This window comes from Pseudoliparis swirei, chromosome 2, assembly GCF_029220125.1.
Source record: "Pseudoliparis swirei isolate HS2019 ecotype Mariana Trench chromosome 2, NWPU_hadal_v1, whole genome shotgun sequence".
NCBI lineage: Eukaryota > Metazoa > Chordata > Actinopteri > Perciformes > Liparidae > Pseudoliparis > Pseudoliparis swirei.
In genome coordinates, this window is record NC_079389.1 from 11,754,707 (window position 1) to 11,881,629 (window position 126,923).

At 41.4% G+C, this 126,923-nt stretch overlaps 10 protein-coding genes and 1 non-coding gene across 18 annotated transcripts; 8 read left to right on the forward strand and 3 right to left on the reverse strand.

The window, feature by feature from the left end:
* The first annotated feature begins 7,390 nt into the window (after positions 1 to 7,390).
* Positions 7,391 to 12,317, forward strand: glb1l (galactosidase, beta 1-like). Of its 2 annotated transcripts, none has more exons than XM_056429682.1 (16): positions 7,391 to 7,576; positions 8,201 to 8,370; positions 8,446 to 8,596; positions 8,896 to 8,956; positions 9,044 to 9,150; positions 9,213 to 9,393; positions 9,489 to 9,547; positions 9,644 to 9,765; positions 9,973 to 10,013; positions 10,118 to 10,236; positions 10,333 to 10,407; positions 10,495 to 10,584; positions 10,713 to 10,826; positions 10,998 to 11,129; positions 11,461 to 11,688; positions 11,779 to 12,317. In XM_056429682.1, the coding sequence occupies exons 1-16, from the start codon at positions 7,511 to 7,513 to the stop codon at positions 11,980 to 11,982; spliced, it is 1,920 nt and encodes a 639-aa protein (XP_056285657.1). In that variant the 5' UTR covers positions 7,391 to 7,510; the 3' UTR covers positions 11,983 to 12,317. The 2 variants fall into 2 exon arrangements, with proteins under 2 accessions (XP_056285657.1, XP_056285664.1); XM_056429689.1 differs by having other exon boundaries at positions 9,044 to 9,138.
* Positions 12,245 to 19,742, reverse strand: ankzf1 (ankyrin repeat and zinc finger peptidyl tRNA hydrolase 1). 5 transcript variants are annotated; one of them, XM_056429614.1, is made up of 19 exons: positions 19,699 to 19,742; positions 19,311 to 19,411; positions 18,506 to 18,643; positions 18,178 to 18,299; positions 16,620 to 16,761; positions 16,414 to 16,532; positions 16,202 to 16,304; positions 15,908 to 16,119; positions 15,706 to 15,815; positions 15,091 to 15,244; positions 14,559 to 14,781; positions 14,365 to 14,463; positions 14,026 to 14,193; positions 13,772 to 13,900; positions 13,368 to 13,650; positions 13,160 to 13,271; positions 12,914 to 13,081; positions 12,781 to 12,830; positions 12,245 to 12,642 (listed from the first exon to the last, which is right to left on the reverse strand). In XM_056429614.1, the coding sequence occupies exons 4-19, from the start codon at positions 18,184 to 18,186 to the stop codon at positions 12,516 to 12,518; spliced, it is 2,208 nt and encodes a 735-aa protein (XP_056285589.1). In that variant the 5' UTR covers positions 18,187 to 18,299; positions 18,506 to 18,643; positions 19,311 to 19,411; positions 19,699 to 19,742; the 3' UTR covers positions 12,245 to 12,515. The 5 variants fall into 5 exon arrangements, with proteins under 5 accessions (XP_056285589.1, XP_056285572.1, XP_056285555.1 ...); XM_056429597.1 differs by having other exon boundaries at positions 13,160 to 13,650; positions 14,026 to 14,190; XM_056429580.1 differs by having other exon boundaries at positions 13,160 to 13,650.
* Positions 19,743 to 19,883: 141 nt separating this feature from the next.
* trnak-uuu (transfer RNA lysine (anticodon UUU)) lies at positions 19,884 to 19,956 on the forward strand. Its single transcript has one exon. It is a non-coding gene; the product is annotated as a tRNA-Lys (tRNA).
* A 472-nt stretch (positions 19,957 to 20,428) lies between these two features.
* LOC130203536 (hatching enzyme 1.2) lies at positions 20,429 to 22,338 on the forward strand. The gene is made up of 9 exons (XM_056429784.1): positions 20,429 to 20,488; positions 20,576 to 20,618; positions 20,706 to 20,765; positions 20,861 to 21,016; positions 21,129 to 21,246; positions 21,495 to 21,673; positions 21,878 to 21,959; positions 22,049 to 22,182; positions 22,301 to 22,338. The coding sequence occupies exons 1-9, from the start codon at positions 20,429 to 20,431 to the stop codon at positions 22,318 to 22,320; spliced, it is 852 nt and encodes a 283-aa protein (XP_056285759.1). The 3' UTR covers positions 22,321 to 22,338.
* A 1,089-nt stretch (positions 22,339 to 23,427) lies between these two features.
* Positions 23,428 to 24,946, forward strand: hce2l1 (high choriolytic enzyme 2-like 1). Its single transcript, XM_056429797.1, has 8 exons — positions 23,428 to 23,499; positions 23,578 to 23,629; positions 23,743 to 23,802; positions 23,877 to 24,029; positions 24,121 to 24,238; positions 24,358 to 24,536; positions 24,638 to 24,719; positions 24,814 to 24,946. The coding sequence occupies exons 1-8, from the start codon at positions 23,428 to 23,430 to the stop codon at positions 24,944 to 24,946; spliced, it is 849 nt and encodes a 282-aa protein (XP_056285772.1).
* Positions 24,947 to 26,087: 1,141 nt separating this feature from the next.
* On the forward strand, positions 26,088 to 32,638 carry tra2b (transformer 2 beta homolog). Of its 2 annotated transcripts, none has more exons than XM_056429748.1 (8): positions 26,088 to 26,237; positions 27,987 to 28,123; positions 28,250 to 28,412; positions 28,574 to 28,762; positions 28,858 to 28,973; positions 31,769 to 32,002; positions 32,141 to 32,208; positions 32,294 to 32,638. In XM_056429748.1, the coding sequence occupies exons 1-8, from the start codon at positions 26,205 to 26,207 to the stop codon at positions 32,302 to 32,304; spliced, it is 951 nt and encodes a 316-aa protein (XP_056285723.1). In that variant the 5' UTR covers positions 26,088 to 26,204; the 3' UTR covers positions 32,305 to 32,638. The 2 variants fall into 2 exon arrangements, with proteins under 2 accessions (XP_056285723.1, XP_056285714.1); XM_056429739.1 differs by having other exon boundaries at positions 26,089 to 26,237; positions 32,138 to 32,208.
* Positions 32,639 to 32,738: 100 nt separating this feature from the next.
* On the forward strand, positions 32,739 to 83,562 carry igf2bp2a (insulin-like growth factor 2 mRNA binding protein 2a). 2 transcript variants are annotated; one of them, XM_056429701.1, is made up of 16 exons: positions 32,739 to 36,036; positions 37,180 to 37,240; positions 62,318 to 62,366; positions 64,776 to 64,827; positions 66,910 to 66,973; positions 68,069 to 68,359; positions 68,790 to 68,924; positions 71,292 to 71,414; positions 73,121 to 73,256; positions 74,899 to 75,072; positions 75,567 to 75,635; positions 76,285 to 76,407; positions 76,779 to 76,853; positions 76,990 to 77,121; positions 78,240 to 78,353; positions 78,943 to 83,562. In XM_056429701.1, exons 1-16 carry the CDS (start codon positions 35,862 to 35,864, stop codon positions 79,039 to 79,041), a joined length of 1,872 nt encoding a protein of 623 aa, XP_056285676.1. In that variant the 5' UTR covers positions 32,739 to 35,861; the 3' UTR covers positions 79,042 to 83,562. The 2 variants fall into 2 exon arrangements, with proteins under 2 accessions (XP_056285676.1, XP_056285686.1); XM_056429711.1 differs by having other exon boundaries at positions 74,935 to 75,072.
* On the reverse strand, positions 44,072 to 46,568 carry LOC130203499 (E3 SUMO-protein ligase ZBED1-like). The gene is made up of 2 exons (XM_056429726.1): positions 44,901 to 46,568; positions 44,072 to 44,737 (listed from the first exon to the last, which is right to left on the reverse strand). Exons 1-2 carry the CDS (start codon positions 46,380 to 46,382, stop codon positions 44,360 to 44,362), a joined length of 1,860 nt encoding a protein of 619 aa, XP_056285701.1. The 5' UTR covers positions 46,383 to 46,568; the 3' UTR covers positions 44,072 to 44,359.
* A 315-nt stretch (positions 83,563 to 83,877) lies between the features above and the next one.
* Positions 83,878 to 87,131, reverse strand: tmem41aa (transmembrane protein 41aa). Its single transcript, XM_056429772.1, has 5 exons — positions 86,869 to 87,131; positions 86,297 to 86,447; positions 85,542 to 85,703; positions 85,084 to 85,222; positions 83,878 to 84,698 (listed from the first exon to the last, which is right to left on the reverse strand). Exons 1-5 carry the CDS (start codon positions 87,048 to 87,050, stop codon positions 84,478 to 84,480), a joined length of 855 nt encoding a protein of 284 aa, XP_056285747.1. The 5' UTR covers positions 87,051 to 87,131; the 3' UTR covers positions 83,878 to 84,477.
* A 1,515-nt stretch (positions 87,132 to 88,646) lies between these two features.
* Positions 88,647 to 96,378, forward strand: ehhadh (enoyl-CoA, hydratase/3-hydroxyacyl CoA dehydrogenase). The gene is made up of 7 exons (XM_056429628.1): positions 88,647 to 88,782; positions 89,314 to 89,417; positions 90,347 to 90,516; positions 90,833 to 90,944; positions 91,500 to 91,604; positions 93,769 to 94,110; positions 94,543 to 96,378. The coding sequence occupies exons 1-7, from the start codon at positions 88,709 to 88,711 to the stop codon at positions 95,793 to 95,795; spliced, it is 2,160 nt and encodes a 719-aa protein (XP_056285603.1). The 5' UTR covers positions 88,647 to 88,708; the 3' UTR covers positions 95,796 to 96,378.
* Positions 96,379 to 96,988: 610 nt separating this feature from the next.
* Positions 96,989 to 108,954, forward strand: zgc:162707 (UPF0524 protein C3orf70 homolog B). The gene is made up of 2 exons (XM_056429761.1): positions 96,989 to 97,450; positions 107,947 to 108,954. Exons 1-2 carry the CDS (start codon positions 97,267 to 97,269, stop codon positions 108,645 to 108,647), a joined length of 885 nt encoding a protein of 294 aa, XP_056285736.1. The 5' UTR covers positions 96,989 to 97,266; the 3' UTR covers positions 108,648 to 108,954.
* Positions 108,955 to 126,923: the final 17,969 nt, after the last annotated feature.

Genomic DNA, 126,923 nt, shown 5'->3' on the forward strand with positions numbered 1-126,923 from the left:
GCTTCCTGTCAGGACTCTCTAGCTCAGCAGCTCCAGAGTAGAAAGAAGGAGGAATGAGAAACTTTAAATTTAATCAGCTGCTTGTGCCTGAGAGGGTAGAGAGGCTGCCCTTTTCTCACCAATGTTGTCTGTGTTGTGACCATGTCAGATCCTCAGTCCTGTGTGCTCCCTCGTCCCTCTATCGCTCACCCTCTCCCCAGTAGTCCCAGTGGGTGATACGTCCTCTGTTGTCCTACCTCCTGTCCTCCTAACCCACTTCCTATCAGCTCCTTCCATGAGGCTGTTGTCCTGGCACTGAGTGTGTTGTCAGACATCCATCAGCAGCTCCCTCTTCCTCCTCTTGGTAGTATCAGGCCCACCACCACTGTGTCATCCACACCACTGTGTCATCCATAAATGATGAGATGGTGCACACAGTGAACCTGTGTACAGGGGAATGTGTAAGGGGGTGAGGACGAGGGGGGCTGGGATCACTGTGTGGGGGGGAGGGGAGGGTGGGGGTCTGCCCACCTACCCACCTGTGGCTGGGCTGTGGTGAAGTCAGTCAAAGGAACAGGCAGTCCCAGCTCAATCAGCTTGCCGGCCAGCTGATATCAGTCCTTCGTCCTGCATGAGCGACAAATGCAATAAGGAGGTCACATTTGAATGAAGGGAAAAACAAGATGTCGGAAGATGGAGTTGTAAGGCATATTTGACGGTTGTAGGAGCTATTCATTTAATGTTTGTATTTAGTTTTTTTATTCACTAGTATTGTTTAATTATTCTAGATGTTAGCTTTTTTAGGTTTGATTTTTCTTTCGATAGTTTTACTTTAATTCTTTGTTGTTGTTGTCTTGGTATACTTAGTCTTTTGGTTGTTCCTTTGTTTAATAAATGGGTTATGCTGTGGGCACCTGGGGTTATATGTAGGAGTAGGCAGGTACAGGACCAGCATGCACCTGGGTAGTCCTGTGTTTTTTAAAAACTTTGGTGCATGTTTTGTTGAGTTAAATAAATCAAGAGAAAAAAGGAATCCTGTCTGGAAAGTGCATTAATTTACCTGCGTGAACAACAAACCCATGCTGCGTCAGTGGCCCTTTTGAATTATGTTTGTTTTTTGATTTATTGGACAAATTGCCACTACAACGGTATACATTTTTTTATTAAAAGCTTTCTAGTGTTGCAATTTTTATGCTGTAAAAGTAAGAGACAGCACTAATATGGATCTAATTTACAATCGTTGCCCCCACTTCCTGCTCTTACAGCATGCAATACATTCGTGAAAAGATCTGTAGCTCCAGAAATGGTCTCTGTGCCCACATGCAATGGCACCAACAAACATTACATTACATGTCATTTAGCAGACACTTTCATCCAAAGTGACTTGCAATACGTGCTTTCAACCATGAGTATAAACTGAGAACCATAAGAATAATGAAAAGTAAAATTTCTTCAAGAAAGTCAAACTACAAAAATAGCATGTAAGTGCCATTCAAGAGCCACTGAAGTGCTAATCGTTTTTTATTCAAGGTGAAGTCGAAAAAGAGCCAGGTGCTATATACAGTATGTTGATGGTCTACTCCAACTGAGGGCCAGGGTAATGTGACCATTTCAGATCAATTTAGTAGGAATTGGTAGGAATTGTGTGTGTGGAGGGCTGATGGAGTCTGTGATGACCCACGTGTTAGCAGACAGAACCTCAGGCAAAATCATTCGGGTCGGGACATTTTAGCCTCATGTCAAACAACCAAGTCTGCTTCAGCACATGTGCTGAAGGTCCCACTGGCCGAGAGCGACGGTTTGATAAGTCGCTACAAAGCCAAGAGCTGTTAGCCACATCCAGACCATGATAATCATTTAACTGAAGGTTTGATTATGTAAAAAGCACCCATCCATGTTTTATTGTCTGAACCCTGAGTGCCCCCTGAACAACCAGCACAAACATTGATCTATGCTTAGTTATATCGTTATACCAACGCCTGCTTTTAATGACGAATGCTTCATGCAAAGTCAGTGGCAACATGTCAAACTCAATAAAGTACTGAAAATCCATACACACATTCTTTGTATTTATAATAGCTGAACATATAAAATGTTTGATTGGGGTCCACCCTGCAAATACTGATGTTGTGTTAACTAAGACAATGTTTGAAATCTCTGACATCGACATTGTTTATCTGAAACACTAATACAAGCTATTTTGCAATATTGGAGTTGTCGTTTCAATGGCAACGCTATTACTGTAATACAAATCTTGAAAACCCAATTCCTACCAAGGCTTTATATTTACCTTTTATGTTGTTGTATAATCCAAAATTACAGGGCTTTACAATATGTGCACCACACGACACCCACTAACTAGCCTTATATTCTCAATTCAGATAAAGAAAATTGCACAAAATTACCTTTTAATAGGAAAATAATTAGAACCCTCAAGAGAAACAAAAAGACAATATTATGTAAATAAGGTATAGATATATAATATGATATCTAACAAGAGTGTACACAGATCATGTGTAAAGATGAAGCTACACATTACACGTTTAGTCAAGCCATGATGATAGTTTTTATGGAATGATATATTGTTGAATTACATTAATGAAATCGATGTGGTCATTGCATATTCATCTTTCAGGATGGGGACCGCTCTGTCAGGGGGGTAGTGGTTTATTAGACACACCCAGGAAACAAAGCAAAGAAAGAAGAAGGGAGGGAGAGGGTATAACATTGATTGAAATAAATCTTGTTTATCTAAGATAGATGGCAAGAGAAGAGAACGTGAACGTTGAGATAAAAATGGAACATCTGACAATATCGTTAGACAAAGGCGATTCAATCTTTATTGGATCATTCTCGCTGGCAGCATCACGTTAATGCGTAAATATGGTCGATGACAGATCCTGGTGACACATTTATTAAATTATGTAGCTGATCCTGGAACACCCAAGAGCCATCAGGTGGACAACTGAAAGCGTTACTCACACCTCTGTCAACAATGTTTGCCGTTTCCATGATGGAGGGAACGAAAATATTTCATAAATTGATAAGTTCATTAAATAAATCATAGTTATTAATGAAAGCAAAACATCCAAATCTAATCTACGAAATCTAAACAAAACTTCATTTAAAAAAAGAAAAATGTTGAACACTAAAAGTAAAAATGTAAAGGATCATGGGCAACGCTACATCTGGAACCAAGGTGAAAACTTGTATTATTTACATATAGCTATTTATTTTTTATTTTTTATTCTCTTCTTAAACATTTGTATCAACAAAAAATAACTCTGCAATACATATATTTATTTTAAGGGAACAGGAAAACAAACACACATAAAAAAATAATCTAAACAAATAAAATAGCATGTGGACACTGGACAGGATACAGCTCTGTGAGGCTGCATGAACACTGGAAGTGAATGTCAACACAGCATTCAACATTAACACACTTTAGAGTCCTGCTGCTGGTAGGGCTAAAAATAAAGCTGCAAATAAGTGAAAAGGTTTATGGATTGACAGATCAACACATGACACGTAGGGGGGAAAATGGGTAAGAAATGCATTCATCACTGACTAATTTGGTTTAATATGCCTCTCCTGCAGCTTTGACAGCAGGGAGCAACATTTCACAATATATCTGACCACGGACATTCCTCCACAGACATGCTTGTACCCCAAACACATACCATACCATCCTCGAGGCTGAGGAATGAGGCCCATCTCACACACTTCCCATGCTCCCCCACACTGTCAACTTCCTGTTTGTTTATAGAGCTTCATGTCTGTGCTCCCACAGTAAGATTGTATTTTACTCCCTATATCGGTTCCTATATGTGGATTAATTGCTTTTAAAAAACAGGAAAATTAAGCCACGGATGGGGACAACTGCTGACATGACAAAGGCCCAATGGCGTGTTTGCATTTTATAACAGATTTAAAATGCAAACACGCCACTGGGCCTTTGTCATGTCGCCGGGATGTTATTGTTTATTGTTTAGTTTCTCAGAACATTTTTCTCTCAGCTATCAGAGTATCAGCATGAATGAGCCCAGCTGTGACTCACTGGCCATTCAGAGCCTGAGAAAACAGACAGGGTGCATTCCTCATCGTATCCTGAGCTCAGGACTGATATGGAGAACGGTGGGGAATTCTGCAGCTCTGTCTCATATCATATGATTCAACTGTGTGAATCACATAACTTAACTACTACTACTATATGTGTGAGGATTGGAAAAGACAGACAAGTAAACTGGGCTTTTCAATATAAAGAAGGACACATTGATGGAGGGACCTTTTGACAGACCTTTGAGCAGTTCCAAAGAAATTGATCTGTTTTTCCAAGAGGTGGAAGTATGTGGAGAATACACCTGCTTCCATCCGAAACAACAAAGAGGGCTTATCTCAGAGGTCGATGGGGGGGGGGGGGGGGGTCAATCTAATTACAGACTCTGGTTATATGACCTCATTGAGATGACTCCTGACCCTAGGGTTAGTGTTTTCCTGAGTCTCCCATCTCATTAGGGACAGGCCTCTCCAAGTATACTGTCCGTACCTTTACACAGTGATTAAAAGGCTAACAACAAGGTTTTGCAAGTCAAATACGTTTTTTAAGCCATATGTAATGTAGTTAATGCAACCTGATCTTATCTCCCAGTGTCTGTGACTGCAGCAATGAGAGTTAAGTAGTCACTGTGGTGTTTGTAATAGTCTCAGTCACTTCCTTTAGACTTCCAGTATTGCCAGAGTATTTCAGTAAGTGGTATTGTGCTCAGTGCATTATTCAATTGGGTTTTGTGGTTTTTCCATCCATTTACCACAAGCGCAGGGGCTTCAAAGATGGGATACTAAAAAGCTATCCTCGGGCACCATGCTCATAACCAAATTACAAGCCCATGTATGTCGTTCATCCTCTCATTCCCAGGACAATTAACTGCGTCTGACAGTGGGCTAATGAGCCAAAGAGCCTTAGCATTTGTCCTATCTGCAGTTAAGATCGGTTGCCATTAGCAATTGTGAGCACCCACCCTTTCAGTCTTCTTAAAGTGGGGATTGGCGAATAAAGAGGCAGTGTGCAGGAAATGGGCTTACTTATGGTCGATCATTACTGTTGAGTGCGTGAGACTGGAGGAAGAGTAAACTAAGTGGGAAAAGTATGTGTACATGTAACCACAATGACAGGCCCGCAGGCTGATACAGTCATTATTAACCGAAATTAACAAGATCAACTGCTTTTAGTTTACATGACAGAGTTCCTATTCAACATTAGCCACTTAACCCTCCTGTTACCTTTCGGGTCAATTTGACCCCATTCAATGTTTGATGTCGGTGTTCCTTGGGGTCAATTTGACCCCAGGCTGTTTTTCACTGTGTCAAACATATAAGAACTAGAACGGGCACTCGGTAGAGCAGATACCTTCGCATATCACAAGATTGGGCATTGAATTATGAACATTTTGGCATTAGTTGCATGCCAATTGGACAAAAATGTATCGTGCTATGGTAAAAAAAAGATGTTGACCTTTCCATGACCTTGACCTTGACCTTTGACCCGATTGATCCCAAAATCTAATCAAATGGTCCCCGGATAATAACCAATCATCCCACCAAATTCCATGTGATTCAAGAAGATTTGACCTGTTCATGACCTCTGACCTTGACCTTTGACCCGATCGATCCCAAAATCTAATCAACTGGTCCCCGGATAATAAACAATCATCCCACCAAATTTCATGCGATTCGGTTCAATACTTGAGTTCTGCGAAAGATTTTGACCTGTTCATGACCTTTGACCTTGACCTTTGACCCGATCGATCCCAAAATCTAATCAACTGGTCCCCGGAAAATAAACAATCATCCCACCAAATTTCATGCGATTCGGTTCAATACTTTTTGAGTTCTGCGAAAGATTTTGACCTGTTCATGACCTTTGACCTTTGACCCGATCGATCCCAAAATCTAATCAACTGGTCCCCGGATAATAAACAATCATCCCACCAAATTGCATGCGATTCGGTTCAATACTTTTTGAGTTTTGCGAATAACACGCATACAAATAAATAAATAAATAAATACACGGCGATCAAAACATAACCTTCCGGCATTTTCAATGCGAAGGTAAATATCAACTTTTTTATATATTTAAAGGGCTATTTAGGTAGTCAACAAACAAACATAAAGTACCTCACACTTAAACTTGGGAAACAATATTAATTCTAATAATTTTCTGGAGGTTTTAATTGCTGGGGTCAAATTGACCCCGAGGGTAAAATATGTTTGTCAATGTAAAGGTAACAGGAGGGTTAAATATCACATTTCTGCTTTCTCCCATAATTGTGTGCCACCCAGAAGAACATGTGTCCTGAAGCATGTTTAATTTTCTATGGATGGGTGATCACACTCAGGACTCTTGAACAACGTCAATGACTGCAACAGATGCAGTGACAAGACAGAATTGTTTGGGGTGGATAAGATGCAATGAAACTGGTTCAATACTTACCTTCAAGTACACTTAAATGGAGAAACAGATTGACTGCTTAAGGATCATGTCTCATTCATTCATAGCAGTTTGACATACAGTAAATCATTAGGCATAAAAGGCATTTTGAAAATAAAGCTGAATATATCCAACTCTCTCGCTAAGATACTATGAACTTGTCTCATCTCAATCAGGACTCACTTCTCATCAGCTCACTTTAGGTATCATTAAGGTATTGAAGCGCCATCTAGTGCTCTATGTGAAGTTATTACACATTGTATAGTTATTATAAGTCTAATTGCAAATGTTCTGAAATCATTACACCAACATTACCATCTCCTCACAAAATTAAAGTTCTAGTATTATAAGTGCCTTGAATCTTTGAATAAATGTGTGTTTTATGATGATTGCCATTTAACCTTTATTCAAACAACATGAAAAGCAGGACGAGATATGGCAATGTCCTGCAGCTTTGATAAAGCAAGACCATTCCTGAACTGGCTGCTTTGTTATCTTGCCATGCCAAACACAATGGAAATGTTCTAAACCTACATAATGCATAGCTTGTTGTGACAGCATTACATCACGTGTTGCCTCTCTATTTTTTCTAAACCTACAGTTACCGACTTTAATTTCTTTTAAAAAATCTTTCATCATTATTTATTTTGGGTTGTTGACATGATAAAAATATGCTGAACATAATCTAGTTTATCTATTTTGTCTCGTAAAATGAACAGTTTAGTGTCAACAGTGACATCTATTAATTAAACTGTAAACATATTATTTTCAAAGATTGGGGTCACATTTTTTCTTTCCAAAATACCAAAAAGAGGACTATCTATGAAAATGTAGGGGTGACAATTCTGGGAGTGAACCCGTCAACCTTTAGGACCCTGCGGATGCCCAGTGACAATCACGTGACATTGTTTGCCGCCGCCCCCGCACTTAAGTGAATACTGGATGCAGCGTAACTTCACTAACAAACATGAAACTGGACTAGCGTGATGCTAATTAGTGATGTACTAGTTTAGGTGAGGTCCTCTCGGGAAGGCAGCGGACATGGCTGCTGGCGTCTTACTCTTCGTTGCAGTGAATTTCGCTTGTTTATCTGTCAGTGGAAACTTGGTAAGGAAGAAACTAATGGTTGACTGTTACATTAATTATAGAAAAAGTCACATGATCACCTCCGTAGCTCCTGGAAATAACAGTCATGTGATCAATACCACAGTGCAGTACTCATACAAACAGCAATACCAGTGTACAAGTAAAATTCCTGCATTCAAAAGTGCCTCCGTATTGGCATCAAATGTATATATATATATATATGTATATACTAGCTCGTACCAAAAGGAGACATTTCAGGATAATCTATATCCTACATCTGGATTGCATGATCAATATAAAGGGCTAATTTGAAATAATGTACTTAACCTACAATAATATATCATCGTGTATTAGTTGATTTTTATATTTGGTATTAATAATCTAAATCTGCAAAGTAAGTCGTGACTAAAGCTTCAAAAGAAATTCAGTGGAGTAGAAAGTAGTAGGCCTACCTCCAAAATGTGGATGTAATAATAATTGTATTATATGTGCATATAATACAATAAAATGGAACTCTTATAGTAATACTATGTAAACTCAAGTGCCTCAACCTTTTATATTTGTACGGTACGTAAATACTAGTTACATGTGATAACGATTACAGAGTTCACTTCAAGCTTCTAGAAACCATGGTATCTCTGGCAGGTCTCTGGAGAAAGGTCATTCTCTATAGACTACAAAAACGACTGTTTCCTCAAAGATGGGAAGCCTTTTCAGTACATCTCAGGAAGTATTCACTACGCCAGAATCCCACGGTACTACTGGAAGGACCGCCTCGTAAAGATGTACATGACTGGACTCAATGCTATCCAAGTGTAAGTTCAACACATTGCATATGTTGCATTAGGGATGCTCTTTCTTTACAGGACATGTATTCTGCCTCTACACAGATATGTGCCCTGGAACTTCCATGAAGCGGTACAAGGGGTCCACGACTTTACAGGGGACCGAGACTTGGGGCACTTTTTAGATCTGGCCAATCAGACAGGTCTTCTGGTCATTCTGCGACCAGGACCGTACATCTGTGCAGAGTGGGAAATGGTGAGAAATTGACAGTTTTAGTAACAAGATTAGTTCATAAAATCCCAGCCTGCAGCACAAAAAGTGATGACTCATCAAGAATGTGTCTTAAACCAAGAATAATTTACAATGTGACAATTGAGAAAATAAATAAAACACCAGATACTACAGATTAAATCGAGAAGTTTCTAAATAAAATATTTACATGTCACATTTTTGGGAGTGGAGATTTACAATCTAAGTTGCAATACTGTTGTAGTTGTTGAACAGTATGCTATATTTGCTGCAATCTTCCATTGATGTTTGGTCTTTCGACACAGGGTGGATTGCCAGCGTGGCTACTTCAGAAACCAAACATCATACTTCGCTCAGCTGACGCAGGTATGACTACTGCACCTACCGTATGTGTCTTTTATTTATTTATTTGTTTATACTATTATGCAATTGATTTGTTTTCCTCTGCTCCAGATTATATCCAAGCAGTCAGCAACTGGCTCGCTGTTCTTCTTTCCAAAATTAAGCCTTGGCTGTATATCAATGGGGGCAACATCATCACCGTCCAGGTAGAGCATGACGTAAGTTCTGGGAAAGTTCCTATTATAATATTAGTTTTAATTAATTATCTTCTTGGCTACAGGTGGAGAATGAATATGGAAGTTACTTTGCTTGTGACTACAACTACATGCGTCACCTGCGGACTGTGTTCCGCCTCTTTCTGGGGGAAGACACTGTCTTGTTCACCACTGATGGAAACACAGACAAGGAAATGATGTGCGGGACTCTGCAGGGATTATATGCCACAGTGGACTTTGGCACAGGTTGGTATTGTTGGAAAATTATGAACAAGATAGCACCCTGTACTTTGTTATTCATACGGAAAGTTGTAATTTCTACAAATCATCCCTTGATACAGACACCAACATAACTCAAGCCTTCAGCCGGCAAAGACGGTTTGAACCTCGGGGGCCCCTGGTTAGTCGTATACTAATTAACTTATCTAAAGAAGCAGTTATTGCTGACTCCTTAAACCAAACATATGGTGGTTAAATGTTTTAAATGATGTTATAGGTGAACTCTGAGTTCTACACCGGCTGGTTGGACCACTGGAGAGATCCGCATGCTGTGGTTGATGCTCAGAAGGTCAGCAGAGTGCTAGAAGAAATGCTAATCATGGGGGCCAACGTCAACATGTATGTCTCCCTGAACACTCGCTAACATTTCACTGACACAGTTCTAGATTTGATCAACTAATCCCATGAATATAGAATATTGCCAGCCTTTTCTTTAGGACGCATCAACTGCCGGTTTGAGATGAAACTGCTCCTTCAAGCACCTGTTTACGTGATGAACAGTACATTCTCCCACTAAGTACCAGTTCTTCCCCTCTCTCTTCTCAGGTACATGTTTGAAGGAGGCACTAACTTTGGCTACTGGAATGGTAAAGTCCTCGGTTTCATAATCGGTACCTCAGTTGTTCACACGGTTTAGATAAAGGGAGAGGCTCGGCTCACGGCGCACTCGTTCCTTTGTTACTCCCCAAAGGTGCCGATCGTGACACACGCTTCCGCTCAGTGGTGACGAGTTATGATTACGACGCCCCGCTGTCTGAGGCAGGAGACCCCACGGAGAAGCTGTTGGCCATCAGAGATGTCATTAAGCAGGTAGCATTGATTTAACTGCCACCCACTGAGCCGACGTCCCGATTACACTTGTTCGTATGTCCAAGACATGATTAATGCAACACTGTTTCTCTCCAGTTTAGGGCTATTCCCTCTGGCCCCATGCCACCAGCAACTCCCAAGTTTGCCTATGGCTTTGTGACCCTGAAAAAGGTAACAATCCTTCCAGCTTTTGAAGTTCAAAAAGTGTGAAGAGCCAAAGGTTGAGACTGATGCCAATAAGGGACACTTTCTTTTTAGGTTGACGACATCAACGGTTTGTTGAACACGCTCTCGCCCCTCGGGCCGGTGAAATCCCAGTACCCTCTGACGTTTGAAGAGATGAAACAGGTATAGTGTGTCTGTCCAAAAGGCAACAACAGGCGAGGGGTATGGTGTTGTAGTGGAACTAATCCCTTTGAAACGTGGAGAACTTCTGGCCTGTTGTGTCTGCAACCTGTCATATCTATTGTGTTCAGTACTATGGATACATGCTTTACCGGACCGCGTTGCCCCGGGACCTCCCGGAGCCTACGCCACTCATCTCTCCACTGAATGGGGTTCATGACCGTGCATATGTGTCCGTCAATGGGGTAAGCCTTCACAATGAACTGTTGTTGTCTCGCCAATCAGATTTGTCTTGTCAGGTATAGGGAAAACATTCCAGGGATGATTATTTCTAGAATGTCTGATTGTGAAAATTCAAATTCTTCCTCAGTTCATTTTTTAATGTCCATACTCATTGAGCGCGTCTGCGTGAACAGCTTTTCCAGGGTCTGTTGGAGAGAGACACTGTGCTGGTGATGAACGTAACTGGACAGCAGGGGGACACTGTGGACATCCTCGTTGAGAACATGGGCAGGGTGAACTTTGGCAGCAAGATCAACGACTACAAGGCAAGAGAACAAAGTCCAATCCTGTAGACGGTTAATTACTTATTTTTACACACACAATCACATCTACAACTGCAAAGACAGATATTCACATAAGACTACTCATCTGTTCAATTACTTGTCCAATAGTTAAACTATGTATTATAACAAATATTGGTAAATCTTCTTTGGCTTTTTCAAAAGGACTGTAAAGATTGATAGAGGCATAGTATCCTGACAAACCACACACCCTGAAATGATTCCGAAAAATGAAGACTATTCACATTGCTTGATGTCTACTGTGTGTATCCTGATCTACTTACATAGTAGACGCTATAAATTAAATGTACCTCAGGGCCTCTTGAGCAACTTGATCCTGGGTAAAGATGTACTGTCTGACTGGACGATCTACCCTTTGGACATTGATGGCGCCATCGCTGGAGGATGGCCTCATTCAGACAGTCTGAAGTCCTTCCCCGTCCCTCAGAAAGACCCATCAGTTGGACCAGTCTTGTACATGGGGACCTTAAAGCCCAACGGCCTGGCCTGGGACACCTTCCTCAAGCTCCATGAATGGACAAAGGTAATGTTCAAAATTGTATTTTACCTCATGATTCCAGGGTGGTCAGGGAATAATTGTAACCTTATCTTTTTGTCCTTTTTTTTATATCAGGGTCAGATTTGGATTAATGGTATGAATCTGGGACGATACTGGCCAGCAAGGGGCCCTCAACAGACTCTTTATATCCCTGGACCCCTGCTCAGCACAACCCTACCCAACAACATCACCGTGCTCGAGCTGGAGAGGGCCCCAGCACACCTCCGGGTTCTTTTCATGGACCGGCCTCAGCTCAATGTCGTGGCTGAAAAGTCTTAATGTAGCTCAGAATTTTGGAGCACAACATTTCCCCAACATTCAGCTGAAATAATGTCCCAGGCCAATATCTGAGTAGAACAAGTTTGACTGAAGCCAAGTAGAAGCAGTCCTCTGAAAAATTCACCCGACATGAGAAGATATTCTTATCATAGCAATCCAATGTCAATGGCTTTAAAAAAGCAGCCAATTTGTTAAATTGATTAAAAGATGTTTTTGTCTTCTAAAGGTTTAACACACCTGTGGCTTAAATAACAACACAATATTAGTAGATATTTTTTTATTGCTCATACCATTTCCATTGTTGCAGATACTGTGAATAAATACATTTAATATGGTTTATTCTCCAAGTTGTCTTTATCTGACATGATACAAATTATATTTTTGATCCATGTTGAATTGAAAATGAAACTAGCACATTGGCAAGACAGCCATATTAGATCCATCAAGGCTGCCCAATTTCACTTTAGTTTTAATGATAGCTTCCTTCCAACCAAAATTCCCCCGAGAAATATATAGATCTATATATATTGGGGTTAAGTCTTGCCTGGAAGAGTGTGGGTTTTTCTATGTGCTTGGACACAGCTAGGGGTGCAGAACGAATACTCCAGGTACTGAAATGGGATCTTCCCAAACAGAGACTCTCCACAGAACCAGCACCTCCTGGAGACACACAAACAGCATATTGGATTTCTGCATTTAAATAAAAAAATTTACAGCATTTACATTATTCCCTGATCCAAAGTCCTACGTTACATTATGACTGCACACTCAATGAGAGGATGACTCTTTGGGACTTACTTGACATCAGCTACTTGCTCTGCTAACCTCCTCTCTGCTGCCAGAGCTCTCTAACAAAAGAATGAACATTTTCAAGATGTTTAAAAAAAAATAAAAAACCTGAATATCGGCCCTTAAATGCACATTAACTCACCTTTTCACGATCAGTCAGCGATGCAAACCTCTTCTTTTCTTCAGCCTCAGAGTCCTGTTTCCTCTTCTCCTCCTTCTGCTCTTTTTCTCGCTGTTTTTTTAAAGCCTTTTGTGCCCTTTTCTTCTCCATCTTTTTGGATTCAATCTCTGCCGTTAGGGGTCCAGGGATCTAGAGGTGCACACGTGTAAACAATAAGTGCTCTGCTTGTATTTAATGGTATATGTACAAGTTAGACTACAATCTTACCTGTGCCTTGATGTAGTCATATTTGTCCGGATTCTCGCCCATGTATTTACGGAAGACATTCCGTGTGTCTTTGTCAGGGCAGACAACATATGGCGTCTGTCTTTTGTTATCCCTGTAGAAATAATGTTTAAGAGTGGGAATAGAATTGCTGCAAATGATCATTCTGAAATGTTGACCTTCACTACACTTGAAGACACAATGTGTTAACCTGCAGGCTGGGTCTGCTCCTGCATCCAGGAGAAACCTGACCACTGCCTTCTGCGCAGCAGCCGAGGCAACGTGCAGCAAAGTGAACCCCGACGAGTCTATGGGGTGATTGAGGAGGATCGGAGGACTTGGAGCATCAGACGGGTTACTCTGCGACTGCTCCGGACTCTGTGACGTATCTCCAGGCGGCTGAAGGAGTCCACGTAGAGCGTCCACATCCCCAACCTTACAGGCTGTGAACACTTCATCCCTCAGGCCATAACCTGACGACTCATCAACAACTCCTAGAGACACAGAATGCTAAATAATAAGTATCTTAAACATATGTCAGAGGAGGTGAAGTTGCATGATTGAGTAAACAGGTGCCACATAATGATCAATAATGAGTAAGAAGCACTTCCTCACCTTCCAGTTGCTTCTTACTCTGTGCTTTCCTCTTCCTCTTGTGCCTTGCTTGTGTCTCTTGAGGGGCATCTTCTGCTGGTCTAGCCTCGAGCACTTCTTCTTGATCGTCTGCTTCTGTGGGACTCAATTCTATCACAGATGGATGGGACATTTCATAAATCTTGCACAACCTTTATATGATAAATAAGCATTCCTTGGGGTTCTGTAATGTAGCTATAGCCACATATGTGACAACACCCTGGACCCTGACCTACCCTCATTTTGCTGTTTGGATTCCTCCTCCTTTCTCCTCCTCCTTCTCCTGGGCCTGGAGGGATAAATGTCAAACTCCCTGAGGTCCAGAGTTCCTATGGTCATCTCCACCATCTCCAGCTGAATGTCGCCGCCCTCTTCTTCACCAGAGCTATCGTGGTTTTCATCTGCTGATGCCAAAAATAAAGAAAGTGGGCTGAAATACCAGAATTCACAGTAAATAAACTGTTGAAACAGCAATAATATGAACTCCTAAGTGTAGTCATTATATTGACCCACATTGAGCTCAATAGAATGTTAGCCCATAGTCTCCACACTGCATGATAACCTCTTAAGCTGACCTTTCTCTTGATCTGTATTTATTTGAGCTGCTGGTTTGACAGATTTTTTCAAGGCCTTCTTAGATGGAGCAAACACTGCAGACATGTCTGTGTCTTTCCCTGCAACAAGACATGTTGCACACAGTATTGATTATACCCTGGCTGCACAACAATGATAACATGTCATTATTCCACGGATGTATAATTCAGCTTACCGTAAACATGGACAGTGGAAAGCATCTCATGTGCCCTGCGTGCCTCCCGAAATGTTGCCCTGCGTGTGGCAAAGGGGATTGTGTGGATCCTGGGATCTTTCTTGTCAAACGGAGCTTCACGGCCACCAAAAAGGATGCTTTTATTGTAGCTGGGAGCTCGTACAAATATTGCAGAGGCTTCCTTTAGGTGTTCAGCCCAGCTGACCAGAAGATCCTGAATCTCCTGCAAAATGGTATACAAGTGTTTTGAAAAAAATCTACATCACCTTATAGTTGAATTGTAGAAAACACAGCAGAAAAGAACCTCCTCCGAATGGGTTGCATCAAAACATGTTTCATGGTTTACTTTGGAACGAAATGACCTCTGTCAAAAGGAGGATGGATACCGCAACAGAAACATATTTGGTACAAGAGAAACACGGAGCCTCTTCAGTGTGACAGAAGGTCGTAGCAAAATTAGTTTGTTCTTGGTAAATAAAACAGTATAAACTATCATTGTAATGGAAGATATGAAAATTAACTGAAGCTTTGCCTTGACTAGCGCCGCCTCGTTGTGTCGCCTCAGAGTAGCTCCTGCGGATTTAGGCGTGTGGCTGCGGTTCTGAGAGTCTTTGAGTCCTTGAGCCGTGCCACGCTTCGCGCGCACCGTGTACCGGTGGAAGGTCTTGTGCAGAAGGACTTCTTTTCTGTAATTCAGCACATTGTGTTGGGCAGATGCTCTCACACTACCGAGTTGGCTTTTACAGGGTCGCCGCACATTTTTACGAAAAAGATTTCTCTCCATGAAAAAAGTTGCTGTCAAAATTACCAAAATGCTGTTTATTATCAGCTATAAACTATAATTGATTTTAGTTCATTGCTATTGCACTTTGGTATGACGTTTTCCTATACGACAGCTGTACATTCTGGCAGGGGGACAATGGAAATCAGCCTTACGGCTGTAATTGGATGCATTTACATTTAAATTGAAAGTGTTCATCAATTGTCCCTCTCGAAAAAATAAAAACTTGAATAGTTACAGAGAATGAAGTCAGGATTATGTTGCATTACGTGGAAGGTTATCCACAGAAGACTGTAATACTTATGATACAATATTTCATTCTTACTTATTCCATGACCAAAAAAAATACTGTTCCCTCACACTCACCCTCGGAATACGGCGCCAGCAAAGTGTCCTCCACCTGTCATGAGAACGACCCACACAGTCGTCTGACTTAAGGCTTTCAGGAAGGATCCTACTGCTCGATCCTCGTCTGACTGAAATATTAGAGGACGTAGGACAACGTAGAATAAAATACATGACATGTCCGGGAACTTACACGTCACACACTGTACCTGCTGAGCCTCACCTGTCCCTGTAGGATGCAGCGGTACACAGATATATATTGTCCGGCTGAGTTCTGGAAAAACACCTTGTTGTAATGCCGGCCAGTAAATAAACTGTTTTCCACTGAGCTGTTATTATCAGTGCCTGTGACATTGCTGCTTTTTCCTCCACTCTCACTATCCGAGTCGTCGTCTTCTGAATCAGACTCCGAGCCCGAGATACTCGACATGTCTCCTGTGAAGCAATAAATGAAAATCAAAGTGTTACAAACTTTACAATCGCTCGTGTTCAGTGTGCAGGACTCTGGTTTCCTCACCAGCTCCAGTCTTCCTTTCAAACTCCTCAGCTGTGACGGGTGGCATCCCCGAAATCTTTAGTCTCAAGTTGAAGCGATGCCAGTCAAGCTTGTAGTGCTCCATCTGAAATGTAAAAGACAGCGTTTTGCTCGACCCATGCTTGTGTACAGTCTTCAGTTCATTAACAGATCTTATTGTATTAATAGAGCCAAGCTTGAAGTTGTTTTGTCACCTGTTCCTCACGACTAACAAAGGCGCATCTGCAGGCGGAGCAGACCATCTTGTCTGACACCTCTCTAACCAGGCTGGACTCCCTCTGTCTGTCATCCTCTGGGGATTTGTCCTCCAACACTATGAGGAAGGCTTTTACGGTCATCTTCAAATGGACAGAAAATGACAGTCTTTGCTGCAGAAACCACAGCTACAATTCATACATACCGTCTGAGGCTGGGTCAGTGTTTACAGCTGGCCCCTGGACGGAGTTTACTCCTCTCAGTCCGTGCAGAGCCTCATCGTCTGGGCACAGATGAAAGATGGAGCGGTAATCGACACCGGTCGTCATATCGTGGATCTCATTGGCCTGCCAAGTTAGGACATAAGAATCAAAGAAACCTACTGTAAGTTTTGATCGGAGTTATCCAAAACAATACGTTTTCGTTTCGGATATTGCCACAATAATTAACGCCTAGTCTGCAGTTAACAGCTTAGTCTAGCTCTTACAACATTGTTGTCATGAGCTGGCAACAGACTGCAAACCAATTGGACCCTATTGTGAAAGCTAACGTTATCTCAGCTGATGTAACAGCCACTGCTCTTTAGACGCCACATGTAGCAGTGACTAATAAAAAGGTGTGCAGTCTACCTTTTTCCCAGACGTCATTTAGTATATTACAGCTAGTATGAGTTATAATTAACTAACTTACAAATAGTAATCAACTTACCATAAAAATATGTTTCGAAAAGCAGTGCTAACGTTGTGTTACCTCGTTTCCTCATGATATAACTACGGAAGCCCGAAAGTGAAAATAACGCGAAGGCGTCCACAGCGTTTCAGTTCTGTGGACTGCAAGGCGCAATGTAGAAGTACATTTACATTTACTTTGTAAGTAGGCGACAACGTGATGGTACTTGCACTTTTGAGTATTTACATTACTCCACTAAATACTGAAGTAGATATTGCATACTCCATTACATTTATTTGATCACTTTTAGCTATAGTTATTTTACAAATGTGTCTTAATTATGCAAAACATAAAATACATTGAAATTTATTATCATAGGTTAAGGTACCCAGTAGCTTAACTTTTGATAGGCCTATGTATATTATATTTTGATTCCAATATGTTTACTTAGTTATTATTTTGATGCAGGAATTCAACTTTCAGAGAATTTCTATCCTGTGATACAATATCAGTTGGGTCCTTTTTGTTAAATACAAAGGAAAGGTGTTTTTAATTGAATTATTTTTACTAGCAGTAATCAGTTGTATGCATAGTGAGGGTTATCAATATAAGTTTATATCCAGGCACATGGTTGTTTGTATACATCACTCTAGTCAAACAGAAATACTGTATATTGTGTGTTGAAATAATTTGAGTTTTTTTCACCAATGATTGTGTTAAACAACCACTCAACTCATTAAGACGGGGCACATTATGCACATATTTAGCACTGTAAAGATTCAGGCAAACCAACCAGGTGCATCAGCTATTAATTACAAGAACTTCTGGGACAAGATAAAGTCAAACATTTTATTAGGTGAAACTAAAAATAGACAAAGATTTATGAACATGAAATGCATTGAAAAATAAAACAAATGCCCCTTTAATCTTTGAAAACCAACGTAACATTGTTGATTAACTTGGTTTGCGTCGACGTCTCTTTGATTTGATAGTTTGCGCTTGGATCAAAGGTTGTGCTGTTGGCAAAGAAAGACAACTGATAACAAACTACTGTATTTAAAATCAAAGTATATTATGCTCCACGCTCCCCTTACCAGCCACATTACGAGCCTTCATCTCTGCCAGACGCTCCTTCACCTCCAGAATTTCAGCAGCAAGACTTCTAGCTTTGTTTCTGATGCGCTCACTCCTTTCCTGCAAATCATTCCTTTGTTTTCTGAAAGACAATAAGTATAGTGTAATGATTCTGGACAGGGCAACAAGTTTGGTTTATGCAAGGTTACACACTCTCTCGCTCTTTATGCACAGCACATTAAGGTCCTGGGACAGGGATGATGTGTACAGATTGTATAGCCCTCTGAGGCAAATTTGTAATTTGTGATAATGGGCTATATAAAATAAACTGAATTTAATTGTTTTAACCTTTCCACAGCATCTGGTCCATTCAGTTGTTCAGAAAGGTGCTTTTCCTCTTGCAGCAGATGACCCAGTTGCACCAATACATCCACAACATCAGCTTTTCCCATTATCAGATCCACTCTCCGCTCAGTTTCTCCTTCACTGCAAATGAGAACGGGTCTGGTAAGACAAATACAAATTAAAAAGTATTTGTCACAACTGTATGATTTGATATTCTATAGTGTTTGGTAAACCTTGAGTGAAGCTAAAAACTGTTGGGCAACAGGACACTAAGCAACTTAGGTTGATCATGTAAAAAGGAGCCATGGTCCGTTCCTTTAAGCATGACACTCTTCCAATACATCCTTCTCATGGAAGTCTTTCTGACTATTTCTATACTCTGATAAGTAAACATGTCTGTTGTGATGAAGGTATAATTGACATATGGCTGTGTCTTTACATTTGTTAAACATGCAGCATTTTATCAGAATATAAGCACAAGAGCATTGGACTCACTTCTATCACACCAATTAGGCACTGAACATTTGTAATGGTTAACCTACCTTTGCCCATGGGCCGAACCAATTACTGCATAACGAAAAGCTGAAGATAAAAGCTAGAGTAAATATTGTGTTTGTTATTTAAAGCTGGAACAACGTTTTAATACCCATAAGAATGACCATATGCCACCATATGCAACAGCGTCACAGAGAAGACACAGGTGGAGACAAAGGCGTACTTCCTCCCCATTTCCATCCCAAGTTACCAAATCCAATGCACCACCATAACCATACCAACGCTTAATAAGTGGACAATAATAAAAAGATACCATTGAATTCTCTCTTCTTCAATACGCTGTCTTCTTTGCATGACCTCGGCCAGTCCACAAATGTGTTCTTGGATGGCATGCTCCAGCTCTTTGATCTGCTCCTGCAATTTAATTAGAGGGGAGTCACGGTGTTTAGTTACATTCCGTAAATTAGTTTTCTGAGAAAGAGGTAACTAACACCAACACTCGCTATAATGTTGGCAAGCTGCCCCAGCTGCTTCTTTAGCCGTTGCACGAATGCAATCTTCCTCGATTCATTTGTAACTTTCACTTTAACGTGTGTCGCTGTGGTCACGTACGTCAAACAAATGTAACGATAAATGAGCTACGTCATCATTAACCTGTGCAAGTTACGTGGCTCAGTCAACTAACATTTGCATCAACCTACCGTAGAATCAAAGTGCTGTGACTGAAATGTATGAACAAAAAAAGCGGGCATGATGTCATTTGCCACGTAAGTGATTCCTAAAATCTCTGCTACTATTTATAGACCTGTGCTACTGGGAATCGATCGCGATCCTGTCTTTCTACGTTGTTTAGTTTATATCAAGTACTTCCAGATAATTTATGAGAGCCCGGATAGCTCAGTCGGTAGAGCATCAGACTTTTAATCTGAGGGTCCAGGGTTCAAGTCCCTGTTCGGGCGGTAAATTTTTTCTTATTTTTACAGTTTATTTAGAATGCTGATATGTTATTAACTAGTGTGTTTTTGCAATAGTCATTTATCATATGAAATTAGCAGCACATGTCAATGTTGGGGACCTTAGCTTCAGTAGAGAGAACAGCTCTCCTGGTATACACGTTAAGACACCCAAAGCTTAAAATTGCCCAAAAAACCTGTGCCAAACATCAAACCATTTAATTTTAAGATAGTCATTGAAGTGGAGCTGTAATTACCCACAGTGAGACCTTGTATTACCCAACTGTTTGAGTTGTATTTATGAAAGAATCAATCTAATATGGGGATTAAACTCACTCACAAACAAATAACAGTAACCTAGCAATTTACCTGATATAATCATGGGTATTATCTCTGGACAGTGATTTGGTACACCTATAAAGCGTAGGTCTTTGTGCAGGTCAAATGGCAACACTGAAGACATATCTGACTGGCAAAGATGGAGCAGATTATCCTCTTGTGCCTGGTTTCCACCTTTCTATCAGCCGTTCATGCTCAGGTAAATATTCATGGTACTGTGGTTTAAACAAGTTCAACAGCAGACTGCAACAGAATTGCAAACAACTTTGTCCATCTTTTTTTGCAGAAATTTTTGTTCAGCCCAAAATGGGGTCCCGTTGGTTCTAAAGGTAAATTCAGTTTGGATTTGATTTAAATGTTGATCTGAGACAGCAGTAAAAAGCAACTCGCTGACTAAAAGCTTATTTTTTTCTAAGAGCGGGAAGAGAATGATGGGACAGCAATGGATGAAATAATCAAAGCTAATGAGTTCCAAGGTAAGTTTCACACAATTTACTTAAATTCAATTTCAATAAATGAGCTCCTGTTGTCAAGTCTAGAATTATTGAATTTGTACTGACATTTGTCTCAGCCACCCGAACTATAGACGGCACAACCAGTCTCAGAGAGGGAGACATTGCTGTTTCTTCTGGACGGCGCTCCAAAGTCTGCTTTGCTCGTAGCTGCCTCTGGTCTAAGTCAGTGGATGGACATGTCTATGTTGCATATAGGCTCTCATCTGATTACTGTATGCTATTTAACTTTTATACGCATGTAACACATTGCAGTCTGATACATTTTTATATTTGGTGATTTATAAATTGTCTGTTCCATACCACTCTTTCTATACAAATATACAGCTGAAATGGAGACAAAGCTCATAAAGAAAGGGATGGAAAGTGTAGAGAAAGGTACCTGTGTGCGATTTGTTCCTTGGACTCACCAACGAGACTACATCGACATCCAGCCAAAGTCCGGGTGAGTGTCTTTGCTTGGAAAGTCTTCATTTTCAAAATGTTACTCCTTAAGCAAAATGTTTTTTTCTGTGTAGAAGAGTTGTGAAATGCAGCAGCTTTTAGAACTATAAGCGACAACCTTCAGTTATCATTCAATATGAACTTCCCTGCTCTACAGTACAGCACTAAACTCACTCCTTGAAGTTGATCAAATTATATGTGCTGTGTGTGTGTGTGTGTGTGTGTGTGTGTGTGTGTGTGTTAATCCAGCTGTTGGTCCTACCTTGGTGCGCGTGGTGGAAGACAGACCGTGTCTCTTCAGAGTCCCGGCTGCCTCCGTGTTGGAGTGATTTCCCATGAGTTCATGCATGCCCTGGGCTTTGTGCACGAGCAATCTCGCTTTGACCGGGACAACTATGTCACCATCATGTGGCCAAACATTTGGAGGGGTAATTCAAAGAGGGCAGAGGGGGGGAGGGGGGTGGGGGGAGTGGGAGGGATGAGATCTTCACAAATGGTAAAGTTAAGAACAATTGTGATGAACTGCATTTCTATACCAATTTTTATTTTTTTGTCAACACCGACAACAACAAAATATATCAAAATGAATGCTCACAAATATGAATTCTGAAATATTTAACAACATTCAACAGATCGGTTGAGGAACTTTGAGAAATTCAAGACTGACAGTCTGGACCTACCATATGACTATGGCTCAATCATGCACTTTGGGATGTAAGTAATCATTTGATGTAGCTCACTCACTATTATATTCCACTGTGGTGTATGTATTATGATGTAACACATGGTATGTATATGTGTAGGTATGCCTACTCTCAGGACGGGCAGCCAACCATCATTCCAAAGAACAACCAGAACAGCAAGGACATCCGGCTGGGCAAGGCATCAAATCTCAGCCACATCGACAAAATGAAAATCAACAAGCTTTATAAATGTGGTTAGTAACAAACATCCTGAACTAACCTCTAGTAACTATTTCAGAGCCAATAACCACATTGTAAAATGGACATATGATACCAACCATGTCGTTGTTTTCTGTCTCTCTCTCTCCACAGGTGGAAAGGATGAATACTAACCGAACCGAGAGTTGAAACAGGAATTTGCTGAAAGCTCAAACAATGAAACAATGTTAATTGATAGATACCACTTCAATAAAGATTGATTCAAGCTTTGTATCGGCATTTAACCTGTACATACCTTGTGTGTTGAAACGAGACATGTCGCTGATGTTTAGAACACTGAGAAAGTGAGCGGGGGTGTAAACTATTGTTTTAGTATAGAGAGAGATAATCATCCAAATGTCCATAAAATAATATATAGTATACACCATGTCATTTAATAAATCAGTAACAGATGAATGTGAAGAAAATGTAATACTACTTGCATATGGAATACTGCAAAATAAACTTTTTGAAAGCATAAAGCATGAGTCATGTGAAAAGGATCAAATGGAAGTGCAATTTAGCTCGAGGAAGGCTGGAAAAACAGATGCCTGGATTAATAAAGAACCAATTTGGGGGTTTCCTATACGCAAATATATCTATACTTGAAACCATGCCACCTTAACTCAGATCCAGATATATTATAGTACCATAATGTTCTGCAGTGACAGATGATCAACTTCTATCAGTCACTGCCTTTCAAATTGGCCCCTTGATTAAAAAATGAACACTATTTGGAGATGGATCAGGGTTTGTTTTTATATATTTACCCATGCGACAAAATGATTGTTGTCAAGACCGTTATCAAGTGATAGTTTATCGCTAAATCACTGGTTGCTGGTACAGTCAGACACAAATTGCTGGTCTGTTGGACCCGGTGGACAGTTATTCTCGGGATACCAACTGCTGAGTTGTAGCAGCACATCCATCTGCAAAACACCTTTAAAGTATCTTCATATCTGAAAGTGCTGAATCGTACATGTACTAAGTACCGAAGTACAGGGCACGAGTCCAGCTCAGCATCAGGACCACCTGTTAAGGATCAGCAGTGGACTTGTGTAAATTACCCACACTGGATGATAAGGGGTCTTAATCATGCTTCATCACAGAACATTTGCCCAATCAGCACCGACCAGAGGAGGAGAAGTGCCTATATAGATTCAGTGGACGGGAGGAATTCATTTAGCGCTCGCATCGGAAGACTGCAGACTGAAACTGGTCCACCAGTTTGAAACTCAATAATGCATTCTACCATGATCCTTCTGGGTGCTTTGCTTGGCTTGCTGAGCCAGGCATACACTCTACCCGTTAAGGTCAGTACCAGGTTTTCAGAGCAAAAAGACCCTTTTAATCTCATCAAGAATGTATTATAATGCACCTTTTCATTACAGAATTCTACTGGAGTGCATGAGGGAAAAGTGAGGTTGAAAAGGAAATACTCAGGTGGGCTCTTTTGAAAAAGTTTTACATTCACGGTCATAGTGAATATAAATAATATCCCTCTACATATTAGAAAACTGAGGAAGACTGTAAGATCTGTCTGTTTTTGTGTTCAGATGAATTTACAGACTACGATGACATGAATGCAATGGATCAAATCCTGGAAGTCAACAGGAGTAAGTAAGCTGTGTATTGGGTAAAACAATGTTGGGACACCCTGGACTAATTCAATGTGATCTTTTCCCATCAGGATTGCGAGCCCCCCGAGGAATGTCCTTCACAGAGGGAGATATTGCCAGCTCATATTTACGGAGCGCCATCACCTGCCCAGGCAATGCCTGTCTGTGGCCAAAATCAGTGGATGGATTTGTTTACGTTCCCTTCATGCTCTCTCCAATATATGGTACGAATACACAGATCTAACGTGGTGTTGAAAAGGCATTTGGAGTTCAAATCTTTCTGTTTGAACTCAATGTTTTTTGTTGTTGCGGTAGACGACATGGACAGAATCACCATAGAAACTGGGATGCAAGACATTGCCTCTGGAACATGTGTTAAATTTATTCCACGCACTCATGAAGCCAGCTTCCTCGACGTTCAGCCCAGATTTGGGTGAGCACGACTTCTACGTGTGGCTTTTTCAAAAGTCTTAAAATGGACTGTGTATATGATTCTTACGTTGAGTGTTTTGGGATGAGGACATGTTTTTATTTGTTATGATGTACCCCAAGCTGTTGGTCGTTTCTGGGGCAGACTGGAGGAAGCCAGGTCCTGTCACTGCAATCTCCTGGGTGCATGTGGTCAGGAGTGGCTGCCCACGAGTTAATGCACGCCCTGGGCTTTGTACATGAGCAGTCCCGCTCGGACCGAGACCGGTACGTCTCAATTGTATGGAGAAACATCATGACAGGTTTGGATGAATGATGACCTTTCAATATTATATTGTTACAATGAGAAAGTCTCCTCTTCACCTACTTATTCATTTCCTTGGATCTTTTATCTTTTCGACAGACCGCATTCATAATTTCAGGAAACGGGTGACAAACAATCTCAATAGTCCATATGACTACAACTCTGTCATGCATTATGGAAGGTGAGCTGCTCTTTGAGGCAATGCAGTTATTGTTTTTTGCATGTTTTGCTGCAAGGCATCGCAATACCATATACTTTATATGTCCTTCATACAGGTATGCCTTCTCTGAAGATGGTGGTCCAACAATAATCCCCAGACCAGATCCTTACATTCCCATTGGCCAGCGAGATGGACCCAGTAACCTAGATCTTCATAAAATAAATGTCCTATATAACTGTGGTAGGTGAACTCACACATATTCTGACCGAAAGAAAATATGTCTTTCATTCAAAATGATTGATAGCATTTTCTCTCTACTCCCAACTGCAGGTGTCAATTAATAACTGGATCCAGAGCATTACATTCTGTCATATTCTGTTGACAGATGTGTGAGGTGGTTCATTGTTACTTCTGTTCTTGAGTAGATAAGACTGGGCAATAATACTTTCTAACAATTTCATTTTTCTATTATTGAACTATTATCATAATTATCAGTCTATACTTTTAGACTGCCTTTAGTCAGCTCTGAACACAATCTACTAACCTGTGATAAAAAATATGGATAAATAAAAGGGGCAAATAAGAATTGAAAGCTGCTTTTCTCTGACATAGCTCAAATCAGCACTGTGATGTGCCTGCTGCTGCCAAGGAGATCACTGCATCTGATCTTTAAAGCCATGTGTTCTGTTGTCTGCCTCCTCCCCAGCTTCTGCTTACCTAAAATAAAGAAAGTGCAACTGTCATGAAGTAGTAGTCTGTTTTATAAATCGTTGGTCACATCTCTGCTCTTCACAATAAAGTTGTAGTGGAAGAGAAAAAGGAAGAAATGCAAAGAAGCAATATCAGGAACCGACAGTGAGCAGCCTGGTGCTAATGGAATACATACAGTACATCGCAACAAATGTGAGAAAAACATTTTATTTCAGAAAACATGGTCTTATTAACTCTTGTGATGATATTACATAATAACATATAACATAAGCTAAATGAACATGCAGTTAGATTCTCTTTGAAATCAACATGGCCGATATACTTGTTTTCAGATGGTTTAATAAACCAGTACATTTCCTACTGAGTGTTAACAGTATACTAGCATTTAATGTTTTTATTTTGAAATCCGTCAAGGTAAAATATGTTGTGAATTTAAATTTCCAGTACATAGCAATCTAAAAAAATCATTCTAATCATTATTTACCCAACAATGTTTGAGTAGTTTGCTATGTTATTCGATACACAGAGTCAAACAGGAAATATGGACCTGACTCTTTCAGAGGCTGAAATTAGTTATAGGAAATACAAGAGTATCTTTAGAAAGGAAATAGTTTAATTGCTTATTATAGACATGTGGATCCACCCCGAGCTGCGCAGGAAGAGGAGGCAGTCGTTACTGCAGCGCACACACACGCACACGCGCACACACACACAGGCGGTTGTAGCTAGCTGCTGGTTAGCACCGCGGCATAAAAACCTAGCATTGTATAATATTCAGTGGCACTAAAACAAAAAATGAGCGAAAACGACAAAGGTTACGGCGAGCGGGTACGTATGAAGGCTTCCTGCCGCTTCGTTAGTCACACGTCGTGTGGAACTGGTCGCGTTACGTTAACAGTCTCCACATTGTGTGAGCTCGTGGATCGACGTCAGCTAGGCCTCAGACCACACGATACAATGCCAACCAAGCTAGTACAACCCCAACCTGCGGGTTTGCGATATCTTCGATGTTACTCGTTCAGCAATATTCATTTTTAACCACGCATTTTACGTTACGTTGGTAAATAGCGCTATTTAAGCAGTCAGACGCGTGAGCTGAATATCGTAACAAGCTAACGTTAATTATACAATGTGCAGGAATTGTAACGTCACGAAATAACATGTTATATATTATTCGTCTATTGCTATTATTATTCTATATTATTCTCTCTCATGTTCGGCACTTTATAATAATATCTGTCAATCCAAAAATACATTTGAATCGTCTGCGACGAACACAGACGGCCTCAAGATGTCTTCTTATTCGTTTGCATTAACTCGCACGTTCAACCCTCGTCCCGGTGCAGTTGCATAGTAATTGTTTTTAATTTAATGTTTTAGTTAACGTAAATGAGATGGTCAATACCAGGTCACATTTTTTTAGCGTCGTGTGTGTTAAACTGAAACTGTTTCTCTTTCAAGAAAATGTATGTTTACTGTGTTACTCCCAAGATGTCTGTCATGTCTGTGCTGATGGTGCAAGCTAGCGAACACATTTGCTTGGCAGAAGCATCTTGAGGTCGTTATGGCTAATTTAAACCGAAATGTATTTATTTATCTGTGTTAAAGGAAATCCCTGTTTGTGTGGTTTGATGTTAAGGAGGTATTATGCACATTCAGTGGTTTGATGTAACCTACACTTGGATGTATTGGAGGCCAGGTTAATGTTAAGAAATATGAGATAATCGCAGCTCATACTATTCTACGGGACAATGTTTGTTCTGTTTTGCTTGTTTGACGTAAAAAATAAAAACACCAAAATGCCTCTTAGAGTTCTAAATGAAAGGGGCCAATGTGACTTGTGAGTTAACGCAGAACCACTGCATGTGAAATATGTATTGAGCTTTACATTAAAAGATTGTATTGTTTGGTCTTAAACATGTCCATGCTTGCCATGAGATATAATAACACGAAGTTGAATGAGGGTGCCATTTTAATTGGAGTCATATATTCTTCATCCTTTTCTTTTTCATAAAGGTGAAGAAGAAAGTGCGGAAGAAGTCTACTTAATTGTCAATAATATGAAGCTGTGATGTGTGAAGATGAAATTGTTGAATGCATGCTAAAACAGAAGGAGGGAAGAAGTATGGGCAGTGTGTGAGATGGGGGAAGTAAGAAGAAGTAAAACAATTGAAGAAAGAAGAATAATGTGAAGTAATGAAGTTACAGAAATGAAGTTAAGGAAGTAATCTGGATAAGGCCACAGCGCTAAGTAATTTTCTGGTCTGTTTGTCAAATGCGTGCATGTTTTTGTTATTAAATACAACAGTTTAAATCATTGCAATTTTTAAACAACTGAAAAATTCCTGTTAGTCATCATGTTGCCAATATAATTATATTTATTAATGTAATCCTGTTGATGCCTTCTCTATGACAACTAAATTACATTTACTTACATTTCTAATCCACTATCCTAAATTCTGTACTTTTCACACAGGATAGTCTTAATTACTGCATAGAATGATTTAAGCACATTTCTCAGTTTTGTCCTCTCATTGATGCTGATGAGAGGTGTGTTGGTGTGTGTGGTTCGTTCAGGAGTCTCGCTCTGCATCCCGGAGTGTGAGTCCAAGGGGCTCTGGGAAGTCGGCAAGCCGTTCCCCAGGCCGGTCACCTGCCCGTTCTAAAGAAGGCTCCCACTCTAAGTCTCGGTCTCGCTCCAGGTCAAAATCCGGGTACGTGACTTTTCCATTTGATGAATACAGTAGATGCACGTCTGTCTTTTAAAGCAGCTGTAGGGAAATTGTATATGAGTAACCACAGAACCAGTATGAATGTTGGATGTGATTCTGTCTTCATAGGTCGCACTCCCATCGTGGCTCAAAAAGACACTATAGCCGATCTCGCTCCCGCTCAAGGTCCTATCGTCGCCGATCTCACAGTAGGTCCTACAGTGGAGAACGCCGGCGCAGGAGCCATAGCCGGTCACCAATGTCCAACCGCCGCAGGCATTGCGGCAATCGTGTAAGTGCTCAATGGAGCTTTTTAAAGTCAGCTTTGTGTTTTTTTTGCATACTCTATGACTATATTTATCTTGGATTCTAAACATGACTATGAAAGAAAGAAAAGAAACTCTAAAGGAGTTCAACGGACTCATCAGAATCTTAATGTCTTTAAAATTGCAGGCTAATCCAGACCCAAACGGTTGCGTGGGAGTGTTTGGTCTGAGCTTGTATACAACAGAACGAGATCTGAGGGACGTCTTCTCTAAATATGGCCCCCTGGCTGATGTCTCCATTGTGTACGACCAGCAGTCGAGGCGTTCTCGGGGCTTTGCGTTTGTCTACTTTGAGACCAAAGATGACGCTAATGAGGTATAAGAACATGAGTTTGGGAAAAGCCCCCTGGCTAACCTGTCCCTGGAAATATTTTCTGGGTCTAAAGGCAATTTATGTTTGTTCCCTTTCAGGCAAAGGAACGAGCTAATGGCATGGAGCTGGATGGTCGTAGGATCAGGGTGGACTTCTCCATTACTAAAAGACCTCACACACCAACCCCTGGAATCTACATGGGTCGGCCCACATAGTAAGGCATCTTAGCATCTGATTTGCTTTGCTTACTATCTTAATTATAAGTTATAATTTCTTCAATTCAATTCAGTTTATTTGTATAGCCCAATTTCACAAATTACAAATTTGTCTCGGAGTGCTTTACAATCTGTACACATAGACATCCCTGCCCCTAACCCTAACCTTGTGGAACTCTGTGATTAACGTTGGTGGTTATCGAGGCGTCATCGTTTACAAATACAAATTGTGATCGATCTGATAAATAGGATTTAAACCAAATTAGTGCCGTGCCTGAAATGCCAATCGACTGCTCCAGTCTCTGTAACAGGATGTCATGGTCAATGGTGTCGAATGCAGCACTAAGGTCTAACAAGACCAGGACAGAGAGGAGTCCTTTATCTGCTGCCATTAAGAGGTCATTTGTAATTTTCACCAGTGCTGTCTCGGTGCTGTGGTGTTTTCTAAATCCTAATTGAAATTTCTCAAATAAACTATTATGATGTAGAAAGTCGCACAACTGATTTGCGACCACTTTCTCAAGGATCTTGGAGAGGAAGGGAGGTTAGAGATCGGTCTGTAGTTAGCCAACACCTCTGGATCCAGAGTGGGCTTCTTCAGGAGAGGTTTAATAACAGCCACTTTGAAGGAGTGTGGTACGTGGCCTGTTAGCAGAGACACATTGATAATATCTAATAGAGAGCTGCCAATTAAAGGCAAAACGTCTTTAAGCAGCCTCGTCGGGATGGGGTCCAAGAGACAGGTAGACGTGTTCGAAGTAGAAACCGTTGAAGATAATTGGTCACGGTTGATGGGAGAAAAGCCTCCAAATATACACCAGGGCATACAGCGGTTTCCAAGACCATTCCACTTGAGGACAGATTGGCACTGGTTAAGGGCAAGAGATTATTAATCTTGTCCCTAATAGTTAAAATCTTTTCATTAAAGAAGTTCATAAAGTCATTACCACTGAGGTCTATAGGAATACTCGGCTCCACAGAGCTGTGACTCTGTCAGCCTGGCTACAGTGCTGAAGAGAAACCTGGGGTTGTTCTTATTTTTCTCTATTACTGATGAGTAATAGGCTGCTCTGGCATTACGGAGGGCCTTCTTATAAATTTTAAGACTATCTCGCCAAATTAAGCGGGATTCTTCCCGTTTAGTTGAACGCCATATGCGTTCAAGCTTTCGTGACGTTTGCTTCAGTTTGCGTGTCTGAGGGTTATACCAGGGAGCAAACCTCCTCTTCCTCACTGTCTTCTTCTTCAGAGGGGCTATCGAGTCCAGTGTCATTCTCAGAGAGCCTGTGGCACTGTCAACAAGATGATCAATCTGGGACGGACTAAAGTTAGACCAGGAGTCCTCTGTTATATTGAGACGTGGTATCGAATCAAATGCAGAAAGAATCGCTTCTTTAGATTTAGCTACACCACTGTCAGTTAGACATCTGGTGCAGAAACTTTTGACTAACGGAGTACACTCCGGTAGTATAAATTCAAAAGTTATGAGGTTGTGGTCTGTCAGAAGAGGATTCTGTGGGAAGACCTTCAAATGCTCAATGTCAACGCCATAAGTAAGAACAAGATCAAGCGTGTGGCCAAAGCTGTGAGTGGGTTTCTGTACTCTCTGACAGAAGCCAATCGAGTCCAACAATGAGATGAATGCAGCACTAAGGCAATCATTATCAACATCCACATGGATATTAAAATCTCCAACAATAATAACTATCAGTTTTAAGAACCAAACTTGATATAAATTCTGAGAATTCAGATATAAACTCTGAATATGGACCTGGTGGCCGGTACAGAATCACAAATAGAATTGGCTGTAGTGTTTTCCAGGTTGGATGTGAAAGACTAAGAACAAGGCTTTCAAATGAGGTGTAGTGTAATTTAGGTTTAGGATTAATTAATAGGCTCGATTCAAAGATGGCTGCTACTCCACCTCCTCGACCGGTGCCTCGAGGAATGTGAGTATTAATATGACTTGGAGGAGTCGATTCATTCAGGCAGACATATTCTTCATGGCTCAGCCAGGTTTCAGTTAGACAACATAAATCAATGTGATTATCTGATATTAAATCATTTAGTAACACAGCTTTAGATGACAGATCTAATATTTAGGAGACCACATTTAATAGTTCTGTTTTGTTGCACTGCTGAAATAATGGTGTTAACTTGTATAAGGTTATTGTGTACGACTCCTCTTCTGCTTTCTTTTGATAGAATTAATTTAAGTTTAAGTGGCCGTGGGACAGACACAGTCTCTATGGAGCTCTGGGAGGGACTGGGTGAGAGGGGGAGGGATGTGCTATGGGGGACACTGGGTGACAGGGATGACAGGGGCGTGGTGCTACTCTGGTCAGTATGTATCTTCCAAAAAGATGGACTTTTAAATACTTTTGCCCATTAGGAGCTACATTTACTGTAATGTTTGGAATTGATTCAGCTATGCTTACTTTATTTTGCCTTCATTAGAATAAATGTTGTTGTGCTATACTGGAAGTGTATCATCAGTGGTGAGTAATCACTTCCTCGTGAACTGTTTGTCATGCCATAAACAAAATGTATCTTATTAATTAATCTAAATCAAAATGGACACAGAACTTCCGGTCGTATTAGTTTGCTAAAACTGTACCAGAAGCAGAGCTCGGTCTGGAAGAAATAACAGATTATGTGAAAAATGAGCACTTTAAATTTAGTTTATAAAAATACCGGTCTTTTTAAATTGAAATTATATTGTATAGATAAAATATAAGTGTAAATCTGAATACGTTGGAAATGGAAACTTATCTTTGCATTGTCTTCTCTATAGTGGCGGTGGTGGGGGTGGCGGTAGCGGCAGCAGTGGCGGAGGCGGAGGCGGAGGCGGAGGCGGTGGGGGTGGCGGGAGTAGCAGTGGAGGTGGTGGAAGTGGTCCAAGTGGTCCTCGACGCAATTCTCGGGATTCTCGGGACTATGACCGTGGATATGACCGCGGGTACGACCGTGGATACGATCGAGGTGGCTGTGAACGCTATGACGACAGGGACCACGACAGATCATACAGGTGAATATGTCAGGTTTTCAATGGTTGTCCCTCAGAATGACAATAAGAAATTAATTGTGTTAAAAAAATATATACCTATCTTTTTCTACACCCTCTTAAAATGTGTTCATTTCATGTTCATTTGTCTCGTTCCAGAAGGCGCTCTCCGTCCCCTTACTACAGAGGGGCGTACAGGTCTCGGTCCAGATCGCGATCCTATTCTCCTCGTGAGTCCTTTTGAGTAAATGATCCACTCTTTTATTCAGGCATTAAACCGGTTGCAATGGGTTTAATAACTTCTTTTTTTCGCAGGTCGCTATTGAACGTTGCTGTGAAGCCCGTCCAACTCCCACACAGGAACAAGAAGTGTTTCTGAGAGTGGAATGACTGATTTCAGTATCGATCTTCTTTTTTAAGTGGATCTTCCGACTTCTGTTTGCTAACATATATGAACAGTAAATCTATACTGGGATCAGTTTTCTAGGCAGTGTCATTTGACATGATTAAGCTGTCCCTTCATGTTTCTAATTTTAAATGTATAGGCAACAAAAAATATATTAATGTTCTTATTAATGTATTTTTTTGTCTACAACATTGAGTGAACGTTCATTTTTGACCAAATTAAAAGAAGGACCCTTTTTTTTCTTTTTACTTTGACTCATTTGACTCGTCCGTTCTTACAACTTTTCTACAGTTAAACCCTTTTCTGCTGCGAGGCTGTTATGATACAAGCATAAAACGACTTCTGCTAAATTGTTCAGACTACACCCATCCTCAAATTCTGCCCCCATTTTGATGTCAACTACACACCTGGAAGGTTGTGTCACAGCATCTTGTTTGGTTGTGACACTCGGTGGCATAAACACCTGGCAAAGCTCCTGCTACAATAGGGGCCTCCAGAACCATCCCCCCCCCCCCCCCCCCCAAGATTGCACGCATTAGCCGATTACATATCTTTGAATCTTTGTATACATCTCAAATGATTTCAGTAAGTCAAGTAATAATAAATGGAACGTAATGGCAATTTCTTCTCATTTTCTGACTAATACGTCCCGACCAGAAACTGTAAATCTGTTTTATTAAACAAGTTAAAACTATGTGGGGCACTTTTTTTATAGTCATTGATAAAAGTTATTAGGAAGTGTAATCCATAACGTAAATGCAGCTAAACGAGTCCAGTGTTCAAACTGCTCGTCAACATGTGGTGAAGCGCGATCTACCCGGTCTCACGTCTACCCCTACTGGTCACACAGAGTACCTGATAAAGGCCTTGTTGACATCTCCGTTTATTGTAGTCTGTTGCTATAGTTAAAGGGACTATTCAACAGTCATTAAAAGAAATATCATTTTTTTATTTACGCTTTCATTTGTCCATGGCATATTCTGACATTCTGCCCTTCATCTCAACACAGCCGAGGTGGTTGGATTGTATTTGTGGTGCTAACAGTGAGCTAACCCTCTAAATCTCTGATAATACCTGCATTTTAAAATGTAAGGTATCCTGTAGGACACTAATGCACTAAGATGCTGTTGCAAGTCTCAATTATCTTGTTTCTGTTGCACTTTATAAGGTTTTAGCATATGTTTTGCATGTAACTTCACAGGCAAGTAAAGGAAGATAACGGTAAACTAATAGGTCTGTTCAGTTTTGAGAACAGTTATTGTGTGCAATACCTGACTAAACCCAGTAAATAACTACTGTACACTTTATATTGCACAACAAAGGAATGGACCTTTAAGACAGTAGCTATTAAAAGGAATGTGTAAACTTATTGCACCATGTTTTTATCTCGGGATACCATAACAACCAGAAACATGTCAGGACTGTAATATTAATTCCATGTCAATCCTAGTTATGCTGCTGTTTGGATTGTTGTCATTCAATCCACACCCTCTTTTTTAAAAACTTTCTATTAATATAACTTCTACCAATTATTTTATTAATTGGCATTTATGTCATGTTGTGGTTTTCAGCATTGATTGATTAGAATGGGAGTTTTCTTTTTCTTAAGACAGGAAAAGGTGATCCATCATTAACACGTACAATGTAATACAGGGGTATGACAGAGGAAAGTGAAATGTTCAATGCCATTTTATTTGCTTTGTGTTTATTCACTTAGAAAACAAAGATTAACATGTAAATGCATATAAATAGATATTCAAAGGCAGGTATAGGTTAAATGTAAATCTAACTAGACATTGTTTAAATTACAACTTACGCATGTATATGTGGACATTTTAGGTGCAGTAAAGAAAATGATAGGGGCATTTATTTGAACTGAGGGAATCTCAGCTGACAGCTGAGAGGCCTGCACCACCGGTGTTAGCATGTGATCAGGAAAGTAACTAAAGGGCTGTTTTGTAAATAGTTCACAGCTTGAACATTCCTCTGTTCACACACTGACATAAACAAGGCGAGGGACGCTCACTCCTGCCGCTGGCACTCTCCACTACAGTCGGGTGGCAGTAATGTTCCTGCAGGCCAGTCACATGTAGAAGCCCTCTCGCTGTCGGCAGAGGCTCCTCCCCCCGGTAACTGGCGAAGGTACACATCCATGCATGAGCACTGCAGCCTGTCCCCGATCGCCATGCAGCTCCTCAGCCCTTCCTCTTCAATTTCAGCTTTTCTTTTTAAATCCACCTTACTTGTAGTTTAGGTGCTTTGTTCCTCTCCCAAAACACACCCACATGCACACACCTACATCACAGAAAGAAAAAAGAAGAAGGGAACAAAAAAATGCTATCCCATGTCTGTAGCCTGGAGTATGAGCTCAGACTGACTTAGTGACACTGCATAGAGGGCGCCTCCCCCATGCAAAGATACAACTGAGGGCCAGGAATCCCCCACCCCCATGTCTGCTTATCTGCATCTAAGGTAAATATTTGCCTAGTTGTACACTACGCTATTGGCTCCATTATCACTTCATAGGCAAAACGCAAAGCAAAAGTGGCATCCTCTTTAATAACAGTGTGTAAAGATGGAGATTGGAGGCCTTAATCCATGGCCCCCGATAAGCATGCAAAACAATATTGTTTATTTCACTGTTGATTCTGCACGAGCACAGAATGTACAAGATGGGCCGGTTCAAGGTTTCACTTTCTGTATTGTTTGAAAAAAGATAGCAGTAATTGTCTGTGGTTGTTATTGTTATACAATTTGATATATGTAGTATAATCCGAGAAGATCATACGTCAGATTGTTTTATTTTTGGCGGCTATCTCATGCAGGCACCCATGGCGAGGTGTGGACCCCATACGGTCATAGCTCCATAAATCCATATTTCTGTGTCTCTCGTAAATAAATAAAAGGTAAACTGTGATCATCAGTGACACTGTTTGGGTCGACAAGTACAGTGACAACGACTTGCTTCTCCACACAGTAGTCTTTTTTTCAATCCCCCAGCCTGCAGGAACCCAAGGCACTGCCCTTATTATGATTTGATGAAATAACCCCTCTGCCTCCTTTAAGCCCATCCCTTCGCTGAATGTACCCAGTGATCATCATGCCACTTCCATACCCCAATCTAGGCTGCTTTCTATGCCGGAGAACTCGGAGTGATCTCCCACATGCACCTCCAAACATTTTTTCTTGTGATTTTTAAGGGAGATTTTATTTAGAGGCGGTGCTTGTTGGCTCCAGAGTAGCGTCGTAACGACACTTTTCCCCCCAGTCCCTGTTAAAAGAGTTAGACCGGGGCCAGAGTTGGTGCTGGGGGGTCGCCTATAGTTTAGTAATTTCCTGGGGGGTAATTGCTGCGTGTTTAGTTTTTTTATCCCATCAGATTTTCTTTTTTATTATAATTTTTTTATTTTTCTACTTCTCTCAAATATCGCCACCTTCTCACTCTCAAGACCCTTCGAGATTTGTTCCTTTCAGATCATGACCAAACTATATGTTGGGAATTTAAGTCCTTCGGTTACTGTCGAGGACTTGAAGGAGCTCTTTGGGGAGAGGAAGCTGCCAGTGGCCGAACAGGTCCTGCTGAAATCCGGCTATGCTTTTGTGGACTTTCCCGACCAGAACTCGGCCATAAAGGCAATAGAGACTCTTTCTGGTAAGTGTAGATTTGATAAGTGGTGCTTTTTGGTGACAGAAAAAAATGCACAGCGAGTCAAACTGCGAGATCGGGTTAAAAACACTCCAGCTCAGGGTGTCCAAAATGTGAAATAGTGATGATAGATTGTGTTAATATCGTTTTGTTGTTACTCGGGACAGTGTTTGCGATCACATCCGTGTGCCATCAGAGTTTAGATGAACGCTCAGCCATGTACGCTCCAACAAAAAAATGGATAATGTATCGATCACAGGACCCACTTGGGGCTTTAGTGCCCGTTTGTCTAAAGAAAACACGAGCCTTCGTAACATTATAAACACGCACAATAATCTATATTTTGGAGATTCCGATAGTCTGGTGCGCTACTTTGCAATCACCCGCTGGAATGTATGGGATGGTCTGATGGTTCGGGTAGGCATAATTATTTTTCACTTATTTTTTATCTTGATTTTATTGAGGAGAGCAGAGCGAAGCGACCGCGGAAAACTTGTCAGATCCATGTTCCTCTGATGTCTGGGTATGTTTTTACGAGGTGTCTTTGAGGTGGGTCACGGGGGTCCGGAGGAAAGAGCTAATAAACAGGTAGCTGAGGGGGGAAGAGGTGAGGCGCTAATTCCGTTGCTGCGCCAGGCCACTCATAAGAACGAAAAGCCGTGTTCAAGCTTCGCCGAAGAGCGCTTCAGATTCACACCCGGCTGGATCAACACGGAGAATGAAGAAGCACCGACCTATAATATAAAGTAGTCTATAAGTCATTCTCCTTTCAAACCATCTCTTCTTTGATGTTGCATTTTTTTTTTTTAACAGAGAGCAGAAACAAAAATACCCCTCATTGCACTGTGAGGGTTGTGGGAGTAGAAAGCATGGCTGCCCGTTTCCCCCCATAGCTACTATATAAGCTTATCATGCTTCATTTTGTCGCCGATTCCCCGAAATTGTGACGCTGGGAATGTCCCTGTATGGTGGTTTTAATACAAACATACACTTTACCAGATAGATTGAGTACTTTTTCTTTTCGGGGTTAGCTGTTTGAAAGGGGTCGCACCTACTTGCTGAAGTGATTCAAAGTGTTGCTGTGTGCAGTTCGCATTGTTGCTTTCATGGCACACACATAACGTTACACTGTCATTTTCGTCCCTACAGGTAAAGTTGAACTACACGGAAAGGTGATAGAGGTAGACTACTCTGTTCCCAAAAAACTAAGGTAGGCCTACAATCTCTCTCTCTCTCTCTTACACACACGCACGCACGCGCACACGCATTTACACGTTGTGACATACGCCTATACTGTGTCTCATGGCAGGCTGTGTGACCTGTATGCTTCCGCTGTGAAATATAGTACGCGCAGATTTCCCTCTTCTCTTGGCTTCCATGTGTGATTTTCAACCCAAACCAACCGGGCTGTTGTTGTTGTTGTTTTTAAAACGTAATCGCATAGCGATTAAACAAAAGAAAGACAGCGACAAAGAAACAATTTAATCCCAACTATCGCAGAAAACACGGTGGCCATGCTGCCGTATCGCGTGATCTGCAGAAAGGCCTATCCCACTGTAAAACACACACACACACACACACACACACACACACACACACACACACACACACACACACACACACACACACGTAATGACTGCATGTTAATTGAATCTCTCATACATCTTTTTGTTTCCCGGTATGTGAGGGGTAAAGTTGGGTTTCATGACTGACTGCAATGCTCGATGAGTTGCATACCAATCAGCTGACGCTCCTCCATGGATACTATGTGCACGCGTGTGTACGTACGGATGTGAGAAACACAGTTTGTGTGGGCGTGCGTGCGAGCTGAACGGTTTTTTTGGGAGCCAATCTGTCGGTCAACACTGAACTCCACGCCACCACTGTCTTACTGTTGTATCCGCGTGTCCACAAACACAATAAATCCAACAAGATTTTAATTGCATGGAAATAATAATTAAACATTCTTTCCTCCCCGGCGCATTGCGTAATACACTCCTTACGTTCGTGGCAGATCGAGCAGCCTACACACTCAACACGTATAGTGGTTGTCAAAACAATGGATTTGTTTTTTTTAAGTAAAGACTACGCTGCGTGACAAAGGTAAATATTCAAGCCCATTCCATTGTGGAGGAACACGTGACCCATACTTTATGCGCCACCACCAGCACCGCCCCTCCCCCTTCAGCAGGCTACGCGTTCCTGCCTTGCAGCGTTCGCCTTCTTCCGCCATGTTAAAGACACATCTGTACGTCGGACGCGTTGAGTGGCGGAGCCTCTGTGCAGCATTCTCGTCGAATGGCTCCATTTGAAGGCGTTTTAGTGAGCTGAAACATGCCATAAAAGCTCGCGCCACTCCCCACAAGGAGCGTGTGCACGTAGGCCGTGGCAATGTTGGAGAGCCTCACAATGGCCGCCACGATGGCCCCTTGCACACCGCACACGGCTATAGGCGGAACCAGATGGAGCAAATGTCCATACATGTGCCCGCATGTGTCCCACCGGCAGCCTGTGCGGATGTAGTGAGCGGGCCTTTCTCTCCGCCATGTCTGCAGCGCGTATCTCGTACACACAGGTGCTCATTTTGAATCAGTGGAAACGGCGCAATCACGTGGCGGTGAAACGCCATGTTTTGATAACGCTTCCCACGGTGATCATTTAATTGAATGACATCGTCTCCCTACAGTTTTCAGACATTATTAGAGCATGTGTCTAATATTGCCGAACTATATGCATTGATTTAATCTGTAAAGCTGTGTATGCAAATGTATTTGCTCCTGTAGTTTGCTCCTCTAGTTCATATACTATTTACTGATTAGTTGTAATTTAGTCAACCTGATTTTTTATGATGTTCAATCTTCGTGATATATAATTTAAATCCATTGTTTGTCTTAAGTCATATTGATGAATGACCTTTATATTGAATAATACAGGTTTAGAATACCTTGTAGTTATATTTCGTTTATTTAGATAATAATAATAACGTTGTGATTTTATTTTAATATGTATGGTTACTACAGTGACTTGAGGAGTGAACCAATCATCCATTTGTGTTTGGTCATTTAGGAAACGGTGTGGGAGTAAATCTTCAGGCCTAGTTATAGTTTTGTGAGACTGCTTAATTTCAGCTGCTGTTTGCTGTGATTACTTGATTTTTATTTATCTGTGCTGTGTTTGGTTGTTTAATATGTGCTAATAGGCATACATGATTAACTATTCAATTATGTATATTTTAAAGGCAAATCTTCTATTGTTTATGATACTTTTTTTGTAATAGCATTCAATTTGTTAGTGGGTTTATTAGAAGATCGGGCCTTTTTAAATACAATTTTGATATTCTTGAAGTTTTGTTATCCTATATCTTTTTTAAATGTTATTTCATATAAATACATTTTCTATTTTGATATTCCAAATTGGTTCAAAAGTGTCAGCTTTCACATTATTTAAATACAAGTATTAAAGGAAAGTAAACTATCTTTTGGATTGTATTTTGTAAAACTTCTTGTTATGGAAACACAATAATTAGTTGTACTTTTACAAAATAATAATAATAGTAATATCTCAAATAGATACTTAGAAATGATCAGGAATATTTTTCATTCAAATTATTGTTTTGATAGTTATTGATAATAATAATGTAGGCTACTTATTGTTAAATCATTTTGTTTTTCAATGCTGAGACAACTGTTATTTAAAATGAATAAAACCTGTTTTTATGGTGTGTTATTCTTTGGATACATGTTATTTAATTATTGTAACTACCTGAGTTTGAAATAAGAAATGTCAAAGAATTAGATGGTGAAATAACTATAACAATAAAACTCAGGAAACATTAAGAAAATGAGTAGCTTTATGTCAAATTTCGATGACGTAGGGGATAGATGTAGATTATGAGTGCTTCTCTAATTTATATAATCTATGTTTGATTGAAAGAATGACTTAGTTTAATAAGATCATTTAGTTAACATGTTTTTGTTCTGGCTTTTTAATTTTTTTATTGTATCTTATTTTAATATCAGAATTGTTCTCACCCTTGTTAAGCTTCCTTGTCAAACAAAGCAAGTGGCAGAGTCTCTGCAACACCAGGAAACAGAGTGTGACTTGCTGTTTAATGAAATGCGATGTTGTTTGACGAATAGACAAGGCGCTGAAGGTGTGGACAAAGCGACTAACATGATCCCTCTGTGAGCCTGATCAATGAGGAATATCAAGGATGTGAAGACAGCCTTGTTGCTGTGGGGCTAACGCATTTAAGCTGGCTTCCTGAAAAGTATACACGTTTGTTTACTTGCTTGTTTAGCCCTTGATCGTAACACCATCAGAGCTTTCTGCTTCTAATTCTATATCTACAGCTTTGACTTAAACAGAATTTATAATTTGTTCAAATAAACAGGTGACGGATACATTCGAGATTGAGTGCCGACGCGTGTGTTACTCTTGGATTGGCGACATCCCAATAAACTCAGGTTGAACTCTCTGTGTTCTTCATATAAATACAAGTTTGCAGCCTAACAGTGTTTGAGGAAGCACAATAGATTACAAGAGCTCTTTTCTCGCAAAAAGGACAGAAACCAAGACATGGGTGTAAACCTCTGCAATGCACCACAGTGGGACACATCTACGTGTGTGAGGTGGGTCGTCAGGGCACACTGAGTCAAAACGGCGAAATACGATAGTCATCAGTTGATCCACTCTGAATCCATCAATACTCCCCAGTTGATCTCCAATTCATACTCTGGTTTGGTTCGGACTGATAACCGCACGCACTGCACTGCTCCCCTCCCCTCCAAAGCCACATCCGCTGCATCCTCCTAACTCCTAACTCCTCACGCCTCCCCTCACCTGTCAGCGAAGCAATCTGTTTCGTGGCGTAAGGGGAGCTTATCCCTCAATGTTATGCCTCAAAGAGCATTGTCGGTGTCTCTCTAACTCACTCCGTCTCATTTAGAGTGAAGCAGACTTTCTTTCGGGCAGCACGGTGGCTCAGTGGTTAGCACTGTCGCCTCACAGCAAGAAGGCCCTGGGTTCGAATCCCGGTCGTTCCAGGTCCTTTCTGTGTGGAGTTTGCATGTTCTCCTCGTGTCTGCGTGGGTTTACTCCGGGTACTCCGGTTCCCCCCACCATCATAAAGACATGCACCGCAACCTCACCCCGGTTCGTATGGATGTGAATGAATGTTGGTGGTGGTCGGAGGGGCCGTAGGCGCTGATTGGCTGCCTCGCTTCCGTCAGTCTGCCTCAGGGCAGCTGTGGCTACTGATGTAGCTTACCACCACCGGGATGACTGTGTGTGTGTATGACTACTGGACTCTGGACTGTAAAGCGACTTTGAGTGACTTGAGAAGCGCTATCTAAAATAAATGATTGTTATTATTATTATTATTATTCTGTTGCAGAACACATTATCTTTGACTGAGCCCATGTTGTGTTAAATAATGCTCATGAGGTGTGAACAGAAAAGAAGCCAAATGAGAAAGTTCTCTGTCAACACTTCCAGAAATAGTAAATATCTACTTCTCAGGTATTTTGAGTTTGTTAAAGTTGCTGAATTCAAATGTGAGCTCTTCTCCATAACACTGGTAGATTTGTATCGCAATTATTCACGTTTTCATGAAAGTGGAGTCGTACATTTTCCCTGTGAATTGGGAAACGACTTGAGCACATAGCTTAAGGGAGTGGCGAGATAAGATGTGAGAGCACTGTGAATGTATTGTGTGTCTATCAGACCTGTGGGATCGCTATTTTAGCTCCAAGAGAGGTGGAATCTCCTCCTTCGAACAGACACTTGCATGTGCATCACGGCAGCAACTGTCGAGGACCATTTCCTCAATTATGAAGATATTCCCCTCCAACCGGTTGCATGAGTAATATCTTACTGCAGTTAAGTAATCATCAAGAGGCCTCTGAGGAGCAGCGACGAGAAGATGTGGAAGGCGTGGCCGAGATGAGAAGGGTTTCTGCTGAACTTCCCAAGTCTCGCAATTTTCTCTTAATACTAAATCCCGAGATGGAGGCGATACTGTATTGTATCTGTTTTTACCAGTGACCTGACCATTCCGCATTACCACTCAGTTTTGAATTATGAGGGTAAAGAAGAGGCTGAAGAGGTAGAATAAACACTCAATGATTAAAGATGAGAACTTGAATTGAACAACTGAGGCCATTTTTCTTCATTCTCATTGACTTGTTGAAGTCAGCTTCTGTTAGTAGAAAATAAGATATAACGTTTCCAATTCTGCACACGTTTTGGTGAATATCAGTGCTTCGTACATATCTGTCTGTGACGTCCCAAGCTTCCACCAAAAGGACCAATATTTAGTTTGAGCAGATGTTTGAGGATGCTTTTTGAGCTAAGCAGTGTTTGATGAATTGCTGGAATCTTAAATGTGCCTCATGTGAATATTCAATTAATTATAAATAATGATTACATTTACGAGTGTCATCGCAGTTTGTACCCACGTTTTTATTGAGGGAAGTCATTTAAAAATGTAACAGCTGTTCTGTCTCTCCTTTCTTTTTCTATATCCCTCTGTTGCTCACTCTCTATGTGTGTGTATGTGTGTGTGTGTGTGTGTGTGGGGGGGGGGGGGGGGGGGTGTGTAGGTGTAGGGCACTAAAGAAACAGAAACAAACTGTACCATCCGACCTGAATGCTAAATGCCGGATGTGAACTTTGGTGTTACTCCTCTCACTGTGCCAGCGCTCCCTGTGAGCACTCATGGGTGTGGTTTCCATGGAAGGATGGGCAGCTGAGGCGCACAGCAGGTGGCATTTCTCACACAGCCAGACCCCATCCTTGTCCCATATCAACACCATATAACCATGCTGGAACATTATAGCTCTGATGGGTCTTGAGCAGGTGAAATGAATATGGTGAAAGCTTCCAACAGCCAATTAGAGCGAGCCACGGGCCGCAATGCTTACATGCAGCCAATCGTATGCAAGCAGGTTGAGTGGTATGGATCGAGGCCCATGAAGAGGCTCTGTTACACTGGCTTAGAGCCTCAAGCTGGGAATGTTGTTGGCCTGGAGCTTCACCCAGGACCCTGCTTGACCTCATAGTTGTAATTTAACAAAGTAACTTGACATTTTGCTATTTAACTGAGCTTCATTAATGTAACTTTCCAAAGTGAGATTTAAGTGTAACTACACACTTAAATTCTGCAAGAAACTTCTCTTCCTGCATATTATTATACATATATATATATATATATATATTATAAATTATGTCACGGTTAGCGAGGGGCTAAATAATTTGGCTGAACCAAAATTTGAAAAGCTGTTTACACACAGTATGAATTTGTTGGAAACAAATCACCTGTATTAATTAATATCATATGCCAACAAGAATCTATGTGGTCATTTGTACAGTGAGATCATTTAACGTGTAGTAGGCCCAACGGCAACATGCTGAAAGGGATTTGTTGCAAAGCAAAGCCCTATTCACACAACTGTCACCTTTCTTATTCCACTTAAGTTTGCAGGCCTGATATTTTTACTCTTTTTACAAATGGGTCCTCCTTCTTTAAAACAATGCTTCAGTCTGGCTCCCCATTCAATTCTGTTTCAAGCTTCCCCTGGTTCCAGAAATATCTGGATACGGTGTAATAATATAAAATAATATGCATGTATTGTTTTGAATACACCATTTCTCCCATGTAGAGGTGTTTTTTGTTGTAAAGTGTCAACTCTCTGTGAAGCAGCAAATGTCCAAAGAGATACAACAGCACAAGACACCGACATCTAACATTTACAGCACCTTGACACCTACAGCAAAGGACTGTGTAAAGAAATGGGAAACTGCCATATAACTATCACGCTTCAGTGAAACGAAAAGAAGAAGAAGCACCTTGATTTTGGAGCAAAATTGCGGCATAGTTCTCGTAAATATGTGCGTCCTTGTGTGTTTACAGGTTGCTCTGTATTAGGGGTGCAACGGATCAAAAAACTCACGGTTCGGATCGTTCCTCGGATCAGAGTCACGGATCGGATCATTTTTCGGATCAGCAAAAAAAAAAAAAAAAATAGACAAGACAAATAAACATGTTTTGTCTTTTTGTTTATTAACACTTTTAAATTATTCAATTGAAATATATAAAATCAACTTAAAGTGTACAATTAACATCTTCTTTTCAACATAATCAATGAAAAACAACTTAAAGTGCAACATAAAAAGGCATATCTCCTTCCTTTAAACATGGACCAATGACCATTAATAAAAAACAAATTAAAGTGCAACATAAGAAGGCACATCATCTTCCTTGAAACAAGAGCATTATTATCAAAGAAGAATTAAAGAAAGAAAACAAAGCATACATGAGCTTATAATTTTAAATTCTTTTCGAAAAGACAAGGGTGTCTACATTGTCTGGGGAGAGTGTGGACCTCTTTGCAGTCACTATGTCCCCTGCTGTTGAGAACACTCTCTCGGAAGGAACTGAAGAGCCTGGCACAGCGAGATAGCATCTTGCCATCTTAGCAATATGAGGGTATTTAAACTCATTGCTTTTCCACCATGTCAGTGGATCACCATCCACTGCAATGCCGCTTGCTGCCAGGTAGAATGCCACCTCCTCTTTGATGTCAGCAGGAGTCTTGCTGTCCATGTCTTTGCTGGCAAAGGTCTCTCCAAAATGCTCTGCCAACGCCGACTTCTTTTGTGGAGGAGATGTGTCCAAGTTTGCTCCTGTTGGCTCTGCAGCTTGACCCTGCAGAAAAGAATAGGTCATTAATTAAACCTATTATTTATTTTCATGTTTCATAAACATGAAAAATGCGGCAATAACATTAAATGAATGCCATTATTACTGAAAATAAAAAATGTATGAAGATTTAAATTGATCATTTTAAAATAATGTTTTTTTCCTTTACCTCATCACAGTCTTCAGTGGCCAGACTGCTCACAATCTCAGTGGTGAGGTCACTGTATGTCCTCTGGCGTAGGTCAGGGTCTATGTGAGACAGGGACTTAAACCTTGGATCCAGGGCAGTAGATCTGTGGAGGTAGTCCTGTAGAGTAGGGGGTGAAGTGTATCTGGGCTTCAGGTCCTCTCTAATGGCAGTCTTGACATCTTGAGTGATGGTGCTGTCTTCCACACTTGGAGCCATGGATTGTAGAATCCTTGTTTTCAGCGGAAGGATCATTGACACAGATGGTAACGTTTCAGTGCTCAGCAGAGATGTAACAGTTTTAAGGGGTTTAAGCACCTGGAGGACCTCCTCTGCCACTCTCACATCATCATCAGAAAGGGTTATGATGTCTTTGACATTTTTCTTTAGGGTCTTGTCGGTCAATGCAGAGTATATAGCTGCCTGCTGCTCCAGATAACGCTCTAACATATCATAAGTGGAGTTCCACCTTGTTGGGACATCATGTATGAGCTTATGAGTAGGCAGCTTTAGCATTTCTTGCCTTGTCTTAAGCACATGAGCAGCTGTTGTGCTTCTGTGGAAGTAGGAAACCACCTTCCTGATCCTCCCAAGGAGGCGGTCCATCCTATTGACTGAGATTCCCTTCTGTGATGCCAAATTTACTACATGTGCAAAGCACCCTATCTGTGGGCCCAGTCCTGCCTCATTCACTGCATTTATTTGATTTTTGGCATTATCAGTTGTGACTGGGATATTAGTAGTGGGCCTCTTTATCTTCCATTCCTCCACTGCTTGTGTCAGTACCTGCGCAAGGTGACTGCCTGTGTGACTTCCGTAGAGGGGGCGTGTCTGCAGCACCGGACTTCTCATCTCCCAGTCTGCTGTGATGAAGTGAGCGGTTATTGTCACATAGCTCACCGTTCCCCTCGACGTCCACCCGTCTGTTGTGAGTGCAACAGAGGGTGCTACAGCTAGCTCATCCACCACCTTTTTCTTCTCCTGCTCATACAGACCTGGCACAATATTATCGCTGAAGTGGGTGCGCGACGGGATGTCGTAACGTGGCTCGAGCACGTTCAGCATGTGTTTGAATCCCTTGTTTTGCACAACGGAATATGGCCTCATGTCAGCACCTATAAACAGACCGATAGCGTTTGTGATTGCTTTAGCCCGGTCTGATTGTGGAGGAAGGGGCTGCTTAAATGCCGCGGTGATGAGCGGTTGTTGAGCCGCTTTCGGTTTCACTCCCGTCAGTGAAACACCGGGGTGATGTCGCTGTAAATGCGTGGCCATGCTCGATGTGTTTCCAGGAAACTTTCCACTGTTGTATGACTTTCTTGTGCCACAGTGCCTACACACCGTCACGGTTTTATCCACCAACCTCTTTCCTTCTGAATTCAATTTGACAGGGAAGCCAAAATGCTCCCAAACAGGGGGTTTCCATGTGGGGCGTTCTAGTTCTTCTGTTCCTCCGCTCGCCATGACCACGCTGTGTTGCAGGTTTTTCTTTATGTTAGCAATCGCTATGTCAGCCACGTGTTACGGCTGTGTGTGGACTGAGCATGCGCACAATTTTTTTTTCTTCATAAATCAATCCGCGGATCATGCGCGTGCCGAACCGAAATAGATGATCCGAACGGATCACGGATCAATGATGATCCGTTGCACCCCTACTCTGTATTCAGTTCCCCGACTGTTCCAGGTTAGGTTCTCCATGTTGCCATGGGAACCCGTTTTGAGTGTTTGGTTATAGGAGGAGCGCTCTAATGATGAAGGTTTCAGAAATGAACCCAAAGACCTTCAACACAAACACAACAGTTGAGTTTACTGCATGCAACACCCTAGGAGTCCCCCAACAAGTGAGCATTATAACATCTTTTGATGTCTCTGTCAGAATCCCACAATTACAGCTTAAATGTTTTATGAACTGCTGTCAGTTTTGGGACCCTGTAATTTCCACCCATTTCCCAAAGAGAGTGGAAACCGCCTACCGGTCATAACGGCAGTTCAGCTGTGTGTTGGTGGCCGACGCTATGGGCGGGGCAGTGGTTAGATTTTATATGACAGTAAATTGCCTGAATAAAGCTGTGCGCAGCTATTGCTTCACAGGAACCATGACATGCTCCATTTCTTTAAAGTGCTGCAGGGAAAACTGCTGAGTGGGCTGTCCATCTATGTCACCGCCGCAGCCATTTGTGACCTTTCTTATTCATAAACCCACTCTGAGCCGCCATTTCCATCCTTTTCCATATGTATGCGACGGAAGTTGGGAAAATCCCCCCGCCCCCAACAGAGCAGAACAGTCTTCTACAGTATGGTCCACACACAGCTGAGCCGCCAACAGAACCTGGAGCACAGTCTGACCATTGTGTTTCCTCTATTTCACACTGTCTCTGACGGAAGAGGAAGACACGGACAAGACTTCCGAGTGAAATACGTGTGCATGCTTTCCTCTCCGTGTGTGTGTGTGTGTGTGTGTGTGTCCTGCGTGGGGGAGATGTGAGCACTGCTGATAGAGGGCAGTATTTCTCCCCTGTCAGGGGGCTGAATGGCTGCTTGAGGCTGCTTTTGTTCCCTCAATGAGTTTGTAGCCTAACTTATACCCAGCCACCTGCTGGTAGTTTGTTTAAATATAACTTATGGGTATTCCAACATTGTGCAGTGACATTAGACTTTACTCTGTCTTGAAACTGTCGTGGTGGAACGTTGTCTTAGTTTTAGACAGACATGTTTATTTTAGTTGTCAGGTTCACTGCATTCAATTACATTTAGCAACTTTTTAGTATTACGCTAAAATAGGAGACAGGAAAGTTCAACATTCAAAAAAAGATAAATACAAATGTATTTGTTTGATCTTACTATCATAAAACATGTGGGGCAGTCTCTTAAAATGGTCTTGTCAAGATTCAATAATGTATTGCTTTATCAATCATAGAAAATTAGGAATATGTTTTGGTGTGCTCAACAATAAAACATATAATGACAAAATCACAAACACCCCTGCCAAAATGACTATACAGTCACCATACAATAATTGCAATGGCACACCAAGATGGCTCATGCTCTTGAAGTAACACATTTAAGTGCATGTACTCTTTTATATAACCGTTGAAGCATTTGCTTCAGGTTAAATGATATTGGAGGACTTCTTACTAATGCATATTATTTTACTTGACTGATAAAATCATTCCCAAAATCCAGTATTGCAGGAGATTGTATTTGGGTCGTCAAATAAATTCAGATGATACCAAAATCACAATTTGTCTTTGATACCTTGATTTAAAAACAAACAAACAAACACTGACACCATTCAGTACACATTTGAAGGAATTTATTTGTCGTAATGTGTTGTAAAAATATGTATGAACGTTGAATTACGCACACATTCCCTCTTCTCATTATTTGTAGATGAGGCATGTTGGGAATTGGTTAATCATATTTTGTTATTGTTTCTTTAAAGTGTTTGAGAAAGTTTGGGAAACACTGGAGCCGAAGTGTGTGAGGAGTCTTTCAACTCGTCCTGACCTAACCGCTGGATGCGGATGTGATATAGTTCAGAAATGGAGTACACAGCCAATCAATATTCAAGCTGTGCGCACAACTCTGTTCTCCATACAGTTATTCAGAAAGCAAGCATGCATTATATTACTGCTCTGTATAACTGTATTGTAACATATGACACATTACTTTTTTTACTATATCTTTTGACAAGCTTTCTTCTGGATGATGTTGAAGTTGTTTTTTTCCATTTCAGGAGGAGGAGATTTTGAAGTGATCTTTTGGGTATGATCTGACCACTAGGTGGTTTGCATGTCCATTTCATATGAAGATAGGAGCTTACCATGCTCTTTTGTTTCTGTACTTCCTGCTCAGCTGAGTTAACCCAGTATTCTGCTCTCATATGTTTTTAACATACAAAAAAACGCAAATTTCTGAACATCCAGCCCTTTCTTTTCATAGAACTGAGCTGTGGCAGTTTAGTTTCAGCAGAAGTAGTTTTCATATTGTGATACGCCGCAAAGCCTATTGTCTCACACAGCTGTGCTTGAGCCCGCTATGATTTGCTGAGCCAGAGATGAGTCGGGTAATGTGGGCCAGGCAGGTGCCCGAGAGCAGAGAGTACCGCTCTATCTGCATCCCTGCCAAGTGACCCAGTACATGCCAATACCCAGCCAGACGGGCAGAAAGGGAAGAAAAAAGTTGCAGGGTAAAAAAGGCAAGACCTCATGGGAGTCCCTTCGAGTGTCTCACACCAAACGTCTGGAAACAACTGTTTGTAAATAGTTGTTGTCTTAATGACCCTAATGTTTCCTTGGAGGCGCAGAACGTTTTATCGAGAAGGGTTCAATCTGTGTGCATCTCACTAAAAAGTCTATACTCGGGGGTTCCCGTGGGTGCAGTAGCTGCTGTGGTAACTCGACGACAGCCTCCACGAGGAGTGCGATGGCACGCCTGAGGTTTTTAAGAGGGTCCCATTTCAAATGAGTACAACATCACAAATGAAACTGACAATATGTATGTGAGAGCGAATGTGTTTATCCACGAGTTCTTGATATTCTTTTGTGACCATCTGTCTTCAGCTGTTGCCTACACACTGGTCACCAAGCCATAAATGCAGCATCTCTGTCTCCCGCATGCAAACAACATCATGACACTGACGGATGAATTGCCATCCGTGTCAGGTTAAATAAAGCACACGTGGACACAAATCCAGTTAAAATTGACGAGTGCCCCGATATCCTTTTGGGTCGGCTGTAGCTCATGGGGAGGGAGAGTGGTCGTCCCACAATTACAAGGTATCCAGTTCAATCCTCGCTCTCCCCATAGATGCTTGCCACTAAGTGTTTTGAGCAAGACACTGAACCCCCAGTTGCTCCCCGGGTGCTTCACTGTAGCCCACTGCTCCTTAATATATGAGGATGGGTCAATTGCAGAGAATAATTTCCCCACTGTGGGATCAATAAAGTGTACATTATTATTATTATTATTATTAATAAAGCAAGATCTTAATACAAAAATAAATACAAAATACCCATGGCGGAAACAGCACAGATCTTCAGCTGACCAGGATTTTAAATTGTTGATGCCGTTGCAGCCATGCATGAGTTATTGTCGGATGGTTGCAAAAGTTAATGCCCCCCCCACCCATACACACACACACACACACACACACACACACACACACACACACACACACACACACACACACACACACACACACACACACACATGTTTACTGTACATTAACACGGTCGTTCTGTGTTCAGCTGATTTCTTTTTAAATTATTGCTGAATTCCACCAGCTGCAGCTGTAGTTTGCCTCCTCGCTCCAGGGAGAGTCGTACGCTCTTCACACTGCAGCATTTAGCGCTCATCCATCCTCCTCTTCCTGCTCCTTCTCCTTCTCCTCCTCCTCCTCCTCCTCCTCCTCTTTCCAGCATGCACATGTTTTGTGTCAGTGTAACATGTCACATGATCCACCTATAGTGCGTGCATTGTCTCTCAGCCCCTCCTCCCAGCTCACAATGTCACAGCTCCCGTGGCACATTGTAGCTGCGCAGAATGACGCCGGCTGTGTTGGAGCATGACCGGGTGTTAGTAGCGTAGCCTACAACTCTAACGTATGTACTGTAAGCTGAATGTGAGCCACCCTATCAGACCGTGTAACAGAGACAGGCAGTTTATTCGGAATGGAGTAACCACTGGAGGAATTATTTGACAACAGTAGAAGTTGTGTGTGTGTCTCTGTCATTGCATAATGTGTGTGTGTGTGTGTGTGTGTGTGTTTGTACAGTGCCTTTTTGTTCCTGCCATTCCCCTCAGTGGGAGGCAACAGTTCATTTTCAGAGATGGTGGCTGAGATGGTTTTGTTTAAAGTGGTGTGAGAAGTGACTCCAGGCAGGTCGGTTTCCGTACGACGCTCTGATGTTGCGGGAGAATAAATTACGGAGACATAGAATGACAGGCTTCAAAGGCAAGTTTGATGTCAAAGAGAAAGTGTTTTGGATGTAGAGACGCTGAAGATGAGATGTTAAATATGCTGCACTGAAAGAATAGTAACCGTAAACAGGACTTGTGTTGGCTCTCCCAGTTTCAAGCGTCGTTGTTGCGCCCTTTGATGGATGCCCGGCCTCCTCAGGCATGTGAAGATTTACAGCATTGCTTCTTCCTCCCCATCACCGCACATCATGAAAGCAGACGCGTCCCTGGTACATGATTCACAACCCACACACACACACACACAGATGGGCTCTGATTTGATCACAAAACGTCAGAGCAAATAACCGAAATGCCACCAGACACAACGCAGCTCTGATTTGCCTTTCAGAGCCGTTGTGATTTGGTTGTCTCATGGACAGGTTTTCAGGTCAGCCCTCACTCCTTATAGCTCCTTTAACTTAGCCACGGTGTTTGTAAAAGATGGGAACCAGCCTAGTGTGTTTTCTGCCAAGAATGATGACAGCAGCCGGCCTGTAAATGCTTCCAGATTTGTTTTGGTGTTTCCGTATGGCGGAGACTTGCAAGTCCAAGTAAGGCTGGACATAGTTATTAAATTAGTGAACTTCCCCCTTGAATATCCTGTCTAGCAAAACATAGACCGTCGCTAATTGTTATCAATCCTTTGATATTGAGCCTCAGGTGGCACACTGACCTGTGTGTGGTACGTTTTTAACCTCACGACTGTGTTTGTGTAATGTTGCATTCGTACTGTTGGATTTTGGCCGAAAATTAAACCTGGAAGACAAACGGTAAACAAACATAACCTGTCACCGAGGCGTTGGCTCTTGTGAGTATAAGAAGCGCTCCGTTTACTGAGTGCCTTATAGTCACATATCTACAAGAGGTACCAACAACACACCTTCCCTTCAGGCTTTCTTACAATCAACAATAATTCCCCCGCCTTCTCTGTCTCATTCTACATGCTGCCCACACAACAGGCCGTTCAACCCGCTCCCCTCCCCACTGGAGCTCAGGCTTCCTAACTTAAGCTGTCGATGTGAACTCAGGATATTTACTCAAGTATTTATCGCATATTGATCAGGGCTTGAAACCCTGCGAGTGTGTCTCCGATAATGGAATTAGTCATTCCCACACAACAGGCGTCCTCCAAACGTGTCACTAAAACACACACCAAACACACACACACACACACACACACACATATACACACAGCTCTTTGTCCGAACCATCCTCAGCATCAACTTCCTGTCAAGCCCCCTGCCTCATTTCAGAGAGTAGGTCAGGATTTGAAGCCATTATGGTCGCAGGATTACAGTCGGACTGGGATAATGCCACTTCAGCTACTTGTGAGTCACGTGACACAAGGTTTTTCTAGGTTTTAGGGAGGGGCACTACGTATGTAATTAATGTATTGGAGCCCCTTATCCATTTGAGAGCGGATCACCCATAAACAATAGAAACAGGGATGTGTTTCCCTTTTGCACCCCACCCTCTGCGGGCAGTAAATATAATCCAGTCTTTCTAATGCTCAGAGCTGCCATTGATGTAATTTTAACCTTAAACCCATTTGTGCTGTCCTCCCAACACCGCACAAGTCCATCCTGTATAGATAATCCCACCGCTTTGTAAATCTCTCGATTATTTATCGGATTTACGACACTTTACTACACTTCAGTCACTTGTGTATAATTGCTGCTAGTATGTAATTAATTGTATCTGGTTTCATGCAGATTTTTCCTATACTTGTAATTGTAAACTGATAGATTTGATAGATAACTGTTAATTATGTTTGATTCTGTTTGTTTTTCCACATCCATTATTAATAACCATATGGTCTAAAGCATTTTAATACCTATTTAAAGGCTGCAACTCAAAATAATGTTTATTTCCAATTTGTCTGCCAATTATTTCCCTAAATAAGTTATTCATTCTTTGAAAATGTTTCAGAAAATACAGAACATTTTTTAAAGTAAATTTTTCAAAGTTTAAAAAAATTAAAATACATTTATTAAATAAATAATTACAAACATAAACAGGCTAAAACCACTGTAACACACCACATAATAGTAGTGACAATGTGATTCAAAAAACTAAATATAAAGTAAAAACAATAAACCAAATGAACTTTAATGATCAAAAGTGAACACACAGCTATAATTAAACTCATTGTCCACCACACGCCCGTGTCAGCCAGTGTCACCCGGCCTGGCACCGGTCCTCGACCCTGTGTTTGAGAAACAGTGTTGTTTGGAGAACGAGGACTTCTCAGTCACAGCAGCTCTGCTTGGCAGGATTGTTTTTTAAAAAATGCTGCTAATTGACCAAGTTTGTCAGTGTTTCTGATTCTCAGTGGATGAGGAGCCGAAGAGAGTAAGACTAGCAGGAGGCAGGCAGGGAAACAGTTTGTGGACTTTCTTTATGTTGAGTAGTTTGCATGTGGTATTGATCCTGTTGAACCCTGCCGGGACCTACACCTATGGCGGGCGGGCTCATCCTCCCGGTATAATACCTCATAGCCGGCAGATTAAAGGATGAGACCTAAGAAGCATGCTGCACAACTCAACATGAAGCAACGGAAGCAGCCATGAGGAGCAGCTAACAGCGGACCCACACTGCACTGAGGTGTGTGAGAGAGACACAGAAAATGCATCAGTGTGTACATGTTTGTGTGTGTGTTTGTGTTAGATGTGTGAGATTGCGTGTCAGCAGTGTCCCTGTGGGCTCCCTCCGTGCCTGTCAGTGACAGTGCTGACTACGGGCTTTGTGCCGGGGGACTCGGAGGAGTCCTCAATGACTGAAGTAGCAGGCAAACGGTTGATGTGCGCAGCACAGGACGGAGCAGCGTGGCACATGACTCTGCAAGTCCTCTTGAATCATCTTTCTGCTTTTTTATTCATTTATTTAGTCTGATGCCTGTGGCTCAGTGATGAAGGGAGTAGTTTTAGCACCAGCAAATTGAACCAAATGCTGTAATTGCAGCTCATTGAATGTTTCCTGCATTGTGCATGGTTATGACTTCTGGACGGGGGATGCACATAATGTTTCCTGTCCATCACATTTATAAAGTCCCCTTACACTCATATATGTATTTTTTTAATTGTTTCTTCACTTGGACATTTTACTTTTATTGTCCAGAATGATTTATGTGCAGTTTGACATAAGAAGGTTGTTTTCACCCCTTAATTGTGAGTTTGGAAACCAATCACAACCCAATATAAAACTTAACACATGCTTGATGTGGAAACCTCCGGCACACGAGCACTGAGAATGAACTTTTGTGTGCGGTACACAATTTAAGTTTTTATGGAAGAAATACATCAGACACCGACTAATTTTACCTGTGACTTTTAAATATTTTAACTGGGCGAAGATCTGACTCGGATCAACCTGTTGTGTATTTAAATACATGTGTCGGGTGAAAGCTCCCAATTCAGATGTTTCTTTGTGGTTTAGATGATCTTGAACACAATGTTTTCCTCTTGTAATCAGTAATGCTTCATTGTCCAGGCAAAACATGACCATGTATGCAGAGCAATTGACTTGTAACATTGCTGGAAAACGGTTCTTTCCTTCATTTCTGACATTATCTGCATATCTTTGAGTTGTAATGAAAACCAGCCTCTCCAAATCAGCTTCTATTGACACAGTTGATAATGAGCAAAGAGGGTCTGAATCAGAGTAAAACCATCTCTCAGGCTTGTCTTGCTTAACTTGGGTCATTGAACATCTATTGAGTCACTTGAAGGAACAACAGGAAGGCTGTGGCCTCCATTAGAGCAGCACGGGCCTCCCTGCATGTGCCTCCCTGCCTCAGTGGCATAGAGAAAACTAATGTGTGAAGAGAAACAGGCAGGCAGGTGAGCCTGCTGAATTCTGATGAGTTCTCACCCGCTGAGGGCTGGATAGGGAAACCGAAGCAGGTACCTGAGCGCTAGACACGCTGAGATGAGATGGTTAGCGGCAGCTTGTAAAGGCAGCTTTGTTCATTCAGCAGTATCGGTGTGAACAATGTGAGGTTGGGGAACAATGAAGAAGAGCAGATATAATGGTTGATATCTTAGTTAAAGGATGGAGAGAAATATCCTTAATTCATGCTAATGAAGGCCTGGAGGTATTAAAGGATTTAATGAGAATGAATGGAAGGAAACTGTGACCAATGACAATTATTATCTATATTCTTTTAGATGAACCAGGGACTGCCTATTTCTCTCAAGGGTATCTCTGCAATTTGAAGGAGCCGTGTGAAGGATTAAAGGGGATTTATTGGCAGGAATGGAATACAATATTCACACTTAAGCTTTCATTCAGGTCTAATCACCTGACATTGACAATATATTTGCTTTTGAGACCCTAGAATGAGTCGTTTATTTATAGATAAAGAGTGGGTCCTTAGAAGTCCGCCAAGTTGCACCGCCATGTTTCTACAGTAGCCCAGAATGGACAAACCGAACACTGGCTCTAGAGAAGGCGTTTATCGTATGTATGTAACCTGGAGGGAGCCTAGTACTCTGACATGCTTGGAAAGGAAGCGGAGTTGTATTCAGTTGGATGCAATTTGCAACTTTACCACTAGATGCCACTAACTCTTACACACTGCTCTTTTAAGGAGAAATAAACTATTTTCTGTCACTGAAGATTTTCATTCACCCTCAAATATAAGGAATATGATGTGATATGTTTTGTTGTAGTAATTAGGGAGATCATTAATTGAGCTAGTAAAGCTGCTATAATCAGTATTTTTACATCAACAGTGGCTTAAGTAACAACATGTATGTGAACGGTGTCACTTGTTGTGATAAACCCAAAGATGATCATCACCAGTCCCTTTAGCTCTTAGGAGCGTTTAGTGTTCTGGAGCTTGCTCGGGAAAAAGGAAAAATAGCCTAATAAAAGAAGTTTCAAGATTAGTAATGCTGTTTGTGCTAATTTCCGATAGCTACCTATGTATATTATCTAACTCAAACTTAATAGTAACATCCAACCTTTTTGTCCTCTTTTTAGGTGACAGGAGAGGTTGGTTTCAGTATGATGTAGACAGGGAACAATTAGATCCAAAATAGGACTATAAAAAAGACTATATTTGTTTCTTTAGAATCAACCAAATTGTTCTCAAATTATGTTTTTCAAAAAATATATAAATAGTGCATATAACTGCAGGAAATGGTTCTTGCTGCTGGTCTGACGGATCTTGAAGCACCGTCCTTGAATGAAAAGCTTTATTGAAACCCAGATTACCAATACAGTTATTTCCGAATGATTTAAACTACTTTTGCAATCAATCAGAAGTGAACAAATTGAATACTGTCCCAATGGTCTTTCTCTCAGTACCAAACAGCATCGCTAAAGTAGAAGTAAAACATAACATAATCTAGAACACAATGATAAATATATGTTTATATACATTTAAATATACATGTAGAGTCTTACTAGATCAACTAGACTTCTCTCACTCAAGATGTGGGAAGTCTCAACATCTCAACACTCTGTCGGGTACGGAATGTATAATAAATGAAATGCAACTTTACAAACATGTGAGCTAAGGAATCACTTCAGGGTTTGTTTGTCCTTCAAGGGGACACACAGCAACACATCTTTGTGGCTAAAGGACAATAACAGCGCATGGACACTTCTCTCATACACATCCTGTGATCTCTGCTCCACAACTATTGGATGGACCGTAGAGAAGTGCTTGTAGCACTTTGAGCGTCGCAAAGAAATGGCCTGAGCTTTTCTTAATCTAACAACATGATAGGGACACAATGGGAGCGCTTTTGAAAAGAGAAGCCGAGGGACATCTCCCACCGAGTAGGGTCTACTGAATATTGTTGACTTGTTGCTTCCCCTCAGGGCATTTAAGCGCTTAAGAGCTTACGAGTAAAAGCTAGAAATTGGGTTAATTCAGATTAGACGAGGTTGTGGCTCGCGTATAAGGACCACCAGACTATTTGTTCAAACCACTCAAACAGAACCAAATAAGATAGTGCTTTTTCACTTTAGATTGGGTTTATATAAGACCTTTTATCAGCGCTAGTTGCAGTAAGATGTTATACGTAAGAGGAATAAGAACAGTGCTGACGTATTTGTCAGCTTTGAGCTTTACGGTCTTAACAATACTGATGGTGTCAGAGCACACGTACTGTACATGTAGCTGTAAATGCAGCTGATTGTCAGACGATCACATTATACTGCACTCTGCACTAAAACTACACATAAAAGAAGCAGACTCATGAGTACTTGGACAGTGCATTACACAGAATTGGTAATATGATCATGTAATAGGTGCATAATCGCATGTCTCCAGTGTGATTTATGACCGTAGAGGTTTTCATTTCCTATCTTATCTTCACATAAATGGCTGTGATGAATGCCAGATCATCTTTCAGTTTGAAAGTCATCAATTATCTTGCATGTGATATCGAGTTTGATGTGGACTTCCTGTGTCTGTCATCCAGCAAAAGGCTTTGGTGATATTGCTCACCATTTTATCACAAGGAATAAATAATATTGTTTAGCGTTAAGCAGCAAATATGTGGCTGGTGTGAAACAACGGCGAGACAGGTTTTAATGTAAGACTTTTGCAGAGTCAGTCGGGGAGAGCAGTGGCAGCTAAATGGACACAGGAGAAAGGAAGATTGCAGTTAAATGGAGACAAATATCATCAGTCAGGTGAATTTTCCATGTAGAAACAATTAGGTGTGAGTTTTCTACTGTGTGTGCAGAAGTGTTTTTGAGGGAGTGTGCACAGGGCCACTGGACTGCACGGCCCTTTAGGATGCATCTTGTATTCGTCCAGAGATAGAGCTTCCCCACTGGACACAGGACAGCGTAGCGGGCCTCATGAGCCGATCTCCGACCGCACAGAGCAGCCAGAGAAATGTAAACAAGGCTTTTAAAAGGCCTCATTAGGCTGAATTCTTGAGCGGAGAAGGACATGTCTAATCATTCACTCTTCTATGTGTTATAATTCCTCGTGATGTGAGAGGTTATTATTTAATAACCATTTTGTACTGTTCATACTTTCCCTTTCTCAATCACAGAAGGACACGTGATGAATCTTAAATAATAAATCAAGCGAGAAGTAAGATTATTATATCATTCGCTACAATCTGACTTATTTTTGCAACCAGAAGAGTCGATCTCAACTGGTCATTAGAAAGAATGCAAGGTGAAGGCACTTCTTCATTGACTTCAATTATAGATAATTGGGAACCGTATGTGTATACAATGTAAGCACAAACACATTTACTAGCTTTTCAGAGCTTTTAACTGAAACTCTTGGTCTTTTTCCACATGGCATGGCTTAAGTTGTAGTATAAGTTACGTATATTATTTATACATAGTACATTACTTTATTAAAGGGCTATATTGTATAATATTCTGCACTTTTACTCCTCAGATTTTAGTTGCATATTGTATGATTGCTACTTCAATTCAAGTAGAATATCTTAATATATCTTCTGCTGCTGGACATAAGTATAGGTCACATGATAAAAACTTGTCATATGTGGTAGTTTGTAGTCTACATTTGATGGATCATGTCTCCCAAAACCTCACAGTATTTTGTAAATGGGTCCTATATTTTAGATTGGGTTATGTTTTATGTCTATCATTTGTGGTATAATTCTTCCCAGACTGTCCTTAGCTGTTGACGTCTCATCCCTCTACTTTTCTTTGCCTCCACCAAAGATAGTTTGCTTTCAAAGACAGACACACACTCTTTATTTAATCATCTCTCTCCACATGCCTCTGTGACTCATGATGGACTGCAGTTGTAGATGAGGTGGACATGATTCAAAACTCTTGAAGTTGCTAATTCATTCAGGCCATATGCATATGGAGAAGTCATTGTTCCTTACGATAGGGTTGCAACTATATCGATTTATTTACAAATGGATTAATCAGCTGTTAATTTACTTGATTAATTGTTTGAATATAACATTAGAGCACAGTGAAAAAAGAAGGCCGACACAATATCCTAGAGCCCAAAGCGACGCCATCAAACATTACACTTTATCTGACAAGAAATTCACAAATAAATAATTTAGCTTTATGGTAAGACCAAGAATAGCAACATTAACCATCATAGCACGTTAGTCTTGAATTATAGATTCATTTTCTCAACTAATAGATTAAGAAACTAATCGTTATAGCATTATTACTCTTCTTTCAACATGTAACAACTAAGTGATCAATCAAGTAAACATTCAAACTCCACGTCAGGGTTTGATTCCCAGTCCTTGACCTCCTTGCTGTCAGGCGACAGAGCTTGCCACTGCGCCACGATACTGCCCGGCTGAGAATTTTTTTTTGTGGCTAAATAAGTTTAATGTTCATCAAAAAGCAAAAGTAAAAACACTGCAGAAAACAAAAGTTGAGTAAAATGTTTTGTCAAAGTATAATTCAGTACTTATGATGATCAGATGTTCATTTTTAGGAACATTTCTAAATTCTGGCGGGGGATGAATACCGTCTTTCTCACCCCTCTGTCCGCCCACCCTCTCAGAGGTTACATTCCGATTACTTATGCATGTGTGTGTATTAGTATGCATGTGTGTTTGCATACACAGTTTCTTACCTCATGCAGGTGGGTGCAGTAAATATTAGCTTTTCAAATGAACATGGCCACCCTCAGATATTTAAAGGCCGAAATTGAGACGCTTTCTCTTTTTCTTTTTTTTCTTGGCTGGCTGCTCCAAACCAACAGCAGACAGCTCGGTCACATTAAACAAACATTAAGTAACCGTTGACTTCAATCTTTTACTGCAGCTCCGTTTTGACTTTGGGAAAGGAGGAGCTGAGAAAGGGCCCTGGGTTCATCTTGAATACAAACAAACAAATATTAGCAGAAGCCTCATATAATGTCATAATGTTATTCCCAGGTTATAAAGCAACGCACATAACCCGAGGACAGTTGATATCTGTGGCGTGATCTAAACACTGCAGGCAGACAATAGTATATTTGCAGGGTGACATATATCATGGGCTTCTCCCTACCTTGGAGACAGACGGTGACAGAAAGCAGTGATCTTATGGTTAGCCTGCAGCCACAGGCATGCTGGAAATGAGACCTTGAAGAACTAGAGACACTGTCACTTTTTCCGAAGGAATGTCCATTCAGGGAGCTCGCCATATTTCGGGATGATATAAACATATCTAAACATGTTCAAGCGACAGAGAATAAACTACAGGCACAAAAGTCCTGCTGATAGATAATAGATAGATAGATGAGACAATATTGATACAAAATAAAAAAATAACCAGGAGTTGGCCTCACCTGACAGCAAACCCTCTAACTTTTTTAAAGAATCAATTGGAGGTCATCACTGTGCTGCATTTCAGCGTCGATATTCTTACGTTACATCAATTGGCAAATCAATTAGTAAAAACATAATAGAGAGATGGGCCAAAAGAATCCAAGGGGCTATTGAAGCAGAGGATGCTGAATGAAAGGATCTTTTAGTTTCTTTATTCGGCGGCTCAGGGATGCCAGAGTTTAGGCTGTTTTGAGGGTTGGAGTTGGCCAAATGCTTTTCAGCTACTGGCTGCTTTTGGACAGCAGGAGGTTGTTTACTATGTTAAAAAAAGGTGGTGTGTTTTTGTGGTACAGGCTGATTTTTATTGGTTCAGCCTTGTTTGGATACCGGTTGCCAAGAGAGATCTTTCATCGAGCCAATCGCTTTAAACCACCACCAGTGAGAGAAAGCTTGCAGGCCACCGTACAGGGAATAGTTTTGTTTTTCTGGGCTTTTGTGTCCGCTGTTAGTTTCTGTTGTACACACGACAGAGGAAAAAAACACATAACTCAGTTTTCCTGTTATACGGGTGGAAGCGTTTACCTATTAGACACTCATAGAGATCTCCAGAATCATTCATATAAATGCCATTTACATGTGGAATTGAACATGTTCCACTAGTTGTCAATGACTTTGTTTGTGATTGGTTACCTTTTAATCAATATATATCATTTGAATAATATAATTCAAAGTCTATCCTTTGACTCGATGTTTTAACAATCGTTGGATGGTTAGTTTCGGAGCGGAGAGAAGAGGTTATACATCTGTGTGACTGTGTTTCAAGCCCAGTGAGAAAGAGTCATTCGTGTCCAGATGCTGGCTCGGTCCTCTCGTCCTCTCGGCGGTTAGACGTAGTAATGTGTGTTAGTGTGTGGCCGCGTGCATTTAATGCAGAGCAAAGATACAGGAACTAACTCAGCGTTTTATTCTTGCATCTGTGCGTTTATGTCTCCGGTAGAGAATCCTGCTGAACTTAGATCCACCTCCCTTTTTTATTATTACCTTTTCTCCTCCACTTTATTTCTGTTCTCCGTCCTCCAGTCTCGCTCCTGTAATTCCGCATAATTGTCCTTAAATCCTTTGGGATACATTTGCTCAGCAGTGTGACTTTTTCTCCGCCAGCCTCTCTGCTTTCTTAAATCAGCAGCTCTCATTGCGGAGCTGGACTCTCTCCGGTTAATGTGGTTGTTAACAGCCTGTGGTCTGCAGGCGGTGAGTGTGGCTGCGCTGTTTGAGCCGACACGCTCACAAGAGAGAGTGGAAGCTTGTGTGGAAGGTCCGGATCCAGAATGACTGGCCGGAGAGGGACGCTGTCGCATTTGTACCCCCAGATTTCTGCCTTCTATCACTGAAGTGTTTTAATAAAGTAAAGTAAGTTGTGGTTCAACCAACCTTGTTCAAATTATTTTCGTCACGTCAGCTCAGGATTTGATCATCTTTGTTGTCAATTGCATATCAAATCCGCTCAGCTGACAGGCTACAGAAAAGTAAGGTTTCATGGAAATTGATGTCATTTAGATTTTTAAGAAAATAAATGAAAATCTTGTTTATTTGTTGATATGAGTATTTTGGGTTACTTTCTTTTGTTGCCTAATCTAAACACAAAATAATTAACTGAGACCTCATCTTCAATTGATTTTTCCTTGTGTAAAATTCCAGCATTTTTAATCAATCTGGGAATTGTGTGACTTGATTTTGGTGTATTATTTTTGACTGGTAACACTTATTATGACTTATATGTCTATAATGCATTCTAAACAATACTAATGCAGTATGATCGGCTGATATCATGTATACTTATTATTATACAAACCTACACACCTACACACCTACATACCTACACACCTACACACCTACATGCATACACACCTACACACCTACACACCTACATACATACACACCTACACATCCTTCAGCAGCTTTGGGTGTTTTACAAGGTAAAGATGACACTAACTGTGAGTGCACTGCTCTGACTCTGCACTTCTGCCCTCTTCACTGAAACATCTGCTTCTCAGCTGTTGAATGTCTATCAGTATATGAATATACTATATATGAGTTTGTCTTTTCTCTACCCAACACAACCGATGACTGTACCCCTCAATTTTAAGAGTGTGTGGTTCAGGTCTGTTAAATCAACTTTGTCTATGTCTCTCATCTCTGCAGAAGTCGGAAGATCCAGATCCGGAACATTCCCCCTCATCTACAGTGGGAGGTCAGTTGTGCATGCATGCATGTGTGTGTGTGTGTGTGTGTGTGTGTGTGTGTGTGTGTGTGTGTGTGTGTGAGTGGAGCACCAGGTAGCACACAAACCAGTCTCCCCACCCTGAGTCACCAGCTTTTATAGTACAGAGTATTTGGGTGCATGTTGGCTTCTATCTACTTCAGTGTTTGTTACTTTTTGATTGAGACTGTCTGTGCATCAATATCTGAAACCTTACATTTCTCAGGGTTGCGGTTATATATACATATATATATATATCCAGGTTATCTAAACTCTCTGAGAAAGCTAATACTTCTCAGATCACTAAGGAATGTACAAATATCCACATTAATGTTTCACATATGTGTAGTAAATGAGTAAACCCTTCCCTAATTTCAGATACTCTATCCAGGCAGAGCTTTATGGATGTATCTATCTATCTATCGATCTATCTAATCTATATATACATTTCAAATATAAGGTTTTATGAACTTACTTAACTCCTCAGTTAGTATAATCTCGGAAACAGTGCTATAGACATCTAATCACAGGCAAGCAAACATATTATTTATAAAAAATTTCAAAGGGATTTTGAGCGAGTCTCTTAAGTTCTGTTTGCTTCCACTTGCTACATTGAGGGCGGCTGTAGCTCAGTAGGGTCCTGCAACCCCAAGGTCGTCAGTTCGATCCCCGCTCTCCCCATTAGTTGCAAGTCAAATTGTCCATGAGCAAGGCACTGAACCCCCAGTTGCTCCCCGGGTGCATCACTGCAGCCCACTGCTCCTTAATAACTAAGGATGGGTTAACCCTCCTGTTATGTTCGTTTCTTACATACAGCCGTAATGTTCCCGGGTCAATTTGACCCGGTTAATGTTGTATCATCCAAAAGTGGTCAGAAACCAAAACATTCTAAAAACTCTAGTTTGTACCTCATCACCAACAACATTACTAACAATTAAATCAGTTTTTAGTGGAATTGAGTTCTTTACCCCTCCATAGATCAGAGTTCAATCAGGAGCACTCACTCGTTTTAATGAAAAATACATGTTCAAACAATTTTTTAGGTACATTGAAAAAATCTAAATCTAAATTGCATTAGTCTACCATAACATGTATTTTCTCCTAAATTATATTTGCATTTTGTACATTTTTTTCTTTCATGGGGTGATGTAGATAAATAGAGATGAGACACCTGTGCTGTTCAGGGTCATAATGACCCGCCCACTAAAAATCAAGCCAAATGAGTCATAAAGGATTTGTATTGAAAGTAAACGTTAGTTATGTTTATTTTTAGTGTTAAGATGCATAAATTATATGATAAAAGATGACCAAAGGCCAGCACACAGTCATCCTCTTGGTGCAGTCGTATGTATCTGCAGAGTGTAATGTTGTAGGACTTCTCAGCAACCATTTTGTATATTTGGCCCCTCCCCTGATACGTGTGCGTGGAGTTTTCCCGCAGGGAAAAATAAAGGTTCCCGTCAAAATAGTATCTGTATTTCTCTCACAGGTGCGGTCGTTAGAAAGTGTGTGTGTGTGGGTCTGAGATTGGGATGAGACAGGGTGTGTGTCTCTCCCAGTCAGACAGACAGTATATTAGAAGTACTATAGGCCTACGACATATGTATTAGTTGAGACATGAAAGAAACCCTCACATTAGTGTCCCATGTCCAATAAAGGTGTATTTAGGGGGAAAGTTAGAAGATGATAAACATTATTTGTTCTGTAATGTGTGCTTCTCATGTAGGGTGATGGGCACATAGCAGGATAGAGATGGTTTCCATAACAACCACCTGATTCTTTTGTTTGAAGTTTGAAATGTGTACAACTTTATATATGGGGTTGTGAACGGGGTGTGTGTGTGCTTATGTGTGTGTGTGTGTTGGTGTCTGTGCACGTGTGTGTTAGTGTGTGTGTTGGTGTGAGTGTGTGTGTTGAAACTTGGTGGGAGGGAGTAAGAAAGACTGCCCTACATTTACAAAGAAAGAAATAGTCTAAACGTGACTCTTTTGGTGACTTTTAGCCTTCACTTTCACAGCCGGGTCAAATTGACCCGGGAACATCATCTCTGTTATATAAACCTGCAGGGGGGGGGTTGCAAATACATGATATTTTTTTGGTATTTTCTTTAATGTTGATTACACTAAATAAGGTAAGCAGAAGAAGTTTTATACAGAAAAAGTACTTAGAAGTATTTTTCCTAGATTTTCAAACTTTGAAACGGGTCAATTTGACCCGCAACATAACAGGAGGGTTAAGTGCAGAGAATACATTTTGTTGCCTGTGTACCTGTACTCTGTGAAATGACAATAGATCGGATCCAATTTGCCCGATCATTGGCCCACAAAAGCAGCAGAAGTGTGTGTGTGTTTTCAGTGTCTGTAGTTGTGTTTCTAACGCATGCTTTCGTTCCTTCCTTAGGTTTTGGACGGCCTTCTAGCTCAGTATGGAACTGTAGAAAATGTGGAACAAGGTACAGAACTCCTCTTCTCCTTGCTTTCTTCATATCACATCATCATCAGCTAGTGAGAGTGTGCTCACCTGTGTGCGCGCATAGAGACGATCAATATCAGATCGGTCAAGTACGCAAAGGCGCGAAGTAACACAAGTGGCATTACGCATTGTTGATTATGTTCGCGCATGCGTACCTGCGTACCAGTTATGTGCACCCCTGTTAATAATAAGCACTGTGTATTGTCACCGGTCCTTGGTCTCAGTGTATGGATTAAAGTGGGCAGTCATGACAGACGTTCAGCAGTAAAGTATCTAGCAATATATATATATACAGTATATATATATATACAAAACAGATGCTCATGCTAACATGTACGGACATAAACACGTATATATATATATTATATATAAATACTTGTTTATGTCCGTATATATATATATATATATATATATGTACATGTTTATGTCCGTTAGCATGAGCATCTGTTTTGTTTTCACAGACTCACACACACACACACACACACAAAGCAGTCAAAGCAGCCAACTCCAACTCCAACCCACTGTATTCACGACAGGTGCTAAAAGAAAACACAGCAGAGAAATGACTCCACTCAGAGTTTCCCAGACGCCGGTGTGAAACGTCCCCCTTCATCTGTGCCGCAGCATTTCATTCTTCCTTTTCAGTCCAGCGCCAGCACAGTAGTCGTGCACGATCTGCGCTTCCAGAGCCACGTGTCTGTCCCCGTGGTTGTCGCTTTCTGCGTCTGTCCAACTTCCTGTCTGTCTATCACTCTTTTCCTCTGCCCACGTCCGTGCGCTCTGGTTACGAGGAGAGGCTTTGGAGGAGTCCCGTGGTCTTGTGTGGCAATTGTAAAGGCCGCCTGTGGTGGGGCGGGGCAGAGCTGGCTGTGAACGATGGGGCCGGGCAACATGCCAGGCTCGGCCCACTCACTCTCTCTAAGCCAGCTGGGCACTCTCACTGATTTTAACTGTTCAAAAGCTGCTGTCCACCAGCACGCTCAACGGTTTGGAAGTTTCCGTTTTCACTGACAGGGAGACTCGATCTGATTTAGATTTTGATGACTTAAAAATCAAATACTTCCACTTTAAAACATTTGTTTCACTATTACGATAGCTCGCGTGTCTTTTTTCAGAGAAATCTAAAGCATCTGTTGAGGATGTTTTCTCGAGCAGGCTGTGGTATCATTCCTGACCATCAAAGACTTCTTTGTTGACTCATTTTGACATTTTACAGTTACACAAACCGAGATTTTTCATTGACGTAGCAGAGACGTCGGTGTCTCCTCTGACGGAGGACTTGGTAGACCAAAAGGCATTTCTTTAAAAATACATATTTTTGGTGATGTGCTTATTTTTATCACACTACTCAGCTTTTAGTTATTGGCAGTCCAGTCTGATTATATACTATTTACCATATCATAAGGGTGACACAAAGCTAGAAAGTCTCGAAATTGAGAAGCTGAAACTGGGAAATGTTATTAATTTTGACTTGAAAATGTATTTCAATTATTAATTGATTAATATGATTGCCAATAAATTATCTGTCAATCAATTAATTTATGAATTCACTCATTGTGAGCTTGTTCTAAAATTGCATGCGCTGTACTGTGGACACCTGAGTCAAAGTCAGTCCACAGTTTAATCATTTAAAGCATGTGTGGTCGCAGTGGTAATCAAACCCATAACCGCGGCAGACTCAGCTGTGAGCAGCAGTGCAGAGCCACATGTCTTCCCAAGGTGTGACCCAGCGGTTACCCTTTATCACCGATAACTGGCTTTGTTTAGGCTGTCGTGTCTAACTTAAGTCTGTTATTGTGCAAGTGGCAGAGAGCCGATTGTGTTTCACAGCTCCCGTCCGTAGAGGCAGCTGCTTGGTCTGGAGGGAAGCCAGTGGGGGGATGGCTGTAAGGGGTTCACACAGAGGAGAGACTCTTTGGGTCACGGCAGAAACCTGAACACGTGTCTGACTCACCTATACAGCAACAACAAAGACCTACTGTTGGCATGTGTGAATGTGGCCCGCACGTTTGTTAACTTCCTCTTGTGCTTCTCTCTCTCTCTCTCTCTGTCTCTTTCATAGTGAACACGGACACAGAAACAGCGGTGGTGAATGTTACGTACTCAACCAAGGAGGAAGCGAAAGAGTAAGCAGCGCAAATAATGACTAATTCAGCCAGTCACTAAGAGCGAGGCTTGCGATGTGCCTGTGTGTGCACAGACACGCAGCATTGTTTACCTGTCTGTGTCCTCTGTGTGCACCTGGAGAATTAAAAAGAACATCCACAAGGAGCAGGGTCAAGTCATTCAGCACTAATCAAACACGGTGACACCCAAAGGAAGTTGCTTCTTAGTTTATGGTTAAATGACGGCAGAAAGAAAACAGCAGTGGGTGCAACTTCTATGAGAGCGTACATCCACATGAAGCTGAATGTCATTTGTCCTCTCCATGCCAGTCCTCTGTTCACATTTTATCACCAAAGAACCCTTTTATAATGGTGCCCACAGTGGCAGAATCTTAAAAATTGGGCTTTTCAGTGTGTGAAGGTAAAATATATGTCAGGGAGGATAAATAGATGGTGAGTATGTCTGTATTAAAACACAGAATAGGTGGTCGCAGAGAGAAGGAAGAGACGTTATTCAACTGAAATCGATAAAATTAACACTGCATGTCCAAGGAAGCTATTCCAGTGAGACTCAGCCACTTATATGTATGTATGCAGCTATCATTCATGTTATTTAATACAACTTTTCCAACTATGACAAGTCAAAATGTCAATAGCGAAGAAAGAAAAGGTCTAACGAGCTGAGACCCAGGAGACAAACTGGGCTGCGTCAGTGCCGTTCCTTACCAGATGTTTTGCTGTCATGTGCTGTTTACTTGTTTGATGAAAAAGGGAGCGAAGAGGAAGAGGAAGTGCTGTTTTCCTCTCGTTGGGAGGCTTCAGTGTCGATGCAAAACTTGAGAAAGTTCCCTGAAGCGCTCGTTATTTTGACATGTGAACTGAATTTTAGTGAGTTTAGTCTTACTTTCTCTTCCAGCTTTGCATCTTGCAGGTGATTATCTCAAAGGAAGGAGGTAGCATCATCTACACATGTAGTTCAAAGCAAGTTTATCATGAGAAGTTAGCTTTTGGCATATCACATTATTAAATATAGTAACTCAATATAAAAACTCAATATTGACAATGAGACCAATCGTTTTATTGTTATCTCTTCATCTCTCCTGTTCCTCCCCCTAGAGCTATTGAGAAGTTAACGGGACACCAGTTCGACGACTACTCTTTCCAGGTGTCATATATTGTGGACATGGATGCTGCTCCGCCCGACCAGGCTCCCCGCACCAGGCGTGGCGGGCGGTCGTCCCGGGAACAGGGCAACTCTCAGCCCGGGCCCTCAGGAGACTTTGGCGGTCCACGCACCAGACAACACGACTTTCCTCTGCGCATGCTCGTGCCGACTCAGTTTGTGGGAGCCATCATCGGCAAGGAGGGCCTCACCATCAAGAATGTCACCAAACAGACACAGTCCAAGTACGCTTATGAACTGGCCTGCTGGCTGCTATTTTTGGGTTTCCTGTTTTTTATATAGGATTTTATTAACTTCTCAAACAGCTCTGCTCTTATTTGGCTTGGGCCTTGAATGAATTGGGCATTTTGGCACTGTTTTATTCAAGCTTGCATTTGAAAACCAATAGTTTGCGAAAATATCCAAGATAGCGCACAATAAAATAAAAGCTTTAAGTTGTCCGATTTTGGAAATGAGAAGCCCAAATTATCCATGGCATGTTTACGGTCACCGTATATTTTTCTTTTGTGAATCAAACAACAACTCTTCAATTGTTTCCCTTCTTTTTAACACCTGAAATTGTTTTTTAAAATCGCATTCACCGCCGACATAATTATTAATTTATACAGAATGCAAGTCGATGTGACTCTGATTGTCTGTCTCTCCCTGTCTCAGAGTGGACATTCATCGGAAGGAAAATGCAGGTGCGGCAGAGAAGCCCATCACCATCCACTCAACTCCCGATGGCTGCTCCTCCGCCTGTCGCATGATCCTGGACATCATGCAGAAGGAAGCCAGCGAGACCAAGACGTGAGTCGGCCATTTCACAGGCACAAACATGCATGAACACATGTAGATGTTGCTTATGCAGAGCATGTACACGCGCCCGCAGAGAGCCACAATGTCTGCAGGGCTGTAATCTTATCCTTTAACCTGCCTGTACACCTTTTAATCTCACTGTTTATTCTCTGGCTTGGACCAGTGACACAGTAAACACAGTGCACACGACACACTCACTTAGGCTCTCTCGGAATCACAGCTCAGCTTTGAAGAAACAACGCCAACTTGTCTAATTGAGCGTGACACTTTTAACAAGAAACTGCACCTTTCAAACTATTGGATTTTAGCATCAACACCTAGCTTGTGGTCCATATTCTGTTTGGAGGTGCTCTGTTTGTCGAGGCTGCACGGCTTTACGTTGACCCCTGTGTTTGAAATGTAAGGACTTGATCTTACATTCAGAAAAATACATTTGCACTCATTTAAATACCAACATGTTGCCACAGACTTGCATTTCTTGGAAACGTTATTCTTGAATTTGCAGTCAAAAGATATTTATTTTGTAGGTTGTTTCCCGTGCCCAGTGTTTTTCTATCCTATTGAACAGAGAATATTTGAGCATTGATGAGACACATATTTGATACTTCCTGCCTCTCTCCTGACATCTAGAGGAAGTCTTAAATCTTCTTGTTCTTTTGATTGTACTGTCAGAGGAACAGTTTGACATTTTGAGAAATATATGGAAACAGCTAGTCTTCTTATATGTCTCGTTTGTTTCATCTGCAGAAAACTGAAATACGATTCACTGTTTCCTGGTTTAATTAGCCGTGCCGAGTTACCTGTGTTTCCCTGTTTCCAGCCTTTGCGCTACACTAAACTAATCAGATACTGGCTGTAGCTCCCTATTTGCTGCACAGAGTGATATCGATCTTCTCATTTAATTTTCAGCAACACATTTAGAAATTAACACTTCACCTCGACGGGCTCACGTTCTATAATTGTGCGTGTAAGAAGTCCCAACGCCCAGTGAAACCCGAACTACTAAACCTGGTCTCTAAACGCACAACATTGTCATCTCTCCTTACTTGGCCCTCAGCTCACCCTAATTCCACTTTAGAGCAAAGATCAACGCTTACAGATTATTACACACACATACACACACACACACACACACACACACACACCGCCATAAAAGAAAGCCCTTACCCTCCACAACCTAAATTCACACTAACATCTCACAATTGTCCCACCAAACAGAAACATAGATCATACAGAATGTAAACTCCTCCTGTCTCAATATTTAATCCCATTTACGCACACAGACACATCGACTTGGTTGTTTTTGTAACAAGTAATGTTTTATTTTCAGAGTCTGTTATTTTCTATTAAACTCTTGAAAGTATCTTTGCGAGAAACATGTAATGTAATAAGGTCTGAGAGCCTACATGCTTTCGTTAGTTGTATTGCGTTTTAAAGCATTTCCAGATACATTTATTCGAAATAAAAGTTGCATTTATCCCAATAACATATTGAATCAGAATTATTATTTTATAAACAAATCTTCAGACATTCAGCGTCTACAAAACAATTCACAAATCACTGGACAAAAAACATTTAATATTAAATAATGGAAAAATCAGAACCACTAATAGTCCAGGCTTCTGAGACAAAATTAGAGACATTCATTATCCAAACCACTTATCCATCAAACTCTGGAAAATCATTATAATTTGTGCAACACAATTCCACTAAATTACATGGTTTACACCATCTGTTTTTCTCCTGCATATTGTTTTTACTCTACCAACCTCAACAGTAAGAGGAATTTCTCAACTGTGACTGAAGATAAACCTTTGACACCGCATTAAGTGCTTGATATTGGATTTGACAAGCGGCATTATTTTTTATACAACTTTATTATTCTGTGTTCACATGCGTGAAACAGATGTGGACTGCAGCACATTTTTAGCTGATCATTTGGGTTTCTAGCCTGTTCTTCTCTTTTCCTCCTATTACCAGAAGCTGTGGTTGTTGCAAAAGTAGTTTGTTTAATTAGCTGCAGTGAATACTGTCTTCTTGCTCCAGGAAACATTTGGGTGCATGTGGACAAAAACTCTTCAGGAAAATGGGTTGAATTGATCTTCTTTCTTGTAAAAGCAAATCTGTAAAAGACATAAAGGAATAATTGCTCACACATCACTAAATAAATAGCTCACGTCTTAGCATAGTGCCTCATACTTTCACCAGCTGGTCAGCTGTCAGGATTCCTGTTCATCCTCATCACATCAAGACACATCTCACACCACATCAGTGACACTCAGCGACACTTATCTTCTATTGTCTTACCTGATTGTCTGTGTGTGTGTGTGTGTTTTCTTATTTATTTTTGATGTGTAGGACGGAGGACATCCCTCTGAAGATCCTCGCCCACAACAGCCTTGTGGGCCGGCTGATTGGGAAGGAGGGCCGCAACCTGAAGAAGATCGAGGAGGAGACAGGGACCAAGATTGCCATCTCCTCGTAAGTCGCCTCTCCCGCTGCTCCCGCCCTCTTCTTTTCACACACGCCTAGTGATCTCTCACGCACACACACACACACTGGAGTATTTGAACACTTTGCAGTGAGAGCTTGTGTGATTGTGTCATTTTGGCAGAGCAGCAATTTGTGACTGCTATCAGGCAGCGATTCCAACTTCTTGGCGCCACACCTTTCTATAATCGTGCTCATTAGCCACTTGGCATGTGATTTCACTGAACTGATTTGTTTGAGACCAAATGTGAAGAGTTGCTTTCACTCCAGATCATATTAGAGAGGTGGTGATTACACCCCGTTTAACAGGCCGTGCTCATCGACCTCTGTTCATTTAGGGCTAATGAATTGCTCAGTCTCTGTGAGCTCTGAGGACCTAATGAGCCCAGAAGGAGAGAGATGAAGAGAGAAGGAGAGGGCCCCTTTAAAAAGAGGCAAACAGCACATTCAATCTGTATCGGTAATGTTATTGTAGCTTCCTCCACGTCCACACCGATGAGAGAAAAGATTGGTTCTGCTTTAGAGGCACAAATTCGTTATTGTTCACACAACCTCCAGGCTTTATAGAGCGGTCGCCTATTTGAGGCATCTAACAATGGATGAAGTTTTGCGGCGCTATTTTCTCAGTTGTGATGCGGTCCGCTCAAGTGCTGTATAAGTGTCTTGTAAAGATGAGAAAAAGGAAACTTGGTAAGATGTTACCAGATCCAAATGAACGACAAGAAAAATAGTTTCTGAATCAACCTCTTTCTGACCTAAATGATGGATGACTGGTTTGATTTCAGACAGATTGGTTATTATTTGGCACAACACGTTACGATTAAGTTACATATCTTGCTGCAGTGCAGGGGATAGATGAATCCATTTCATCTGTTCTCATGTGTGTCACTGCACTAATATCCACATCCTGACCTTGAGAAGGTCAAAGTAGCTGTTTGATAGGGCGATCCTCCGAGCCTTCACATAAAGATGTGTTTAATCAGAACTACAGGACTAAAACTAAAAGAGAGTTGTATTATGTATTCTGTCCATCTGTATCTTTGAAGGAGTATTATCATCTTAGTCTGTAGAAGGACAAATTGATGAGATAGGGTTCAAAAGATGTCTGTGTCTCCCAGACAGTAAATATATTTATTTAATTAAGGGATCTTGTAAGTTGTGCCGACATCTAAGTTGTTAATTACGGCTGTGATAGTCTAATTTTTCTGAATGCTGTCTCTGATGTCTTCTTCGGTGTCCTCCAACTTTATTGAAATGCAACACTAAATTGCTTGTTAGTGTTGCACCCTTGAAAAGAACTCTTCAGGAAAACGTTGTTCTTCTTCTTTAGCAACATTTATTCAACACAATTCCCGGTTAAAGCAATACACACTGTTTCTCTTCAGCCGGCTTCCCGCACCTGCTAAACACACGCCCCCTTCTTAAAGAGACAGCGAGCACAACGAGCTCAACGAGCATGAAATAACATTTCAGGGCGCTACATTAGCTCGCAAAGAATGTCTTTTTTTGATGGTGATGACACAGCCTTCAACAACAGTACTGAAGTTAGATAAACACAAAGACAGGAAATGCAATTAAAACCAGCTCAGTCAACTCTGAGGAAATGGTGAGCAGATTGTGAGTGTTCGTGTGCTCTGTATTTTTAGTTCCACATACATATTGTTATGTTCATGTGAGTGTGTGATACTCTCTTGCAGGTTACAAGACTTAACCATTTACAACCCTGAGAGGACCATCATGGTGAAGGGCAGCTTGGAGGCGAGTTGTAAAGCCGAGATGGAGATCATGAAGAAACTGAGGGAAGCCTACGAGAATGACATCGCTGCTATAAACGTAAGCCGAGTTTAAAGGTTACCATCTGCCGGCCTCTTGAACATTCACTGTTTGTGTGTGTGTGTGTGTGGTTATGATCTCAGGTTGACTCACATAGACTGACAGGTGAACAGCGTAGTGATGATATACAGCAGGATGATGTCGCCTCCACTTTCAGTACATGTTACCTCCAGCATGAGTAACACCCGCTGGTGTCTCCTTGGTAAATGGATAACAGTGAACGATAGCGGAATAGCTCATCAGTGAGTGTTTGGCGACAGCGTACTAGTGTGTGTGTGCGTGTGTGTGTGTGTGTGTGTGTGTGCCTATTCCATGTAGCCTCTGACTCACGCTCACGTCCCCGCTGTGTGTGTCTGTGTTCCTGCTGTAACACACTGCTTTTCCCAGCATCCATCTGATATCTGTAGGCCGCTCTCTCACCCTGCTCCTCTCTCGCACTGCCCCGATGACATCACCAGTGCTACAGCCGGACAGAGAGGTCAACCTCAGAGGAGGAGAGATCGTGATGATATCTCACGCTGACACAAAGATGACTACTGTATTCACTGTGATGATGCTATTCATGATGAGCAGCAGTTGCTCGGAATTGATGTCCAAGTGTCTGCTTCTGTTCTCCGACGTTAAGATCGGACAATTGTTGGCGCAGAAATAATCATCAAGAAGTATCACGCTGCACACAGTTGAATTGTACTGGCATGGGAGAGCAGATCTGGCACCTGTCATCCTGAGCATGGACTCCAGTAATCAGTGAGGGCCATCTAGTGAGACACTGTGGATATTACACAAAGCACACTGGAGTGGAAGGAGACCACGTGGAACAGACATGAAAACCCCAAAAGCTGAATATTTTTGCCCTGCCATCACGACGGCATGCAACCCTGTTTTCGATGTTGCATTCTTTACTCGTAGTCAAGTTGCTTTTAAACATTTTTTTTTCATCTTATGAATTGGGCTCGTATTTTTCATCCATTAAAGACCACTTAGTCCTTCACTTTATCTGATACATGGTTTTTCCAGGAAAGTGACACAATACACAAATAAAATACACTTAACATGATTGATGGGTGTATATATAGGCGAGTTAGTAGAAGTAAAGAAACAGTTCACAAAACAAACAATTGGCTATTGTTATTAACTTCATCAATCCAGTTGAAAATATGAGCTTGTTTTGACATAATCAAATCCCAATACATTTTATTTAATGTAACAGAAAGAAAAGCAGCATTTGCTTATATTAAATAAACTAGAAACAATTTTCGCTTCAGAAATAACTTCAATCTTATTTGGTACATTATGGAGGACATATTTAACTTTCTTATCTTATAGGTAATGTAGATAAATACATGCAAAATAACAGTTGTATTGATTTAAGGACCACACCGTTATAATTCTTTAAAATAAAATAACGATACTTACTTCGTAATTAAAGAGATTTGCTCCTCATTTTTCTTTTTTACCATTTATTAGCAGCAGAAGTTGTGCTCAATGTAGAAGGATTTTCTTTTTCTGTTACTTGTAGTCGTCGGTTTCCTCTCAGAGAAGGAAACACAACTACTCAGTTTAAACTGATCTCCTCATATCAGAATGCTTTTCTGTGAAAAATGAGCCTAAATTTCATTCTACTTTGTTGTCTTTCTTCTAGCTTTCAACTTGTGGTTACAATTCTTCTTCTGCACAGCAACAGGCCAACCTTATCCCAGGCTTGAACCTCAATGCTCTGGGCATCTTCTCCTCTGGTTTGCCGGTTCTGCCCCATGCTGCTGGACCACGTGGTTTAGCTCCCCCAATGGCACAACCTGGATACAACCCATTCATGGTGAGAATGCTCTTTTTGACCTCTGCACACAAGTATAAAAGGTGGTGAAAAAATATTTTGAAATGCTTCTTTTAGAATGACTTTACCTCCGTTGGGTTTTACCCGCCCAAAGCAATTTGTTTCCAACACATGGTAAACCAGGTTCTCCCTGGAGTGCTTTTCATAAAAACAACACAATGTTGACTCAGGTCTTCCTACATGATGTTGTACACAACATGGTCAGAAACAAGCAGAATCCCCCCATCTTTCCAGAGATGAGTCAGCTTGTCTGTAAAACAAAGTTTCCGCTTATTGCCTGGCGAGGTCGAGTCAAAGTGGTGTGAGACAGTATGTGAGAATGTATTCGCGTGCTTAGCAGCAGCTTAATGTCTGATTCACTGTGAGTTAAGGTCTTAACATTCCCCCTTATAACAGCTGGAGTAGAGTATGCACATGTGTCTGTAAATGAGTGTTTGTGTAACATCTGAATGGTCTGCTTGTCACTTCACTTTCAGAGTCACTCTTCACATTTCAGTGGCCTGTACGGGGCTCCTTCAGCTAATGCCATCACCCACCAGCACTCAGTATGTTCCCTCAAATATGCACTACAGTGTTTAGAGACTTAACCACTAATTTCTCGTTTTTTGTGAAGCTAGATACATATTTGAATGCACACAGAAAGATTTTTTAAAAAGCCTCAAGCTTAGCATGTTTTCTATAAAGTCTCTCTTTGTAAGTGACTTCTGGTATACATGAGAAGGACTGCCCCAGTAAGAAGAGGAAGGTATCAGACTAATGGACAGCGGGACATAAATAAGAGACCATGACAACCTCTCAGTCAGCGGCTATGTTGAGTCTGGCATTTTCACCAGAACGCCACAAATATTTCTGGAAGGGAACTTTTCCCAGAGTTGTCCTGTGGCTCATAAAAAAAATCACTTCATAAACCTTGAGTACATGAGTGTTACCATGCTAAGAAAAACAAAAACATAGGGCAACCCTCGGCCCTAAAAGGAAATATTCCGCTTAGACGCAGTGGGATGTTTACCCGAAGAGAAAACCCTGAAAGAGAGCTCAGTTGAGCTTTCCTTGCATGTGGTGTCATCGATTTCAGTATTAAATAAAACACCTTGTGACAGTTTAAAGTGGTTTTAAAAAGGTTTCGTCACAATCAGCATCAGAGTTTAGTAAACGTGTGGTGAAATGTATTTTTCTGTACGGTCTTTTTTCCAGCAACAGGCTCCAGAACAGGAGGTCGTCTACCTCTTTATTCCAACTCAGGCAGTCGGGGCCTTGATCGGCAAGAAGGGCCAGCACATCAAACAACTTGCCCACTTCGCTGGAGCGTCCATCAAGGTGGGTTTGTTTGTCAGCGTCAATCGAGCGCTGACTGTGTCTGATCAACATGCAACGCATTCCTAGAAGCGTTAGGGTGAAGTTGGCAGTCAGTGCTGGCTGAGTCAGCCGCATGTCATGGACCACAGCTGAGGATGTTAGTTAATTATGGTCAAAGGAGGAGATGACTAGTATGCTGAGCATCTCGGCCTGGAGACATTGAACAGCTGGTCAATGAATGTCATAACGTGATCTACAGCTATTTATTCGTAGGAATTTGCAGAGTGCTCAGATGATTCAGTGGTCACATGCATTGATGGCGTAAGATCACAAGCTTTTGGACACATTTTCGCCCTGTTTGTCTTCAGAACCCATCTGTTTGTGTTTCTCAGATTGCCCCAGCGGAGAGCCCAGATGTTACTGAGAGGATGGTTATCATTACTGGAACTCCAGAGGCTCAGTTTAAGGTAAGAGCACAATAAATATGTGTATAAATATGCATCAAAAATGTAATCATTTATCACTGGGATTTTGAGGATAAAATAGCTACTTGCAGTTTTATTGAGATGTTCCGGTAGTCTTATTCCCGTCTCTGTATTCCAGGCCCAGGGTCGAATATTTGGGAAGCTGAAAGAGGAGAACTTCTTCTCAGCGAAGGAGGAGGTCAAACTGGAGACGCACATCAAGGTTCCCTCAACTGCAGCTGGAAGAGTCATCGGTAAAGGCGGCAAGACGGTGAGTTGATGCTTAAACTGAGTGAAATTATGGATGAGGGTGGAAGAAAAAAGTTACTTTTACATAAGCACCAAATAGCACATGATTTGATTGATTTTATTAAAGTGTGGTTCTGTTTATCTCAGTGAGTAATGTGTGTTTTGTAAGTGAGGCTGAAATTCAAAGCAAGATAACACAAGATAATCCTTTAATAATCCCGCTGACGGGAAATGTACGGGGTAAAGATGAAAATAAGTAGTGTTGTTATGAGATGTGCCGACGCTTCGAAGCGTGTGTCGAGTATTGGAGGGGGCGTTTCCTCGAAGCGCGTATCGAGGCTTGCTTCATTTAGGGGAGGAGCCAAAAATGATGACGTCCGAAGCCTCGCTGCCCGGCTGTACCACGTGACTGCTTCGGGAAGTGGTTCAGATATTGCCGGGAGGTTTGACAGCAATATAAACCCCTCAGGCTCCATTCAACATGTGGGTTGTTGGTTGAGAGTTTGGAGAGTTTAGAGAGAGAAATAGTTTGGAGAGTGAGGAGAGAAGGCGAGGTGATAAGATGGAACTGTTGAGAAACTGTTATTTCTGAATAAAAATGAATAAAATGTCCCTTGTCCTGTACATCACTGTCCAAGTTACACAAGCATATTCAGTCCCCTCTTCCTAGTTCCACGAGCACTTTCACTGTCCTCTGCCTGCTTAAGCCCATGCCATTTTCCTAAAGGGACATAATAACATTATTACACAACCTGCCATATCATATGATACTACCATTTTGGGAACATTTACACACACAGAATACATTAAAACAATATTTTATTATACACATATGTGATAATTCATGTACAGAAATTATTTGGTCATACATTTTTGTAATTCATAGTCATTCCCAACAGCCATAACAGACACAAACATTCAATGCATCACATTATGTGGTTCAGATACAGCTGCCTGTGATTATACACTTGGCCAGTAGGTGGTTTCGTGTGCACATGAAGCTTCGAGAAATGAACCCTTTCTCGAACCAATTGGCTGAAGTGGTTCGATGCCTCATGAGGCTTCATCTCACCATCACTAAAAATAAGTATTATAAATAAGCAATGGAAATGGTCACTGGAGTGTGTTTTACTCTCTCAGGTTAACGAGCTGCAGAACCTCACGAGTGCCGAGGTCATCGTACCTCGGGACCAAACCCCAGACGAGAACGATGAGGTCTTTGTGAAAATCACCGGCCATTTCTTTGCCAGCCAGGTACGTACCACATGGTTTAAGGCCCTGTAATCTGACACAGGTGTTGTCAGTTAATTAGACTGATTAGTTAGCTAATGTCAATCACCTGTTACAAAAGAATGGCTGCTGTTAACGCATTGCCATCCATGCATCATTGCAGATAGACGGTCCCTCATAAACTCCAACATGCATCATGTAATCTTCAATAAACAAAGGAAGCAAAGAAGTAGTGGATGTGCTTATTAAACGTATGATAGCCAAAGAATGTGTGTTCAGTTTGAGTAGAGAAGTCTTGATAAATTAAAGTAAATGGGGCGCCACATTCTACAACAAATTATATACAAATATCTGATTAGAAACTAACTCATTTATCCAGTCCTAGAATACAATACAATTAATTCACCCAGACATTATAACCTGCCTTTTTAGTTTTTTTTTGCAATTCATAGAAACGTGATCTGTTCATCAACAGTATCTCAGGTTTAACCAACTCAAATGACATATCGGTAATAATGAAGTCAGTCTTTATTCATTTCTCTTTTGGAACGTAGAATGTATACCTAGTCGTATGAATTAACGCCTCGTCCTGCTTGTGGCGTCTCTCCAACAGACTGCACAGAGAAAGATCCGGGAGATCATTCTGCAGGTCAAACAGCAGGAACAGAAGCACCAGCAGGCCGGCACCGTGTCACCGCACCACTCTAAGTGACCAGCGGGGCGGCTCCAACGGGCGCCAGCCAATGAATGTAGCCCTCCCAAACGGACAGTCAACTACCGAGACAAAGGCCGAGGCCAAGGGGGACATGCGGGGCAGACCAGCAGCACCGGGATCAAAACCAAAGAACTTCACTAGGGGGGAAGCAAGGGAGAGCCAAAGGCTGAGGGCATTGTGTGCACTGCCAGCTCTGTGAGAGCAGATAGAGTGGGAGAAACCATACTGATATAATATAATAATAAAAGACCAAAAAAAATACAAGAAAAGGTAGAAATGGCAGAAAATTTGGCACCTGTTGTTCTTACAGTTAAACAGGAAATAGTATGTTGCCCTGCATAACGTTATCTCTTTAGTTGGACTAACATAGGCCTAACAAACTGATCAAGCATCGGTATTAACTTGAGCATATCCGAGGCATTGTGATTCATATTTTGGGTTGGAACAAAAGCGAGTGACAATGTACACCTTCTCTCACAAGAGTTTGAGATATTCAGATTGCAAAATTAAATATCCTGAGCAGTATTAACACAGCGTAGATAAGTATATTGATACACACTGAGAGTATGCACTGTTATTTTGTGATTTTGCAGTGCAACTTAGTGTAGTTTTTAATATTTGTACTTGTTCTAGAGATTAATTAGGCTGTGACAGCCACATACAGCAGTTTCCCTTGTTTGTTCACATTATAGGCCACTGAAATCAGAAAGAAAAAAAAACCTTCAAGTAAATATGGTGAATGGGTCTTTGTAACAAGCCTGTGTGCCAACGTAAAAGATAACGTCCCTTTGAAATGTCTCTCACCATTCATATCTGATGCTTCGCTTCTATTTTTGTTTCCTTCTTTTCTGCTAATTTCTGCTTCACTTTCTTATCACTCTCTCTTTCATTTGGCATGTTTTTTTTTTAATAGGATGAAAATATTTGTTGTCAAGAAACACTTTTTTTTTTTTTTTACCCCGTAGCCTTTTGATAACATTGAATTGACTGCCACCTTCACTCAACATGGTTAAATACAACAGAGGGATGTGTATCACTCTTCCATAATGTGCAGTCCACTATATCTACATTCATGCTTGTTGTCCTGATAAAAAAAAACAAATCTCTGAAGGCATTCTCCTCAGTGATCAGGGCAAAAATGTATGTCTTGGAAAAAAAATTACGCAACTTTGCTTGCTAACAGGTGACCAGTTATTTTGAATGTGTACTGCCACACGCTCTGCCTTATGAGGATGTCTCGAGGGCCGAAACAAAATATGAACTGAGGGCCCAGAGGAGACGTGGGCTGAAGGGGGGCTGGGGATGGCAGGGTGCAGACTCTGGGTGTGGCAGTGAGGAAACGGTTTTGGGTAGAGGATGGGTGGTGGGTGGGGTTGGGGAGGCCCTCGGGAGGAACTGTACGACCTGTGGTACACACACGGCCCCAAACGTGACCACGGCCACGTTGGGCTTCAAACCTCTCTCGTCAGGGAGCTTTCTAAAACGGCATGACAGCTGTGAATGTACCATGCACAGCCTTTTTAAAAAGCATCAGCCCTGCCGTGTCCAGAGGCACAGATTGTCATTGTCCTTATCACTCTCGCTCTTTTCTGTTCACTTTTCTTTTGTGTTTCTTCTCTTTTGGCGAGCTGGACACGCAGGTCTTGGTGTCTCTTTGTGCTTTACTTTGGAGACCATTGACGCTTGTTGCCTTATTTCGTCACGTTTCAGACATCACCCATCAGCTTCATCTTTCAGACGCAAGGTTATTGCCAATACGCACAGCTTCCTCTGTGTGTGTGCGTGTGCGCATGTGTGTGTGTATATATATATAAAAAGAGAGAGTAATATTTATGAATCTATTTTTTTCCTATTTTGTGATGAGAGCTATTGATAAGAAACAAAAAGAAAACAAAGTCCTTTTCTTTTTTTCCTCAGTGGGACACTGCCATATTATTTTGAAGGGAAGTGTTTAATTTCTTGAAAACTAGACTATGAATAATAATATAAATCAAAACCTGAGACAATAGGAGAACAGTAAAGTGAACCACAGCGTTAACTTTGGTCAGGATGTGAACAGTGCGCATGTCAGTATTGTGATCTACCTCAGGCTTCAGGGTACCTCAGTCCAATCTTTCATTTCCCCCTTTTCCACATTTTGTATGCCTTGTTAACTGATCATTTGAGCGTTTTTAATTTTCTTTTTTTAATGAAAAAAAAGAACAAGACAAAAGACCTACAGTAGGCTAATCATTAAACTCTTCAGGTCCAGCCAACTAGTGAAGCTTTGTAAACCGTAGTCAACTCTGTTGGACTGCCTTTGCCTGGACACCATACGACCTCTTAATGATACACGTCAAAAGGATTTCCAAGTACATCTTGCTAGAAAGGAATGAAGAGCAGGATGTAAGGGGTACATACCTGCCCGAAGTGGTTCGGAATTTGGATGTTGTGTACTGATTTCACCATCAAAGAAAAACAAAAAAAAGATACAAATCAGTTGATATGAACAGTGACTAACCAACTGTACCTCCAGGTTTTTTTTTTTGACATTTAAAAAAAAAAGAAGAAAAAAAAGTTTATTCACTTGTGAAAAAGAACACAATTGAATAACAACCCAATTCAATCTTACCAGCTCTTTTTGATAACAGCATACTCTGGGGTTGATTTAACTCAAACATGACGCTGCAGAAATACACTGACGGGACTCTTGAACTAGACTCGTCGTTAATATGTCACTGTGTACGACAAGATAACTATGTCTGTAAACATGTACAATAGAGTCCCACATGAATGCATAATTTTCTGTCTTTCTATAACACTTATCAGTCGGGAGAATTTTAGAGCATCACGGCGTCCTCAAAACTGACCTCTAAATGGTTTTCTCATCAACCTACGGAGTAGATGTTTTGTTGTGCTGTACATTTCAGAATTACCTCTCAGAATCCAAGGCTGACTTTAGTTACTAAAAACAATGTAGGGCAACATAATTAAATAAATGAATGATATAGTGGAAGTTAGTGTTTGTCTTTGAAGTCCTTTTACCTGTCGAGAGCTGATTTTTTACTTTTTCAAGGGCAGACTTTTGTCGTCAGATGAGTTAGATCCTTTTCGTCCCAGTGAACACAAACTAGCAGTGCTAAAAAAAAACCACAAACGGTTGATCAAACTCCCGCAGTACCTCACTGATGACGATAGCTCCCCAGACCTGGTTCAAATACCCGGACTGTAGCCACGCAAATACAGTCCGGTGCTTCTACGCGAATGCGTGACTCCTGTGGGGGTGTGGTTGACTGGAGTGAGGCATGTCGAGGAGAAAACGGCTTTTCACGGTAGCACTGGAAATTGTAGTTGGTCACTCGTGGCTTGTTTGACTTGTCGGGAGAAACGCCTTTGAGCAGTTTTGAAGTCGAAGCTCTTTTCTTGCATCGCAGAGGACTCTTCAGACCTCTGTCACTCTTGTGTTTTGGGCTCTTTACACAGCAAGTGCAGGTTTTCCTCCCAATGGTTTGGTCTTACTGTGGCGCTGTCGGCACAGCGTCTTGGTTGGTGAGACATCTGCAGGCCGACCGCAATCTGAGGAAACTTGTCAAGATGATAGTAACCTTTTTCTTTTTTCTTCTTTCATTTTACTGCCAAGGAGTGGTATTTCTAGGTTTTGTGGGGTGTTGCTAGACATTAATAATCAGTAAGAGTAAATCACAAATACACGCATCACTGTACTGTGTTGTTAGTCATATCACATGGTGGTTTGATAGTTTAGTTTTTGTTCTTCTGTTGATCTGGATTTCTCGTCACTTACACTGATTTAATAATGTAGTCCAGGGCAGTAGCTGCGATTCTTCAATTTAAGATTCATTCCTTTTAGATCACGACCAATAATAATAGCTGTTAAAATGTGGGTGGAACATTTTCTAGCTGGGAGTTTTAACAGATTCGGAAATCAGAATGGTAAAATTAATTAATCTGTGAAATGCAAAGAAGGAATGTTGACAGAGTATCCAAGTCTGATTATATTGGTAAAAAGCTGATATAATTGTGTTCTGCCTTTGCAACTGAGCAGAAAAAGACGGCATTCAACAGCCATCCAAAAGTCACAGCTTTAGGGAGGAATTTAGTAAAGTCTGGTTGGATGTATGCAGAGCCACAGCAGTGTCTTTGTGCTGTCTTGTTGTTAAAATGGGAAAACACAAAGCATTGCATGAAACTGTTGTAGGTGATCTAGTATGTACACTTCATATAGCACTAGACTTTCAGTAGTGCTTTTACATGGATCCATTTCTTAACTGTATTTCACCATTTGGGAGATTACTTTTGTTACAACCTCTCAAGTCCTACATTTCCCACGGGCCTGAAGGTCCCAAACACCTCAAGGTAATTGGTGGCTGTGCGCTGGACAGACATATGATCCATTTTTTAATTCATCTTGTGGATCCATGCTTTTCTGCTAACAGCCATACTGTTGGTTTGAGTTGTGAGTGAACTATATTGCTGAGCAACCTGGATCTGAGCAATAAAGAATATTTGAAAAAAAAGAAATGACGTTTCTTCATCTTTACCATTTAATTATTTCAAAGTTTTTTCACCTGTAAAATAAAAGATGGCACGTCATTTGTGATCTGAGCTGCTATAAATGTCATTACATAAAATAAGATTTTCAAATAAAACCAGGACTGTACAAAGGACACACAGGCCGTAAAAAGAGGCAGCACAGATAAGCGATATTAAAGCTTGATTCAACAGAGCACTCCCTGAACTGACTGCACATTCATTTTCAGAAGAATCCAGCTTGTTAGATATCATGACATTTAGTCACTATGATGTAATTCAATTCGTTACTCAAAGACGCCAAGGCCAAATTACACAATTTATAAAACTTTGTGCTCAGAGTATAAAGAGTAAAAATGGTCCAACACACTGATTTACAATTTGTACTGAAATTGCTAAATGTGATTGTCAAACAAGAAAAATACAAAACTCCAGTTGAACAATTGCTTCAACATTTTCTGTTATAAATCAAATTATTCACGCAAATATTTCCATGTTTTCATCCATGTTGGAGGTAGAAGTTTGAACCTATCACTGCACAACAGGTTAAAACGTTATCCGTTTAGACTGAAACTCCTGCAGTATAATGATAGAGAAAGGGCAAAGTCTTCTTTCCTTTCTCCACATCACTGTACATTCATACATATACACATATACTCTGTCCATAAAAGTTGTGGCAGGGAACACAAACATTTGGGGATACAAAATACTTGGCTTCAAATTCCAATGCACCATTCTTATTTTCCCAAAAGCTCTGCTGCTCCAGAAACTTAAAGCACTCCAAATAAAAGAAAATCATGTAGGTCGGCCACATTTCTCTAAAAACTCACCACTTCAAATACATTCACCCTTGAGGGTAAAGGGCCTCAAGGCGCCAGGCAACAAACTCATTCCCAGAAGAGAAAATCACTGGACCTTCTTATCTATGATGAGCCCGTTCTGCGGTTGGCCATCCAGTTTGAGACGGTTCTGACTGAGCCTGTGGATCAGAGCGCCGGGCAGCAGAGCCATGCAGGCGATGGCCAGCAGCTGAAGTAGCCTCTCCCACGAGAACAAGTCATCCAACGACGCCACCTCAGACAGCATGACGCCCGTCTGCACACAGATGAAGTTGTACGGCAGGAGGCCTACGACAGCAGAACACAACTGTTGTTATACAAAGCTTTATATCAGAACTAGCAGTCTGAAAGGCATCTAAAAAAAACACGTCTTACAATCTACATTTGAAGCATTTATTGTCAACTGTTGCTTTGAAATTTATTAACAAACATTTGAAACATGACATTTTTAAACTAACAATTTGACAGAGGGCATGTGACCTAATATGAACAAGCATTAAAGTGGCCTTTAGGTGTTAGATTTGAGCTGAGTTTACATTATTTATCTGATGGGGGGGGGGGGGAGACAATGGAAACTGGTCGGTGTCGTTTTACTTTACTGTGCGAGCTTCATGTACAGTATAATGAATATGTCGTTGCATTGTTTACTAGTCAGGTGATCATGTGTGCTTACCAATGAAAACTGAGCAGAAGAAGAAGGTGATGGGGATGTTGACAATCGGGGCAGCCATGTTCAGAAACCAGTTGGGAGTCATGGGAAATAATCTCAGGAAGAGCAGAAAGAAAAACAAACTATCCTGGTTGTCCTCAATCTGGGAGATAAAGATGAGACGAGAGGTTGTAAGATGATGTAAGAGTCTATGAAGGGACAGCAGATACACACGTTTTGTTGTGTTCTGCCACACTACAATTGTATACTGTAATTATGAAAGAAATGGTATACACACACACACACACACTTGTAAATACTTGTCATTGTAGAATCAAATGTATTATCGTGAATATCAACGCTGCATACTTACTTACACTTAACAAGTACATGTGTAGCTCTCAGGTCAGGAAAATATAACTTAATATTGTGGTTAACACAACATATTCTAAAGGGATTTTTCGAAAGACAATTGCATTTACCTTCCCTTGGAGCAAGGCGACTTTATCGGGGAAGAGGTTAGTGATGTAGCGCTTTCCGAAGGCCTTGGACAGGAGGTAGCACATGGTGGAGCCCACAGTGGTGAGCACAGAGGCTAGCAGCAGTCCTTGATATGGTCCAAATATAGCTCCGGCTAAAACGTTCTGCACAATGACATGTGGATAGAGCCTGGGTTACGAGACATCCTCAATATGCATGTGTAATGACCAGCTCTGACACGCACGGCTACTGCATCTCTTCCTGTGAAGGGAGACATACTAACAGTGTTTTTTTAAGTGTAAGAAGTTGAGTGTCACGTTAACAAGCAGTGTGGTTGAGTTCTCCTCACTGTGCTGCACAAGTGGGGATGAAAAACGGTCACAAAAAGTCTCAGATTGCAGATTCACAAAAAGAAAGTCTGGCATCTCTTTGTTGTTTGAGCTAGCAGGATATTGTTATCCTTTGAAGTGTGTCTTCAGAGATGAGAGCGGGCCTTCTATGCAAGCCTACTCTCTTTTAAACTTACCAGACATGGCATTTGTATGGCTAATTTAAAACCATTTGTCATATTGTCTGTCAACATGTAAACAATTATAATATTATGACTAATCTGCATCCATGAAGATCAAATAAATTGCTTCAATCCTTTTTTGATCTCACATAAGAAATGTCAACGTCAACTGTTTTGGCCTTGTTACGATTGTTTGCCTCAGCATCAGACGGGAAAGCATTTTAAACTTTTATATTTAAACCTTACCAGGAACGAGGATCCAGGAATGGCAAAGGACTGCTTGTAGAGATATGCACTGCAGAAGAGTAGCAGGACATATCCAGTGTGCTCAGTCTTGTAAAACTGCAGCAGCTCAGACAGTTCCCTCAGCTCCTCCAAGTTAGAGGGGAACTTCAACCTGCAGGAACAAGTAAGTCACACCACCCCCTTCTTCATTGACAGACAGAGCTGGGAAATATGCACACAACATATAATAGGAATTTTAAAAAAATTCAATGAATATCTGTTAACAAATACAAGGTTGTATCAAATAGTGATCATTATATAAACAGGCAAACTAAGTTTAAAGCTATTTCTCACATGTTGGGTTTAGATCCCATTGTTTACTGGCCATAAGACTAGTTGATTAATCAATAGACAATAAATGGTATGAGCCATTTTGCAAGTATCTCGTAATCAGAGAATGAAGGATCTACTAGCTTACATCAGCTAACTAGTGAAGTTGAATACTTCTTTTAATGAGAATAAAGTAATAATTAACCGAGAGATGTAGCTTTACACCATCTTCTCTGGCTGAAAGCTACTGACGCGTCACTCACCTGCTCGGTTCTCCGGAGCTGTCAGCAGGCTGCTGCTCGGACTCCGCTGTCTCCACATGTTTGTTGTCCTCGGCAGGTGGATGAGGACGTCGCCGCGGGGCCGCAGGCAGGTACAACGACAACGAGTACAGGTACAAGCTGGCCGCAACTACAACAGCGAGTAGTCCGACAGGTGAGCGCATATTCTTCACTTTATCAGCAGGAAAGGCACATTCGCCTCTTTGTTGCAAACGAGCGAAGTAATGACCAACGTTGCCCTTCTTCTTCTTCTTTTTTTCTTTACGGCAGCTGGCATCCCTATTGTTGCGTCACTGCCCTCTTCTGGACGTAATAAGTTCTCAGGTCCTGCGGTCTCCAGGTAACGGTTAATATTATAATATTTTAATTGAAATATAGTGTCCTATTTATCTGTGATAACATACTAAATAGAAATGGCAAGTTAACCGAATATTAGAAAACAAGGGAATACTAAATAGACGGAATTTAGTTTTCTGGTTGTCTCCAGGCCAGTTGGGGGCGGTAGTGCTCCGAGTCGAATCCCATCAACGGCCAGTAGAAACCAGAAACAAATACAACGAAGAAGACCACAGGAAGAGCGCAGGTTTTTTAACACTTTATTAAAGACATTATAACATACACATCATATAGAAAAGCACAGGATATCGTACTGATAGCGTTCTTAAAGCACACATGTTTTGTATAGGGTATAATTGAAATGTAGGGATGAGGGTTAATTACTTATTTCTTTTATTTCTTAATTTTATTTATATTGTTTTGGGGTAAAGAGAGCCTGCTGTCTACCCATACTCCGGAGCAGAACGTGGCGGTAATGCACCAAATATATGGATGCAAACCGCCGTTAAACATCAAGAAGAGGACAAATCATCTAGGCCAGCCCAGGGCACAAACAGACACCCAATAAACAACACCAATAACACAAAGCCCAGGAGTACAGGCAAAAGTAACCAAGTGCAACAAGGCTCATTCAAAAGTCTAAATCCATGTAGGCTACCAATTTCAGTCAAAGTCAATCAGTCCTGCGAGGTTTGACTATTTTATTGCATACAAAGTTAACTCTTAAAATGGAAAAGAACGTGTTGGAACCATTGAATTTAAATGCGTTGATGTGCTCCCAATACAAGATGTAGGCCTATCATACCTAAAATCAAACAGCACAGCCTTCTGATGATATAACTGTACAATGGTAGATTGAGTCTATACAAGAGTTGGCTGTTCCCTCACAACAGTTAACCGTTTGTCAATTGCTAAAATCGTAGTAACTGTTATGGTGTCCAAACAGTGGAATTACAATTGTTCACGTGATGTCATGGGCCCCAAAAAATACTTTCCCTCAGAGACTTAGATTGGGAAAGAGTCTGACACTTTTAGGGTAAAATCGACTTCCCAGTACGAACACTTAAATGGTACTTAACCTTTGCATAAGGTTCTCAAGGTTGTAAAAGGAACTAATAGCCGAATCCAATGTTATTCCTCCGTTATGTGAAGAAGGCCGAGGACGAGACTGGACCCGCGGCTGGGAGGAATTCGGCTTTAAGGGGAACGCTACTGAGCGTGCTCTCTGGAGCCAGTGATCCGGGTACTTTCATATGACATAATGACATTCTCGGAACTCGGAAGTCCAACTTGTTTTGCATCAGGCGGCATTGTGCAACTTCGTGCACGTGGCGCCGCCTCCGACGCGTGAAAAGCTCTCATTCTGCGCCTTTGGGCTTAACGTTTGTCAAAGTTAATGCAGCTTGTCACCGGGGGCGGAGTTACAAAGTTCAGTCTCTGCACACCTAAAAGAAGTGCCATAGCGTGTATTTGATCGACAGGATCGATGGCTCAATATACTCGTGTTTCGAGGATTGTTGGCTTAATTACTCTCCAGAATCCGCCTGTCAACGCACTCAGGTGATCTGAAGTCAACAACCAGGCTGCAGAGACAGTTACTCAACTTGTGTTTTGTTGTTGGCCTATCTTGTTCGAAGACAATTTGCCGCGAATCTATATGTTGGGTGTTAGAAATGCAATAATAACGATCATATGCAGTATTAATAATATTTCGATACTTGCGCAATCTGTGTTTTAATCCAGAGAATGAGTACTTCAACCTTTAATACTTTAAGTATACTTTGCAGAGAATGTGTCGTATATCAAAGTCTGATCTCATGGTCAATGATCTACTGCAGCAGTTAAGGGCTTAACGTTGTTCAAGGGCACCTGAGTTGTGTTTTCTCACAAAAATGTAATAAGACTGCCACCGACTAATTTGACAGAAACCTATTCCAAATCGAATGTGTGTCATCTTCTAGACAATGCACATTATTAATAGGAGGAAGGGTAGCGGAAAGCTGTCTTAAGTCGAGTTAACAACAATTTAAAGGGTAATAAAAAGGTACACTTCAGTATCATGTCAAAAAGTGTCTTTTTGTGTGCATACAGTGCAGCGGTGAGGCAGGGCATTGTTGACAAGGTGGAGACAGCACTCAGTGACCCACAGGTGAAGTCTGTGGTCATCTGTGGCCAGAATGGAAACTTCTGTGGAGGTATGGACATGTTTTTTCTTGATTTTTTTCTTTCCTATAACTTCACAACTCTAATTCATGCTTATTGTTACTGCCATATGTCAGTGTGACCTTCGAGATAACAAGAGTTTTTGAACATCTTTTCAAATGCCAAAACTCCATGACATTGTGTTGTTCGGATGACTCTCATTGGTCCCACACCACACACTTGATATCTTCCCCTCACTGATTTGTATAATCTACTACAAGCAAGCTAACAAGAGCTGTTTGAATATATAGTCAAATTGTCTTCTCAAGCAATACAAACAATATTATGCTATTCCAGGTAAAATCTTGAATTAGATTGAACTTTAATATCGGCATCTATTACATTTGGGAGCCAGAAATATGTTTAAGTTGTATTTTTTTTACTACTTTTGTAGTACCTATTGTTGTATAACAGATGTCGCTCATTAAACTAATGAAAATGCTTGCAGGCTTTTGTTTGGATGACAACTACCGATTTGTGAGATGATTTATAGGATACGCTTTAGCCTGGAAGCAACCATGGAGGGGAGAAACAAGAGAGGATATTAGTACTCTTGTTTCACATACACAGGATTCAATCAGAAACATGCAAGCACAGCATTAACTTAAACACCTTCACGGGTAATGATTAGAGCAAGAACCATATGAAAAATATCACAACAAGTAAATAATCAGGAGGCTCGTTTAAAAAAAACCTTCAACACTTTGTGTTTATTGAATAAAAAACCTGTGTGTTATTTACCAAACTCGATAAACATGAACTATTGAAGACATTTTCGATGCGTCTCCCGATGATTCCCTCAAAGACGACATCCAGAAGCAAACATCTCTCTGGGATCAGATGCACTTCTTGTTACAATGCTTTGTTTACGTCATAAAGTTTGAACCCCGTGTAACAGCATGAATTGAATTTTGTTCAACAGGAGCGGACATCAAGGAGTTTGGGGGGGAAATGTTCGGCCCTCCATTGGTACCGATGATACACGCCATCGAGGCTGCGGGCAAGCCGGTGGTGGCAGCCATAGAGGGGAGTGCTTTAGGCGGAGGCCTTGAGCTGGCACTTGGCTGTCATTATCGAATCGCGCACTCTAAAGTTAGTCCATGCTTCATATCTCTGTTTGTCTTTTCAGGTCAATGTTGAGTTGCATCAGAACTGACTGTCTCTCACTTTACAAAGTGACGCGTAATTGAATTGTTATGTTTCCAGTGTCATTGGAAATAAGACGAGTTCAAAACACAGCCCTGCTTGAGCATGACTTCTTTTTTTAGATGGTTTATTATTGTGACGTAAAAAACTAATTTCCATGTAATAACCAATGTAATGTACTTCCTAAAGTCGTCTCTATGAATGTCATTCACAACCCACACTGATCAGCACCTCCTATTCATCAAACTTTGTGTCCCTTCAGGCCAGACTGGGTCTTCCAGAGGTGACTCTGGGTCTGCTGCCGGGTGCAGGAGGATCCCAACGGCTGCCGAGGCTCATCGGGGTCCCAGCTGCCTTAGACCTCATCACCACAGGTAGAACAGACAGGTTGCTTCAATGTTATAGAGTTGATAGTAGAAGTTTAGACCATTTTTAAAGTACCAAACCAGGTACAAGGAAGTATCAATAAATATAAAGTAGTCACCATATAACTTGGTCTGTTCTTCTTCCACATTTTGTCTTATTTTAGTAGTGCTTGGTGCAGATGAAACTGCAATTTATAGTTCAACAAATCAATTATTAACCTTAAATGCACTGTTGGTAGCACATGAGAGTCCACCAGAGTCCAGCTGCTAATATGTAGGGATTGGTAGTTTACTCTGAGGACCAGCAGAGGTCAGCATGTGTAAAGTTTTACACCGCTTACTGCTACAGACGCCTTCTCTGTGATGCACTGCTCGGTTCTGAAATGTTCTTAACAAACCATTTCAGATTTCTTCATAATTTTTAAGATTATTTTGGTGTTATTGTTTGATAAATGTCAGAGCCTAACAGGGGATTTTAAAGTGCCTGGATGGCTCGTTATTCCTTATCTAATCATTTGAAATGTCACCCTGATGGACCTATGATGCCCTTCCTATCTCCCGCAGGCCGCCATGTGACGGCTGCTGAGGCGCTGCAACTTGGCATCGTGGATCAGGTTACCGATCACAACACTGTTGACGCAGCTGTGAAGTTTGCCCTGACTGTTGCAGGTGAGACGCAGGAAACAAAACGCACAAGGTATAAAAGCCACCACACAGGTTTAAAAATGGGCTTGTGAAAAAGAAGAAACATTCTTCCCAGTGCAGTTATTTTGGGCAAGTTCGACATCAAGAAGTGTCAACGTGAGGATTTGTGGAATTCAAAGGAAGCCTAAAACACGGCAGGCAGATCCTCTACCACAGAAGACATAAATGTTTAATGGCTCTGTCAGATGTGCTCTGATGTCTTCACTGCTTTTGCTGTATTATTCAGAAGGGCGAAAAGGGACGAACTTTCCTAGAATATTAACAGCGGGCCCTCGCCATTCATTTCGGATGAAAATGTCTTTGTGGACGAGAATCTAACTAATTTACCCGCTGAATGTATTGCCCACAGTGTCAAGCTATTCCTGTAAGTGGTATTGTGAACTATTACACATACCACCCACTCTGATGTGTTGTTTGTTACATGGTCAGTTTAGGAGAGTAGGAGTAAATTGTTTACTCTTTTCTTTGCAGAGCCTTGGTTGTTCAGACATGCATGAAATGAACACGAGAGGATGTTTTTATTCTATATTATATATAGTTAGCTTACTTGACAATTCTGGCTCATTCCTAAGACATTTGAGTTATAATAAGACCGGTGAGCTTGTGCTTAATGGCAAACGATCGTGCTACGTCTGCAAAATGTCAACAGTGAGCCTCCAGGATTGCCTGTAAAACATTTCACAATCAAAGGATGGTTGAAGTTTTTTACAAATGTTTTTTCCCCCTACTCAACACTGCCAAGATGACTTGACTGGGTGAGCAAGTGAGTGTTTGTAACGCTGAGGCTTAGAGTGAGTCACAGAGAGAAGCCAACTGTTTACAACGTGGGAGGTTTGAGGAGATGGGACTAAAATATGTGGAGACTTTACGGATACTCCGAAACTGATTAGCCGGTGTTGAATTGGGAAGCGAAATGTGTCTAAACATAAACAAATAAATGTGTGACATTGAGATGCACGGCTGGTGAGTCAACCAGCCGTGCAGAATGATTTAGTCTGTCACAGCCATACATGCAAACATACAACACTATACAGTAGTAAAGCTGGCTCATGGGTGTATGTAGGCAAACAGCATTTGGACGCAGGCTGATACACGCACTCACCCCACACATGCACAGATTCAAGTCTCTGCTGCTGACGAGATTAACGTTTTTGCCCCAGTAGTTGCAACATCTTTCAGGACGACCAGGCTTTCCATCCGCTGCACAACAAATACATCGACACAGCTCAACCATTCACAGATTAACCGCTGCAATAATACCCTCCTGAAGTACATTGGTATCACATTGCTTTGCCACACAGCATTTTATTGACTTTTCAGAATGTTCTTTGAACTGACCATTCATTCTTCTTTCGGATATATTGATACTGACTTATGTTGGCTAAATTATAAGTAATTGGACTAAGTGGAGACAATCAATCAGACGTGGCTGCTGTCCCCTTTAAGCTGTGCCATGGTGACCCAGATACTGGCCTAGACCCTCAGATGAGTGTAATTCAGTGGAGCCGTGAAGGATTCTGACTACTGTCTCATGTAATCATGTCAGAGGAGACATAAATGGTGATTACGATTCGTTTAACAAGGTTTTAGAAGTGGCCTTCTCCATTCTCATTGTTTGCAGGCTTGAATCCCAGCAAGCAGGAAGTTTTTGTTATAAAGTTTTTAGGCTCTGATATTAATTCCTCTAATGTAGGTTGCTCCAGTATTGTACCAATGCTCACAAGCCTGAGAATCACAAATATTCAATATCCCCCCCCCCCCTTCCCATTTGCTGAGCTAAAAATGTACTTTTAACCGTAACAAAAATGTTGTTTTTGAGTTTCAGATTGATATTATTCACAGTGAACTGTAACACTGGTGCACTGGAGTTCTTCCAATCATGCTGGAAATTGTCTTTTGAATCATTTTGCTCTTGTAAACTACTAGGTATTTTGTGATTGATTGGCCAATTATACCCAGACTGAGTGCTGGCTGACAAATTGGAAAGAATGGAACAAAGCTGTTTATTAATGATTAACTAAGAAGCGCTTTTCAGTTTAGAAAATCAAATGATGCAGGTGAGCATGTATCGAAAATGTTGTGATTTACTTCTTTGGAGTCATGTTTCATCCATGTTTTGCTCTTTCAGATCAGCCACTGGATGCTCGTCGTATAAGCACTTATCCGTGTCCACAGCCGTCTGATTTGGATGCTCTGTTTGAGGAGGTCATGCAGAAGGTGCGTCGGAGTGCCCGTGGAGCTATAGCGCCAGTTGCATGTGTCCAGGCGGTGCGGGCGGCTGCCACCCTGCCGTACACTCTGGGCTTAGAGCGGGAGAAAGAGCTGTTTGCCACTCTCTTCACTTCAGACCAGGCCCGTGCCCTGCAGTACATATTCTTTGCTCAGAGAGCCGTTGGCAGGTGGAGGATGCCCAGTGGAGCCAGCTGGGACACGAGCAAGCCCAGGCCCGTAAATAAAGCAGCTGTCATTGGTAAGAGCGTTGGACTTTTAATCTCTGTTTGTCCGAGCTATCAAAAAGGACAAGCACATTCACTCCTCAAGCTATCTGTGTGGCTTTTACAAATTCATGTTGCCTATGGTAACTAAGCCCTCGTTTATAGTTCAGCTGAGTGTAAATGGATGAACCCGCTCTTCTCTGCAGGGAGGATTGGCTGCATGACAATCTGGATTTGTAAATCTCTGCAGCTCGTGCATTAGTATTGCAGGCTTTGGAAAAACTTCATGCTCCCAGGCTAAAACGATGTACATTACAATAGCATAGCATTGTGCACTAAAGGTATCATATATGTTAGAGAAACTTGTATGTACTGTAATTTGTCTTGGTCAGACATGTCTGTTATATGTGAACATGGTGATTCTGAGGTAATATTTCAGTCGTTGCCATCTGATTTTGTCTTCAAAGGTCTCGGCACCATGGGGCAAGGCATCACGGTGGCCCTGACTCAGATAGGATTGTCAGTGGTTGCCATTGAGACCCAGGAGAAGCAGTTAATGAAGGCGAAGCAGGCCATATCTGGCATGTTGGAGCGAGGAGCGAAGAGACGTGGGGTGGCTCCTCCACTTGATAGGGTCAGTTACAGCCAGAACATCCAGGCTGTAGCAGACGTCGACCTGGTCATCGAGGCTGTGTTTGAGGACATGGGCCTGAAGATGGAAGTATTCCAACAGCTGTCTGCTGTATGTAAACCAGGAACTCTCCTGTGCACCAACACTTCTGCTCTAGACATGGACCAGCTAGCTTCTGAAACTCCTAATCCGGAGCTGGTGGTCGGGATGCACTTCTTTTCCCCAGCCCATGTCATGAAGCTGCTGGAGGTGGTGTATGGACCGCGGTCCTCTCCTCAGGCCGTGGCCACTGCCATGCAATTGGGAAAGAAAATGGGCAAAGCCAGTGTGGCAGTCGGCAACTGCACAGGCTTTGTGGGGAACCGCATGCTGAAGCTATACAGCGAACAAGCTTTCTTCCTGTTGGAGGAGGGAGCTACACCAGAGTTGGTAGATGGAGCGCTGGAGGAGTTTGGTTTCCCAATGGGTGTGTTCAGAATGTCCGACCTCGCTGGGCTCGATGTGGGCTGGAGAATCAGGAAGAGTGCCAGGCTAGCGGAGCCTATAGAGGCATCCGGGCAATCAGTTAGAATCCAAAAAGGTTACCGGTACAGCCCCATTGCAGACCTGATCTGTGAGCAGGGACGGTTTGGCCAAAAAACAGGGAGTGGATGGTACCAGTATGATACACCCGGGGGTCGGGTGGCCAGGTCGGACCCCTGGCTGCACAGCTTTCTGGAGCAGTACCGAGCCCGGCACGGCTTGGTGGCACGCAGCATAGACCACCAGGAGGTGCTAGAGCGCTGCCTCTATGCCATGATCAACGAGGGCTTCCGCATCCTGGAGGACGGAATAGCTGCAGGACCCGAAGACATCGATGTCATCTATGTGTTTGGCTACGGCTGGCCTCGGCACCGCGGAGGTCCCATGTTCTACGCCAGCATGGTTGGGCTGGCCAAGGTCCTGGAGAGGCTGGAGCACTACCACCATGCTCACCCTGATGTGCCCTCCCTGCAGCCCTGCAGCCTCCTCAAGAGGCTGGTGGCCAGTGGCAGCCCACCTGTCCACAGGTGGAGGGAAGTCATCAAGAAACTCCATAGCCAGCTTTAAATGTCTTTATTTACTTTAATAATGAGGTCTCATACTGTGATGAGCGGTGAATGAAATGCACTTGTATTGTGTTTTAGAATAATTCAGATATTTTTCTTGTATATGATGTGATTATGGATGCAATTGTCTCGTCTGCCTTATCTGTTTGAATTTGCATCCTCTTGTATGGAAATGGTGGGTGGTCAAAATAATGACAAACCTTACAATATACTTCAACATAAGCTTCACAACAATTAGATGGTACGCATGATACTGGAATTAATTAGATTGTAGAGATGTATCTAATAAACTGGAAATGCAATGCGTTGAAGAGTGATTTTTTTTAAACTATTGAAAGACAATGTAAATACATAACTCTGAAATTACTGTTTTGTATAAGGATCCCTAAATGCTCTGAAATGTAGTCGCCGTGACATTTCTCGATTAGGCTTGATTGGTTATTCATGTTTAATAAATGTTGGTACAATATGTAATAATATGGTGCTTTAATAAACACCTGTTATATACTTATGTATTTGTTGTAATTAAAAAGAGTCCTATTTGTGTAAATCTGGTACACACAAGTTGGCTTGTTATTCATGTACGTGTGTTTTTTTCTGTTATGGAGAAGAAAAAGGTTAACTTTTTCTTCATGTAGTGTGTTTCACGTTACTATTTTTTTCAACTGACTCAACTGAATTGGTGACACACAACAGCTGTTCAACTGTTTTCATATAAAATAATTGCTCTATATAAAGAAATGTCACACCTCAGCAATGAGTAGTTGTTTGGGTTGCCATCTAGCGGCTGAAGGCCTCAAACTCAGCAGCTGGATTAAACAATATGCTTATTTTTATCTGCAAATACACTATTTCTGAACCTTCCGTTGTTTATAAGCGGATCAATGCATGATCGAGCAAAGGATTTATGAATCGATATGATTATCAAATATGACCAACATTATATAATAAGCCCCTATTCAGGAAATGTAACCTATTTGAGAATCGTATTCAGGTGAACTGGAGTGTTTCTTTGAGATCAAGCCCCTGCTGCGGTGAAATTGTAAAGCGATGAAAGCCTGGCTGTGTGTTTGAAGTTCGCACAGCAGCTGGCTTTGTGTTGCTGGACTCCTCCCGTTGTGTGATGAAGTTCAGATGCGCGCCGTAGTTCCGTACGCGCGTCACCAGCTTTGCACAGAGGAGCTTCCGACGCGAAGGGAGGATGGATAGATGCGTAGCTCGCGATCACGGGAGTCTTTGAACGTCACATTATACGAAGCTAATTGACGCTCTTTTACTTTGACACGAGCGGTAACCCAGCTGCTCTGGATTCCGGGCTCCAGCGCCGCCGTTCTCGCCTGTCCCCCCCCCCAGCCGAGAGGCTTCCTGGGCTGCGTGGAACCGTAACACATCGACTCGGTCCCTCGCAGTAATGTTGTAGTTTACTCGGACGAAGCCTTTTTTTTCAGGAGGGGGATACAGGAAATGTTGGCATGGCCGCCTCGCGAGCAGGGAAGAGTCCGAAGAGTAAGAAGTTGGAGGAGGCGCAGGCTTTGGCTAAGAGCTGTGCGGGGAGACCAGACTTCCTGCCCTGCGACGGGCTCTCCATCTGCGCGACCCACAGCCACGGGAAGTGCTTCAAGCTGCACTGGTGCTGCCACTTGGGCTGGTGTCACTGTGAGTTGATTTACGTGTTTCTAAAAAAAAAAAAAGACTACATGTAATAGATATAAAAATGTAACTTGTGCTATTCAATCTTTGAAAGAACTTCCAGTGGTATTTTCCAGTCGTGTTTGTGTTCTTTGCAATAATATCGCGGTCACAATTCTACGTTATCCCTCATCAGAGACCTCCAAATAGACTCCATAGTATTCGATAGTTTAAACTCTAAACAATGGAGGCTGCAACATTCAGAAGCAGGGAAGTGGATGTTTCAGTGGCCTGGTTGTGGTGTTTACTTCTATTCCACTGGTTTTGTTTTTACTATTTTTTTTCGTTTTTAATTTGAATTTACAGTCCGAACTGTCTCTATAAAGTATGCTGTGTTCAGTGCAGGCCATTATAATATGACTAAAACCTTCCCCCTGTATGTATATTGTTTGCATATTTGGCTTTAGTCCGCTGTAATGTTGTGTTAAAGTTAAAAAGCACAGATTATTATAAGTATCATGATGTTGAGTTTAATTATCTCTCTGGAAGTGCATGTATCTTGAACAACACGTGAACAACTAAAATAATTGCACATTTTGATATTTCAGTGTCTTTCAATCCACTTTGTATTGTACTCCAAGTATGCATATGGCCCATACTGTAGCATTTGCCTGCCTGTTATGAATGCCTCTGTCTGTCTTGCATCCTACGTATGAGAGGGTATAATATGTAAAACCATCAAAAGGAGTGCACAGTGCCTTCCTTGACTTACAGTGACATCACACTTTCATTTCTGCTTTTAAGAATGTCTTGTGATATCCCTGTTAATGTCTCTAACACAGTAAAAGAACAAAAGGCAACAAGGACTTTATTCCATTATAAGTGTTGTTTGTGTTGCCAAACCCAGATGTATCCTATTCCTCTTGTATTTCGAACACATTGTTTTTTTCATAACTATGAACATGCCGTTTATTATTAGCAAATCCCACATACACAATCCAAGTGCAGTGAACACACTAAAGCACCAAATGTATTTATGCACAGCTGAAAAGAGTCCCCAACAAATGCAATATGCATTCCTGTTTGAGTAATGCTTGCTAAAAACTACAGTGAGTGCCCAGCTGTTTAAGTAAAATATGTTGTATGTATGTTTACAAATAATACTGCATAGTTGGGACCCAAATTTAAAGATTTAGATGTAGCGTATGAAGGCCTGTGCTGGGGTTTTGAGTGATACAGATCGTGTAGCAATGTTAGACTGAAAGGTGAACTAACATCCTGCTTTGGTCTTCTGATGGGAGAGAATAAAAAGAATATCATCAGCATCATCCTTGAAAGTAAAATCATCCCATGTTCAGAGAAAGTCAAGCCGTAAGTTCAGTTCATCAACTGCTATTCTTCAGTTTCAGGCTAAATATTTTATCATGTTAACTTGACTCAATAGTATTTCCGCATTGTAATCAAGATCATTTATATTGACTATTGGTAATAGACTACATGGCAGCAGTTCCACTCAAACAGAGAATTTTCTTTTCTCTCTGTGTTAGTGGCATTTTTCATCACCTATTAGACACTTTCTCTCCATTTGAGCCTTTTCCGACCTGCCACTTCCACACCACCGCAGAACCACAATAGCTGTGCCTAAACCTGACAGGATGTCTGTCTCTTTGTGCTGCCCTAATTCATCCCATATCTGGCTGCTCTGAAAATCCTCAGATCAGTGTGAAACACAATCACCCTTCACTCTGCACCGCTCAGTCGGGGCTTATAGTGTGCAACTGCACAAGTCACATTGTAATCTTTGCCATGTAATCATTGGATTTAGATGCCTGCCTCCGTCCAGAATGAGCCCAGTGATTTGAAATATCTGATGAGGCAGAAAAAACCCATACATTCTTTCTGGTGTTTATGATGAGCCACAACTGGGATTTATGTTTCTCAGCAAAGCCAGTGTAGTGTTACATCAAATGTAAACATTTAGTCTTGCGCCTCCTTTCTGCTTTGCAATATTGATCTCTCATCCTGCACAATGGAGATGGAGCACTTTGTCTCCATTATCTGACTCAGGCTTGTTATGAATAAAATGCCAGTCAAGTCATAAAGGAGATTCTCACCTTCACATCTCTTTCCACTGTAATAAGCAGGTTCCCCTCACAGGACACCAGGAACCACAGTGAGAATAAACCAGCGTAGACTGCTGTATCAGGCAGAAACAGAACACCAAGTGAGAAAAGTATAGCAGCAGGAAATGCCCACCCGCTGTCCTGACCTCACACCCTTCTTTCTAGCTAATACATAATACCACGAGATGCAAAGGAGTGAAATGTTTTAACGCCCCTGATCTTATCTAGTTTTTTATTTTTATACTTTCCTATGATTGTCGTCTGGAGTATAAACTTGTTCTGAGGCTGATAATTGTGCATTCACCACAGGGAGCCTCGCTAGACTTCTTTTTTAATTACATTTTTAATAGGTTTTCAGTCAAACAAATACAAAAGGTCAATGTGTCGAAAGACTTTCGGCTCGGCCTTTGAATTCACCGACACAAATCATTTCCATTATCGTACCTGTGGACCAGTGGTTACCCGTGACTTCATTTCTGGTTTCTCCTATTTTCTACATGCCGTCGCAAGCAAAACACTTTCAGGTTGTCTCCCTCTCATTTTCTGCCCCCAGACGGCACTTATTGTCTTTACGGGCCACAGCAGGAAAGTGGTGCTTTGACAGCTTTCCAGTAGTTTTCACTCAGTTGACGCTTTGTGAAACCATCGGCAGAGGACACTGGGGAAAACTGGAATTGGGTGTATGTGGAGGCAGCAGTCCCAGCTGGTGACAACATCGGTCCAAGCCTCTCAGTCGTAATTAGCTGTGTTTAGAGTCACCACCAATATGTCATGTCTGATCAGAGCTTCTGCTCACAGCAGCACTGGGATATACCGGGTCTGAATATTCATTTCTCTCTTTTTAATCCTTAACTAACTGATAATAATGACCAAGCAGAGCAATGATGACTCATTGTCCACTGTGTCCTGAACAGTCCTGTCAGTCTGCTTGTTCTCTGATGTAAGAAATAGCGATGGTTCTCTCTGACTTCCTCATTTCATCTGTCTCATCGAGCAGCTGTAGCTTGCAAATATTTCTACAGGGATTACGGAGGGTTATTGGGTAACACTCTGCCTTACATTGATTGATTTGCTGACCAATTCAAAAATTGCCACAGTGCTGAATCATAAAAGCTTCAGCTATTATTAAAGGGTCGATACATTGTGGGCCCAGGCCATAGGGGATGTTTTTTGATTGGTTGTTCATGTTTGGGAATCACTTTTACTGCTGGGCTGTCAATGTTGGAAACAGGGCAGCCCCAAACCAACGTTCTACATGTTTTAAAGGATTATTGCAGTGTTAAAATAATCTATTTGTTTGTGTTACTATCTGCTCATTGCGGCAAAATTAAGCACACAAAGTGGAAGTAATGTAAAAATAGACTTCAATTTAAAAGATACCCCACAGCATTTCTTGAACATTAAGCCTCACAGTTTCTTTGAGCAGAGCTGTAGAATGTATATTCTCATTGCAACAAGGAATAATGATCTTATAGGTCTATTGATTTTAATATGAAACCCACGTAGCCTAATCATTGTTTTGTAAATCCTGGTGACTGTTACCTCACTGTGACGCACTAACAGGTGACCAGGATCTTGTTGTTGTGGTCCTGTGTTTGAAAAGGCAGTAAACAACTTCCCCTTTCTCCACGATGCTCTCCCTCGACATGCATGGTGTTGAATCCAAATGGTTTGGTGTATTTGCTCATCACGCATTAATAATTTTCACGGGAGGTCGTTTTGACATGTCACAGTGTGTACATTATAGAAATAATGGTTTCATTCCATTTAGCTGCCTCAGCTTTAGGGTCTTGTGTGCCAGCTGGCTCTCTGTCAGGGCAATTTGGGACACAATCAGAACAGAGCCATCGTTTGTGTTATTAGTAACCCCTGAGCTTCTTTTACGATGTAAAAATGCCTTTTATGGAGTTAATTGATGTTGTAGATCCATAGAGCAGATCCCTGTGTAGGAAGTTTACGTTCTTTAAAAGTACATTAGTGCATGTGAATATGGTATTGAGGCTTTGGGAAGTCCTATCCAATAAGGCCTTGACAGGAGCTGGAGTCTAATGCTCACTCTGCAATGGAAACCACGTTCACAGACTTGCATTTCTTCACCATGATGACATATAACAGTGAATTCCAAGCTGGCTGCTTTGTTTGCCTCTGGAGGCAGGAAACAGGAAACGGGAAAGGAGTTTCACATGATGCTGGGTCAGACCATCCCCTTCACTGAAACCTGAAACTTATGTTGTTGCCTCGGCTGCAAGCTCTTGAGCAGATTTAAACGCAAAGAGCTGCGGATGTGCGAGCTGACCCTATCAACTGGCCAAATGGGCGCAGCAGCTGTTGATGAATGAAAACAATCTGCTGAAATGATTTTGTTCACCTTCTTTTGCCAAGATGTTGCTTTAAACTGGTGTGTTGCATTTATAGGAGAAGATTTGCTCAGACTGCACAAAAAGACTTCTGGCTTCCGCTCAAACGTAACAAAAATCTAAATGAGGGGGTTGTCCATGACTGAGTTATTACTAAGGCTTTACATATAACATGATATTAACATGATATAATCTCGATGTCATGTCCATTCATCTTCACTGTATGTTGAATTTGTCTACAATAAAAAAACTGAAGTATTTTCCTTTCAGCTGCAATAGACAAGAGCTGAAATTTAGATGGAATGATGTGGAAGCTCTGTGTGAGAGATGGAGATATATTGAGGAGCTGCACGCTGCATTATTCAGAGAGACTATCTCCTGTATTAAACTAGACTGCAGCCATCGGCCAGCCACAGTTCAGAGAGAAAGAGCCAAGAAGGCATTCAAGATGGAGGCAGGGGAGAGCAGAGGAGTTGGAGCTACTCATACTTAAGCTCCTCCACTCCACCCGCTGTCTCATTAACCTGTTGAACTCTTAATGTTTACTAATTTACTTATTTATAAAACCCCTTTGGCTGTATACAACATTATAGCTTCTTGAATAATTAATCCCATATTTCTATTCTAGACATTTTAATGTATTTTCCACGAACACAATCCACTCCTTAACTGTAAATGTAGGGGAAAGAGTCATATCCACTCCAAGGCACCTGGAATTATAATTACATTGTTGTTGCTACCTCATTCATATATTGTCTAGTCCGTGATCTTCTACATCCACCAGAATGCCTTTCATCATTCTCCAGTGAACTTGTTGCTTTCAGCAGCTCTTAATTATCATGTGATGAAAGGCTTTCCCGTTAAGGAAACAAGTGCAGAGTCATTGGCTTTACTGTAAGTGCAAAATGCTCCGAGGCTGCATATTATTCTGGTTTATTGATACTGCGGTCAGTGGAAAACTTTGTGCCTGTGTATCCTGTGCAGTTGATTTTTCACAGTAAGATTGTAGGTGTGGAGTGTTGTGTCTGCTGTGTTGATTTTCTTCCTTTTTTTCTTCTTCTGTGCTTTGATATCGCTTTTCTCTCTCTGCTTTAGACCTCCATTACATCTTAGAAATTTACATCTTAGAAAATCCAATGAGAGTGTGGCTAAAAAACACAGACGGGGGAAGGAAGTCAGAAAGTGAAAAGAAAGAAACGTTGTTGCTTTTAGTTTTTGACTGAATAATATAACTCCAGCCTCCTCTTTCATGTTTTGAACCTAAACTAAGTGAAGGGGTGGAAACATGTCCTCATTATTGTGGATTTAGCCATTACATTTCTTTCTTTGTGAGGACATCTGGTCTTTGTTGGTATGGAAATACAAACATGCACAGAGGGCAGAGGCCGCAGACACAACTGACATTGTCTCCAGCACTGGAAAACACAGAAGGATGGAGTATAACTGAATATCAATAAAGCTGAATAGACAGTGTTCTCTGGCTCTCAGTCAAGGTTGTATATTTTCTAGCAACAGTTTGACATGAATTTTAAATAAAATGTGCCTTTTTGAGTTTACTTGTAAACAAACCATCACAACTCACCAATAACTACTGTACATATGGTCTAACAGCCTGACAAACATGCTGTATTTTCTTCCTCATACGACATTTGTAAAGTGTAAATTGCGCTACAAGTGTTCAAACCGTCACACGGTACCTTTAAATACCAGTTAAAGAATGTGAAAGGAAATAATCCTATTAGGGCTAAAACAAACACATGTTTTTAATATTGATAAATCTTCCAAACATTCCCACGATTCATCTTTTAATAATTGTATCCATCATTTCTCAGAAAATGGTAAAAGCGACATCTGTAAAATATAATAATTGTTGTAGTTCTACATGCCATTCGGAGAGACTGAAAACAAGATATATTTTAAGTAACTACCACTATTTGTTATAATAATAATAATATGTATTATTGTACAGTATTTGTAATAATCCAACCATGTGTTTCTTAGAGCATGCAGTTCAAGTATTTGGAATCAGAAAGTGAATATTTATTTTGAACATTATGATTCATTAACATACTTGGACTGCTGGAAACAGTGATATTTCCAATGTATTGCAAACTAATTCTGCATTCTACACCCAGCCTACACATCTACAGACAGGCCGTGTTCCTCCTGCTGTTGAGGACAGCCAGTGTTGTGTTGCCTCATATGTCCGTCGGTGTGGCTGTCTGCCCATGCATCTGTCCGTCCTCTAGTATTGCTCTCGGTATTTGCAACTCCAGATGGATGAATGCAATAAAATGTAATACGCTAACAACTGAATGCCAACACATTGCCGTCAACAGCGTCAGCTCTCGTTTGTTGCCGCTATGATGTTTGCCTGAATGGCCTCATCTCAGTCTGAACATGGACCATTGAGTTTCTCTCATTAAACGGGCCTGCTACTGTTCCCCCTGTAGTTTGTATTGTTATAAGCTCCTGTCTTTTGTGTTTACAATGTTTACAAAGAATACAGATATTAAGCCTCTTTTAATGGTTTCCCATGGGTGGATGTTGCAGTTGTGTGTCCTTAATAAAGATGTGGTCACTTAAATTAAATGAACCTTTCTTGTGGGCAGGGAATAAAGATTTAAGTGGCAATCTTGAAGATTTTAATTTGAATAAATGTCTATTAAGTCACTATATATAGCTGAAAGAAATAACACAATGATAAATCAATCCATGGCCCACTGATGAAAGTATTGCAATATTTATATAATTGCACTACGACAACTTGTTTCTCAATTTCGACTGCTCAAAGCACAATTCCTTTGTTTTAACTCCAATAGAAATTCTGCATTAACCAGGATTACCACTTTAATTAAATGTAATACATTTTGTGTGGTGCGATGTCTCCCCCTCTCTCCTCTCAAAACAAAGCCCTTTTAATAAAATGTTCAATGTAACCTGGGAAAAGCGTTTGATTTGAATGCGTCCCACCAGCCAGTGAGACAAAAGACAAGGACACAGAGTGAGAGGTAGTGATGCGTAGGTCTGTCATCTTCTGTACTTCCTCTCTCTTCAGGGAGCGAGTTAAACACACATCGGAGCCGCCGCACCATTCAGGCGGCAGGGCTCAGTGGGCTGGAAACAATGAGGAACATTTAGGAGCAGTCATTTTGCACAATAAGCACCAGTATATGGGTTGCCAAGATGGGAGGCATAATTCACATGGAAGGAATAATTTGTTTTATAAAAGTTTCCAGTGAGAAATTAGGGCCTTTATCTCTTCTAGGATTTATGTGACACTATATTCCACCATTATTAGCCATTATGTTAGCAATACAGATGGAGATTAAGAACCACATTGTTGTGTGTATACAGGACTGTCTCAGAAAATTAGAATATTGTGATAAAGTTCTTTATTTTCTGTAATGCAATAAAAAACAAAATGTCATGCATTCTGGATTCATTACAAATCAACTGAAATATTGCAAGCCTTTTATTCTTTTAATATTGCTGATTATGGCTTACAGCTTAAGAAAACTCAAATATCCTATCTCTAAATATTAGAATATCATGAAAAAGTATACTAGTAGGGTATTAAACAAATCACTTGAATCGTCTAATTAACTCGAAACACCTGCAAGGGTTTCCTGAGCCTTGAAAACACTCAGCTTGGTTCAGTAAACTAAATCACAAGTATGGGGAAGACTGCTGATCTGACTGCTGTCCAGAGGACCATCATTGACACCCTCCATCAGGAGGGTAAGACACAAAAAGAGAGGCGCAAAATCCAAGTTGCTTGAAATCCAGTGTGAAGTTCCCACAGTCAGTGATGGTTTGGGGAGCCATGTCAGCTGCTGGTGTTGGTCCACTGTGTTTCATCAAGTCCAGAGTAAATGCAGCTGTGTACCAAGAGATTTTAGAGCACTACATGCTTCCGTCTGCTGAAAAGCTCTATGGAGATGAGGATTTCATTTTCCAGCATGATCTGGCACCTGCCCACAGTGCCAAAACCACCAGTAACTGGTGTACTGACCATGGCATTACTGTCCTCGATTGGCCTGCCAATTCCCTGACCTGAACCCCATAGAGAATTTGTGGGGTATTATGAAGAAGAAGCTGAAAGACACCAGACCCAACAATGCAAATGAGCTAAAGGCCGCTATTGAAGCATCCTGGGCATCCATAAACCCTCAGCAATGCCACAGGCTGATTGCCTCCATGCCACGCCGCATTGATGCAGTAATCCGTGCAAAAGGATTCCCAACCAAGTACTGAGTGCATTAATGGACATTTTCAAATGTTTGATTTTGTTTTGCTGTTATAAATCTTTTTTTTACTTGGTCTGAGGAAATATTCTAATTTTATGAGATAGGATTTTAGAGTTTTCTTAAGCTGTAAGCCATAATCAGCAATATTAAAAGAATAAAAGGCTTGCAATATTTCAGTTGATTTGTAATGAATCCAGAATGCATGACATTTGTTTTTTTAATTGCATTACAGAAAATAAAGAACTTTATCACAATATTCTAATTTTCTGAGACAGTCCTGTATATATATATGTACACTACCGTTCAAAAGTTTGGGGTCACTTAGAAATGTCTTTATTTTTCAAAGAAAAGCACTGTTTTTTCAATAAAGATAACATTAATCAAAAATACACACTATACATTGTTAATGTGGTAAATGACTATTCTAGGTGGAAACGTCTGGTTTCTAATGAAATATCTCCATAGGTGTATAGAGGCCCATTTCCATCAACGATCACTCCAGTGTTCTAATGGTACATTGTGTTTGCTAATCGCCTTAGAAGACTAATATCTGATTAGAAAACCCTTGTGCAATTATGTTAGCACAGCTGAAAACAGTTATGCTGGTGATACAAGCTATACAACTGGCCTTCCTTTGAGCTTGAAGTTTGAAGAACAAAATTAATACTTCAAATATTAATCATTATTTCTAACCTTGTCAATGTCTTGACTATATTTTCTATTCAATTTTCAATTCATTTGATAAATAAAAGTGAGTTTTCATGGAAGACAAGAAATTGTCTGGATGACCCCAAACTTTTGAATGGTAGTGTATATATATATATATATATAGCCTTAATCCTATACACTATTTTGTCATTTTTTTCATTACGCCTTGTATCAGCTTCTTAGAGTAAAAAATGATTTCTGCACCGCTCTGGAGGGCCTGCAATATAAATGATGTTACACTCTGGCTGCAGCTTCATTTCAGATGGTGGTGGCAAGCCAAGTAGTTTTGCCTTTGGCAGCATGGAATCCTTTGTGATGTGATAATTGCTGCTCCTACTACTGAAAGAAAGGGCAGATGATGCGGTATCACAGTCCTTGATCGAGACTGATTGAAAACATGTTTATAATGACTAATTTTACAATTATTGTTCCTTCTTTGCGAGCTACAATGAACGATATATGAGCAAAGGGGTCAAGCTTTACACGTGATGAGATGGATGGATGTAGACTCCATCAAGTGTCGTCTTTTTGGCCTATCCGTTTTCAGATCACTGGCGGAGAAAAGATAAAGATTTGATATGTAAATGCTAAAAAATGCTTTGTTTGTGACATGCATTTGGTTCAGTGAACAGAACAATTCAGGATGAGGCACAGGATAACAAGTTCTAACATGTATTTGTATTTCCCCGTGTCTTCAGAAGCAACGCTTGCATTAATTACAGTTTTCACAGTGCATTTTCATCTTGCTGTCAGGATTCCTGCCAAATGTCTCCACATGGTGCCAGTTTGGAGTTCACTATGGTATTGATTTAAACCTGCATTAAGTGTTTTGTAGTGGCCTTGAGATGGAAAACATCACTGACCTAGAATCACCTTTTAAGTTGAGGTGGTGAACATATTAGCAGGCATAATAGATCCACTATTCATTCTTCTTTTAGCTTTGTGTCGTTGTCTAAAACTCAAACAATATACGTCTCTTCAGCTGCTAAATGCTCCAGTATGTTCATCTCCAACTTGCTCCCTGTGTCACTTTTCTGTAGCATTCAGTGGATTAATCAAAGCATTTCATTTTGTTCCCCCTTTAGGCAAGTATGTGTACCAGCCCATGACCAATGTGTGCCAGCTGCCCAGTACAACCGTGCCAGCTGTTGAGACCGAGTACAGTGACACCATGGACCTGTCCGTCTCTCTGGCGGAGCGCTTCCTGAAACTCGCTCCCTGCTTCCAGTCGCCGCCTCACCTGGAGTCGCCCCAGTACTGCGTCATTGCGGATCTGTTTGTGGATGACTACATTGTCAAACGCATCAATGGAAAGATGTGCTACGTGCAGCGGCCCGCACCTCCCTTACCAGAACCTCCTCATCCTCCCACCCCTTGCCCATCTACACCTCGGATGCCCCAGAAGCCCGCTCAGCCTCAGCAACCAGTGAAGCCTGCACCGCCAACCCAACACACACCTGCGCCTCTGCAGCCGGCCCAGCAAGTGTACAGTAAACACAAACATCTTACCCCTGTGGATAAGATAAAAGGCCCAAAAATGGACCACTGCTCCTCTCCGTCCAGCTCCGAGGACTCCGGCATCAACGCACTGGGTCTGCACTACCTGGAGTCCTGCGAGGAGGAGACAGAGGAGACAGAGGAGGAAGAGGAGGAGGAGGAGGACGACGAGTTGAGCACAGATGGGAACTCCACTCCCGGCAGCCTCTGGGATCAGGACGACTGTTCTCTGCTCTCCCCCTCCAAGTCAATTATAGAGATCATCGAAAAGATTGAAACAACTGTGTAACGGACACAGCATCAACATGGACACCAGCTGTGAGGGAGTGTGGCCTAGAGAGCAGAATGAATGAGAATACACAGAAGACCACTTGAGGATTTATTCTACATCGACCAATAGGACACCCCCCCCCCCCTCTCTGACACTTCAGCAGAACTTTTCCTGCTTGTTTGGTTGAATTTGTTTTCCACACATCATCTAATCTGTCCACATCCCATGCATAGAATAGAATAGAATATACACTTTTATTTATCCCCAAGGGGAAATTAGTTCTCTGCATTTGACCCATCCTTAGTTATTAAGGAGCAGTGGGCTGCGGTGAGCGCCTGAAAGCAACTGGGGTTCAGTGCCTTGCTCAAGGACACGACTTGCAACTAATGGGGAGAGCGGGGATCGAACCCACAACCCTGCGGTTGCAGGACGGCCCTCTTACCCCACTGAGCTAAAGCCGCCCCCTCCGCATGGAGTGAATTTCTAGAATGTATTTCAATACAGAAGAAAGCCACAAGCACGAGAATAGTAAGCACATGCACAGTGGACCAAATAGACATCCTGCATGTCTTACTTCCACACACACAAAAAAGTAATACAAAAGGACTCGAGAATAGATGCACTTCAGTCAGAGGAAAGTAAGAGAAAAAGGGAGACTATCTTCTGTGATTTCTCTTTAGGGATATATTACTGGAGCAAAAATGTTCAATGAACAAAAGTTGTCTGAGTAGGTTTCCAGATGATAATTAGCAGTTGGGCAATTCTTAGTGTCAATCTGCCAGACAGACTTTATTCTAATTCAGCTTTTAACAGGCAGATCGTAAGTGTGCCGGTTCTTGTTTCTCTGGTCAATGACCCACCCACCCACATTAGTCATTCTGACACTTCCTCATAATAACTACAAGGCCTGCTTCCTTCACGTTAATGAAAAGATTCCCAGCCTACAGTTCGTATGCACCTTACTGACACCAACACATGCCATAGGTAGGTAGGTAGGTCAGTGTTTGACAATCAAGGATTACACAGAAACAGATTCCTATACAGTTGTCCTGCCAGCGAGGGCTCTTATAAAACAACCCATCAGAAATGAACACGTTGTTCTGACCACATATTCTGGTCGTCCTGGTCTAAACTGCTGTGCTGTCCGAGGTTAAATGGGGCGCAAAGCAAAACATGACTAGTAACCTCTATTAGCAGCCAGGAAATTAAAAGGCACGGCCGTGTCTCTATCAGAGTTACAGTGAGGTAGGAGTCACGTTGTTAAAGCAGAAACTAGCACCTATGGAAGAGGGAATATATCTAATATATATATATACAGTACATTTAAACTTATATAACAAAACAATCTGAATTGTTATTTGCTTTTTGAGCTTGATGGTCTTGTGATGCTAGCTCAGAGGGAGTCTGGTAAAGGTGTGCAGGTTAGACTTGTATGTACAGCTATTGTGTGTTATGGGGCAGAACAATGTCACTGAATGCGCCTTTAAAGGAGATTAAAGTATGGCATAGGATACTGAGTGTGTTTTGATGTTATAAGAAATGCACTCAAATAATATTTGTGAGACAACCCCTTATTTAGTAAAATGAAGATGGGCTGGGTCTTTACATTAACTTTTTTTTTATGTTTCAAGATTTATTTTCTGGTTATTTGCAAAAATCACTAACATCTTCACAAATATATATTGCCACAATGCTACGCTAGATGTTAAAAAAAAGAAATACCAATAATAATTTTGCATGGCTGCATTCATTTGCAGAAGTCCCTCAAGTGAAAAAACAATTTAACAAACGTGGTTCAGAGTGATCACAAAGTGAACAAATCCTATACCTTCAATCCAAATGTCTTTTCTTCTTATTCAGGAACAGCCTTTGCCTTTACACAGTCCCTCATAATGCATTTAAGACATGTTATGATCTTATTATTGTTATATTATTTTCATATGAATAAATCCAAATGACACTCACTTTCTCTCCCTCAATGTGTCTTCTGTTTGCACAGACATGTGTGTGCGTGTGCGCGAGGGAGCAGGCAAACGGTGTCATGTAGTTCAACATCTTAAAATATTTTCTTTCATGAGCTCCAGACAGATTTCATGAAGAGGGATCACTGTTACTGTTAAACCCTTGCAGCAAAGTCATTCAATTGGCAGGCACCTTGAGCATTGGATAACTCACAGACTCTCCTAAACACCCCCGCCCCCCCCCACACACACACACACAGGGATATACACGCCAAATCAAAAACGCCCTTGCTTTTGTTTTGTTTTGCACGAGTCACACAAGCAGTAGAGAGATGTTGTCAGCTCCATTTTTTTATTGTTTTGATGTGCTGACCAACAGATTAACTTCCTCAAGAGATTTCCTTTTAATTTCATATAATTGCACTTTCTCTCCAGTGGCCACTTATTAGACAAGCAGGAACCCAAATACTCAGAGGAGATTTAAGTGACAAAAATGGAATGCCAGCAGTGCATTACTACTCGAGTAAGAGGAGACGCCTTTATGTGAATTAGTTTTGTCGATATATGTTACTGTCTGAGATCTTAGTTTCATATTATTATTGGACCTTTTGTAATTTTAGGCTGCCTTTAACATAGCTAATCTGGCCATGGACAGCAGATGAAAATAAGCCTCTCTGGCTAACTTAGAGTTTTAATGTTAATTCGTGTGCAAAATAAACAAATCAAAAGGGCTGAATCAAAGCATTTCTTGAAATGCATATGTTGTGTACAAATATATACCTATGCTTACATATAATGTACATCTACTGTCAATTATATGCCAAATACTGTAAGTGTTAAAAAATAAATGACAAAAGCATATTTTTACCACAAGTATAATGGCATAATGGGCAATTCAACCATGCACCCAACTGTCATAAACTCATGTTAAGTTTTGTTTAAACCAACATAACTTTATTTTGAATTCCAGTGAACATCACAGTTTTTGGGGAAATAACATGTTAAAAAAACGGCGCACAAAGTGTCCATTAACATCATGTGAACGTCACGCAGCTTCAAAGGAGAGCTGGAACAAGCTGATACAGATACAGAATGTAAATACATCAGACAGGGCAATGTCGAAACATTATTTCAACAACTTCAAAGTAACTTCAGGGAAAGTTAAAAGCGGAAAAGAAAAGTGAAGGGGTTCACATCATTTCTATTTGACATGGCACCTCATGAAAATCCATATCAGCTCCCTTCAGGGAACCTGCACTATATTGCAGACATACAGCTTCCTCATACAGCCCCATCTCATTCACAGCCGAACTTCAACAGCAGCACTCCATCAAATGGGTCATTTATATGTCCAATTTACAGCATAGTGTCCCTGTGATTGGCCTGATGCAGGCAGTAAGCAGGTACCATGGGACTACCAACAGTCTGCTGATCAACAATCAGACACATGGCTTTGCCTCGGTCGTGCTCGATGGGCGATGGCTTTCTGATAAACTCTATAAACGCGAAAGTGTCACCTGGAGTGCAGCTCCGCACTCCCTGCCTGTAAAATATTCATTACTTTTTTTCGTCACTGTCTGCCCTCGTCTTTGAAATGGATTTAGAGCACTTTTCCCTTTTACACACGGAGCGTGACTTTCTCCCTGCAAACTCCAAATAACGGATTCAAGTTCCTGTGAGGATAGACGGGGCTGTGTTTGAAAGTATTCCCCTTGTGTTGCTTACAGCTACTTGGTGATTCATCCCTTTGCTGAAGAGCCTGCAAGTGTTTTTGTGCGAAGGCAGAATGACTCACAGTGATATACCGTAATGTGATCAATTGGCTTTGTTGGTGTGGATTAGTCCCTATTAGATGGTGATTCTGAAGTTGGAGTAAGTGCTTGATGAATGATCACATTGCACATATAATTTGCAACACCTTTACGTTTAAAATGGACTATTTTTCTGCAGGTTTGATTGATTTAATAGGTGTCATTGGCAGAGCAAGTGTGTGTGTGTGTGTGTCTCTTGTGTGTGTGTGTGTTTTAACACTGTGGGAAAGTCTGAAACTAATCTTAATCTCATCAAAGAGTCAGAGGATGTTGGCGAGGTCGACACTGGGTAGCAACTTGAAAGTGAGTTAAGTCAATAAACTGAATTGAATATGGCCAGCTACTATCGAGTCTACTTTTCAGTTTGTTAAATTTTTTCTTCCATAACATTTATTCTTGTTGTGCTTTTGATTTTTTCGAAACAGGAAAAAGGAAAACGTAACTTCCACCGTTATGAGAGGGCAGATGTATCTACTCTATATGCACACTTATTTCACTCCCTTATCTGATTAATTTGATTACATTTAACATAATGACAAGAGAGTTATTTTCTATCTTTTCTTCCTCATACGGCACTGAAATAAAACACGAAGTACCTGTGGAGTGACTGTGTCCCCAATTCAAAGGTCAGTCCAGCTAAAACCACTTGAGGAATTAATCAAAGCAGGTTGCCTGAGTGTGTAATGGGGGGCTTACAATCACTTGAACTATGAGGACACAAAACTGCAGTATTTAATCATGTCATTTCAATCATCATGCACACACAAACACTTTACATTCAAGAAATTATGGATTATCAGAGAGATTACAGATGTGACATCAACACACTGTGACATCATACAACTATTTCCTCTCAGTCTGCACCATTTGAGGGTTGATGAGCATCACAGTCTACATTCACACGATTGATGTCGCTCCAGTCTTCTCCCACAACTCTTTGGACAGATGTTTAATTCATCTGCAAGAGTATTTTATAATGCTGTCGCTCAAACATTGCATTGTTCTCCACTGTTTAATACTTTCTAACAGGTTGCCCAGAATAGAGGGACAGAACTAGGCCAGTACTGGACTCAGATTGCTTCGAGCAGATTTGACTGAAATAATATGGGAAGCAAGCTTTCTAAATCTAAATGCTAAGTGCCTCTCAACCTTAAAACACATTGGCTTCGGGGGATTTATTGCATTATGAGATCTTAGCCATTATAGCGCCCCAGGATGAGCTTTGTGGATCCATTAATGTGCGTGGAGATCTTGAAGGAAAATCTGGTTCTCAAAAATACGTCATCCTGTAACTCAAGTATGAAAAGCCATGATAAAAGTTATAGAAAATATAACAGGTTCTTTATGTTTCTTCAATGTGTGTAACTTTCCAACTATAACCACACACAATAATCTGTTCTTTCACAGGTGATTGCCGCTGATCAGTGATTTTAGGAGTCGGTTCTTGCTTTGAGTGTTTTGAGTTAGAGTACACCACACCAACACATATTCCACACTGGCTGTAGACATTTGATCATATTATTTCATAGTCTTCTTTCAGTGAACTTACCAAAAGCTGCCCATATAGTTTTGAACAGTTATACACAAATACAAAAAAGATAAGCACTAATGTAAACATGTCCAAACATGTCTGCTGTGGAGCCGGCGGTATATTTAGTTTAGCGTCCAGACTGGAAATGGGGAAACTGCTTTCTAGGAACTCCAGATGTAATGAATGAATACGTTTATATCTCACTGTTATGTAGTGCACCCTATCCTGCAAAGCAAAGCTAACCTGCTACAGCCTGTTGCTTTACATTTAGCCTCCATGTGAGAGCTGTTTGGTGTGGTTACCAGTGCACTGCATCCTGGCTCGACTGCAGGAGGCTATTCTTGGGCTCTAAATAGACAATACACCTACACCACTCCGTGAGAGTGTGGGCGAAAAATAAAGGTTGCCTGAATCCTGCTGTCAGTAACACAAGATGTTCATGAAGACCTAGATATATTACATAGAGGCAGAATAGCTGTATATTTCAACTCAAAACACACATGAATGTCCACAAACAATAGCATATAGCTCAATGCCAACAAGACTTCTCTAAACTGCCAGACATTATATGGTGGCCAAAGCCAGGTGCATAACAACATAAGACCGACTCTTTTGTCTTTGGAATAGGGCCGGGTAGTGTCTGTGTGCCAGGGAGAGAAGAGGAGGAGGCACGTCTGATTAAGCAGTGTGTAAATGCACCTGCTGGCTGGACTAGATGAGGACCAGCAGATGGTTTTCCATACCGCAGGGTTGTGTCTGCTGGGCTGAGCTTTTTTTGAACCAGGGACCCTCAAAAACCACCTCAACTTTCAGCACAGCGTGGCCCCTTCCCCCGGCCCCATTCTCATCGCCTCCACGAACAACATTAGCATGTAAATGAGAGCTGAGCTCCTTCGCCTGTGGGTGCTGATAGGCTCTACCAGACTTAAAAGCTTCTCGGTGCATTAATATACATTTATTCATTGTTGTGGGATTATGTGTCGTTGGGTGTTAAACGGTGAGTTTGGCTTGATGCTTGAAACGTTATGTTATCGAGATTGGCACCACTTCGAATGAATAAAGAGGCAGCAGTGCTGCTTACTCAAGGTCAACAGTTCTGGGCTGTGAACGCCACACAGGAGAGAAACTTTTATGATCAGGACAGGAGAGATGTCACTGGGACACGAACAGTTAACACAAAGACATGTGTCTGACACCCCCCCCCCCCCCCGCACACGTATTTAAGGTGATAGGGGAGATTACATTGTGTAATCTAATCACTGACCAATGTCTCCATCTCATTTTTCCCTTTTTTGAAATGGGGTGCACATAAAAACACAACTAAGACAAAGAGTCAAATTAGGCTGGAATTTACACAAAGTAAAACAGCCCGCTTTCCAGCACTATTACAAACTCAAAATGTAACATGTTGGATCTTGTTCGTTTTTATAAGTTTAGAAACAGAAATGTAAAATTATTATTAAGTGGTGGCTGTAACTTTATATCTACCATACAGACGTGTCTTGGCATAAAATAAGCATATATCCCCAAAAAACTATACTTTTGAGCAGTTCAAATAAACAGAAGGCCGACGTTAAGCCTATCTCTGAGGGACACATACATCAACATGCTTTAGAGTCCATGTCCTTTTGGATAAAATCAGGAAAGAGAACCCACATCTTAACAAATCGTTTTACAGTTTCCATTTTGCAGAAAGGTCCATGAGTAGATTTATGTTTTGAACTTACAGTAATTATACTGCCATTTCATTGATACGGCTTATTTAAATAACAGTGACAGTAATTTCAAGTTTAGCCTAGATTAAGCTTGAACTGAAATCCATTTTCTTGACCTAAAGATCCTTAAAGATGACACTAATCTACACTAATTAAGTGACTAAATTGGCCAAACTGATCATGTGACTACTTGTTGACATGTATAAAACCAGTCCTAAGGCAACTTCTTTGTTCTTGCCCTGATGAAGGTCTTAATGGCTAAACCTCGTCTGCATGCTTTAACTGCCGCTGTGGTTGAACAGCCATCATAGAAGGCCTTTGAAACACTACCGTGCCTCAACAACTTTTTGGATCCCCAAACTGAAGAGCACCAGGGGGACCACGGTCACACACGATCAGCTGACTTTATATGACAAAGTCTTACATTTTCACCATGCACATATTGTTGATTCCTCTGCCTTCAATGCTGCTATGTGTTCCCCCCCCCCGCTCCATTTCCTGGCTATGTTTCCCGATGTTGGTTACTCATTTTTGTGCAGCACATTGAGGCTTGTGAACCCAATTACAATCATTTTGATTAATTGCAGACTGTTAGGCTGGTATTTTTAGCCGAAGGCTGCAATGATCCTTTACCAAAATAAAAGACATGGAGCTACTGAGGCGTATGCAACAATCCTACAGAGAACATCACATCCTGCATTAACACCCCTCATTAAATAAAACTAGATTCACAAACACATAAAGTATTTAGAGCTGTGCAGTAGTAAGTTGCAGCTTCTTTTGATCAACTTCCTTTTTTATTGTCTCATCCTGACTGCTGCACGAGTGTAGTTACATCCCAACTGTATCATGCTGCCTGGCTGCAGTCTGAATTTATATAATGTAATCATCAGGCTTGTACATCTCAAACAAACCTTTCATCTGCCCAATTTAAAATAACTTGTGAATTCTCTCTGTGAATTAAATTCTCATCCTGATCTGAATGTTTTTGCAGTCTGCATTCTTTGCTTTGGGAAACTCCCAGTAATGACACAAGTTACTTCTGCTAAAGTAGAATATATCTCACCTTTGCTGTGCTTTCATTTGTTGTGATGTCTGCATATTTCAAGGTATAGTTTCTTCAGCAGTTTACTCACACACACACACACACACACACACACCCACACCCACATGCACGCACACACACACACGCACGCACATACACACACTTAAAAACAATCTTCTGGCGCTCTGATGCAGCGACTTGTAGATGTTGGGTGCATGAGTTCAGCAGATCTAACCATGCTGAATATCTCAAGTCTGGCTTTGACAGAATAAGGATTTATTCGGTTCCAACAATCCACTCCACATATGACACCTTGTGCTTGCCAGCGCGTCTCTCCAGAGACAACACCTGCCAGATGTATGAAACGCCTCTTCCTTGCTCTAACAACACAATGTCAGTGGGTTTATATCGCTTCTATATACATAAGTTAGTGAATGCATGTGTCCTTCACTGCTCTGAGCTTTCTGTGGCGGCACTAAATTATTTAAGACTCAGCAGCCATCTCTGAGGAAAGCCAATAGCCTCCCCTCTGCGTGCCATGAGCCCAAGAAGAAGCAGACGGGTAGCTGGGGCACGGAGGCCAGAAATAACATGGCAGAGACATGTGGCTGTAGTGGCTTTATCACAGGGCTGGAATCTGGTTCAGAGACTCCTGCTGCAAATGGATAGTGTCAAGGTTTCCAAGCAGATTTGTCGATGCCAAGCAGGAAAAAATGCCTATATTCTTTCAGAGGGTGCAGGATCACAGTGGAGAGGAAGGCTGTGTGTCTAAAGAGCATTTCAGTGTGGTGGGTGCAGCCAGGTCCAAACAAAAGCTTCTCAGTCCTCAACTCAACCTCTGTTGCCTTTTGTCTCTGTGCTCCCACTTCCAGACACTGAGTCGCTTTTCTGAAAGCGACAGACCATCTCTCCTCATCCTCATGCGTGACTAATCAAGCCTGAGAAGAGTGATGGATAATCACTGAGTCCTCTCCCTCCCATCACCTCACCACTTTAATCTTGTGAACCGCCCAGCAAAACCCTGCAATTTTTTTTATTGCACTTACCTGGGGAAATACTTCAGTGCATATTCAGATATGTGGACTTTAAATAGTTAAAAATGCTGGCCACACACAAACAGTAATGGCAAAGTGATTAACATACACTAGATACAAACTAATTATATTACAGCCTGATTTTCATTCATGTTTTAACTGGCAACATTAGCTTCAGAGAAAGAATTTCAAGAGAGGACACTCTTGATTTGACTTTCTTCAGCCCCCAGTTGAAACCCATCCATAGTACAACACATGCGTGATGCTCTGTATTTACTCTGTTTCACACTTTGTCAAAGATGTCTGCGGTTACATGCTCAGCTGTGTCCGTGGCAAAGGCAGACAAGAACGCAAATAGTTTTAATTAATTGGGTATGATTAGATTTGTATTAAAAAGGACAATGTGTAAAGTTGTACTCACCCTCACACCTCCACATGCACATAACACCACCAGGACATAAAGTGTTGGCAGTGTGTCCTTTTAAACTGACAGAATGCCATTTAAGGAGATGTCTGGTGATTGTCTGGGGCCATCCTTCTCACTCCAGATAATCATCACCAATATCTCCTTCATGGTTTGCAGCCATACTGTCAAACCGTTTATATTTCCATCACGCAACTCAAGCTGCATCAATCCATGTTGCAAAGCTCACTGTGAAGCAATAATGTTCAGCAGAGATATTGCCTCAGAATCGCTTCTAGCTGAAAAAAACCACACACACAATTAAGACAGAACTGTTTCATTCAGTGTCTCTTAAATGTCTTGAGAGTGTTTTCTTGTCACTCTTTGCTTCCTGACATGGCCCAAGACACAGCTGCACCGGAAAGGAAACCTTTCAGACAAGAAGAAAAACTTCCTGATTTGATGTTTCTTTAATGTGGCTCTTTTAATAAAACAACAGTGAGTTACTTAGCACATATATGCTTTGGTATTTCATTTCCTGAATAAGGTCTGGATATTTTCTCTTTTTACCCCTCACAAATATTAACCTATATTTCAGAAATTGAAGTAAGGCTATTTTTTAAGATGTCGGGATCCTTTTTAGACATCATGTGCTGACCAGAACTCCTCATACCAAGAAGAAACAGATGCAAAAGAATGTCATAAAGGCCTGAAAACGTCTAAAAACTGAATTCTGTAATCAAATGAGATAGTTCACATTTCTGACTGTAACATAACTCTCTTACTTTTTATTCAAAATACAAGGTAGGAGACTCAGAGATGAACATTTCAGACTCACAGCTGGACTTCTGTTGTTATTGTCAATAGTTGTGCATGCATTTGAAGCTTAATAGTTTATTCCTACACTCCATTACCCAATTTAATTTCCCATTGTCTTAAGCTGTCTCTTTGATTTATGCTCCATTCTCCTCCATCATAGATCATTACAGATGATGTTTTAAACCTCCAAGCATCCTTCTGACTTGCATTTACTATCACATTTGTGGACCTGAGAGATTTCTGAATGAAAAGTGTAAAAAGAGTCTTCTTCTCTGAACTATCGCTTCAGCTTCATTTTTTAACTTCAAACATGTTATTTTCAATTCCTGTCACCATTCCGTCAATATTTGGGATGCACTACTGGCAACAGTTTGATGGACGCAAATCCCTAGTTTAAAGATGCTGAGCACTGACACAGCTAAAGTTCACTTTCTGTCGTAACCTTCCTAATTCCTCTCTCGGGGAGTTGTAAATTGGCATGTCATTATAGCTTAGGTGTCAGGTGCTCCTATTCCTCCCTGGACAGACATGTAAAGATTATGTTCTTCAACTTCTCCAGTGCCTTTAATATCATCCTGTCTCGACTGCTGAAGGACGAACTAAACTGGAGGATATGCAGGTGGATGCCTCCATGGTCTAACTCTAATGGATCGAGGACTACCCGATGGGAAGTCTGCAGATTGTAAAGCTACAGAGCTGTGAGTCACACGGTGTTATCTCCCTCCTGCTCACCATCTACATGTCGAACCTATAGCGTACAACTCCGAATTGCGTCACCTGCAGAAGTTCTCGAATGACACTGCCATTGTGGGGTTTGTGGAGGGTGGCCTGGAGGAGTACAGGGGCCTGGTGGACCGCTTACAGCTGAATGTGATCAAAATGAAGGAGATCCTGGTAGATTTCAGGAAGAATAAAGTCCTACCTCCTCCAGTCTACATCAGTGGGAGTGACATGGAGATTGTCACCTCAATACAAGAACCTGGTCGTCCAACTGAACGACAAACTGGGTTGGTCCACAGAACCTGTGGCCATCTATAAGAAGGCCCTGATATCACTTCCCGGTCTTTCAACGTCTGCAACAGGATGCTCCACATGTTTATCAGTCTGTTGATGTGAGCACCATCTTCTTGCTGTGGTGTGCTGGGGCGAGTGCATCAAAGCCAACAAGCCAACAGGCTGAAGCAACTCATGAAGAAGGTTGGGTGTGTCATTGGCTCCAAGCTGGTCAGACTGGAGGAGGTGGCGAGGAACAGAATGCTGGCAAATTGAACTCCCACCTCCCCCTCACAGGATGACAGCTGAGCCAAAGAGCATCTAAAGCAGCAGACTTATTGTGTAAAGAAGCATGACAAAAGATTATTCATTCTAGATGCTATCAGTCTCTGCTTATTGCAAATCCATAACACAACGTAATATTATTGTTATTGGCCGGCTTAATATTCATTAACTTATATTTGAATCTGTATTTGTTCTATTTTCTTGGATTTTGATTTGTCTGACTGCTTTGACATGAATAAAGTAAACTATTTTTTCCTCTTGCTGGCTCGATTCAGGTGAAAAAAGACAACAACAAAAGCCAAACTGAGCTGTCCTTCGGCAGAGGAATGACATTGGCACCAGAACTAAAGGCACAGAGGAATAGCAGGTCCCACACGCCCCAGCCCCCTCAACTGGCTTTGTTCCTGCATCTTCTTTGCAACAATTTAAAAGCAGCTTGCACAAATTAGCCCCACGGGATGAGAGAACAGTCCAACATGCAGCAAACTACCGTCACTCAGACAGCCTTCCTGCGAGGAAGGGGACACTGGATACGCAACGTGCTCAAGCAGACGAATTGGCCACGAGGGACCAGATGTTTCTCTACAATGTAGCCTTTTTTTAACTAATATATGCCTCTGGAATTTCACTGCAGCATATTATTACATCCTTTTGTATTGACTTGCAACCTTATTAATGTATAGGCGTGGTGGTCGATCTGTTGTGGAGCAGAGGAATCATTTATAGGCGTGGACTAGATGCGTTGTTTTTTGCTCCCGACACCCACTGGAGACCAGCATGCAGTGGCTCACACACACACACACACATACACACACACACTCTCATCTGGTACAGATGGTGACGAATGGTGACATAAGAGAGACAGGAAGTAAGAAAGGAAGACGTGCAGAAAGAGAAACATCTCACCATGGGAGGAACTTGGCAGCTCACTCAACTTTGTAGAGCGCAGGTGTTGCGTTCACGATCGTGATCGAGTTTGGAAAGCCACACATCAGTGCAGGCAGGCAAGACAAGCTGGCAGGTGTTGTCTCTGGAGAGACGCGCTGGCAAGCACAAGGTGTCATATGTGGAGTGGATTGTTGGAACCGAATAAATCCTTATTCTGTCAAAGCCAGACTTGAGATATTCAGTATGGTTAGATCTGCTGAACTCATGCACCCAACATCTACAAGTAGCTGCACCAGAGCGCCAGAAGATTGTTTTTAAGTGTGTGTGTGTGTGTGTGTAGGTGTGTGTGAGTGTGTGTGTGTGTGTGTGTGTGTGTACATTACTTATCTGCAGCGCTTCAGCATGTTATTGTTTAAATTGGATTCTCCACACGTATTAGTGACACATTGTATGTTATCCAATTTAGGGAATTAAACATACTTCAGCAATGCTGAACTATTCAGCATACAACATTTTTACTGAAGAATTAAGTACAAACGGAATTAAATCAATGTAGTTCGACACTATCAGACATTTTGCAATTGAATAAAGCAAACACCACATTAGAAACATGCTTATTTTCCATTTTAAACAACGATTTTTTCTTTGCTCTTTGGAATATACAACGTTCCAAAAGATGGTAGAGGGAACATGTTTCTTTCATTTCTTTTCACTGCCATTGTCAAGGATGGCGTACATTTTGTAATAGCTGCCAATTACAGAGGCTTTTCATCCAGAAGGCAGTATTAAACGATTCAACTGTCAGCTTTTGTTGCTGGAGGCAAACAGGCAGACCAGCCTGGGGAGAAACTGAAGCACACAGCAGCATTTTCTTTTTCTCCAAAAGCCAATCTCCGGCATTCTGAGTGTTCGGTCAAACTTTGCAGCAATTATGACCTCTCAGAGGCGAAATATGTGAAAGTACTTGCATTAAAGGAGGCACAGACTTGTTTATTCCAGCTTCATCATCGTTAGAGCCAAAAATAAGCATGTGCTGTTTTTCAATTCATTGGTTTGAGAGGTCCTCACTTAACACTTCCTGTTTGTCAGTCACTGTATTACTCCGTTGCCACCTTAGGGGACTTTCCTGAGCACTGTAGCTGCCCCCCTCCTGGGACCTAACAACAGATGCAGCATCAGAGCAATACAAAAGCTCTCAGTTCACACACACAGACACACACACACAATGTATGCATACACACACACGGTCACACAATGCATGTACACATGGACAGAGCACAGACTTGAAGGCAACGAGGGACAAACAGTTCCTGCCTGGGAGGGGATATATTTAGAGTCTTGTGTAATGTGCTTTTAACACAACACAGAGTGGATGAATGTTTAATGCAAGGCAAGAGAGAGGGTTGGAGAGAGAGAAAAATGAATAAGGTTAAGTATTTAATCTGTGCTGTTGCTTAGGGGTGAGACAGAGATCTGAGAGCAGCCTATAAGCATCGGGCATGGCACACAGGATAGCCACCGATGAACCAGCTACGGATGAATGGGTACTCAAGAGAAGGGATGGAAAGCAGGAAAGAGAGCAAAGTGAGGGAGGCAGAGAGAGAGAGAGAGAGAGAGCGAGAGAGGGTAGAGAGAGAGAGGAATAGTGTGAGTTATGTAAGGCAAGAGGAAGAGAGAGAGCTTGCATGAATGAGCGAGCAGGAATAACTACGAGCAGGCACGTGCACAGATAGAGCCCTAGTGGTGCTCAAGCACCAGCCCCTTTGCCCTGGATGAGTAAAGTGCCCTTTTTGCTGGAGACACATTTTTTTCATTCATCCGTAGTTAAGAATACAAGTTACTCTCTCGGTCATCAAGTCCCCCCAAATGTGTTTTAATATCCGACGGGGCATTTATTTGAGTTATTGTGAGAATTTCGCCCGACCTGCTCCGCGGCGCTCACGAGCCCCCCTCCTCTCCCTCCCCCCGCCGCGCTCCTCCTCATCCACTTCCTCCTCCCAGTGCCCCCTCCTCGCTCGCGCCACTGGTCTCTCCTTCCTCCTTCTCCCGCAGCCCGCAGCAAACAGTTACGGTGTTTGTTTGTCCTGACGTTCCTTACGTTTGTTTAAGAGAGAGAGAGGAGAGAGAGGAGAGAGAGAAGAGAGAGAAGAGAGGAAAGAGAGTTCTTATTCCGTTCTCTAACAGGGGCTAGTCTAGGATTTGCGTGGCCAGACTGAAAACAAAATCACAAGGCCTCTCTGGTATTGTTCAGAGGGCCGAGCCAAATGTGGAGGCGGGCCGTATCCGGCCCGTGGGCCTTAGTTTGAGGACCACTGCTCTTGGCTGTTGATGTTTATCAATATCGCTCATTTTGAAAATGACGTCAGAGGTCAATACGGATCCGTATCAGACCAGGAGGGCAATACGTGGCTGGCATGACGACCCATTAGCCAATCAGAATGCTTGTACTGTTGTTGCTATATAATAATTCATCTTTATTCATAAAGAACATGTAAGCTAGCGGTCTGATGCTGCCCAGAGGAAACGCAGGTCGAGGACAGCATCATCAGTGTATTGCTGCTAATGCTTCAACTCTGTCAGAATTTTTTTTTGGCATTGGGTGCCCTTTTTTTGGGTTTGAGCACCTGCCCCCCGAAATGTCTGTGCACGTGCCTGACCAGAATCAGAATCAGAATCAGACTACGAGCCATGTCAACACTGCTGGGAAACCCGGGGGAAACAAAGAAGTGCACAGCCTCGTGGTTTCTCTGCAAAGCCCTTATGCTCGGATGTGAATGTTTACAGCGCAAAGACATGTGCAGACATGTCTACCACATTGTTTAGCTGACAGGGGTACTCATCACCATGATTAAATACAAGATAGATAATTGGTTCATAAAAAATACATTTCTTCAGCTTTTTCTATCTTTTATGTATATTTCCTTCTTTTATGTCATATTCATAACACAGCCTCCCAATCATAGGAAAAGCTGCAGAGTGTAAATGAATCTGAATAAATCACCTCCAGATAGTGGTGGTGGTCAACTTTTCCAATATTACAAAAAGGCAACCAAATGAGAAACATGGGGAGCGATAAGGTGGTGTGCAGTGCAGATCCCTCCCCCAGTCCCTCCAGCTTGCAGATATTATTCAAATCTGATGTATTGCTTTGTGGATTCAATGTTCATCTTTAGTTGTTTTCATTCTCACCCCATGTTTAGAAGGCATATGCTCCCAACCAAGTGATTAGTAAGATGTTCAATGCTAATGTGTTTTCCAAATATATAATACTTTTGTGGAACTATAGTTGTGATGTCCACAGTTGTTGGCATGGAAACTGATTTTCTTATAGTAGTTTCCTTCAATAGGCTTTCTTAAAATTGTTGTTACTCTATATTTTTTGTAATGTCATCAAATTATCCAATTAACTCAAACCTTTATTCTGTCTTTATGAGACTTATTTTGTATCCTTCTGTTCGGTCCTCAGTCTCCCTACTGAATATGTAAAAATCTACAGGGTGCATCCTCCTGCATCGTTGTTCGGCTCTGCTTCTAACCGGAGGAGGAGACGCCGATGGTGCAGGTCGAAAGGCGGCAGCGAAGGTGGCTTTTGATCTGTCAGTGGGCTGTTCACTCCCGGAGGCATTGCCAGAGTCTAAGCTGATGGAGTTTCTGGTGAACCTGCATGATTTTATCTGATTTTCCCAGAATCTGACCTGACGACATGATGACACGGATTAGGAATAACTATACAGAAAACGCCATTCTTCTCGATGATGGTCTTGTGTACTTATGTAGGTCAAGTGGCATCACTCCTAAAAACTTGAGATTGAGTTCAAAGTTCCTGATAGTAAAAGTCAACCATAAGCAGGCCACTGCAACATCACTGAATTAAATGTTCACACCAGAGAGCTAACGAATTTTTTCTAGCTGAAATTTTCCTGCAATGACAGGCTTTCAATTTGCTTGAGTTACAGGCTCCAGGGAAGCAGCATGCAATTACACACAACACTTCAGCAGCGTTAGGCTACCTGATTGGCATAATGACTCGCTTTACATGCAGTATTTCATACTGTGAAACCAAAATATACCAACATTTCAGACAAAGATTTGCAACACCTTTCCCTGCTGCTGGCTTGAAAACCCAAAAAACATACAAAATATTTGAAACATCTTGAGAAACACCTGCCGTCTTTGCCTGAAAACATTATGTCATTGAAATGCATGTGAAATAGCCTCTATACTCTCCACGAGCTCAGAGTGTTTGGTGCTGATAGCATCTGGAAATGACAGATGGCCGATGAGAAACCGAATAAGGAAATCTTTAATGGCAGAGGATTGGAAAACAAGCCAGGATCAGCTGACGTTTAGGCGTGCTGCTACTAATCCTGCCTGTATGCTCAAAGAGGAAGAAGAATGGTGATGGTCAGATTGCATCAGCTATGAGTGACAAGGAAATAACCTCAGCGCAGGCTGCAGCAATGAATATGGAAAAGGTCAAACGAGGTGCATAAAAAGCAATCATTATTTCAGGTCTACTGTATAGTAGTGTGGGACCCTCAGTAACAATGGACACAATATCAGGAACTGGACATTGACCCCCCAATATTTTCATGTATTTCTTATTTGTATTGATTGTTAATTGTTTCATTTATTCACCCGGCATGTGTGTGTACGCAATGGAGGCTTGAATTGTGTGAGAAGTTAATGCTGGTTACGATGAGTAAAGCTCATGCAGGCACTTAGGTCAGCTCAGGGGTCCTTCAGGAAGAAAGCAAGGGAAAACGCTACGCTAGTTGTATTAGCTAGTAAGCCTTAAACAGCCTGCAGCATGCAGGTGCGTTACTGATCGTGATGTATTTCTGTGCTTTCAGGTGGGTAAAAGTGATAAAAGTAGCGACATGGATCATAACCGTTAGTAATACGAATATGTAATATGTGAATATGAATGTAGGCTATATCGGAGATGCGCAAATGTAATGTTATGATGTGTTGAAGGGGATGTAGTGCATCACCGAGTCATGCTAGTGAATGAAAAACAAAGTAGTAAAGTGTTCAAGGTCAAGAATGAATGTTGAACTTCAGCTTGGCAAACTGGAGGCCAACTCTCTCTATTAATAAAGATCATGTGATCAAAAGCTCCAGAAAAGCTACTGAATTGACATTGTGGTAAGATTGTTAGTGAATTAATCACATGTGGAGCACCATTTCACTGTTACGTAATTTAACTTCTGGTGATTTCACATGACATGTTATTTTCATGATTGCACATATTGTCAAATGATTTGAATGCAATACGTGTATTGTATTGTGCCCTCTTTCTACTGGGACGATACTGGGACAAATACTTGTAACTCACACAATGAATCCACTAAACAATAAATGCCATTCTCCTCATCTTCTGAAGTAGGCCTGCTGATAATCTGCTGATACAAATATTCGCCTCAATCTTTCATTTAAAATAAATAACCGAGAGAAAAAGGGCCTAAGAAAGATTTTAAAATCTATAATCATATAATCTTGAGAGGCTCTAAGCAGAGCCTGCAGCGTGAAACTCTGAAGTGAATGTTAAAAAAGAGCTGAATAAAATGTCCAATCCAGACTACATATGTTTATTCCTAAAAAAGTTCCACCATCCATCTCTAGCTGTCCCATAAGGCTGTGGCAGCGTTATCCTGCAGCATCAAACATGTTTGTGTACACACTCAGGGGGCATCTCTGCATGCTGACTTTGCTGATAGCAGAAATAAATTCAGAGGCCCATCAGTCAGAGAGGTAGGAGTGATCTCTCTTCCTCCACAGTTTCACACCGAAGCTATAAACTGATCTC

Coding starts and splice junctions, on each gene's coding strand:
- glb1l (XM_056429682.1), top strand. CDS start 7,511: ATGGCTGCTGGCGTCTTACTCTTCGTTGCAGTGAATTTCGCTTGTTTA. Junction 7,577..8,200: donor TATCTGTCAGTGGAAACTTG/GTAAGGAAGAAA, acceptor TATCTCTGGCAG/GTCTCTGGAGAAAGGTCATT. Junction 10,827..10,997: donor CATATGTGTCCGTCAATGGG/GTAAGCCTTCAC, acceptor CTGCGTGAACAG/CTTTTCCAGGGTCTGTTGGA.
- ankzf1 (XM_056429580.1), bottom strand. Junction 15,245..15,705: donor GCTGGCGCCGTATTCCGAGG/GTGAGTGTGAGG, acceptor GCTGAATTACAG/AAAAGAAGTCCTTCTGCACA. Junction 14,464..14,558: donor TTCCACTGTCCATGTTTACG/GTAAGCTGAATT, acceptor GTCTTGTTGCAG/GGAAAGACACAGACATGTCT.
- LOC130203536 (XM_056429784.1), top strand. CDS start 20,429: ATGGAGCAGATTATCCTCTTGTGCCTGGTTTCCACCTTTCTATCAGCC. Junction 21,247..21,494: donor GACATCCAGCCAAAGTCCGG/GTGAGTGTCTTT, acceptor GTGTTAATCCAG/CTGTTGGTCCTACCTTGGTG. Junction 21,674..21,877: donor GTGGCCAAACATTTGGAGGG/GTAATTCAAAGA, acceptor AACATTCAACAG/ATCGGTTGAGGAACTTTGAG.
- hce2l1 (XM_056429797.1), top strand. CDS start 23,428: ATGCATTCTACCATGATCCTTCTGGGTGCTTTGCTTGGCTTGCTGAGC. Junction 24,239..24,357: donor GACGTTCAGCCCAGATTTGG/GTGAGCACGACT, acceptor ATGTACCCCAAG/CTGTTGGTCGTTTCTGGGGC. Junction 24,537..24,637: donor ATGGAGAAACATCATGACAG/GTTTGGATGAAT, acceptor TCTTTTCGACAG/ACCGCATTCATAATTTCAGG.
- tra2b (XM_056429739.1), top strand. CDS start 26,205: ATGAGCGAAAACGACAAAGGTTACGGCGAGCGG. Junction 28,763..28,857: donor CCAAAGATGACGCTAATGAG/GTATAAGAACAT, acceptor GTTCCCTTTCAG/GCAAAGGAACGAGCTAATGG. Junction 28,974..31,768: donor TACATGGGTCGGCCCACATA/GTAAGGCATCTT, acceptor TCTTCTCTATAG/TGGCGGTGGTGGGGGTGGCG.
- igf2bp2a (XM_056429701.1), top strand. CDS start 35,862: ATGACCAAACTATATGTTGGGAATTTAAGTCCTTCGGTTACTGTCGAG. Junction 64,828..66,909: donor TGTAGAAAATGTGGAACAAG/GTACAGAACTCC, acceptor TCTCTTTCATAG/TGAACACGGACACAGAAACA. Junction 71,415..73,120: donor ACCAAGATTGCCATCTCCTC/GTAAGTCGCCTC, acceptor ACTCTCTTGCAG/GTTACAAGACTTAACCATTT.
- LOC130203499 (XM_056429726.1), bottom strand. CDS start 46,382: ATGGCGAGCGGAGGAACAGAAGAACTAGAACGCCCCACATGGAAACCC. Junction 44,738..44,900: donor CCACTGAAGACTGTGATGAG/GTAAAGGAAAAA, acceptor TCTTTTCTGCAG/GGTCAAGCTGCAGAGCCAAC.
- tmem41aa (XM_056429772.1), bottom strand. CDS start 87,050: ATGCGCTCACCTGTCGGACTACTCGCTGTTGTAGTTGCGGCCAGCTTG. Junction 86,448..86,868: donor AGCTCCGGAGAACCGAGCAG/GTGAGTGACGCG, acceptor TTGTTCCTGCAG/GTTGAAGTTCCCCTCTAACT. Junction 85,223..85,541: donor TCGCCTTGCTCCAAGGGAAG/GTAAATGCAATT, acceptor TTTATCTCCCAG/ATTGAGGACAACCAGGATAG.
- ehhadh (XM_056429628.1), top strand. CDS start 88,709: ATGGCTCAATATACTCGTGTTTCGAGGATTGTTGGCTTAATTACTCTC. Junction 90,517..90,832: donor ATCGAATCGCGCACTCTAAA/GTTAGTCCATGC, acceptor GTGTCCCTTCAG/GCCAGACTGGGTCTTCCAGA. Junction 90,945..91,499: donor CTTAGACCTCATCACCACAG/GTAGAACAGACA, acceptor TATCTCCCGCAG/GCCGCCATGTGACGGCTGCT.
- zgc:162707 (XM_056429761.1), top strand. CDS start 97,267: ATGGCCGCCTCGCGAGCAGGGAAGAGTCCGAAGAGTAAGAAGTTGGAG. Junction 97,451..107,946: donor CCACTTGGGCTGGTGTCACT/GTGAGTTGATTT, acceptor TTCCCCCTTTAG/GCAAGTATGTGTACCAGCCC.